Source organism: Numida meleagris, chromosome 9 (genome assembly GCF_002078875.1).
Source record: "Numida meleagris isolate 19003 breed g44 Domestic line chromosome 9, NumMel1.0, whole genome shotgun sequence".
In the NCBI taxonomy this organism is placed as follows: domain Eukaryota; kingdom Metazoa; phylum Chordata; class Aves; order Galliformes; family Numididae; genus Numida; species Numida meleagris.
The window spans coordinates 7,008,858-7,153,036 of record NC_034417.1 but is presented as its reverse complement, the minus strand read 5'-3'; the positions used below and the strand labels follow the sequence as shown (position 1 = coordinate 7,153,036).

The following is a 144,179-nucleotide window of genomic DNA, read 5'->3' as shown; positions in this document are numbered from 1 at the left end:
AAAATCAGTGATGGAGAAAAATTAAATTGTCAAACTGGAGACTTCAGCTTGCAGTACATGTTCAGGAAACTGTGTACAGAGATAGAATAGTTCTGAATGTTGATATTGTAGGATATTTTTCATGGTGTAAGAGAGAAAGAAGGACTCAATGAAGTGTGAATGATTTTTTAAAAGAACAGATTGCCGTGTCTTTTAAAATAGGTCAAGTTTTTGGCCTAGTTTTGTTCAGGGCGTCCCTTAAAGCAACAAGGTTTAATATCCATGATAATGCCATAGCGTTTTTGTTTCTAGCCACGTATATGTATATATGTTTCAAGGCAGAAATGTTCCAGTGTAAGAACAGAATGGCAAAGACCACGTATCTCAAGCAACGTTTCTGAGCAAGTTACACTGAATAGTAAAATGTCACTGGTGGCCCCACTTCTTAATGTGTAATGTTAATCTGAAGCAAGCAGCTAAGGAAAAACAAACTATAAATAAAGGAGATGGCCAATGAAGCCAATACCTGTAGACTCCCCAAAGTCCCTGGAAGTTCAGCACCATTGTTTGCTTTCCATCTTGAAACTGATTAATTAAATTGATTAACTTAATTTAAGTAGAAACAGAAATACAATAATGACATTTAGATTCAAGATACACAGGATAGTACTTGAACAAACTTGTTGAAAGGAGATAAAATACAACCACCATCTGTTAAAACAAAAAGAATCTGTATGTGTGTATTTAGATTTTAAAAATGGACATGCAAGGTATTTTAAACAGCAAGAAATTCCACCTGCAGTATTAATTAACATAGAATAAATATAATTTGTCTTCTATGTAAGTAGCAGTCTGGTACATATGCTTATGGATGCATCTTTGCTCTGAGAACATAGGTATAATGCATGCATACATAATGATGTTACATAGACTTAATTATTCAACATAATACAGCAGTAATTGAAGTTAGCCTTAGTGCATCTATATGGAATGAGGCAAGGCATGACTAGGATTTCCTCCATCCCAGAGCTCTGGAAAAAGGTCAGCTACAAATCAAGAGTGGCTACGCTTGGAGAGTACACAGACAGGACTTGTCACTCTGCCTACTCTCACCCGAGGCAGAGGTGGGAGCTCAGGGCATCTTTATCAAAATAGAGTTTTTTTTCCCTACTACGATGATCTGTAAGGGATAGTGCCCTGCAGGCATGACCCTTCAAGAATCTACCTGCTTGTGGTGAAACTCCGCACTGACCCAATGCACAGCCAGTAATAAACATTAGTTGGGTCACAATTTTGTACAGTAATAAACATACTGAAGGGCTTGTCAGTGCATGCTTCAGGAAAGAAGTACAATCTGGAACAATGGGGTCTACACATGCACTTGGAATACAAATCTTTTGCAAGCTGTGGACGTCGTTATGAAAACTGTTCATGAATCTAATTAACGTGTGACTGAAGGCAATGCAAAAGTATCTCTAGCGTCCATCAGGCTACATTTTGGAAAGATTTTAATCATAGAACCATAGAATCATCTAGGTTGGAAAAGACCTTCAAGATCATGAGGTCAAACCAGACCTATCAAATCTCATCACTAAAGCAGGTCACTTAATGCCATGACCACACGTCTCTTAAATATCTCCAGGGAAAGGGGCTCCACCACTTCCCATGGCAGCTCTTTCCAATGTTTGATCATCCTCTCCACAGAGAAATTCTCCCCAGCATCTAATCTAAACCTGCTCTGGTGCAATTTGAGACCATTTCTTTGTGTCCTATTATGTAACAAGATCATTTTGAGAAAACCTTTGTTTTTAACCGTTAACACTATTTTGCATTAAGATTTATAGTTGTAACCACCATCATGGACTAGATCCTTTATTTTTCACCTGATCCTACTCTGCATCCTCTACTGATGAACCAGAGTGAACTGGTACATGTGTGGCATTGTGTGCACAGTTAGTGACATAAAAAGGCACAAGAAGGAGAAAGAGGATCTTTCTCCTTATAGAATACCACAAAATGCAGGAAAACTCATTCAGAGAGCTCCCTGGGATACTGATTTGTGAACAGCTCTTTTTCACATACTTACTCCCACTACTTCCTGTAGAACAAGAATTCTGTGTGCACAGGTCTGTTTTCAGTTTTCTCACGGGTGGTTCCTCCCAACACTGCTCATATATCAAGATCACTTTCACTTTATAACAGTTGACAAATACTTCCACTAGTAATTCTGTTATGTTTCTTTGTCTGCTACAATCTAATTAACAGAGATGCAAGGCAGCTTTGCACTGCTTTTACATAGCAGCAAAATGTTACTATATCTGCAGTGATCCCTCTTCCAGTAGCTGACAAAGTCTTATTTTGCAAAGAATCCCACTGAAAGGTCTTTCTCATCATGAATATGTGATTGCAGAATTACTCAGTAAGGACTCGGGGACTAAATCTCATTCATTTTATAATCTGAGTCAAGTTGGAAAAAAAGTTATATTGTCTATTTGGATTGAACATGTTTATAATCTTCACAGGGAGTTCTCCACACCTGCACAGAGCTCAGTGGAACACACACATTATTTTTTATTGTCATGGTGAAATGTATGAAATGAAAGACTGTTTAATTCTCTTTGTTTATCATACTATACACAGGTCCAAATTCTTAACACCTCCTCTTACCTTTGTAGGAAATTTGCAGTGTGTGATCTTGAAGACAGTATCATATCCAGATTTCATGTGGAAAACAGAAGCTCTGTGTAGAATACCTGTTATAGGGAACATACAAGATAATTACATTGCATGCTCATGTAAAGTGACTGGCCCATCTGTCTGAAGGACAGGATTTTATTCTGTTGGATCGAAGCAACTTCTGTGGGATTGGAGCCAAGAATATTTGAAAAGAAAATGTTGCTCACAATCCATCTGGCTGAAATCTTATACTTGTCTCATCCAGGCAATGAGTTTAGCAAAGAGCCAACATTTAGCTATAAGGAAAGGTACCATGAGATGGGGATGAAGCTTTTAAGGGAATCCAGTCCCTGGACAGCTAACAACATGGGAATGGGAGTGGAGGGGGAGTGGCGGGTTCCCATGTCAGATGAGCGTGGCAGTGAATGAGTCAGCATTGGTGGCTGTCATCTTCTCTGTATCCACAGTGATCTTTGTGGTCTTAACCAACATGTTTGGGTTAGATTCTCAAACAGCAAAGAAGTCAACAGCAAATCAGTTCAGATAGTAAAAGAATTACATGGTTTATCAAGATGCTTTATCAACATCTTAATGGTTTATTGCCAAATTTTCTAATTAGTTTAACAGTTACAATATCACTGCTCTTACAAATCAACACCACATACAGCCAAGAAACAGCTGTTCTCATAGTCACAGGCTTCTAACATTTCTCTAACAATTCAAAAGAAAAACAGAGTAAACATCAATATGAGAAAGGATTTCATGTCCCCTGTTATTTTTAAAGTGAATTCAAGAGATGTCTGATAGATTTAAATAGCTTTTTAATAAATCTTATGTGTGAAAATATGGAAATTCAGATAAAAGCTGTTAGTTTACAACTGGTATGATTTAGGCATAGGAGCAAATGTGGCTATTAAAATGGATAAAATCCCGGACTTTACTGTTTGGAATAGCTCTCTGAGGTTTTCAGCAGTTTTAGTGTGAATATGCTATACTGGAGCAGCTCAGTTTACAAACCAGTCCACTTCAGACCTGGGTGTTTTATATAAGAATAACATAAATAAACAAATAGGTCACCTTGCTAACTTGATTTTCCTGTGGCAGATTGCTTTCTTCCCTTCAGGAAGCAAGGAATAGATCTCTTTCAATACCACGAAGAGAGGAAGTAGGGGAAGCTTTCCCTCTGCTCATCATTTTCACTCTAACCAGCAGAACAAGTTGATCACATTGTGTTAATTAAAATTTCCCGTGCTAGGAGGTTTGGTTTTTTGTTGTTAGGTTTTGTTTACTTCTCCTTTCAGGTTTTTAAGAAGTCCTCTCTCTGAATTCTGGCAGAATCCAAGCTCAAGAATCCAACTGTCTAAGCCAAGTTTAAGAATACAGCTATTTACATGGTGCTGTAAGGGCCAGTTAGCCAAGTGTGGTATCAATCTGGGAGTAATCCTTTCCACGGATATAGGCTGTGTTCTGCCCACGATCAGGAGGTAGGTTGGACAGAAGTAATGTTGAGTCCTTTTATTAACACAGCAGGCACCCAACTTAGAGCTGTGCCTATTTAGGCTTCTAAAAACAGTTTGCACTGAACGTGCCCTCTGGTTTCCTGGCAGGGCTACTCCCATACCAGTAACTTGATACACTCATGGTCACCATAACACCAGCCAAGCACATGGAAATAAGAACATCTTTAGAAAATACCTCAATGGGTTAAAACAGTCGGGCACAGCTACCAAAGCCATGTTTGAGATTCCTCACTCTGCAAGGCAGAGAGAAGGGCATGGTACTTTCTGGCTGTTGGCAGCTCAAAGAGGAAAGGGATGATTGTGCAAATGGCAACTTCTTGCACAGAAAATCTTTCCAGAGTTACAACAGTTGAGCAGTTTGACTTTGAGTTGCCTTTTCCTTCCGGCTCTGAGGTAGAGCAGGGGGCAGGAAGGTATCAGCCCTGCTAACGGTTTGCAGAGTGATTAACTACACGTTGAAGGCCCAAATTCTGTCCCATTCAAACTGTTGCAGCTTATAGGGGATGATACAGTGTCACAACCATCTCTGAGAACAAATATTGTCATGTCAGAGATACAGAACTTTATTACTAGCAATCTAACTGACAAAAGGGAAACAATTTTTTACCACATAAATGCCTGGTAAATAGTTAGAAAATATGCTGCTTTTAATTTTATTCACAGCACATTTAATCTCAAATTACATATGCAGACATGGAATGTACTGATGTGACATTTAAACATACCAGACTTGTCCCACTGTAAGATATTTTATTTTTTTTGTTCTGATTTTTTTTTTAAATTTTGACTGTTTTCTTGAATGGAAAGATCTATGATCACAGTACATGGTCACTTCATGGCCATATAAAAATATTACTCTACTTTTCAAACTTTCTCCCTTCATTTCTGAAAGTATAGGCAAGTTACAAAATAATCATAGCTCAGTCATAATATCAGCACATCAATATTTACTTGGCGCTCCTTCGTGTCTTGGTCTTTCTTTGCTACCCTGATGCTTCAGCTAAGTCCAGTATGCGTCACCAAGCCCTGGATCTAATAACTTGGGAAGATGATATTTTAAGATGCATTTGCATTAGCAAGTGAAAATCCGAATGGCGTGAGGAAAAGTGTCCAGAGCATGATGCAAACTAATTGCTGAAAGAGGAATTGAGATATAATAAGGTGGAAAAAAGTACTATGTGCAGCAACGAGAAGGCTTGTGGGTGCATTTGCAGGTTCCTCATGCAGATCACAAAATTTAAAATTGTTTTACATTTCTTTACAAGTAAAAATACAGTTATGACATAATCATGTCAAATCTATTTTAAAATCCACTCGTCTGAGTTTCTGACACCAGCTTTTAGCGGTCTAAGGAAATTCTTTTAAGAAAAGAATTGAGGCTTGAAAACTCCAAACACTGTTTCAACCAGGGGCAACAGCTGGTGTCCTGGTGTCCCGGGCACCGTCTGGAAGAAAGAGCAGTTTAAGAGCTATCGGATTGCTTTTCCATCTCACCGGCTTTACAGCTTCATAGTTGTGACTTACTGGGGATCAAACTTGGATATTGATAGATATTTCAGCATAAATATCATTTATCTCCCTAGAAGTGGGGGCTTTCTTTTCAGTGCAATAGGAGAAGGCCCACTGCTTTACCAGCGCAGCAGATGGGTGAAGCGAGTGAACGCTCTGTTAGTTTCTGTTTCATTGCAAGTACGTAAGCACTGCTGCATCTGAAACCCAATTACTATAGTATTTAGTGCAAAGAATAACTCACAGCACATATGAAACCGAAAGTACTGCTGCGTATACACAGTGTGTTTCTTTTGGAGGGTTTCCACCCAAAAGTGTGATTATTAGATGTAAAAGAATCTCTCTCATTCATGCTTTAGATATTTTTTTCATAGTTTTGTCAAATCTGCAGTTTGGAGACTAAGAAATAGGTTTTATATCCCAAATAGCTTTATCACAAGTGATTATATGAGAGTGCTATCTCTCTCTACACATTCAAATTCTCTTTTAAGGTTTGTAGTGTTTGTGGAGCTGGCAATATTGCATGGTGAGAAAAGGTACCTGAAACACAGCACAATTGTTTCAGAGGAGCATCCCTGAATTCTCCCAGTGAGCTGGCATCTGAATCCTTGTCTGGGGAGCAACAATATGACACAAGGCATCCCACAAGTGGTTCCAAATAGTTTGCTTTTTTAAAAATTATCAGACACTTGTGGAAAACAATCTTAGCATCATGTTATTGCCAAATGTGCACATGCCTCTTCCCAAAAGACCTGGCCTGGGAGTTAATAATGTACCTCGTGCATTTGCAACACAATTGCTAGGCAGAGCACACTGCATGCGCTGCCCTGCTCTGCAGCTTGCCTCTGTTCAGGCACTCTCATTCAGACTGCTCTTTTAAAAGCTGCAGCTTTAAGATTTTCTCCACAGTTCATTTCTCTCCTAAAAATCTCCCACATAAGCATTCTTGCTCCTGCAGCTTCACCAATGCTAGCAAGTGTGGGAGGGCTGGCATTTTTGGTACAAGCACATTTGGACTCTCTCTACAATGTCTGCTCTGCTCCCCTGAATACATTTGCAATTAATCAGAGGGACCTACGACAAAGGGCGGTCTACTGTGAAAGGTATCTACTGCATTAGGACTTAATATCCCCTCATTTCATGCAGATAGCGATGCTCTCCCTCCCCCCAGAACTCCCCCTTTTTCTAGAAACTACTGAATGAGAAAGACTAGAAGTTATGTCTGAGGAAACTGAAAACAATAAAAGCTCTCTGATCTGCTCATGAAAAGTGCTGTAAGAAAGCCAGGCTCTATACTGTTACATTATATACTATAGTGCAGCAAATCATTATTGAAATTGAAGCTGTTCACTTTCAAATAGATCATGTGTGGAGATGAACACTCTTCAGATTATCCTCATTACTAGAAGGAAGGTATATTTTACATTGATTTTCACATAAACGCTGCATGATCTTATGTGGTATGTAGTCAAATAGCTGGAATCCATTAGAACCACGCTCCAGCTGTGCAATCACTGTCCGCACAAAGATACACTTTTACATGTGGTTAATGCCAGGAAGAATCCACAACTTCAATTATGAGATCACCAAACTATGTTGTTTATTGCAGAGAAAAAGCATTTGCAGCAATTTAAAATATCCAGTCAACACCACACTACTAGAACTAGATAATAGAAATCCTGGAGGAATTTGAGCTAAATCTGTCTGGATTATAGCTGTGGGATTATCTGAATACTAAATTACTGTATATGTTTTACTCGCAAGCATAAGCGTAGACAGTATGGGAAGATGGATGACTATGCAGATCGCAATAAAATCCATCCCCAGGAGACTTTTTAATACACGAGGTAAACAACCCCTCTCAATTTATCAGGCATTCTGGATTGAATTAATGCTGTCATTTACTTTGCTGTTGCCGTGTAGAGGAATACGGTTTAACTTAAACAGCTCCTTTAGCAGCAGAAAAACAAAGGTTTTCTCTTTGCATCCTTCATAACACACGCAGTGCAGGAATATTAATTGGCTGCTGTGTTTGTATAACTGAATTAAAGAAAATACAACAATAGTTTATTGTGTAATCAGAAAACCAAATTATATGCAATATTTAGAAAAAAGATTAACTCCATCTGCCTTGTTAAACCTTCCCTTCCCCTCCCCCATTGTTTACACACCAGAATTTCTGGCTTTCTAAGGACATACAGTGAGTGAACCTGGATTGACCTGACATCTCTCAAAATTTCCCCTTGAATGATTCACAGATGTGTGAGCTGCGACCAAAAATGCAAAGAGAAAAAATGCAGGGTACTGTACAGTCTGAGTGAATGTGAAAGAGGTGATACTGTCGGAGTGTGCCATGTCTGAGTCCCTCCTTTACTGCAAGTGCACAGCAATGGATTACAAACACACATTCCTTTGGTTGCCAGTTCAGCTCAGTTTGACAATTGCCAGTGAAATTACCTTCGGCTACGGTGGTGCAGGGGCTATTCTAATTCCTATTATTCTACTGACACGTATTACTGCTCGTTGGTGCTTTTTTGATATTTTGAGTAGCTATGCTGCATGTTTTTGTACCGTACAGTTATGTGACACATTAAGCAATCGGGTAGGCTTTCCTGGGGAAGCAGGCTAGACAGTAATTTCTGCTCTCTGCAAATAGGTATCAGATGATATAGAAATGGTCACTTTCATTTCCTTCTTTCACAATCAAATAAGGTATGTAGCTTTGTAAACCAGTTAAATACAACTTTAGATCCTGGGAATCTGTCAATGTAATCCTTTGGTCAAAGTACAGACAAACAAACAAAAGAATCGGCCTTAGCCAGAGAGTTCAGCTGCATCCAGCCTTTAAGATTCATAATTTTCAGCAGAAATCAAACTTAGAAAGAGCACCAGAATGTTTTTTTTTTTTTACTGAGGAAAGGCTGTTATGAATATATGCCCTTGAAATTTAAGCATGATGGCTGGTATTCTCTAACTGTGCTTATGTGGTAACAGATTGGGGTTGTCAGACCCTTTGGTGTTAATAAAGAAATGTGGGTTCTGTTCTTCATCTTTTCTCCCTCAGCCAAAGAAGCAATTTCTCACAATTTCTGCCGCTTTCTGCACTTCCACCTGCTTTTGTGGTGGATGTCTGGGAACCAGTTGGCCTAGAACACTAAAGCTTTGTTTTAACATGAACTGTCTCCAGACTAGTGCTCTCGAGGAGCTGAACCAGAGGCAGTAACAATGTGGTAGCTCCAGGTTGAATGTTAAAGCCACCTAGACCCAAGTATCGTGAGATACAAGAGTGGAAATTTGCGTTAATGAGCTCAGATCTACTCTGTGCCTACACCGAAAAGAATTTAGACTACGCAGGATCAATCCCAAAGGTAGTCCCTGTGCCATAAATACAAAAGAAGATACAGAATTGAAAAACTTGAAAAATGGTTAAGCTAAAGAAATGGAAGATTATAGGTTGTAAAGGGCTTGCCTGAGGTCTTTTTTTTTAAAAAAAACAACCTCATATATGAACTCAAACAGCACAGCATAGTCATAGATCAAACAATGAAATAGGGCACTTCATATTACCTTCAGGAATGCTAGATATGCTTCTCCTGTCTCCTATATATTCATTACAAAATTTATTCTACTGTAACCCACACACAAATTAAACTATTCCCTGAAGTTTGCTTGGAGAAACTAAACTTTAAAGACAAATATGAGCTCAACTAGCACGTCTTCCTAGAAACAAAGATATATTTTGCTTATCATGAGCAGTAGTTCAGATGGATCAATTTCCATTCAAAAGGGGATGAAACAAAGTTAGAAATCTGGTTCAGTAGCGTAGTTAGATAAGAGCTCTCATGCTTAGCTCTGTATGTGAGCTTAACCACTTTCCTGAAACAGAGTTCCAGTTTGACATCGATCTCCACGAAAACTCAAGTATTTTCAGAGGAGATCTACAAAAATACTGTACAGGTAGGGAAAAATATGTTTTAGTTGTTATACATAAGCAGTAGATCCTGTAGCCCTGCCAGATCATCAGCCATCATTGTCACATAGGTAGCTTTGTAAAACTCCGACGCAAACCTCAACACTCCTTTGTAAAGTGCTCAACATTCCATTTCCTATTGGGCAGCTGACCACATAAGGAAAAACGCAATTATACATCGTATGGAACAACATCATTTGCAGTTTTACTGCTAATGTCAACACATTTGCTAAAGCTGCTTGGAAAATAAACCACAACCTTAGTAGAGGTGGTTTCTCCAGCACTTAGTCACGGTGTCAGAGCAACACAGGGAAAGGATGCCTGGCTGCTGTTCATATTGTACTGACTTAAAGGATAAAGAGGAAAAATAACGTATTTGTTACTGTTATTGCCTTCTTTTTTTCTCTTTCACCAGCAATGCTGTATGTGAGCAAACCCCTGATTATATTGTTCCAGAAACACAAAGTTCTCTGCTAACAGTTAGTTTATCAAAAACAATTAAGGTGATTTTACTGTATTTGATATTCACTTAATAAGATTTTAAATTGAAACTATAATTTTCTCTTCTGAGGTTTAAAATAAAACTAAGGAGAAAGATTCAGAAACTTCAGCAACTTTACATCAAATGTATTAAAACCGAATACATTGAAACTCACTCATGTCAGAGGTAACAGCTTCCTCTCCAAACATCGTCTCTACAGCGAATACAGCAGCTTTTCACATTGCACGGTATCATTTATTTTGTTTTAGAGCACTTTGGAACTTTAAGTTTGCACTAAGGCTATCATTTACAACACAGCTGTTAGTTCTGGCTGTTTAAGAAATGACAGGCAGGTGATCTTCACAAAAGTGAAGTCACCGTTGTGGAGGCATGACAAAAGTCTATATCAGCCTCAGTAGAATTTGATTATTTTGAGTTTAATTCTATTTAAATACATTTCAAGATTCAATATACAATGAAACGCAGCACAGCAGAAATGTGGTTATAACTATGTGAAGCACTACAGAATTGTGGTTATAACTATAGCTGCCTAACATAATGGTTTTGTCATTTAAAATGGATTAAATTTAACTTTATTCCTAATATTTACGTGTGAAATGTTTAATTTATTCAAACTAGAAATGATTTTACAATGAGTATTTTCACTATTGAAGCTGTTTACAGCGAGAACTCAGCTCTTTTTTTTGCTAACAATGAGTTGTTTTTTTATCTCTACATTCCATTGGCTGTTCCTTATGCAGTGGCATGACCTTGCAAAATCGGAGTGGCAAACGCTGGTAAAGATGGTCCATATGTAAGTAAACAAAATAGCTATTCCAATGGATCTTTTTCTCTTAATCAGATTTCAGGGAAAAGAACCCACAGCCTGGTCTTTCAACTTGAACGCCTTTGGAATGCATTCAAAATGAACACTAGCTAGTTTTTTCTTCACTCCCACTGTGTTAACCAGAGGTTCAGAGCATTCGAACACTGAAATCAATAATGCAAATAAATTATTTGACAATATATTTTAAAGGAATGTACAGCCTTTTGCCTGCCACTATGTTCCTTGTAAATCTGTCCTATACATCTCAGTGCGTGTACCATATCTACATGAAACTGAGGGTTCAACTTTGTTTGGAAAAGAGGACTGTAAGGAGTGCTGGGACAGAAGCAAGAGCATTTTTCCATTTCATTGCATGTGTAACTAAGAAACTTTGTATTTATGTATTTGTTTTTGTCAGGGATTTGAAATTCTACATGCTATTTATTTATCAGGAGGCCTTCTCAGTTATCTATTTACTGTCACCTGCTGAAGCACAAATCCTGGGAAAATCTTAGCTCCCCTAAGGAAAACAAGTTGTGACCATTCAGCAGAAACCTTCAAATCACTGCCAAACGGGCCTAGCCTGCAAATTCGATGTTCAATTGAATTATTTTTGCCATGGCAAGGTGGTTTATTTGAAAGGCAGGTGTTTAGCTGTGCCTGATTGTCCCACAGTAGCTTTGTCCAGATCATCATCTCTGCATTCCCTCTCACAAATTCCCATTACTGAAGCCCTGATTTAGTTTAAGCTAACTGGCAAATTACTACTAAGTGTGATTATTGCGATGATACGTAAGCAAAGCTTTTGAACAGGTTCAGTAAATGTGACTTTCAAAAGCTTCAGTCCAATTGTAGTTCAAGTGTTGAAAACACTTGTGCTTTTCCTGGAGGCCACCCTTACATCAGAGACATACACTAATGTTGTACTTGGATTTCAAATCCGAGGACTGCCCTAGAGTGCTGTGGGGCACCCTGCAACTAGAGATGGCTTCAGTTGCAATTGTGGGTTCTCAGCATGCTTAAAAATTAGGCCATGTATTTTTAAAAGCTATCAAATACTGTGCTGTTAAAATAACATCTCTTTTTCACATGGCAGAAGAAAAATATCACAAGAATTTCTGCTGGCTCTGCAAATAATAACAACTGCTGTCAGCATTTGTTTATGAAAACCAGCAAAACCCCCCAAAAATAACATTCTCCCTCTACCTGACTCTGAACTACACATATACTATTATAATTAGTGAAAAAAAATGTGCCTCACATAAGCTAAAATAATTTTCCAAAGCAGTTTAATGCACTAACAAGTCACATGCATTCTTACTGGCAGTTTAACACAGGAGCATGTAGGTGGATCTTTACTTCATCTTACTACACTGCTACTGGTTTTCTACCACAGAGCAGGAATAAGTGGAGGAGCCAAGGGCTGAACTGATAATACAGTATGAATTAACATTTCTTTTATTAAACAATATAGAACGAGCAAATGCCAAAACATGTTATTCTAATTTAAGGCTACACTGGGGATATATAATTTGTGAATGCTAACATTGACACTTCTAAAATTTTAGAACTTGTTTGTACTTGTTAGATAGTATTAACTTGCTTGGTGGTGCCACACTATAGTCACTGAATATTTTAGATTACATCTTACTCTGCACTGAATGAAAAATTAATAAAAATATGTAAGATGATAATAAAGGCCAGATCTGCTTTGCTGTTGTGAACACCGCAAGGCGATTTTGAGCGACTTCATCTGCATTCACCCTTCACACACACACTCAAATATACAATGTGGCAAGTCTCACAAAAGCAACATAACCTAAAAGTGTTTTCTAATGGATTTTTATGCTGCTTAATACGTACAGAACATACTCTTCGAAGTGAAGAGGAACAGGATACAAGTGATGGCATACCTATGCAAATAAAATGTTCATTAACAGAACAGAAGCACATTTGGTTCATTTAGGCTATGGGGTTTTTTGTGCTAAGCACATGACTGGATTTCTCGCCAGCAACGCCATGGACAGTAACAGTAACTGCAGACCCGAAATGAAGAACAGGATGAATGGAAATAGCATGGGTAGATTTGCAGGTGCTCCTGCTCTAACTGCAGGGCTCTGCATCTGGGTGACAAGACTGTTTCTTTTCCCAAATGTGCCATGTCAAGAGCATGTCCTTCTTTTGAAAAATCTTTTCTACTTAATAGCAGCTTGGTGCCTCCCTCAATTCTAAGCGAAACAGGATTTTTTTTCTTTAGACAGAAAAGCTAACATGTAAAGTGTCAGTCTTAGTTCCCATGATTAATTAAAAAATATTTAGGAAAACATTTAGCTCAATATTATTTCTGGTTTGCAATAAGTGAAATGAAACCCGGGGAGAAGGAGTCATTGTTGAATTTCAACTTCTGTAGTTTTTGTTTGAAATAGGATGAAGAAATAACATGCTTTAGAAAAAAAGCTGTGTACATCCCAGAAGAGAACGATGAGCATCTGAGAAAACTGTCCGGTAGTAAAGTCTACCGGCCAGATACTGGTCTAAGGTTGAGGTGCAGAATACTTTTCTTCTTTTTTCTTTTTTAATTGTAACTTCACACATGACTGTATTTCAGACAGGAAATGGTATAAGGTTTCTAATTTCAGTAAAATGAATTATTACTTTGGGAACAATGTTTGTATACATCATAGCAGCACTTCAGTGATAGTCTCAGCTAGAAAGTGATGTGTTTTACACGGTAGGAGGTATTTCCATCATCAGTGAAAGATATTTGTCCTTTACTTTGATGTTGCCATGCTCTGGACCATATGCTTTTTTATTCATTTTTAATGAGGCAGACTGTTGTACTGTTAAACTAACTTCTTGAGTTTTGTTTTTGTATGTATGGGCTTTTTCCATTTGGTAGGTAGGTTGGTTTGGCTTGTTGTTTTCTTCCTCCTCCCAGAAAAACATATCATCTCCTACAACAAAAAATTGTACACCTGTCATAACCTGGTAATATTACAGTGGCCACTTTGAAGAGCGGTCTGGAAGAGTATTTGCCAAACCTTTTGATCCGTAGTAATCAGAACAGAAGTGCCCAAAACCCAGAGATTAAAGGATTAGGCCTCAAGAAAGACTTGTGGTATTTCAAGAAAATGTGACTGATGCTCACCACTTATTTTTTACAGCGCTGATGAGATTTAGTGTTTAAGGTCCTTTCCTGTTCAGACATAAAAGCTGCTGTAATCAGAGTATTACTAGGAAAAACTACTCTGGTTGGGGATTCAATATGTTTAAATTGTTGAGCCAAGGTTATTGTTTGGATTAGGTTAGAAAGGATGACATAGAAATAAGTAAGCTCCAATATTGCAGCAAAACAGAGAAGAACAAAGAAAAATGTTTTGTGTTTGTACATAGCATTCTGGAAACCCCAAGTATGCTTGTTATAGCTATATAAAAATAATTTAGAATAGCTTAGCAACTAGATATTGTATACGTATATCTACACAGCCACTAGAAGCAGAATAAACATTTCCACCAAACTAAAACCATTATGAAAGCAGAACTGGAGGCAGTGGAGATGGAAAAGACTTATTAGGTCAGCTTGCCCATCCCCCAGCCCTGTTGTCCCTCGATACCCATGCTCTTGGTTCATACATACTTCCTCTGTGTGTTCTGCTACATAACACTTAACACATAAACAACAAACATCCATTAGTGTCACCTTGCTACAAAACATGCAGTAATAGGCTAAACTGACAGTAAACCAGTCTAGGATATTTGTTGGTAAGGTCCTAAGATTTTTTGCAGTCTTCATATATCCAAACATCTAGCAGTTCTTTCATGGGAAATACACAGCTATTCATAATACTTGGTCTTCTTTACACTTCAGAGAGGCAATGGAAAACCATGAGAAAATATCAGCATAAAATTATGTTCAGATATGCAATCATGCCATTTCAAACATTGCTGGATTATTATTACTGATTAGGGGAAAAAATCCAGCAGCTGCCTGAGGAATTCCCTCAGTGTCTGGATTATTGATTTAATAGCTACACATTGTCTAGATCCTACCACTCCACTAATGTCTGAAAATGCTGTACATGAGCTTGCACTGTTATTTTCTCTGTAATTGCACAAGAATTAAGTATTTTATTAAAATCAGTCTGATCTGGGGGAGAATTCAGGATTGATTGCTACTTCCACTAAAGAACTCCACACAATAGAAATACAAAATAACAACTGAATCTTTGAAAGTAAAAATTAAGGTAACTATTTGGAGCTAAAAAAATGAAATTGACTTTTCAGAAAACAAAGTATTGAATTTCACTTATAATTCACCCAAAAATTATCCCTTTCCTTCTTACTGCTCTAGGCAATTGGAAGTAGAAAAATGAAGCAGAAATGTAAAACAGAAAAACTATTCAAGTGTGAAAGATGTAAGTGTTGCAGCGGCTTAGGTTACACCAATACACTTAAGCCATGGTACATTTAGGAAGGCTAGATAGATAGACAGAATAGATAGACAAAAATTGGCTGTTAGCTTTATGCCTCTTGCCCGTCTGTGTGTGCTGCAGCCAGCCTGTCTCTAGTTTACTTCCTTATTACTTGGTTCAGCCTGCTCAGGCTGTGGTTTTTGTTCTGTGTGAGGCGCCCTGTGCATGCCCTGCTTGCGAAGCACACAGATAAGAGGCATGGTGTGAACGGCAGCTTATGTCACGTGCATGACAAGATATGGCAGCGCTGTGGGGCACACTGCTGCAACAGAGGCAGCCCCAGGAACACAGACGTTCTTTGAGAGCGGATTGGATTGCTTTGGATTCACTTGCCTAAAAACGTGGGTGTTGACTGAGAAAAGTAACAGTATACAGAACTGAGAATGTAAACATAGTACAGTAAACAGTCTATTCATGACTGCTTAACCCAGAGCAGGGTAATCTAAGCAGTACAGACTGTCCTGGTCAAAGAAATTTGCATACGTGTGAGAATGATACAGTTTGTGTTTTATTGCCTCAGTAAAGCATCCCTCTTTCCTAGTATGCAGGGTGCAGCAGACAGCAGTAAGTCCTGTAAAAGCCATTTCCTTCTAGAGTTGGAATCAGCAGAGGTAGAATTTTCCTACAGGCCTCTCATATGAGTTCAGTTGAATTTAGTTTTACCACATTAGCAAGGACAATACATAAAGCCCTTAATATGTTTCTTGGTCTAAAAATGGTAAGACTTGTGCAGATTCATGATGTTATTTATGCTATTTATTTGTTTAGCATTGGCCTAAAAAAAACCAACAAAACCAAACCCACTTGAGCAGCTGTATCTGTTGCTGACTCTCTAACCAGGTACGTTTACAATGATTTTTGTGGAAGAATACGTTGCCCAAAAATACTATTGTGAATATGTTGTCCGAAAATACTATAGTCCCTCTATTTCTGACAAGTAACGAGCACATACATGGAAACCATGCCTCTTCCTACAATGTTAGCTACTGATGGTATTCGGGTCTCTACTAAATGTCTCAGCTTTCATGAGAGGCATGGAAAAGCTTACATAATGAATCTTGAAGACACTAACCCAATGAGAAAATACTATGAACAAAAATGTATCTAAAATAGTAAAGAGGAAAGCTCAATATAAAAATCTCAGGCTTTCATATTTTTATTGGAGGATGGGAAGGAAGATTACGAAATTAGTGCCCACAGATGAGGGCCATAGGTAACAGTTAAATAATGCCTGTTCTTTGTTCTAATAAAAAATAAACACTGTATATTGCTCCTCAGCTGCCTTCTGCAATAAACTATTCTAACACAACAGCTATTCACAGCCTTCTGTCCTGAACCACTCCTACCAGTTATACTTACTCAGCTCTTTTGTTCTATGTTCTACCTGCTCCTTTGCTGAAAGATCAACAAGGCAGTGAGCCACTTATCTTGTAATGCATGCATTTTTGTTAGAGCCATTTAATTCTGAGACCTACTGAAACCTTCTAAAACAAAGAAAAATATGAAACACTTAAAAACCACAGAAGAATGAAGATGTGCTACCTTTAATCACGGAGGGATACTAGCAATAGGTCCCAGCTATAGCTCAAAATGATGACAGGTATCGATCCATTTGAAATCTGCATTTTGTTTCAAAATGACACAAACATTCTGATATCACAGTCACGATGCTTAAGTTAACTTTTTGAAAATAATTAAATGGAAATTGGAAAGCTATGAACAAAAAATGCTAGATAAATCTTAGACCATACCAATGCTAGGCTTTCAAGTGCATTTTTTTGCAGATAAACAAGATAAATTTTTCAAGCTCCATATGTATCTTGCTATTGGTTGTCCTCTTGAATATAAGCCTATTCTCTACCCAGTTACCAACTATGTATTATAGAATTAACCACAACTGTTAAGGTCACATGAATTCAACATAAAAGTGATAAAACATGAATGGACTAAGGGATCAGGAATATAACACAATCTCTTATTTCTGTTTCCTAAGTCTCTGGAGAAATACTTTAAAAGTTCACTAATAAATACTTATCTAAACATACTAATCTTTTCATATTATTTCAAATAAAGGTAGTTGAATTTTAAATCCAGTACTGATTGGATTTAAATATTTCAATAGATCTATTAAATAAATCATGTTGTGGATCATAGAAAAACTGCAAATCTGCAACCCTAGTATACATTTATGTTATCATTCCCATAGGGCTTTACACAAAGAGAACTTTGTGTTGCAGTGTTAGCACATTTAATCATTTATGATATAATAAATTACCCCTCTTTTGTTTATTAACAGTTAGCTAAAAGCTGGCTAGAAAACTACTGGCTCTAATCTCTTTAATTTCAACCAGTAATTCTGTTGCCTGAGTGTCTAGCTAGCAGAGATCCTCTAGCTGATATTTTTGGCATTTTTAGCCTGCTACAATCATACAGCTTTATTGAATAAGAAGTTCAAAACCAGCAGGTATATTTCTAAAATATTCCAGTCTGAAAAAAAAAGAAAAAATACTCTACTTTGGGAAAAAATATATATTAAGTGCTTTTGGAAAGAGCATATCTGTCTTCAGAGCTTTCATCCTGCCAACGTTGTTGCCATTCTCTAGCTCCTCTGTTTCTCTTAAAATCTTCCAAAATCTCACTATGGAGGTTTAATCTTAATTTATAGAGGTTATGATGCTTTAATCTCTTGGAATCAACAACTTACTACTTAACAAAGTCTATACTTCCCTCTGTGGAGGTCTGGTTTCTACAGTTGCCATCTCCCTTCCTTGTTTCTCCAAAATCATGTCATTTTTTAAAAGACCACCACTAACCTATTGCTATTCTTATCAGTCAAAAAAATAACTGTAATGGATTGACTTCTTAGCTGATTATTTTTTCCCAAAGCTCTGTAATCTTTTTTCATAGGCTTGACTTTTTCTCCCATATCAATACCAATGTTACCCTTAAGCACTTTCATTTTCTATATTGATATCTGCATTTGTTTGCCTTCCATTAATCACATTTGTCCTGTCTTTCATATCACTCCCATTTATCCCACTACACTCCATGTCTCAGTACTCCAAGTTAATCTCCACCAAGCACTTCTTCTGTTTTTTAACTAATACTTCTGCAGAAAGCCTTCAGCTATGTACAGAGCCTCTACATTCAGTCAGCTAAACCTTTATGAATTCCCCATTGCAAATCTCTTCACTAAAATCACATACAGTCTATATAATTAAGGGTATAGAGCTGTATAGATAGAAAGTACAGATAGATGTTGCTATATAGACATCCAGATATACATATCATAGAATCATAGAATCACCAGGGTTAGAAAAGACCTACAAGATCATCCAGTCCAACCATCGGCCTATCACCAATAGTTCTCACTAAACCATGTCCCTCAACACAACATCTAAACATTCCTTGAACACCTCCAGGGTCGGTGACTCCGCCACCTCCCTGGGCAGCCCATTCCAGTGCCTGACCACTCTTTCGGAGAAGCAGTACTTCCTAACGTCCAATCTGAATCTCCCCTGGTGCATATGTGGCTGTATGTATGTTTGTGCACAAAGAGAGACAAAAATACTGATGAACTGACCCTGTTAAGGCCATCTGGATCCGAACCTCTGACCCTGGAACAAAGTGATGCTCAGTATGGTGCTTTTCTGATGCTTCCTCAGAGCTGCAGCATATGGAGCAGCACAGGACTCAGGGACTGCCAACGAGGGAATCAACCACCATACCAAGAGGCATCATCTAGAAATGCATGAAAGGAAAAATCACTGAATGAGCAGATGAGGGGGAGAGCCACGTGTGAAAAAGGGATTGAAGCAGTGGGTGACAGGGAGAAATGCAATGAAACCAAAGTGTGGAGGCGAAAAACGGGAGGACAAGGCTAAAAAGAGACAACAGTCCCATAAAACAGAAAACAGACCGATGAGAGAGCAAAAGAACAGACCATGGGGTGGGAGTGAAAAAAATTGCCATCATGAAACGATGACAGAACCACAAGAAAGGCCAAAAGGCTCGAAGGGAAGAGCGATAATAAACATTTAGTTCAATAGCATGTAGAATGGCACCTCAGACTCTGTCGCCCAAATGGCTGGCAGCCCAGTGACACCCTGGGGCCTCCGGGCAGGGGTCCGTCCCCCCCGCGCCCTCGGGCTGCGGGCTCTGTCAGAGCACTTCCACACGGTGCGCGTCAGGGGACGCGTGACGAATCGCTTCACCTTCTCCACTTGGCAGCAAGGTTTGAAATGTGGCTGCCGCTCGGGACCCAACGGCGCCAGGGAGAGACTTGCCTAGGGCTACGGACCGCGGCGGGGAGGAAAGAAAGCCGCGAGAACGGCCGTGCCTCGGCCCACAGCGGCCGAGGGGACGGGGCACGAGCGGGTACGGCCGGTTGCCCGGGAGAAGGCGACGCCGCGCAGCAGCCTCCGCGCGAACAAAATGGCGGCGGGCGGCAGCGGCGGGGGTCTGCCGGGGGTAAGGCGGCGGTTTGGGCGCGAGGCAGCGGTGCACGGCAGAGGCTACGAGCCGCACGCTGAGTCGCCCTCGCTGCAGGCGTGCAGAGCGCCGGGCGGCCTCTCGCTGCCCGCCGGGAGCGGCGCGGTGAGCGGCGAGCTGCTAGCGCGGGAGGAGCGCTACAAGTAAGGGGCGGCCGGGGGGCGGTGGCAGTCCCTGCTCATCTCCCCAGCACCGCTCGCTGCGGGCTGGCGGGGAATAGGTCCCCGCTATCTGAGTCTCTCAACTGCTCGTCCCAGAGCGCGCTGAGAGCAAGGCTGTAACTTCTTTCCTTGCATCACCGTGCTGCGCAAGGCGGCTGTGCACTGTGCTAGGCCTCGCTTCGCTCAGGGGCCGTTAGGTTTTGCTACTTAACAAAATGGCGTTACTCGTCATACTAACCTGCATATAAATACTGTAACACGTTTTAGTTATGTATTCCCATCATTGAACGTGACTGCTTCTCTGGTCCCTGCTTCAAAGTACACTTCAGGATTGTGACTAAAAACAGAAGTGTTGTGGAATTAAAGATGTAAAATGTGGTTTAAGCAGTGACACGACAGAAAACAAGGGCACCCTTTCTCTCTCAGAACAGCTGTTCAACCTGGAAAAGGGAAGACCTGATGGCGGCCGTTCAGTACCTAAAGGGGCTGTAAGAAAGAAGGGGACACACACTTCAGCAGGGTCTGCTGGGACAGGACAAGGGAGAATGGTCTCAGACTAAAGGAGGGGAGATTTATACTGGGTATAAGGAAGAAGTTTGTTACAGTTAAGCGTGGAGGCACTGGCATGGGTTGCCCAGAGAGATGGTGGGTGCACCATCCCTGGAGACATCCAAGGTCAGGCTGGAGGGGCTCTGGGCACCTGATGGAGCTGTAGGTGCTCCTGTGCACTGCAGGAGAGTTGGGCTAGATGGCCTTTAAGCATTCCTTCCAACTCAAAACATTCTATGATTCTATTATAGTCTAAACATGTGTACATGTTGTTTTATTACTGTTGATTTGATAGAAACTCAGGACACTGCATCAACCTGAATAATACCCTGTGGTATTTGCTGCTTCTTTGTAGGAGTTACTAAAATTTCACTTAGTTCAGGCAGATGCTACCAGGTTCACATGCACATCTTTTAAATCTTTCAGAAACTCGGTGACAAGCATTCTTACTGTACTCTTTCAGGAGACTGAATGCAGAATTAGAAGCAAAAAGAGAAAAACTGATGCGTCAGACCGAAGAAGTAATGGTGGGTAGGTTATGCAGGCTGTTATATAATTCAGCCTTGGTTCACATGGACGCAGGGTCAAGTTTCAAAAGAAATTATTTAGACCATGACAACTCAAAGTAGTTTGGTTTCAAATTCAATCTAAGCTTTTCTTGCCTTCCCCTCCCCCCCCCCTTTCCTTCAAAATTGTAAACTTCTACTAAAAACACGTGCAGTAATAGTTTTTAATAAAATTTCATCAGGTAGGTGGATATTCACATAGCTGTGTAGAGCGCTTGTGCAGACATGCATAAGATCAGCTAAAAAACCTTTTTATGATGTTTAAGTAGAGTCTCTGCAGACAGTTTTATGTCTTAAATAAAATGCTATTTTGGTGTTTGAAAACCAGATGCTACAATAACTAGCGAAACACATAGCTCAAGCTGAAAGGAGTACAAAGAATAGGCAATATAAATAGAAAATATGTATTTAGTTAAAAGGAAACTTTCTTAAAGAAAAATCCGGTTTATTGTTAGTATTATCTTTTAACATTGTTGTGACTTTGTGCCGATTTTTATATGAAAATTGGGCAAGTTATACAAAAAAAAGAGAGCAGGGGTGATCTGTTTTATACCCAAGACACCTTTAGGGAAGGTACCCTGTTTATTAGAAATATTCATAATACGGTTTCACTCAAATAAAAAAAGGCTTAAAAACCAGATTATTTTGCCTATTTATTAAACTTTATCCTTTGTGTCCTATGAAAGCATACATTCCTCTAGAGTTCTGGTAAGTTGAGGCTGTTTGGCATTTGAACAGAAGCAGATGAAGCACCCAAAATAGCATCTAGTCTCTTTCCTTTGAAAAACAGCAACAACTAAATTACTTTTTTTCCCCCCCTCTAAATGCAGCTGCAGATCAAATATTCTTGGGACACTTAATAAACCATGTAGCACTGCCCGATTGCACAGATGCACATTTAACAACAAAAGAAAAACAAGTCAAAATTTAAGAGAGAAGGCAGGACAACTACTTTTAGCTCTGGATTATGCTTTCTAACTGTTTCTTAGCAACACAGAAGCTTTCTGAACATTCAGCATTTGACTAAATTGTTCTCTAAAGAGCATAACAACATATCAGTGTCCGAATTATGGCCATATTGTTTGAATAAAGACTTATTTTTAAGGCTTATGCTGCAATACAGCAAATTGAAAATTTGTTCCACCTGCTATGCATTCCTACTTCTGCATTTCAGAGAAAACGAAGGGAGGATAGCAGCATCTCAGATGATAAGTTTGCAGAAGTTTTATGGGAAAAAGATCGTTACATGTTCTCTAAAAGAAATAAATATTTGGAGATAGCAGCAGTTTTTAAATTTCTAGCTATCTTTTCCTATGTTTAAGAAATCTTTTCCTACAGTAGACTTAAGTTTCCATGTCTTTTGTAGTTTCACTGTGATTTATGAATATATAATTTATCTTTAATTGTTTATATTCTCCCCAAATTGACTGTTTTCTTTTACTTAATAAAGAAGAGCCAACGGGAGACACTATCTAGACCAATTTCAGTACAAACTAAGTACTGTGAAGATGACAAACAGAGGTATGTACTTTACAATTGCTGTGTATATTTCATGGGGAATCTCTGGTAATCATCTGTACTCCCTGACTTGCCCTAGTCATGCTTTGCAGTATAGACCACTGGATTGGTGGAGTCTGTTGCTTTAAATAATTGATACTAAACTAGTGTTTCTTGTTTTCATAGAAGTCTTAATTTTGCTGAAATATTTTGTCTAGGAGGCTAAGTAGTTCAGGTATTGGAAAAAATGCAAGTAAAAGTAGCAGATTTGTTTACAGTACAGAACGGTAGATGTCCAGCAGTAGGTGGCTTTTAACCAGTTTAGCTTAGAAAGAAATACTGTTTATCTTCATTCTAATTTTACTTAGCTTAAATGCTGTGGGACAGGAAGTGTGCTATTAAAACAAAAACAAACAAACAAACAAAACCCACCCCACAACGACAAAGAAACCCAAGATAGACAAACATTCAGCTGCCACCGCCTGGAATTTTGATATCATTACACTTTTCATACTTTTGATCTGTAAGAATTTATGCCCAAATGTGGGTTTTGGCCTGTATCTTTGAATCTGTTAGCTCTAGAGTGATACCTGGCAGTATTTACGTAGTTGTTCAAGGGTTTGTATATTGGTGGCTAAACTGGAGATATGCCAATATACAGTTTAATGGAGGATCTGATCCTGATTCCTACATTTGTGACAAGAAGTCTGTGATGGAAGCCTGTACATTGGCAAAAACCTTTGCTGCTATAGTAACAACTATTCCTGAGCTATTCTGAGGCTGTATCCATTAGTTGTGGAGGTCAGAAAAAAAATAATTAAATTCAAAAAACACCATCTCTTATCAGTGTAGCCATGCATTGTAAGCATATTAAGTCCGTAGATCCTGTTTAGTTTTATATTCTGCTGGGTGAGTTTTGAATACTTGACAGAAGATTTTTATGAACTTCAAAACAAAGCTGAGTTATAGAGTAATTTTACAAATGAATGTGATCAGAAGAATCAGCCCTACAAAGGGAGTTAACAGCTATAATTGTATACATTTTAAATAAGTGGAAGTGCTGGAACCATTATGAAAATGTTGGTAATTAGTGCATCAGACTAGCAGCTAAATCTACCAATTACCTACATAAATTAAAAGGTCTTAAAACAAGCACCGACCGTGTTCTGGTAAACATTTATATCAGAGAACTGAAATCCCATGCTGGAACGAAAAAAATACAAGTGTATGTTAGGAATCAGGCACACTGATTATCCATGAATGAATATTGAGGCCATTCAATTAGATTAGTTCCAAGTATTTAATATTTATTTTTCCTGCAAAATTATGCAAGCAAATATGCCATAAATCCAAAGGAAGCACCTAAGATCTTTTTGAAACAAGTTCCATTGTTTCCTGTATGGAAAATGAACACTAAAGAAACTGGAAAGAGGGGGGAAACCACTGAGGTTAAGTAGGAGATAGAATGTGAAGAAAGACGGGTTAAGTGGCAAGAATTAATAAGAAATGTTAAAAGGCAAAAATATTCAAGTCATTCTCTGCGAACGTATTCTAAAATAAGTGATTGAGGAGTTTTTATGGCTTATTTTTTTGCAGAGAAATGTGAATTACCTAAAGACAAAGCAGCTCCACTGACACTGCATTGAAGTCAGCTTTTGTTTACACTTTTGCTCTTCAGAGCATCACCATGCTCACTGCGATGGGAGCTGTGTGCGCATGGGCAGGCATGCTACAGGCTTTGAATAGGATTAGCAAACACAAAGGGTTTGCTCATGCACATGCACCTCGTATTTACATGCTGAGATGGAATTGCTAAACATTAGCTTCTGTTTCAGTGTCACTGCAACTGTCCAGCTACTTATTTGTGTACCTTTTCAAGTTTTACACATTCATTTCACTTACCAAGCAGCTGTAGAACTGTACTACGAGGTTTAAAAAAAGGGCTGTTATGGGAAAGAGGGGAAAAAACCCAATAAGGTGAAATAAATCTAAGAATCTCGGTGAACAATGAGGTTTTTATTTGTTTTGTGGAGAAGGCCGGGAAACAAGGGGCTTAGTGGGACCAGATCAGTCTATTGATCAAAGGAACGCTTTGTTTTCGTGAGCATCAAATGTTGAATTTTCTTATTTTTCAGAAAATGTAACTGTTATTTCTGTGGCAACAGCTCCTCACTTTCTGCGTCCTCTGTAAAACTAGCCAATAGGAAGGAAGCGTGAGGAAAAGAGGGTAAATAGGCAAAAAGTAATCATCCTATTCTTGAGGTCTGTTGCCAGCCACACAGATAATTTCTCCTGTGGTGGTTTTGTTTTTGTTTGGATTTTTTTTTTTTTTTTTTTGGATTAATGCAATCTGGAGCTTTGTTCAGATAATTCTTGTTGATGAATGGGTGTCTAAAATTTTTTAAAGGGAAGATCTAAATACTTGTCTAGGTCAGCTGGGCCAGAATATTGAGGTGACTTGACATGCCTAAAATTTAAAATTTATTACAAATATAAGCTTACATGTTAATTGAGTAGTTAGAAGCTGTAAAAAGTGGTAGAAGAAGGTAGTCTTTCAGGGCATTGATACAGATCTACATAACTCAGATTCTGAAAACAAAGAAATTATGCATCTGACGTGAAACCTGAACAGTACACAACACACTACAACTTTCCGCTCTCTTCCAAAATAATTGTTTAACCTGAAGTGTAGTTGCTAAGAAGTATGGTTTCAGGCAAATAAGCAGATAAGAAAGCTTCTCTTTCATTCCTTTTTTTTTCCCCTTTATCTATAAAATGGATACTGTATTGGTAATATGTATTTCAGAGGAAATTCTGTGATACTTTTAAAATTTACTTTAAATAACTTGCTCCCCATCTTCTATTTGTTTCACAGACCCTGTCATCTGCCAACAGTCAGTTTAAGCATTCCCATTCTGGGAGGTAGAGAACACAGGTCTATATCTTTATTTTTTTGCATTAATTCACGTATTTGAATGTCAGGTGAGCGTATGAATGACTGAACCACTGGTGATCTTTGATAATGTTGCTCATCTCCTGTAGAAGCTGTTAAGGCTCCATCCACACACTGGCTAAGTGCTCCCTGGTCCAGGGAATCACTGACTGTATTTGCTGCAGTTACCTGCACTGCAAGAGATGAGATTCAGATTCCAGCACATAAGTAAACTGTTGTATTGGAGACCATGGTGGAATAATTGTCCTAGACTCCCTCGGTGACTTGTGTAGCAAGTGAGATAGAATGGAAATACGAATGAGACTGAATTTATGATTGGACCTAGCATATGTTCCTACGTACTGCTGATGATAGATATATCTAATTTTACTCCCCTGATTCAGATGATGGTGGCTTTTTATCATAAAAATGTTGATTTTGCTATATGCACTCAGTGAATTTAATTTTATTTTTTTCCTGCAGAGATCAGCGCTGTCTTGAAGTTTCCTCTCTCACACACACTCACACCAAGGTATCAAACTCAAAATTATCCCAGCTAATTTTGCTTCTGCCTATTACTTCTGTTTTTGAGGCCATGCTGTATAAGGGGCTTACATGGGTAGGAAGCCCGAGGGAAAGGATGCTCCGAGCAGACTGTTACGGGGACAGATGGACCAGCATCTCCAATATTTTTTTCTGCAGCTCCACCAATGACTCAGTAGGCTTCCACTACATTTAATTTTTGTATTTTAAATTTCTCTTCTGTAAAATCTTATCTGTCACTTGTCAGAAGTGTTCAGTGTTTTGAACATCAATTTAAGAATTCTAAGTACAAAATATTAGAACATAATTCATTTCTTCCTTTCCCCAGTATGATACAAAATGCAGTACTACAGTCTGCATTAAAAGAATTTTAGTTAAAAAGTTAAAAAGAATTTAATACAGGATGGGAAATATAAAGAAAAAGGAAGATTTAGATTAGGAACAAACTAATGTAACTCGATGGTCTCTGATTACAATTACATTGAGTCTTTCAGAAGGTGGATTCAAGTTTACAGAACGTTCTTCACACTTGTTTATCAGAATACAGTAGACTAATTTTTGAAGATCATTTACTTGGGTGAAAGAAACAAAATATTGTTAGATCTTTCTGCAGAGAACTTAAGATTAAAACAATACTACTTAAAAAAAAGGCATTTTTGAAGGCATGGTAAGCACTGTTCAAAGAAGTGAATAGTTAATAACTTGATAATACCTGGGAGCCTTACTTGTGAATTAATTTATTACGAGTGCATCTGAAAAAGATCCTACAAGGTAGCAATGTTTCAATGTATATAATTTGGGCATAAAATATGCAAGATAACGACTAGTACAAATTAAACTGAAAAAATCTAAAATTCTGAGACTTTGGAAATCATCCTTCGGGTTTTAATATATGAAAAAGGAGGGAAAAAAAGACAAAACACACATTTCTAAGTAGTAAAAATCCCTATCTTCTGGAAAATTTTACAGCTACCAAACAAGAAGAAATGTGCTTCTGCGTCCATGGCTCAGAACAGAACACACTCTGGAAGTAAAGGGAAAAGAATAACTTCAAGGTATATTATGCATATGTTTGTAATTTGTAATTGAGAGTTTTGGTTGCTGTTTTTTTGTCTTACCAGGGTATTTTTATTCATACATGCTTCTACATTTAAATACATCTGTACAACTAAATGCACCAAACTATTCCTGTAGTCAGCTCCTCCCGGTAGCTCTCTGCTTACCTGAGCTCACCTACAATCATGCCTGAATGCCTGCCCTGTTATGACAATGAAACTTGTTTTCCACTCTGGCTTTTCTGGAGGCTGACAAAGTTAAGCTCTGTTAAGTCTATCAGTAAAAGGATGCCTAGTGAGCACACTCAAAGTACATCTGGGGCAAACTGAGAGAGTACACATCAGTGATGCAGGCTAATTTGTGATCAGACCTGTTATAGGAAACATGAGACCTAGCTTCTCTGCTATTCTGGTGAATCTTGGGCTTACAGAACTAGAGAGAGTCAGTAATAGTACCACAGCTTTCTGGGGTTTTCGGTTTTTGCTGAATAGCTACATCTCTGATAGCAAATTCAAGGTCATAAGACTAAGAAATGGGGTTCTGGACAAAAGAAGAGTAGAGAAATAATAGAGAAATGTTTGTGGATAAAATCCTGAGAGCAAATGAAAACTGCCACAAGAGAAAACATGGACACATACCAAAATAGGATAAAAACGGTCTGTAGAGTGACAGAACACGGAATCAGTACAGGCTAAAAGCATCTTTTGGGACGTGGGAGTCACTTGTGGACCCTTCTACCTCTTTGATTCCTGTGAGGTTGCTGTGCTGGCACCACATCATGAGATTTAGGAATGGAGTTACACAGATGCAGAACCTATAAGGTGAACCCAGAGCTGTAGGAGAAAGTGAGCCTACGGAGCATCTGTGTCCTACACATTGTGTTCATTGCTGTTATAAGAACTTCCATTTGCAGCTTCTAAGATTAGTGAACTTTCCTGTCCAGACGGAAGACGCAGAAGCTAACAGACAAGGGAAAAAAAGTGAAACTTAAGACAGAAGATAGTAGTTAAGTCCAAAAGAACATTCCTGTTTCTTTCCCTCACTCTGAAATATGAAATTGTTGGATGAGAAAGAGACAGTACTAAAATCATCTTAGTAGAAAATAGTAATTCATCTGCTTCTACGTTATAATACATAAGCTGTTTTAATCACGTGGAAGATAATGGTGTTTTACAGAAAGAAAATCAGAAATTGCCATTGAGTAGTTTTTGTGAGAGCAAGCTATGAAGTTGCATTAGGTATAGCAAATACTGTATTTCTGTAATTTTTGCTTTATATTATAAATGTAAAACATAGTGCTTGTGGTGTTTTTTTGTTTGCTTGGTTTTAGTTCAGAAATAAATCTGGAAACACAAAATGCTGATGATGTTGCAGTGTTGGAGGATTGCACTGGTTTTTCTTTAGCAAAACCAGTAAGTGAAATTGAAGGAAAACTAGAGAAAGGAGGCTTGCCAGATTGTCTAGATGATGATATTATTCCAAACACTGCAAGTGAAATTGGAGCAGGTAGGTTTCCTCCTATGGCTACATACGTTATTTGTACTCCCTGACTGGTAGTCATGGTTTCTCCTTGGGGGAAAAAAGAAAAATTTATGTAGAAATTATAGGGAAAGTTTTGAAGCTCTTAAGTTATGTATGATATTAAAATGAAAAGGTTTTTCTTCTTAAGTAATCCTAAAGGAAGATGAAGTCATGCATGGATAATCGTGGGGGAAAAAGTGAATTTTTGTCTTGATTTCCTTCTTTCCAAGAAGACATTTGAATGTTTATATATATTGAATATATGGATAACACTGGATTCTTTTCACTTGGGAAGTAGAAATGCACGATGCTAAGCTTATACTTCCAAAAAATGAACTTCAGTTTTTGCAAATTCTACCTTCAGAGAGAAGGTCCTTCTTCAGATCAGTGCTGTGGATTAAGTGGCTTGAATGACGTAACGTTGCAGTTACAGTGCTTGAATGAGGATCCTCCAGATACTCATGCTCTAAGTAGTGCTTCTTTGCCCTAGAAATGGAGTACGAAGGGAGATTGCCATGTTTGCCAGTGAAGCTAAAGGCATGATGCACATCTGTCTTTTTGGCTGTGGTGTGATAAAAGAAGGTTTACATCATTTCTTATAATGCTAAAGTAAGCATGAAGCCACATTCACTGCAGCAATTAAAAAAAATGCAAGAAACTGCTCACATAATCTAACAGCTCTGTGTCAACAAGCATACCTACACAAAAATAGCTTGGTTTCTGAGCTCATGTAATTGTGTGCAAGCCTTGCTTTAAGTCTCCCAAAACAGATCCTCAGATTTTTTGTTTCAAAGTTCTTTTTCTTGCACTTGAACTCAGAAGTCATTGCTTTGTGCTGCACTGCAATGTTAAACCTCAAGACGAGTTGTTCTTGGTGCTCATGAGTAGTGAGGATTGTTTCTGTTACTTTAATGATGAAGTGAAATGAAAGCACTGTGAAATGATTTATCCTTCTAGAATTTGTCATTGCTCATTTAGAATGCCCTGAATGCCTCCCAGGCAGCAGCAGTTCATCCTTAGTGTGGTAAATTGCTGCGGAGCATGTTAGCAGTGTAACACTCACAGAGCAGTTACAATCTTCACAAAGTAGACCTAGATACTAAGTAGCCCCTGTTACAGGGGCACAGTCCCACTCTTACTCTGAGGGAAGATTTTGTAACCAGGTCATTGACAGTAAAGTGAAAGCTGTTTTTTTTTTTTTTTTTTTGTAATGGAAACATTAGCAAATGCCATATTAAACTGGATTTAAAGCAAGCTAAACAAAGTATTTTTTTTCCACAGTCTAACTGAATTAGATAACCTACTGCCACAGGACATTGTGAATACCTATACATAGTATGTTTTAAGAAAAAAATGGTAATACAGAAGTACATAAGAGTTAAATTTGATGTCTTCAGTGTGGTCTGCAGCTTAGGAAGTTCCAACTTCAGCTGCAACCTTCTCTAAAGAGAAGGTGTGCAAAATAAAGAGAATTCTAATTAGAATCCTCTATTAGGAATTCTTAGAGCAAATCAACAAATGTGCCCATCCATCTGTTCACATTCATCCCCTTATACTCCTCCTCTCCTTCATTCTTTTCCCACGGTACCTTCTGTGCATAGTGGCCATTCCTGTGTTGTTCAGCATGATCCTCATTTTGTTTCCATGCTTTGTACACGTGGAAGTTCAGAGGGAGTTCCACGTGAATAATGTGGGGCAGAGTGGGGAATGGGAAGTTGAAGAACACGCTCTCTTCTCCTCCGCTTGATTTGTCACATTGCGAGTGTATTTCTTAGCTGCCCCAGAGCAAGCAAGTACTGCATTTGGGAAAAAAACCCTCTGATTTGTTGGATCTTAAATGGTTGAGTAGTGTTAGAAGTGTTCTTAAAAAAGCACAGACTGCTATGTAAGAGATATTTACCTGTTAGGAGGGTTTTGCAGCCTACATTTAGTACAACTTTGTGCTGCTCACAACAAGGAAACTACACAAATTGCAGCTACAGATTGATTGCACTGTAGAATTGCCCTATGATGTAGCTCCCTTGACTTGAAGCTTAAAGCATGCTGTAATGTATAGTGTAGTATGATAAAAGGTTCCAGAAATTTTCAATTTTGAGAATTGAGTCTTTTACATCTTAGAAGTGCTGTGTTCAGTCATTAAAAAGTCCGTGCAAAGCTTTCCCTAAGAATTAGAAACTTGCAACATACATTCAGAAATGTTAGTTTCAATTTGCCTATTTCTGTTTAGTAAACTGTCAGCATAGTATGCTCTTTTTAAACAAAGAAAATGAAGTGTTCTTACATTGTTCCTGTCTCTCTTCTGCACTGAGTTATGAGTCTTTGTGGATATTAAATGTAACTTTTTATATCTGCAGAAGCACAGATCAGGTTTCTTAAGGCAAAGTTACGTGTTATACAGGAAGAGCTGGATAGTGTCATGTGTGAATGCAGGAAAAAGGTAAGTTTTCTTATCTATGAAAAAAAACTTGAGTCTATCCCCCTTTTACAAATAATCAGAATTTCCTCACCTTTATTTAGGTTTTCTAAGAGAATTTTTTCCCTTCATTTAGTAAAGAACTGAGGCTCTGCTTTTTTTAGTTAGCTTTTTAAATTTCCCAGGAATTTTGCATTGAGAATGGTGATTTCTGGATAAACACGATCTTGAACTAAGAACTAGTAAAGTGCACTTCACAAAAAAAAAAAAAAAAGAGAAAAGAATGACTGGTGCTGAAGATGTGCCCCAGCTCTATGGGCACGCACTGCTGCAGAGTGCCCTGCCTGCCTCACCCGAAAAGGACGAGGAGGGGATGGGAGCAGCCAAGTACAGATTTCTGGTATGCAAAGGGAAGACAAGCGCTGCCCAGGGCTGGCTAATAGGAGGAGAGAGATGGAATGAGACATTAAATAAGTTGCAGAAATTTAGTCAGGTACTGTGGGGGTCCTTGCTGGAAAAAAAAAAAAAAAAAGTGGAAACTGCTCTTCCATGATCCACTTAAAGCAGAATATTTTAATTAAAATGGATTAAAACACCTTTCTCAAGATTACACTGTTGTGAAGGACTGTATGTGGGATGACCTATGTTGGTGAATCAGACTACGAATTTCAGGCAGGTTGAAGCTGTACCATTATGTTTCTGCTAGAGTGTACCACAAGTGAGATTTTTAATCTGCGCTGTCTGAAATGCTCAGACACCTCTAGAAATGTAAAACCTGCAATAGTTTGTGTCTCTGCCAAGGGATTGCGTCTTTCTCATGCATTTGTAATCAAGCAAAGTTTTTGAACTAACATTCTGTTTTTCCCAATTAGATGATGGTTAGTTACAGCCTCTTCATTTCAGAACGTTTTTTTTTTTTCCTCCTGTCCCCCAGGATGAATTTGATTATGACCTGCAGGACACATGACAAACCACCCACGTGTTTTCTCTCAAGGTTTTGATTTAGAGTTAAGGAGCATGATGATATATGTATGTTTTTCTTGGAGATAGATACCTCAAGAAAAGCTTTAGGAGTTATATTTTGTTAGTTTTTATTTGTACTCATTACTGTATTTTATTTGTTTCAGTGCAGTTGCTTCTGCATTTCCATATATCTGTGCTATGATCCAAATATTTTAACATAAGATTTAAAGACATTTTCACTTTCAAATCTAATACTATTTTGTCAGCAGCTATTGAACTTTATCATTCCATGCCCAGAACTCTATGAAGTTCAGTTACTGTAGCAGATGACAGAACAGTGTATCTATTCCTCTGCTAACATACCACTATGCATCATTTTGGGCACTAGATTCTGTGGTGTGGAAATAACTTCATTACATTATCACATAATTTTCACATTGGCAAAGCTGTGAGACAGATTTTGGTGTTTGTCCCAATTCACAGTACAGTTATATTAGAAAGAAGTCTGTTTTAAACATCCAGAAGTGGGAGTTTCTGAGGTGTATGTGGGCACTGAACACTAAGGATAAAGCACACATTTCCCATGTGAGAAACAAGTATTCAAGATTTTTGGATGGCAGGGTAGGGAGAGACGTGTATTTATAGAACCTCTGTTTCTGTACGAGCCTTGATTTCTTTTTATTAAAGAAATGAAGGACGTAATATATCTCTGAGATAACCTACATTAGAATTCATTTAGAGTATTTAAAAGGTTATGAAAAGAAAATGTCTTTAAATTATAAGGCTCAGTGTGGGCTGTAATTGCCATTAGGTCACGAAGCTAATACAGGATTCCCTTGATGTTAAGAGGAACTTGGATTTGATGCATCCGGGAACACTGGCTTGCTTTTAAGTCAAAACCAGATAATCCCTTCAAACATAAAGGACTGATTTACTAGTAATTATATTCTTCTTTTCCTAGAATTTTTCCTAATGTCTGCATTTAGCTGTTCTCGCAAGAAATCACAAAATATCTACGTGCCATTATTCATATTATTCTTTAACATTTTGTTCTCACACCCTTCGAATGATGGGAAATGCAATATTTTATGTATTACTACAGGACAGTCCCAAGTAGAAGACTGCAGAAAATTACACGAGGGGAAAAATATTTGGTTTATTTTTATAGTACTGCCCTGGTGAATTGATGGTTTGCTTTCTTAGTTTGTCTTCACAGCTACTGTGAAATCCAACATGAGGCATCTCAATATTTTAAAGTAACAGCACTTTAGAAATGATAATCTTTATATCTACAATACATATTTCGTAAATCAAAGTACAAATATATTGCTGTCACATTTTTCTCCTGCAATGTTTTCTGTTTGCTTTTGCTACCTGCTGCCAAACAGGATGATGAAAATCAGAATTTAAAGTCTCAGCTTAAAGATACTGAAGAAGAAAGGACGAGGCTGCAACGAAAGATCAGCGTGCTGCAGTCTCAGACTGAGAAGTTCAAGATCTTATCACAAGAAGCAAGGAAAAAAAGCGAGGGATTACAGCAAGAGGTCGTTGCACTAGGAAAGGTATTGCAAATATTATTGTTTATCTCACGGGGGGGAAATAATCAGATCGCTCCCTTCAGACAGATTCATATCCAGCGATTCCGTTCACATTTCAATCCCTGATAACAGTTTTAGAAATTATATTTTGAAGTGTTTAATCACTTTGTAAGAGAAAGAAATGATAAATTTTGCTACTCGCTTTTCCTCTGCTTCTACAACCATATTCTGTATTTTACAATTAATTTATTGTGGAAAAGATGGGCAAGAGACAAAGCAACCTTTTCAGAAACTGCCATCAAATCCATACAGAAATCTTGAAAAATACAAGCAAGTTTTATTGTTCTGATTTTGCTGACAGTTGTTAAAAATTACTTCTGGTAATGATAGTGTTGGTGTAACTTGCTGAAAGTTTCAAAAAAAAAAAAAAACCCAAACAAAAGTGCAGGCAGAGGAAAGGAGGGCTCTTGGTTCTCTGAAACGGACTGCGTGTAAACCAGCCGCTGCAGGTTGGATGTGTCAGCGTTAACCTGGCTCCTGCTGTAGGCCACGTGTGCAGAATGATACACAGGCCGAGTCAGAGCAAGTGGCCTTATACACAGCTTTGCTTGGAACTTAATCTAAGAGCAGCACGTGTTTTTCTTTAATTGCTGAGAGCTAGAGAGGTTGACAAGAAAATTGTGTAATACTTCCAGTATTGGGTAGTCTATGCAATATAACTAGGAGAACATTTCACTCAAAACATGGGGAGAACAGAACACACTGTACAGAATATGGTCTCTTTCCTCAGTTGCATTTGCTTTGGATTTACCTCATTTGCTTCAGTTATTCCTAATCTGGTGCGTTTTCAAGAAGTTGCCATGGTTACTTTCTAGAGTTGATCATGACAAATAATGGTACTACTTTAAAATACTGAGAAGGGAGAGGGTGGAGAAAGGCAATTCAGAAGCAAGAGAGCCTGAGGGTAAAAGGTTAACAACAAGGCCAGCCCCTTCCCCTATTTGCTTAACAGAACATCTTTACGTACCCAAAGTTTGGTAGGTTTTTTTCTTTCTTTTAAAAAGCCTATTTATTTTTCACAAATAACAAGATGTGCTCTTTCTGCCAGAACTGCTTCTTTCTTCTACTTTGTCTTTTATCTGTACTCCCCAATCTTTAATCTCATTCCTGTGTTTCTCAGCTTGGTCTCTTTTCCATATTTCCCCACTTGCAGCATTAATACTCTCATATCAGAGATGAGAGGAAACTGTTTTGATTGTTGCCATAAACACTTGATGAACTATTTTCTGCTAGATGAAATAGTTACTGCCCTGAGGCATCTTGAGCAGGCTGTTTTAACTTCTTGTTAATTACATGTGATAATCTGTGAGAAAAAGAGGTAAAAAAGCAGCTGCATTTCTAGCTGCTGTTCCAAAATCTGCTCCAGACTGGATGCTGCATCACTTCTTTCCTGTTTTTTGGACTGGACGTACAACTTATTTTTTTCCAGTCAGTCCCATAGTCTTACATGATCAGTTTCACAATACATTTAAGAGAATGTTAAGAAATTTTAGAAAGACAGACCCATTTTCAAGATGTATAAGGTGAAAGGGGAAAAAAAAAAAAAAAAGGATGTCAGAGCAGTGAAATTCATGTTGATTCTGTTGGCAGGCCTCAGAAACCCCCCTCATAAATTCTCATGGATGAGCCCTGCTGTAAACATGTTGCTTTTATGGCATACCTCAAAATACTGTGATTCATAATGTTTGTTTTTATCCTTTGTTCCTGTATAGGAATTAGAGAATTTAAAGCGTGTACAAAAGCAAGCTGCAAGCAGTCAGAGTGCAACAGAGGTTCGCTTAAATAGGGCCCTGGAAGAAGCAGAAAGGCATAAAGTGGAGCTGAACAAACTGAAGCAAAGTAACAAGGTACAGTGGCTTAGAAAAACTCAGTCTGTGATTATTCAGTAATGCTAGAAGGAGCCCAGAGGCTTGATCAGCTTTGGAAGTATGCCATGTTTTACAGGCTACCCCAGAAGTAACTTACAGCAGGCCACCAAGGGGCCTGTGCCTTATTTCTGCTGATACTACTGCAGGGAGAGATGCACAGAATAAAATCAGAGCCCGATTTTTGCCCCTCTTTTTTGAAATCAGATGTGCCTAGAAAGAGAGGGAAATAGACTTAAGCACCTAATAAGTACACAGGCAAACTATGATATTAATTTATCTTGTTAGAAGCCAGTAAATGCCCTCTTTTGAGTTTTTATTAAGTTTGGTGAGGGAATATTTTAAGGCATCCAATTTATTCCCTGATGTGTCATGTGGCTAATGTTTGCCATTTTATAATGTTAGGCCAAGTTTCTCTGATTAAAGCTTCACTTCAACAAATACCACATTTCTCGCCTTCCCATGCTAGGATGTAGCTAACCAAGAACTCAAAACAATTGAAGAATTAAAAGCAGAAAACAAGAAACTGCAGAAACAAAAAGGAGAACTAATAACGGGTTTCAAAAAGCAGCTGAAATTAATTGATATTTTAAAGAGACAAAAGGTAAGGACCTAATATTCTTGTCTTTCAAATAACTTTTAACTAAATTGGCCTGTTTTCAAGTAATGCACTCACATAAACTGCAGCCCCAAGAACAGGAATTTTCAATGCAAGGGAGCAGCTGCTTTGCTTTCATTAGTGCACACTGCTAACATTTTGCTTTAAAGTGAAGGCTGATTCTCTTTGGAATTGACTCAATTCCTAACTTAGAACATATCCTGTCACGGTGGAAGATGACCACTGACAAGCTTTAAGACCAAGAGTATGTATTTGTTTAAGAAAAAAACACTGTTCAGGTCGTACCTGCAGGCAGCTCACTGGGGTGCTGTGTCAGTGCAATCCATTTTAGCATGTGAGGGTTTTTTTTTTTCTTTTATCCTCCAGTGTATTCCTTGTTCTATCAACAGCTGTAACATAGTGCCCTCTCACGATTAAGCCATTACATTTCAGCCCCACATTTTTCCTGGTTTCTCAAAGTATGTCCTTCTCTATTAATATTGCTTCTTGGTATTTGTATTCTGAGGTGTTCTGTACACATACAGATTTGGAACAAACTGAAAGACCCTGTAGATTTTGTTGAAAGGAAATCAAAGTGAAAAGAGTATGTACTAAAAGATGTTGCCCAAATCAAAAAAATCTTTCCACTTAGTGATGCATTTAAGTCTTGCACTCCAACACACCTTCTGCTTAAAGGATTGCATTAAGATTGCACGCGATCAGTTTTCTTTCTGAGACTGCACAGGAGATTTGCAGAGCTAAATGCTTCAGAACAGCACAAATATCATCTTAATTTTATAGCATGGAGGAAAATTACTTTGGAAAAAAAACACAGCATTCACACAACAGATACTCCGTACATGAGCTACCTCCTTGTTCTCTGGAGCACAAACTCACTAGAAGGAGCACTAAGGAACAGCATTTGACTGAACCAAGACCATTGTCAGATAAGCTTCACAGAACTTAAATAGAAGTTTTAAAAAGTTATTAATACCATATCAAAACTGCAGATAATAGAATAAACCATTTACCCTCTGTTATTAAAAACATATACTCACAGTAAAAGACTGCTGTTAGTTGTTGTCTTTCCAGAACAGGCAGTGGTTGAAAGAACCTGAGAACGATGCTAAGGCTGCCTTTGTCCCTTCCAGCAGGAGCTGGGAAGGGCAGCTAAGCTCACATGACACCAATATACATAATCACCAGAACTTCAGGTTTATTGCATTTCACACCAGCCTGTTGTTGAATTAAGGAAAACCTAGCCTGGCTCACTTGTCTACTATATTTGTGTAGATTGAGATGCACCTCACCTGAAGGGGAGGATGTGTAACTGCATGGAGAATAGTAGAAGAAAAAAAACACCCCAAAGGTATTAAATATCTGTTAGTAGGACGAGTTGCAGCTGCCAGCAGGTAGTTTTTGGCATTCAAACCGGTCTCTTTAGACTGTTCTCTGCTTGCCTCAAGAGAGAAGATCATAGAAAATCTTAGTTTTAAATGAGATCTGTGGGAATTACATACACTCGCTCGTTGTTCGGAAGTGATAGGGAGAAATCAGACACCGTGTTGAGATGAACTGTTCCCGTTTCCTTCAAAACAGTCACTCTGTTTAAAAAGTGCATTCGAAGTAAGAACTGTTCAGCCAGGACACTTTCCTTGCCACTTGAAATGTTGATAAGTAAAGAGATGAGGATGGGGCGGATGAGGACATGTGGCATATTTGTGACATTTACCGTGACAGCAGCTGCAAAGCAGAGAGCTTCCAGGGGTTTCTGGCTGCTGCTTGTTTTTGAGTGAGAGCTGTGTGCAAACACATTGGCCCTAAAGTCCTTGTTTTCTCCTCAGTCACCTTGACAGCATTCTTAAGAACAATTACATTTTTTAATCAGAAAACAGCCTTGTAGTAAGCTTAAAAGTTCTCTCTGTTCCATTCAGTGTTCCACTCAAAGGAACGTGCTATATCCTGTGTGTATGAGCCATAATGGTCCGTCCATGCACGGCGTGACTTACAGCGACACAGCAAGGGGTGGTCAGCTCCTGCCACCTCTCACCAAGGTGCATTAATTTGATGCTTTGCTTTATGCTGATTACGCTACTTTGGAATGTTACATCTTTTTGCTAAAATACTCATTTGACATTAAACCATACATTTTAGCAGCACTTATACTCTGACTGAATCTTAATGCTACATTTGGTTTGTATAGCTTTAAAGTTACCTGAATATTGATCAGCTTGTAAGAACACAGACAATATTTCTTAGGTGTTTTTTTAGAGGAGGGGTCAGTTCTCCAGTAATTCCTATGCTCCATTAAAAAATATTTTTAAAGCTATACAAAGAACTAAGAAAAGCTACTGGTCCTGTTTTACTAGAGCTGAAGTTGCAATATTAACCATAAAATTTATCACAACCCTTCCATTATAAAATCAAACTGTTGCAGAAAATATAAATAGCAACTTCATCTTGAACAGGTGAGCGTCCATCAGAACCACAGTATGAAAACACAGAATAGATGGGAAGCCCTTTCAGTCATGCTGCTCTTTGTCATTCACGCTGCTTTATCTTCTGCTCCTGATTTATGTATTTTTTATTTCTTTTGAGATGCACATTGAAGCTGCTAGGATGCTTTCTTTTACTGAAGAGGAATTCATGAAAGCTCTTCAGTGGGGAAATGACTGATTCAAACTTGTTTGAAATACAGAACAGACGGCACGTTGTTTTGGCACTAGAAGTGTTTGTTAATAGTTAACAAATATATCACAGTGAATGGATTTTGTTGATTTTGCTCATGTTGAAATCATTTCACTTTTAAAAGCCTGATAGGGTGCTTTGGAATGTCACTTGCAATACAGATTTCCTGTGAAGTCCCGAGCCCAGCTGCCCGTTCTGTAACGAGCCAAGAGGCACAGAATGCAGGTGAACTTTGTTGTCTGTTCGTTCTGTGTTAGTGTTCCAAACTGCTGGATAAGGTCATGTTCAGTCTGAAGAGAAGCCAGAATGACTATAATCTGATACAGCTTATTGTTTAAAGTTCCTGCTTTACTTAGGCAAGGTAAACGGTGGTCACTAGATGCTGGTAATAGATACAATCAGGAGCAGTGGCTCCATATCACAGGTGCTCTCCAGGCTTTAGCTTCTTGAATATTTTATTATCTCATCATTATAACCAAGTACTAGATAAAAATGTGGGTGCAGATGAGCCAAGCCTGTGACATACACTAATGAACTAGAGTAATAAGAGCACATGCCGGTTGATGAAGCTTTGTTAAACCTCAGCTATTTCAGTGGATTGCTCCCTCAGAGTGATTTAGTAGGAACCTGACACACAAAGAGTTTATGTGCTGAAGTGAGGTTATTAGCAATGCCTCCGACCTCTAAGTGACAATTATGTCTCAGATCCTACTAGAGGAGTCATGTGAGCTAGCGGTGGAACAGATAATCCAGACCTACCATCAATGATTTACATTATCTACATTTAGATTAGTAATTTAATAGTATAATGCAAATGTAGATACTTCTTTAGCTTACAAACAGAAATAGTGTATTAAGATAATCATATAGTCCACTGTGTGATACACATCTGAACTTAACTACCTTGGGTTTCTGTAGTGTGGCTGAAGAAAATATTTTTAAACATTGCATCGTCACTCACCCAGTTGCATTATGTAGCTGATAGATTATTGAGAAAACCGTAACAAACAGTTTATTGCTGAAAAATTTAAGTGTATTTAAATAAGATGAGCCATTCATCAGATCAGAACTCCAGTCTTAAAATGGAGACTTTATGAGAATAAAAAAGTTCCTTGCTGTTAACAGCAAATGGAAATTTTCTTCAGCCATCAGATGACACCTAGTGGCAAAGCAGTAGGGCAGACAGAGGAAATTTCAGCTCTCTTCAGAAGATGGATTACCTCTTCTCTTCTGATAAGCCAACCTAAATTCCTCACCGAGCATGTTAATATCATCTTCACCTTTGAGTACTCCCTGGAGAAAGAAGCGCCATAGAAGATAAAAAGAAATTAGAGATAATTACGGGTCTCTGAATTTTTTTAAATGGAAATGAATGTAATAGCTTATACCCTCAGAACGTGTGTTACCTTTAAAAAAAAAATAGCTCTGAAAGCCATCACCAGAATTCAAGGGATGAGTTTCTAATTGCTGTACTTGGTGCTAACCAAGAACTGCGATTTTTGTTCAGGCAAATTAGGATGAGAATCCAGTAAAGACTGTCACATAAGCACTATACAAAAGACAACATTTATCTGCACTGTGTTTCTAATAGAAGCGATTAGAGGCAGCTGAACACATCTGCAGGTTTAGCAAAGTCAAGAACCTGCACTGACAAGAGGCACTAGCTCAGGTGGGGCTTCATCTGCACCTTCAGGTGTGCTGAAATTGCAGTCGTATTGGAGACCTCAGAACTAGGTAGAACTTTCCTATCAGTCCATGTTGAGTGAAGTCCTGTGGAACGTGCCACTCTGTTCAGGCAGCAGTAAAGCAGAGAAAGAACAGTAGGACATCAATACCACGGGACAGATACGAGCCTTGGACACCTGTAACAGCCAAGGCTTCTTAGAGCAGCCAGTTCAAACCAGAAAATGACATCCAAAGTAGTGCCCATCTGTGTTACGCTTTAATTGCATCTTCACTGGAAATGAGCTCTCTGAATCTCTACTTCCAAATGTTACCAATTCATGCACACAACGAGTGTACTAATTATTTGATTAAAAATAAAATTTGCTATGTTTACAATATTTCAGTACTGCAGAAAATAATTTCTTTAGACATCTGAGTAACTCCCTCCCTCCTCAAATTGCATCTTTACGTCCTAAAAGCAGCTCTCTGTTCATTTGTATACTATCAGGTGATCTTCATGATGATGAAATGTAATATAAAATAAATTGTACTTTATTCATGTTACAAGAGTTGCTTCCATCTTTTTAACCTTTAAAAAGATAAGGATGCACAGAGTGAGCACTGACATTCTTCTCTGAGTCCTGCCACTTGTTGCACTGTAACAGAAGAGGCCTCGTTTCCAGAAGAGATACAAGGCAGCCAACACTACAGTTAACTGCTCCTAAAACCCAAATGGAGGAAGTTGGTGAAAGCTGGCTTGCAGTAGAGCCCTTTCTAGCTGGAAAAGCCCTGCTTTAAAAATTACATTCCATATCCCAAAAGCTTTGGATCTGCAAAGGGCTGTGGAAGCAATCACCAAGCTCTGCACACAGCCTCCATAGGGCAGCACAGCCCAAAGCCTCTCAGTGTTCTTCCACTGCTTTCCAATTCAAAAAAGGTGAGCACAGAAGAGCTGATACAATAAGGACACTCACCCACTTCATGTAATTCACGTGGCTAACCATCTTACCTTATATGAGCCAAGAGAAGACAGATCTATAGAACAAACATTTAAAGCGTTTACAATACAATCACTTACTCTAGGAAGATAACCCAGCAATTTAGATGCATGTTCTTTCAGGAGTTTCTGTCTCTCTTCTTCAACAACTGCACGAATGTTTGCTTGTCTTCTCTCCTCTACCTGCCTTTCTTCAACTTCACGCTCCTACAATAAGCAAGTTTTGCAGAGTTTCAGCTCCATGAACATTTATTTCCACCAATATAAAGTAAGGATTATGGAGGTGCTTTGTTTTTTTTCTTTTGTGGAGTAAATTTTGAACTTTCACTTAATTTTGACTCCTGGTCACAAGAAAATAGGTTGGAAAAGAATAAAAAGTGTATGAAAAAGAAACAAAGTACATGTTAAATAGAAGAAAAACCTATGACAAAAGAGAAGACTGAATAGCAAGACATGGGGCTGTAGTTACGTTATTTAAAAAAACCCTTTTTAAAAGGTTGGTAAGTAAAAGCTCGGGTTCCTTGCTGGCTCTTGGACAACACAGTCTGTTCCTGCATCACTGCTCTGCTCCAGGAAAAGGAAAAATAGGCATGTGTTCTTGTGCTGATGACCAGAAACTGCAATGTATGTTACACATGTGCAGTCTGAAAACTACAGCGTAGTTGTTTTTAGTTTGTGCAAAGCTTTTTCTTCCTCAGATGTTAAGTGCAAACACAGTCTGAAATTAAGGCTGGGTTCCCCTTTTTATGCATCCTCAGTTGTGCTGGCTGATCAGGGAAGCTGAACTGGACAACATTCATGCCGCTGATCTCATGGGTATCGAAGAGCTATTTGCAGAGCACGTTGGGTATGCAAGGATCTACAGCTGATAAAGGCTCTAACCTTTTAAGCTAACTTCTAAAAAGATCCCTTTCTTGTCAGCAAAACAAGGGCCTGCTTCCCACCCCCTCCCCTGGCCATCTCTCTGCAATTCTCCTGTCACCTTTCCCTGCTAACTAAAGCCTTGATGTAGGATAGAGTATTCTCATATTAAAATGCTTTGGTTCAGACCAAGGGTGAAACTGAAAACTTCTCTTACTTTATCTGCAATAAATTGTTTGCGACGGTCTTCAATAAGTTTTTCCACAGCCTTCCTGTGTTCAAGCTGTTTCATTCTCCGTTTCTGAGCATTCATCTGTTCCACACGATCATCCTCTGCAAACTTGGCCAGCATCTGCTGTCTGAAGGCTTCTTCCTCCTCCTGCACAGCTTGCTGCGCTATCTTCTTTAAAGCAAACTGCTCTTCGTACGTTTGCCTCAAGTCTAGGCGTTGCCTTATTCTCTTCTCGATTTCTGCCTATAAGGAAAATACAATAAAATGCTGTATATGGAAAATACTTTGAAAAATTTCATCTTCAGCCAATCTGATTTGTCTCGGAGAAAAAAGTGACTGTGGCTGTTACTGTCTACATAATAAAAAACCTGGTACCTGACAAGTGCCAAAATGTCCATCTATGTATCTGCAGAAGTCCACAAAAAGTGAGCTTCCCCCCGCCCAGTACAGATAGTACTGCAGCTGCCTCCCAGCACTCACCAGCTCCTTCTTTCTGTCTGCCTCTAGCTGTTCTTCCAGATACAGCTCCTGTCGTATTTGTTCCAGTTCATCACGTTTCTGTTGTTCTCTTTCTAGATTCTGGGCAATCTATTACAAGAAGGAAGGATTTCTACATGAAAGAGAAAATTATACAATATATTCTTCTACAATTTTAATTTTTAATACCATGGCCTGAAGTCTTTGTTTTTTCTCCTCCATGTCTCTAACTTTGGCCATCCGATCTTCTTCTCTTTGTCGCTGATTGTTGGCAAACTCCATAATTTTCCTATTTTCTTCTTCCATCTCTTCCCGTTTCCTCTGCCTCCAGATAGCTTGTTCTTTTTTAAATTCGTCGATATACGCCTGAGTTGCTCTCATCTTCTCTAACTTAAGTTGTTTTTCCCTGTGTAAAGTAGAAAAAACCAAAAGGGTATTGTTATTTAACATACTGGGGAGTGACATGAAGCTGACCATATGCTCACCATTAGTAGTACGCTCAAGACTAACATTTAAATGACTGTCCTTACCCGTTCAGCTGGAAACTAGATGCCTAAATTTCAGATAGTTATTAATGAACTACCTCTGAAAAGGAATCTCATGTCTAATGCCTTTCCTCAGGAGGACAGGCTGTACACATTGGTGTTCACTGCTACTCTGTTTTATACACGCTCCATTCAAACAGAACAGAGAAGGAAGCCCAGCAGCCTAAGTGCCTCGCAAGCTCGGAACCTTTTTAAAAACTTGTATTGAATTCTTTCCACTACCATTCTGCCCCAGAAACCTCCATCCCTAGCCGTGTCCGTAGGACCAGCACACAACGTGTATCACGAGGCAGGGATGTGAGGTGAGGTGGAAATGAGTGATAGGCAGTCATTTCCAGTGCAGGGGGAACACTCCTTGAAATAAGCTGGATTTCGTATCTGGGGTACAAGGACACAAGACCGACTGAAATAACAGGAATAGTCTGACTCTTAAAACAGCAAAATCCGTGCAAGTCAATTTCTAAATTTCTAAATTAATTTCTAAAGTCAATTACCAAAATGGGACCAAGTCATACTTCTTGAATAGGAATGATTTGCTAAAGTGGCCCTTAGCCAAGGAAATAAAGCCTATAATTCTGTGTGGAACTATACACGACTATGAAATAATAACAATTCAAATTAACAAACATTTGATCTTCCTCATAGATCTTCCTTATGATTTCATCAATCATGAGTTTCTCTTTCAGAACCTCTTCATAAACTCCCTGTTTCCTCCGCTCCTGTTCCTCAAGCTGTTTCTCCAGCTCTTGCTGATACATTATTTTCTCCTCATTCCGCCTCAGTTCTGCCGAACTTTCTTCTTTTGCTGCCCTTTCAGTCTCTTCCTTCATCTTTTGGGCTATTTCAGCTTCACGTTTCTTTAGGAAAGGAAAAAAAGGAAAAGCTGTAAAAGATTCCTTTTTCCTTTATTACTTCCCACTTGAAAAATTACACAGCGCAGGAAAGGAACACCGTGTTATGAGACCAATCTCTCTCTCCCTCTACACACACTCAGTGCCTCGCCACGCGGAATGCCTCACCTCAGGAAGCAGAGCCCTTGAAGAGAATCCCTGCTACATAAATAACCTGAGAGCAACTATCAGCACTGGAAGGCAGCTGTATATATTGCTAAGGCCAAGCAGAGCATTCAGCATATGAGCAAAAGTAGCTTGCGGTGTGATAACTGGAATGCAGCACAAATTCGCAGAACATGCTCAGTACAAGTGTTGTCTTTACAGCAATTTGCTTAGTACTTTGTGCCAAACTTCAATGCAGTCAGAATCCTCTGCCTGATCGCTGACATTATCCGCACACAGAAGTTCACAATTCTTTTTGGAGTTACTCGGACACGTGTATATGTATAACAGCGGTGCCATTTCCAACCACTGTGCCCGAGGGGAGGGTTCACCACAACAGCCACTCACTGTACAGCGGTGACACAGCGCTGCCTCCGTTTTAACCTCAATAAATGTCACAGAAACAGTGAAATTACAGCTGGGTCCCATCACACGGCTTAGCGCGCTGCTGCTTTGACCGCCACGGCCAAGTGAGCCTTTTGCTGATGGCTGCGTGTCAGAGCACTCCGGTGGCTGCTGAACGCAGAGGGCTGCTCGAAGTGCCACAGGGCAGGACAGGTGGAATTACCATTTTTTCATACTGTATGGCTTCTTTCTCAGCAATCTGTGCCGCTCGCTCTTTGTTCAGATATGCAGATTTTAGTTTTTTCTCTAATTCTCGAAGTTCATGACTGAGAGAGAGAAAAAAAAAAAAAAAGGAAATCAAGTGTATTCAAGTTGTAAGCAGACCGGTACCTACGGGGAAAAAATGGTGTTCCGTCGCGGAAAGCAGCCGGAGCTAACGGGGCGGCCCCGCACGCGGGCGCTACCTGTTCTCCCGCACCTGCTGCCTCATCTTCTCGTCGTGCAGCTCCTCGTGCTTCAGCCGCGCCAGCTCGGCCGCCAGCCGCTCCTCCTGCAGCCGCTGCCGCTCCCTCTGCCGCCGCCGCTCTTCCCCCTGCGCGGAACGAGCGATCCCCGGCGCAATTCGCCCCTCGCCCACCCGGCGCCGCACGCCTCCCGCGGGGCTCCCCCCGCCCGCAGCGCCCGCGGCTCTCACCTTCCGCACGGCCTCCTCCAGCCGCCGCTCGTGCTCTACCGCCGCTCGCAGCCTGGCGGCCCGCAGCCGCCCGCCCCGCTCTTCCGCCGCCGGCGGCAGCCCCACGGCGTGCCACGCGGACGTCTGCGGGCGACAAGAGAGGAGCTGTGCCGCCGGGCCGCCCCGCCGGGCCCCAGCGCCGCCATCCCGCCCGCTCCGCTCACCATGCCTCCGGCAGCCCGCGCGTCGCGTCGCTGTGGCAACGGCGGGCAGCGGAAGGCGGCGGCAACTTCCGGGAGGCAACTTCCGGTCAGCGGAGAGTGACAGCGCCCCGCGCAGGGCGGTGCGGGATCGACTCACAGAAGTTGTGCCCCCGGCTCTGCTCCGGGCCCGGAGGGACGATGCATTCCAACACATTGCAGATGTGCTGCAGTCTGCTTATAACGCTTAGAAGAAAACAAATGCAACCAGAGAATTCTTTTATCCTCACACCTCAGGACAGTGCGTGAGACCCTCAGTTCTCCCCCGCATACAACAGACACGTGGTATGCACAGATCTCCAAAAAAAGAGAGCGACCTTCTGGCCCATACAACCACAACACTACAGAAACCCCGCAGAAACCACCCTGCCCTACCCCTTTCCTTAAATAAATTAATACACCGCTGTTCTCACCCCCTCTTCCTTGAGCGCTTCCCCAAGGGCTGCTCCTGTCGTTATTTGTTTCCCCTCTATCCACCCAGAACTTGCAGTCCGTGGCCACCAGTGTCTCATTGTCCCTCTGTGCCCTCCCCGCAGCGGTTCAGCCCCCAGAGAACACGGTGCTCCCCCGGGCCATCCGCACACCTGCTGGCAGCACAGGCACCTGGGTGCCACCGGCTCAACCCTTCTCCCCGCCAAGGTCACCTGTGCTGGATAACCCACCTCCACCCGCAGGAACCATCTGCTCTGCTCTCCCAGCAGGGCCTCTGCGGCAGGGCCTTCTCTGCAAAGCAATCCAGCACCGTGTGGGAAGCGGACCTACCTTTCCCTTATGCCAAAAAGCAGACCTCCTTAATGGCACCGACTTGTTTCTTGTTTAAAGATGCACAGATTTTAACACTCGTAGAACAGAGTTCAGTCTTGGGGCAAAGTTGCTCAACACATCTGAAAGAACAGAGTAAAAATGTACTTGTTTTGCAACCAGCTGCACGAGGCTCCTTACAGCCAAATGTGTTCTAAGGATAACAGACACAGATGCGTCTGCTTTGCTGCGGTTTGGAAAGGAGAGTCCCAGCTGCATGACTACCATAAACTCCTGTTCCATACGGCATCTCTCCTTGCAGCAGTCTGGTTGCCACCTGCCGGTCAATGACTGCTGCTCATCCCTTTTTCCTATGGCATCAAACAACCCCAGGGCCCGAAATGCTTCGGGCAGCCTGCAGCACGCACACTGCTTCCTCAGGTTAACAGAGCACGTTAACAAATGATTTAGTTTTCAGTCCCAGGACCACTACCTCGTGATCAGCTCATCGCTGCAGAAATGAATGCTGTTGAGAAATGAACATCTGGCCAATGATAAACAAGACAAAACGGAGTGTTACAGGGATAAAGGTGGTTCTCTTTATTTTAGCAGCTTAAATTGAAGGTGATGCAGGAGCACACAGCAGGTAAGGTCACTGAATGAGAAAGGCGATGCCATTTTGCAGGTTTACTTTTCCAGGGCATTGTAGCAGATTCTGCCATGTGACAGTGACAAATGCGTTCCAGCTGAGATAAGATATGTGGGTCATGCTGACTTTGCAACAGTACAAACCACTGCAGGGGATAACAGTGTCACTGTGAGGTAATTTACCTTCTTCAGATGAAAAGATAAATGTGAATTAACAGGAAAGGGTCTGAAACATCTGAGTAGTGGTATTGATCTGCTAAAGACCCAGATAAGTCACAGAGAAGCTCGTGCTTGCTTTCCCTGATGTGGGTGATGGATGGGACAGCAGATTTAGCAGCCAAGGGGCTGTCACTGTCAAGAAAATCTGAGCACTAAGAATAATAATTATTTTTTTTAAATTATTCTGCAATAGACGGGAAAATATGTCCCAATGCAGCAGCAGGCAGAAGTTATCTTTTACTTCTGAGATTATGGGCTGTAAACACAAGTACTACAAGGAACAAAGATTCTCAGTGCTTCAGATGTGTTCAGCAAAAGTACAGCTGTTCCTGATGATGTTTTAATATTTAGCTATAGCACTGAGCTTGCAAAGCGTAAAGAGAATAAATGGAGCAGCTCAGGCCAGAAAGGATCCTTCTGGAAAAAGACACGACCAGAAACTCATCTTTAGGGGCAGCATTTCTCTGGCTCATCTTTAGATTTCCATCTCTGTTCAGTTGTACTGATAGAGTTAAAGCTGTCAGCATCCAAAAACCAATGTAATGGAAAAAATTAGAATTTGTATCTAGAGAATCACGTACGGCGTGCATTTCCAGGTAAACTCAGAGTTCTTTATTTCTTATGAACATCAATTTCTGACTTACAAAGCTCTTAAAGCACCTGAGGGGTGTGCTGATTCTTCTGAGGAAACAGTTTTTAAAACAGCAGAATTATGGACATTCCAAAGACCACAGGTGAATTCTGCTCCACACTGACAGCGTCACACTCTGATGTTCCTTCTACAGAGGACTCTTACTGGCTTCATGCACAATTATTATTTTAGTTAAAAGGGCGAGATAACACCAACACAACTCCCTGGCTGTTCTGTAGGGAGCATCTTTAGAAAAAAAAATTGCAGAGTAGAGCAAATTCATTTGATTCTGCTTTCATGCCGGCAGATGAGTTAGACAATCCTGCCTAGCTTATGTGCTGACAAAATCATTTTTTCCACCCCACAGTGCCTTACCTCCATACAATACTTGCATTTCTTCATTTCCATATTGGCATCAAACATTACTACTTCTTGAATCCTGCAGACCAAACCCATTCGGACACTGTGAAACAAAAGCAGAGGATCAGGACACTGTTTCTTCACTCGGTTTCAGATCTCCTTCCAGCCAGCACTCAGGATTTGTTCAGGCTCAATGTGGGGACTCCCTCGGGCTCATTGCCCATTTCTTTCACGTCCTCCCTGGGTGTCTCTGTTTCCCTGTGGTTTCTGTCCTATTATTACTACTCCAACCAACACCACATTACTGGCTTTCTGCATCCCTTCAATCAGTCAGCATTATTTACCCTGCTTAGTCATTTTGTAAGCGTCCAATATATTATGTAGTTTCTTATTATTTTAATCTTTACTGCAGTTCAATTTCTTCTTACAGATATCCTGAAAAAAGACAATGATGACACCACCACTGTCAGCCATGTTTTGTACACCATCCAGCAGGAATGTGTTCCATTCAGTGAGCTGGGAAATGAGCTCCTACAGCACACAGCGCGCTCCGAGCTCCCTGCCAGCTGGCTGCTGGGCTGCTGGATCTGCACAGGTTATGGAGCAGGGCATTTTCTTCTGCATTTGGCACAACTTTGCTAGCATTCGATGATTAAAAAATAATTAGAGTGCCATGTCCACCATGCTCTTTTTAATCCAACTAGCAAACACAGGGGAAAATACAATCTACAATTACCAGGCTTTCTGCTTCGCCTGTAATCACTTTTTTTTTTTTTTAAGCAAATGTCTGAGGCAGAACACATATAAAGAATTTCGTTAGACTGCTTCTGTAATGGCACTTCTGGTCTGCACAGCAAGAGCTTTACGCACTCACATTCAAGCTCTTGTCGCCCCAGTTAAACTGAAAATGAGTTGAGATCATAAGTTCAATTCTGTGATTCTGTGATTCAAGCAAAAGGAGTGAGCTCCTTCTGATGCAAATTAACACTGACGTTTAGCCAGAAACTAAACGTTGATGGGTGTGGATGTTGAGCCCATAAAACCTCACCCAGAAGCCTGCATGCAGGTTATTCAGATTTGTAAATGTGAGCTCTAATTTATTTATTCTTCCTCCCTGTAGCGGCCCCCATAGTAAAGGGTGCACCAAGTGAAAAGGTGGGATAGCACCAGCACGCTGCACTGCCCACTTTGTTGGAAGCACCAAACCCAGGTGTCTGTATGTGTCTTAACTGAATGCAAAGACAACACCAAGAAAAGTGCTCAGAAGAAAGCAGCGCCTCTCTCCTTCCTGCACGATACCACCAAACACAGCAACTCCAGAGAGTTCATTTTAACATTTGTGGATAATGAAATAGCTGAGCCACTTGAAAGAGGAGTTCAGCAGAGAGGGAAAAAACTAAGAAAGATGACATGTTCAAAATTCAGCGTCTAACAAAGAATTTAACAAACTAATCTGTGACTATAACCCTAAGCCACAACATCGCTGAACTAATGGGGAGGACAACTGAAGGGTAATAAACAGAAAAGAAACATCAATCCCAGCAAGGGCTGCGAGCAATGTGAAAGTAATTCTGCTGCCTGTGTCCATCTCCCACACTGGCGCCTCGCCCTGCACTCAGCCCTGGCAGTGCCACAAGCTCCAGGCTGCTGGAGGCTTTGCTTCCTGGCCCCGCGTGGGGACATCTGTGGGTCCTGGGGCACCTCAGTCCGCTCCCTGATGTTTTATTCAAAACCCTTCAGAGAAAAGAAGAGTACGCAGTGCTTAATGACACATTTCACTGCTGGTAAGACAGCAAGTTGGTGGTAAAATAATATAATCCACCAGTCGACTGGGCAGCGGCAGCTCAGCGTGACGCTCCCCACCTCACACCGTGGATGTGTCACCACAAGTGGGGCTCCTCCAGCCCCAAAAGCTGTGCTCATTTTCCCACCCCACAGCTGGGCTCTCACCTGTCCCTTCCCTAGGTCAGCAGATCTCACCTGATAGACCAAGTAGGCCAAGTTGCTCATTTGAAATCAGAAGATGATGCGCACACGCTTACTGCAATGAGCAACTCCATACAGAGCTGGCTGTGTGCTGACGCGTCGTACAATACACAAGCATGGTACTTTTTGAAATGAACAGTTCATCTGGAATTACATTTCTACGATTTAGAAATCAAACTTAATCTAATTTGCTGCAGCTGGACACCACCTGCAGAGTGCTGTTTAAGTACTCTGAACATTACATACTTATCTTTTAAATATTGATAATGCCATTCTTCATTTACGTGACATGAAGTCCCACAGGGAATAATTATGCTAATTAAACCTTAATGATTCCTGCAAATAAATGATCAAACAAAATTGCTACTGTTGATTTATATTAATGGATGCCTTTAGGAGGAGATTTGTCAGGATGCGCTGCTTCTTGAATCCCAATTCATCTTGTTTAGCAGAATAATGTACATAGTTTGTAAAACAGATTAAGCATTTAAAATATAATGTGTTCATAGAGTTTCTGCAGTTCGTAACATTCAAGCATTGTTATCTTGCCTTATGTCAATCTGCATTAAATGCTTTCTTGGTATATAACTTTTTCTAGAGTGTTTTTTTTTCTTCTTTCTTAGGCTTGTGTGGCTAAAAGAGTCCTCCTCTTGAAGACCTTCTCCTTAACCTTTCTGTCACTCCTGTAGGAACTGCTCATCGCTGTGCCCTCCCGGCTGATAAACACCACTGCTGAACAATTTGGTTTTCACTGCAATGGGTTTAGAGGCACTTTTGGTGCTTTTAATAAGGGCACAGTATCTGAAGTTGGTGACACAAACAATTTTATAGGACATATAGTTTCTACTTTTCTGTTATTTCTGGGCATACTAGAAATTCCCACCTCACATCCATCCATACTTTTGAAATTTTGACCAAGTTCATTTGGAAAACATTTTACATAGGCTTGCCTTCTAGATAATACATACATTTGAAAGCAGTGTCAGCATGCTTCTTTCATGGCTGACTATAGGACAGGAGAAGTCTTAATTGTGTCACAGGAAAGGAAGGTAAAGAAACAGCAAGGAACATCAATATTCTGAATTTAAACTCCAGCAACAGAATGAAGACACAGGATGTGTACCCAGCTCCCACAAAGCTTAACACTGCATGCACAATGGGCTGTATTTCAATCAGTTGGCAGAAATGCATTTTAATACTATGCATAGTACAGTCATGAAATCCAGCTGAACCTGAAAGCAATAGATTCCAAACACTGGAGGGCTGGAACACCTACAGCAATTCTCTCACATTCTGTGGACTAATCATCCTCTAATTTGTCAGTTTCACTTTAAACAGTGGTACTAAGGTCTTTCTTCTGTTAATCAGAGCATTAATTCTGCACATGGCACTTGCTCATCCTGCATGTCCTCTACCAATGAGAAACTCAGTCTCGCTCCTCCCTTACGTGTGGGTTCTTTAACAGCTCCACAAGCAGCTACAAGGGAACACTTTCAAACAGGTAATTAATGACCTCTTGTATGTGACAACAGCACGGAGACTTGGAGTAGTTAGCAGAATTGGACACAGACTGAGGATTAGGTGTGCCTAAATTCTGGTTCTGTCTGTAACGTGCTGAATAGCATTCAGGAAGCTATTTTATCTTACTGCCCTGCTGGATGCCTGCAACAATGTTTGTCATAGTAACACAGCAGGAACATCCCCCAGATGAGAATGTCTATACCTGTACTGCACTGAATGGGTACAGCACCACCTCTCAAAGGACATCACTGATCTATCAAACGCACCCCCCCAGGTACAGTTCTCATCAGCCTCTCCGCTCATTGACATGTTGTGGGTAAAAACCTTCATCTTGCGTGGCTCTGGGCAGCCTGGTCTAGTGGTTGGCAACCCTGCACTCAGCAGGGGGGGTTGAAACTCGATGATCTTTGAGGTCCTTTTCAACCCAAGCCATTCTGTGATTCTATGATCTTGACTTGAAGTCAAAAAGTTTTTGCCACTGGCTTAAAGAGAGGCATGACCTCACTCCCAGGTTTATGCATGTCACTTTTTGCCTTAAAAAAACAGCCCTGCTCTTCCTTTTTAATTTATTAAAAGCTTCCTATCCTTGTATCTATTCAGACGCGTACAACAGACAGGCAGCTGTAGTTAGAAGATCGTTTCAGTATTTTCAGAGAGATCAGCAGTTATGTACTTAGCATTTTCTTACCATCCCACGGGCACTTGCTCTCCAAGCACTCTTTCTGGTGTTCCTAGTTCCTGACCTCAATTTTTCCCTAGTTGCAAAATGTTTCATAGGCCTTGCCTCTCTCTATTTACATATGAGGACTATTCCTCTTCTTCCACACTCTGTGGGGTGACCTCTCTGACAGTGGATTTGGGATGACAGCTCTCATCAGGCTTCTCCAGGATCCCAGAGCACTGCTGGGACTTGGCTTCTGCAGACAGAATAAGCAGAAAGTATGAATACCACAGCACTTGTGGAAAGCACATGCACACCCCCTTTTGAAGAATTTTAGGCAACCCCATTCAATTAAATGAGACTTCCTCTTTTCCCGTCCAACGTAGAGACTCTGCTTGGTTCTGTTTGGCCAAGACTGTTTTTCAAACTGTCACTTGTAGCCTCAAAAAGCATTTGGTGTCTAGCAGAGAGAACTGCCTGAATCAGTCTGTCTCCTTTGCCACCATTTCTACTACAGATTTTCTCTCTACCTTGGAGTAGCGTTAAAACCTTCCGCGAGCTGCACATGGAGAGCTGCTGCTATTAAATTGCCTCATCTCCACCTTCCAGGCTGTAGTCAGGCAAACCACTGCTCCCTAACTGACCCCACACAACTTCTAGATGGTTGTCATTTATTTGAAATACAGTCACCACTTCTTCTCACATCATCTGGACAGATACATCTACTTTTATACACTGTGGAAGTTTTAAGGTACCTGATCCTTAACAGTTAGTTCATACAGTTTAATTAAAATTTATATGTAACTTATTTACATTCAGATATTGAAATATTCACTCACACTCTGTATGCGCACAAATTGAGATTTCAAAGACATCACTGTAAATTTGCTGGGGATTCATATGTGTTCTTTAGTGCTTACACAGTGAATGGATTCTATTTTAATACTCGTCCATTTTTATGCTGTCTCCTAAATAATGCATGTTTATTGATCACTGCTTATAAGTACCACTGCATTTTGACATCAGACTCCTCACTAGCAGCTGCATAAAACAAAATTCCTATTATCTAGACTGCAAGATTCACTCTCTAAGTATTTTCCCCTTTTTTTTGAATAAACAACTTGAAAAGAACAGTTTCTTCTGACCTACTTGTTAAGCAATGCACTTGTTTCCTGAAGGACTACAAATTTATTTTTTCTACCTAGTTCAGAGAAGGAGAAAGAAAGAAGAAAGATTTCTTACATGATGTTAAATAAATCCAAATAAACATCAGCCCTTGGTGTGTGAAAACGTACCTTCTGTGTCCTCACCTACAGCAGAGAATTCATTTCTCCTAAAGCAGTAGTGAAAAAATTACTATGTTTTTCATACCAAAATGGCACGACTCGCCCTGAACGTGTATTTTCTGGCCAGTCCCAGTCAATGTTAAGTAACTGTTAAGGCAGTACATAGAGTCTACAGCATTGTATTTGATCTCATATTTGAACAGTAATTTAAACTCATCTGAATAAAAACAGAAAAAACAATCCCAGGCATCTGTTGATATTTTTCTAAATAATATTGCCAAAAATTTATAATTCAGCAATAAAATAGGCAGAGGTTGCAAGCAAAGGAAATAACACCAATAATGCTAATCACACTGATGTTATACTGCTCATGTAATGAACTCTATCTCAAGAGTAGAAACATGGAAAAAACACAAAAACACAACAAATGCTAAATCACAGATTGTTGTAATCTCTACCTAGGTCACACAGATGTTTTCTGTGAGTTCTGTTTATACTGTGTTGATTTAATGCAAACAAAGTTTAGAATCCTGCCTAGCTGGTAATCTCCCAAGTGTAAGTAGATGCAGTAATTAGGCTGCTTAAAAATAAAGCCATGGAATAGCATGACATTCACGACACTTTCAGTAAAAATGCATCCAAGCTTTCCTGTAGGTCTCTTTTAGGAAATATTTTTGTTGCTGATACTCTGGAAACAGGGGGATGTTTTAAACAGGTCAAGTACATTTCAAACTTAAAGCATGAAGTCATTAACACATTTACAGCATGCAGTGACGTTCTTCAGCAGAAGGAGCCGAGTCTCACACTTTGCTCAGGTTAGAAGTACTAACAAGAGCTGACTTACTAACGGACAGAAAGAGAAGATGAGCTTCTCTACCTATTCACATCAGACTGTGCTCAGTCCTGGGAGATGATCTCAGCCCAGGCAGGGCTACTCTCACTGAATTTGAAATAACGCATTCACAACAGAATGACATTTCTAGATACCATGCTCATGACTACAATTGTGCATGACGCCCTGGTCCCAGGCTTCACAACAATGCTTTCCTAACACTGAGACGCCACGCCTTCACAGGCACTTGTCATGCACTGATCTCAAAGCAGAAGGCTGCACTAATTATAGCGGTCTGAATTCAGTACTGCTTTGGTCTGACAGAAGATAACCAAAGGGATTTTTTTCCTACATGGTTTATTTTTAAAAGATGACTTCTGAAGCACACAGTAACAAGATGTGAAAACACACTACGGGCCTTGACTTATTTTAAGAGTTTGCTACACTCTGTTCTTCCTTCAACCTAAAAAAAAATAAATCAAAGTGCTCTGTTTTCCTGGCCAACTTCTCTATGACTCACAGTTTCCATAACTTCAGTTTCACATTCATGAATCCACCAAGGTTAATGAATATTCATCAGATTTTGGACATTTCTTTCCTTTTTTTTTTCTTTTTTGGCTGAAAGATTTGCATTTAAATAAATAACAATAAAAGAGAGTTGAAAAGAGTCTTCCAGAACTCCCTTTCCCTTGTGTTTCGTCTTTCAACCTTTGTACTATCATTGCCGTTATTGTCTACCAAATATTCCCAGGCAGACAGAGCATATATTAATGCTACAAAAAACAAGATGCAGTTTAGAAACAACAATATCATGAGATTACAAATGTTTTTAACATGTGTATTTTGAAACTTGCTTTTTAAAAAAAATCTTATTAGAAATTCTATTTAAAGTGAGGTTGAATTTGCTCTTTATTACTTTTATTCCTTTTTCTCTTTAATGAAGACGTTTTACAGAAAACATGAAATTCACTTTGCTTTAGCATCCCCCAGCATAATCATATCTCCAACCTGTGCAATAGCCACTCCTCATACAAGAGAGCTTGGCAGCATTCTCTCACCTCATTTCATAGAATCATTAAGGTTAGAAAAGACCCTTCGGATCATCAAGTCCAACTGTTAACCACCATGCTCCCTAAATCACGTCCCTCAGCGCCACAGCTACCCTTTTCATAGACTCAACCCTTTCTATAGAATCTACCCTTTTCAAAGAATCACAGAGTCACCAAGGTTGGAAAGACCTCCAAGATCATCCAGTCCAACCATCCACATACTGCCGATATTTCCCCACTAAACCATGTCCCTTAGTACAACACCCAAACATTTAGTGAACACTTCTAGGGACGGTGACTCTATCACCTTCCTGGGCAGCCCGTTACAGCACCGGACCACTCTTTTGGAGTTGTTCCTAATATCCAACCAGAACCACCTCTGGCACAACTTGAGGCCATTCCCTCTTGCCCTATCACTGTTACCTGGGAACAGAGGCTGATGTCCACCCCACCACAACCACCTTTCAGGGAGTTGTAGAGAGCGATAAGGCCTCCCCTGAGCCTCCTCTTCTCCAGACTGAAGCACCCCAGTTACCTCAGCCATTGCCCGTAAGATCTGTGCTCCAGACCCTTCCTGCTTCGCTGCCCTTCTCTGAACACGCTCCAGGGCATCACTGCCTTTCTTGCAGTGAAGAGCCCGAAACTGAACACGGTACTCAAGATGTGGCCTCACCAGTGCCAGTACAAAAGGATGATTACCTCTCTGCTCCTGCTGGCTGCACTATCTCTGATACAAACCAGGATCCCACTGGCCTTCTTTGCCACCTGGGCACACTGCTGGCTCATGTTCCAGCACTGTCAGCTAACAACCCCAGATCTTTTCCTGCCATACAGTCTTCCAGCCACCCTGCCCCCAGCCTGCAGCAATGCACAGAGTTGTTGTGACCAAAGTGAGGACCTGGCACTTTTTCTTGTTAAATCTCACATAATGGGCCTCAGCCCATCAATCCAGCCTATCCAGATCCCCCCGTAGGGCCTTCCTACTCTTAAGCAGACCAACCCTTTCTCCCAACTTGCTGTCATCAGTAAACATACTGATGGTGCAAACTTACTGAGGGTTTTTCTACAAATGACACCAATGAGGCTCTTTGGTGCTGACAGAAACAGGAACATTTCTGTTGGACTTCTGTTGGGTCCAAAGGGATGAAAAATAAGAGTTTCTGCATGTTAATTCCTTCAAGCAATGGAAGTGAAGCATCAGGATCTCTTCTTTCTCTCTTCTTTCTCCTCTTTGCTCAGGCTTTCCCTTCCTCAGTCACTCTTGCAACATGCCAAACACCTGCAAAATGGTGAGTAATCACAAGAGCAGAGAAATGGACACTTCTGCTAAGAGAAAAGGCTACTCAGGACACAAACAGAGGTAGGGAAAAGCTCTGAAAGCCCCTCCTCTTCATACCCACTCAGTAACACAGAAAAAGGGATGTGATGGTAAAACTATTAATACTAAGATTCGAGAGGTCTGGCTAAGCTTATCCTAACAAAAGGGATATTCCTTACAACCAAAAGCATCAGTTCTGTACTAGATGAAAAATTAGAGCCAGTGTGGTAAAATAACTGAGGACATTGTGACTTCCAGTGAAGCAAAAACTGCATGAAAAAGCCAACAAGAACAATTTCAGCAACTTCTGGGCCAACACGGTGTCTGTTCCAGTCGTGATAGCTTCATGCTGCGAGTTTTCCCTTTAAAAATTTACTAAAACCAATCTGTATCTTCCTAAACTCAGAGCAATCTCCCGTCCTCAGGAAGAAGTGTCTTACTCTAAATCCGCTTTAACGATCGCGCCTACTCCATTCCGCTGAGATTGTTCAGAAGGAAGAGACTAATCTATTTAGCTTCACGGAGGGTTTCTCTCTGACATGTGCTCTCCTCATAGACCATTTATCAGGATGAAGGGTGCTCCCCAGAGGCTGCAAGCAGCAGGACAGGCCCAGCCTGAGTGACAGTTTGTCCTGCAGAGATTGACTTTAATGAAGCGCAGAATAAACAGGAAGATTAAGAGAGTGCAAAAATCAGTGACAAGTTTTGAGTTCACCTGGGCAGCTTAAAGCGCAGCAGAGACCTTCCATTGAGTTATAACACATATTTCGTAGATTATTTATTTTGGTAGGATTTTGTAAATATTCATCATGGAGTTTCTTTTGTGACAACATGGCTTTATTATACATGAACCACTTTTAGCAAAGCTCAAATCACTACTGTAGCATTTCCTGCTGAGTCTGTCTGAGCTCATACTACTGCCAATGAAGAGAAGCAGATGCACCTGCCAGATACATCAGCCTGAAGGTGAGGCACTGACTTTTACCAGAATAAGATCAACTCAGACACAGCCTTTCACTCGAACTTCGGGAACTTAGGTCTGAAGTGTAACCAAGTATTGTTCTTCATCAAATATGAAGGAAGTTGATAAACTGAGGCTGAGAATGAAGTGATGAATGGAGACAAGTTCATCATTCAATGACAATGAGCTACATACGTAGAAAGGAACCTTCCTATCACATCACTTCACAGAGAATTTTGATATGCTGTAGGCATCTACCGCCAGCAATTAAGGCTCACATTGAACCTTCTTGTCTCTGGATGATCTTCTGAACTTAAATGTAAAGAAACCACTCATATCTCCTTCTGTAAATGCCATTATTGAGGAAAACACAGAATACTGGTGGGATCATTTAATCCCAGAAAAGTGGATGGGAGCCTTAGCTCCAGTTACTAGAGCTGCAGAATTAAGTCGGTGTAATTACGCTCAAGTAGTTTTGTTCATGCAGGCCTGAAACTCTCTACCAAAACAAAACAGAAAGCAGTTTCCATACTACAGCACACAATCTTACTGCAAAATTTCAGGAAAGTCTGTCATTTTTGACAAAGAGGCTACAAAAAGTCAACTTTACAGATGCTGTTAGGAAGTTCACATTGTCCCATTCATCACCTCGTAAAACTTCTGCTTTGTCTTTACCAGTTTTCACGTGATATCCAAACCAAGAGACAACAGCTGCTACAGAGCATGAGTATGTACATGCATATATGCACTCTGTAGCAGCAGAGTATGTATAAATATAAATACACATATATTTTTAAAACAGTATATAAAGGGCCTTTCTGTAAGTACAAGAATTGAAGTTAAATGCGAAACAAGCAACAAGCAATGTAACTGTAATCTTAGATGTTTCAGGATCCAAACCTGCCCACAGTGCCATTATACATTCTCAACAGATGATGGCACCAAAATTCAATCTGTAAGTAAAAACTACCAAGTAGCTGACAGATTGCTTGGGTAAGTACATTAAAACAAATGCACCACCATTCAGCTAATTTAAACTATATAAAATAGACATAAACTAAGTAAAGATTTGAATATGCCTTTTAAAATAATCTGCCACCTTTCTCCTGCTCCCTCCTTCTCCATGTCTCAAACTTTTATCCTTAGCCATTAAACAGAGACTTTGTCTTGCGCAGTGTGCATAGCAGAATGAGATAGACTCTTACTTCTGAGGAATGCTATGGATACTCGTTCCTGCTACCTTCACACCCCCCGACTTTGCTGACGTTTGCTACATACAGCAGTGAGCATTCTCCTAAAAGCACAGGATGAGATGCACGATCAAGAATTCGCAGCTCAACAAGCAATCAGCAAACTTTACTTCCAAATCCATAACTAATTAAGCTGTTAGAAGTCAGAAAACTACTATTCCTTTACAGACATTTTCATGAGCTTCTTACTTTGTTTTTGTCAAATATCCTGGTTTAAACACCATCAGTTTTGGCAAGCACTATAAAAAAACATCTGCCACATTAATATTCACCCATTAATTTATCAGAAATTGAGTCTGCCTTTACTGCTTCTCAGGTAAACATCACATACAGATCTAAAATAAATGGAGCTGAACATACGATTTAAAATTTGGAAACCTGATTAGTAGTGTATTTCTAAGGCAGATTATGTGTTAAGGTAGAAAAGAAGGTGTTGAATAATTCAACAGAAAATACAACAAATCAATAATTGGGTTATTTGCAATTTACTGCCCTTTAGTCTCTGCAGAGATTTAACAGAAGCTATGTTGCTTAAACTATGAAAAGACAATTTATATTTGCCATATGTTAGCAGAATCACCAATAAAATAGTAATTGATAATTGGAACGAGACTCAAAAATATTATGCTGAAACCCCAGAACCATGTCCTGGAACCAATGGTCAGATCAGCACTTTGTTCATGGTACTGCTCTGATATGGCTCAAGGAAGACAAAGAGGTCCATGAATTCCGAAAGAAAAAAACCCCAACAGCTGTACTCGTTAAAAGTGCAATTATTAGGTTGAATTCTACACACCAGGCTAAACAATTTTTTTAATGGGTAGAACTAATATTTAATGAAGAAATTTAAATAATAAAAAAAAAAACCTGCAAATCCCAAACTACAGAATATAAAGAGGAAAACAATTTTTTTGACACCTGAGATATTTGTACGTTGCTATTCCCAAAGAAACTGCACTGAAATTTGGAGGCTTAAACTGCGTCTTCTGTGTTTAGAGATCACTCTGAAGGCAATTTCTATAAGCTGTCTATTTATTCCTGCAGGCTCATTCATTTACTGATTGGACTGTCATTTTCTGACAGGCAGCAATGAAGGTATTAGGAGCTGTTTTACCCTGCTCCATGCGTTCTATATATTTCCTCATTAAACAGTATTTTGATGCATTATAACAAGACAACATCATTCTTTATGCTTGATGCATAGGTAACATTTTTTACTAGTCTGTGTCTACTAAAAACAGCAGCATTTTTTATTATTAGATACCATACACCCTTCTCGTTGCTTTTCAGGTACATCAGATAATGGCTTTCTGTAAGATGTCACTATTTCTGTATTTAAATATGCAATTAGGATGGAATTTTACACTACCCAAAATAAAGAATTAGTAATGCTGAAGTTGTTGGTACTATTTCAAAATAATATTCTGTTCTATCCGGTGGTTGTTTCTTCCTGTGTATTGTGAACGTTAGACCATGGTTACAAGCTTGGAAAAGGCCTCGTAAATGAAAACACTGGAATGGAAATTCTTTTTTTTCTAGCTCTGCTAGAAGTACCATAGAAGCTCTGTTTCAGTCCATTTTCATGGAGAGTGAATTTTAGAAATGTGCTTATTCTCCACATTTCCGATTTTGATATATTAAATTCCTTTCTCCAATCTCCCATCGCAAACTTCTAATAGGATTTTTCTGTTAACTAGGTACAAAAAGTACCAACATAAATCTGGGTTGGGCCGCTGCATGCAGCTGTAGTACAAATGCTACACAATAAGTGTTGGAGTTAAAAAGCCAAGTTACATAGTTCTAATAGCAGGACGTCATTTCTGGTTCTCTAACTAGCTAAAATCAAGGCAAGGCAAAGTAGAATTGGTTTTGTTCAAGGGGAATATTTTACATCTTCGCATTATCATTTTTTCTGCATGAGACCACTACATTATTAACTAAGTCTCACATTACCTCCATTCTCGTCAGCAACTACAAGGACCACATCCTCATCCAATGGCAGAGTATCACTTTATCCCTAAATCTATGCTTGACTGATGAACTGAAGCCAGCCAGCTTCACATGCAGGCTGTAAAAGCACACCCAATGCCCATGGCCATCATGCCAGCAGACTTTTCTTTCAGCTAAGTGGGCAACATCGCTGGTTTTGGAGGCGTGTTTGCAGAGAGGTAGATAATACTCACCTACATTAAGTTATTCTTTTGCTCCCTGTTCAGTGAGTAAGGGAATTAAATGAGATACGTAACAAGCCTGATTTCCTACTAAAGTTGAATTTGACCAATACTGCAGCATGCATCTTCTGTAGATTAGATTCTTAATGACTACATCTCAGCTAATCTCATACTGTGGAGTCCAGCTGTACAGTACCAACATGACTTCACAAATGTGAAGAGTGAGGTGTTGTAAGAAACACAGTTGTGACAGTAAAAAAGTTTACATGGTTTAACACCAGTTTCAGACTGCTCAAGCTGTTTTTGAGTTAACTCTGATGCAAGAACAAGGCTGGCAACTCCCTACATTGAAAATGAATCAAGGCAGGTTTAATAGGAATCTCAATCAGATATCAGATTAAAACACTCATTAGTGCATCTCATCAACACATCATTTGCAGAATAAAGGTCCTGGCAATGAATAAAACCTTAAGGAAATACAACACCCTCCAAAAATGGTCAATCCATCCCATGAAAACTTAGCAAAGCCATGATTCCATCTAATATAGATCATAAGATTGGACTGAATAAATAGTAAGATGGACTGAAAGGGGAGGAGGAAAGACACTGTGATTAGCAGTAAAACGCCAACAGTGTAAACTGAATAAGTTTCTTCAGTTCTGGAGCAGTATTCATTTACAGACAGGGAAGAAAGAAACCTCAGGAGGAGCTTCAGAAGGCCACACCTTACTGGCCACAGAATAGAAGTTTTATTTTAAAGTTTTAAAGAAAGGCACAAGGATTTTTGCACTGTACTTTTCCTCAGCCAGCTTTACATTCCAGACCAAAATTCTATCCTCTACTCTTCTGGGGTATGTGTGTGTGCACACGCATGCATATGTGCATTTCAGCAATTAATATAAAAGTTAATCCACTTGGAGTGATGAGAAATGTACATTACATTTAAATGAGCAGAGGGAATAACAAAGAAAACAGATGAAAACCATTACAGGTGTCTGTAAGGAAGAGAATATGGATGTGAAGTTTGAGAATTTTAACAGCTGCCATTAAAATACCCCAGTGCAAATTAGGATAGTAAAGCCTTTAACAAATCTTGCGGGTTACTGATGTTTGGCCTATGCGTCCACAGAGGGTTGAAATTAATGTAGCGTGCTTTAAACCCAGAATGTGAGTTTAGAGTAGTTTTGTATTCTGGTAATTGTGATCTTCATGCAGACTGAGTTTCTGCCTTTTACTAAGCAAAACATCTCTTTTGTAGAAGCTCAGTACTTTAGCCTTCTGAGTATTCGGATCAATATATGCAGTCAAAGGACAAGAAGTAGCCTGAAATGTAGCACAAGCATGATTTAAATTGTAAGCTACCTGAAGTAGCTATACAAACTGGCAACTCACTCTTTCCTTGTTTTTGGTTATAGCACGAGAAGGGTCAGCGAGGTTCAGTAATAAACCATGCAAAATCTAAGTTCAATTAGCCTTTTTCATTAATTACAATAAAAGGAGACTCTCTTAAATAATCAGATATTTGCCTTGTTTACAGAAATTATGCCCACTACTATAAATCAAAGGATTTTTTTTTTTAAACATTTTGTTCTTCTCCCACACATCGCTCTATCCAGGTAATTTTATTAAGTAAAGCAAATAATTTCAGGTTCCTAGAAGACAATGCTCATTTACGGTTTTGCAAATCATTAGAACACTAACTTCAAAACAAACCAAGCTTCTTTTACACAAAGGCTGCTCTGAAAGTAATGCCTCCTATTTTATCATGGTGGCCTACAATGTCAAAGGTGGATGCTGGTGATATGGCAGTAGAGGGTGAACCTTCCCATAAATATTCTGTTATATTTTGTTGCTGTGCAACAGATGGCAGCAGAGGAGCAGTCTGACACTGAAATGCAGATGAAGTAAAGGGGTGGAACTGAATTCCTCTATGTGGAAAAAATTGCACCCAGTGACATTCATCGAGATTTGCTGAACAGTAATGGAGACCAAACAGTGGATGTGAGCACAGTGAGGCGGTGGGTGGTGTGTTTCAGCAGTGGTGACAGAGATGTGAAACACAAGCCATGTTCCAGATGGTCATGCACAGTTATCACACCACAAAATGAAGAGCATTAAAATCAGTTCATCTGCATTATGACTAGGGAACTGTGTACAGAGCTGAGTATCAGCTTCAATGTGTTGGAAAGGATGGTAGTAATGTTGGAATATCGTAATGTTGGCACCATGTGGGTCCCACAAATGCTCTCTCAGGAACAGAAAGAACACTGTATGCAAGTTTGTCAGTATCTGTTGAACCAATATGAGGCTAAAGAGGACAGTTTCCTGGATCGTGTCGTTAAGTGATGAGATGTGGTGTCACTGCTACGAGCTGGAGGCTCGAACTTCCAGAGTCAGGCAAGAGAAGAAGACAACCTTTCTACTGCAATACAATAACACCAGGCCCCATACCAAACTGAAGACCGTGGAGCACACTGCCAATCTTGGCTGGACTGTCCTATCACACCCACTGCACAGTCCAGATTTGGTGCCTAACTTCCATCTGTTCAGGCCAATGAAAGATGGACCGCGTAGGTAACATCTTCCTAGCAACAATACTGTCAAAGCAGCTGGAAAAGAGTGGGTCATCTCTGCTAGTGCAGATTTTTACAGGCTCTTGTTCATTGCTGGCGAAAATGCACAGCTAACGGTGTTGACTGTTCAGAAATGGTGCTACAAGCTGAGAACTTGCTCTAGCAAATAGTGTTATTGTAACTCTTCATATTACTTTTCACAGAACTAACTAGGAGGCATTACTTTCGGAGCAACATACTCACTTTTACTTAAGAAGTAAGTGACAGAAATAAAATTCAGAATTTACAAAAATCTTTTTAAAGTAGAAAAAGATGTTACCATGTATGTGTGAAGGAAAAGACCTAGTTTTAGCTTTTCATTCTAAGGATGGGAAACTATTCTCCCTGTAAAGCCAAGTCTGTTAATTGCTGTTTTGAAGGTTATTAATACCAACTGCAAATGCAAAGACATTTTTAATCCTTTGCAATAAATGGAACATCCAAAATACACATTCAGAAATAACTTAGTTGAATAATTGCTGTACTAAGGGACATGGTTTACTGGGGAAATATCAGTCGTAGGTGGACAGCTGGACTGGATAATCTTGGAGGTCTTTTCCAACCTTGGTGACTCTATGGTTCTATGAAATGAAGGGTAGTTTGCACACCCAATCTGGAGAGTTGTGAAAAAAAGATTTCATATTCAAAAATATCAGTATCAGCATTCGGAAATATCAGTATCATAAAACTGTATTTAAAATCCAATTTATTGAAAATGTAATAGAACTTTGGTAATTGACATTTTACACCCAATTGTCAATCAATGTGAGCAAGAAAGACGTGGTCCAAGAGACTCTCTTTTTGTAAATACTGCCTTTTTGCTATAAAATATAAACTATTATTAGAAAGCATTTTAGCTATTACAATCCAACACAGCAGAATTTAGCTCAGCCTGCAGACAATCATAAACCATACCCCCAAGGATTATTAACCCTCTTCTAGTAAACTTAAGCTAATTAATGGAAGACTGAGGAAAGCAGAAAAGAAACCTACTGCAGGGAACCTGCTTTACCAAGGGATTGGACTAGATGGTCTCCAGAGGTCCCTTCCAACCTCTACAATTCTCTGATTCTGTGCAAACAGCTTGATTGAAGATCTAAGGTGAATAGAGCACAGCTCTGGTTTTGTAAATGAGTCAAAGCTGTGTAGCAGCTGGAGCACAGGGAGCATGCTACTCATCTCAAACCTGCCTGAAGGTTATGTGAAAACTGGCTGCATCTTGCAGCATGAACTGTTCATCTGCCATGGGGAAATCTGCCTGAGTACAGACTGTGGGTTACGGTTTGCAGTCTGTACTTTTCAGAATGCTGTTGAAGTAACAAGGTAGTTATAAGCATATTTGAAAGGACATGACTGTAATTAGGGAAAAGTGTGTGCTAGAGGCTGTTAAAATTTAATTTGGATACCAAATTACATCTCAGTTCTCTTTCCTTCACAAACAGCAATGAAAAGCTTCTGACCTAAAATAAGCTTCTTTAAAATTGAGTACAGAAGCTGTTACTCAGCCTTTATATTGTACTATCACCCTTAAAATACCACTCAATTAGGTCTTACACTTGTCCTATAACAAAATCCCTGCCCCAAAGTGTTTGCAGTTTGGGTTATAAGGTCTAATCATAGCATGAGTGTAAACCGGAAACTCTCTTACAATGAGCAAAATTCTAAAAAAATCAAGATAATTACAACCCTAGCTCATCCTGATTTGTGAGGTTATTTTTAGAGCAGCACAGGCTGCTGTGCTTTAAGCTTTTTTACATTTGCATTAAGTCCTCTGTGATTCCCCCTCTGAAATGTGTGCATATGCTGAGTCCATGTGAGACGCTACCACTGGCGCTTGTCATAAGAATTAAATCCCTCTCAAGCTTGTTTACAGCTCAGCACTTGTCATACTGCTCCCCTGAGCTTCATGGCTTACTGGTTTTTTTTTTCCCCCCCTTCTCTCTGGCTCTGTGAAAGATTTAATTTCTTTTTTGTTTATGTGTGTACTTACACTTGCAGGTGCAGAAAAAAAATTGCTGTACCCAGATGTTCTGCTGCTGCAGTAGCATACATACAGCCAAAATTAAGGAGAAAAACTGTACTGGATAAGCAACCTTCTCATACAGTATTTTACAGCATATTTAATAAACCTATCATGTTTCACTGACAACAAGACTCTTGAATACAAGTTTGGGAAAATCAATTTTTTTTTATAGTTGCTGTCTCTACTCTTTCACAAAGAACTTTTCAAAGCCTGAAGGTGGTCCAATTACTCCTATTTTCAGTTTTGCTCATATATTGTTGCAGCAGTTACAGACATAATCATCAGTACAACTACTGCATACCAAGCTGTCTTAGCTCATTACTGAATTAGTTGAACCTTAGAGAGTTTGATCCAGATTTTCAGTCATACTTTGAAAAATATATCGGGTTGTTAAAAAAAAAAAACAACCCTCTTGTTCTTGCAGTAATAAGAGAAATCATTGCCTGGATTGCCTGTGGAGACTCTAGTTCTCACACGTGAAATCACATCTAGTTAAACATATCTCCATTTCACAAATGCAGCTGGTTAACACTGCAAACTCATTTACCCCAACTCATATTCTAACAGCCTATGAAAGGGTGCAAAGACTAGTAAGCTATTGCTCCATAGGCAGCTACTGTAGCTATCCATCTACACCACAGTAATAGCTTGTCTGCTTCACCCTAACAGCACATGCAGAAACAGAGGCTTTCTGCAATCAGTAGAAAGGCTCCTGAACTCCTTCGTTCAAGCTCAGTACATGCATTGGGAATCTTTCCTTAGACATATATGTTCCTAGTGAAATAAGTTTATTAGCACAATTATGTGCAGAATACAGTTCTTTTGTAATTTTTCTTTGAACAGCTTTTACATCCTGGTTTTTCTAGTCATGCACAACATGTAACATAGATCTTTCTGATGATGTGAACGGTAAAAATACAAGCATCTGACACAGTACCCACTGGAATTTTGAAGGATGCTGCTGTGAAATTCAGATGTCCGAACCTGCTTTTCTTTTACTTGTTTGCAGCTTCAGTAACTTCCTCTACAGCTTCCAGTAGGCTCTGTATAAGGAGGCTTGATTACCTGTCGTACAGTCAGCGTTCTGACTACTGTCGTAGTGGGTGAGATAAGACCTCTTTTTCCTTCTATTTTTCTTTTTTAATATGTATACCTTTGCATGTTGGTTCCCTGGATTATCAGCCATCAACAAAATAAAAATTGGTTCCTCAGTGAGGCTCAGTACTTTCCTGATCTTGGGACTGATCTGGCACAAGAGTTCCCATGAAACTGGTGAACAGTCTATAAGCTAGAACTATTTCTTCTTTCTAAACCTCCTCGGTTTTATATCTCAGCTTCCTTAACTTCATTACACACAACTATATACCCTCTTAAACTAATGGCACAGCAGTAAAGATATGGTTGTGTAAAAAGTGCAGGAGAGAAAGTCCATTTCCTATGTTAGGAGAATGCCATACCAGTGAAACTGTTTTTTACAACATCACTAAAATTCTAGGTGCTGTACAAATAAAAAAGACAGTACTGACTTAATATGGTCTCCAACCGACACAAGTTCTCTACTCTGTATTTTTTTTTTCAGCAGATCAAATAAAAGACAGATAGTCTAATGCAGCCATGGATGAGATGAAGAAAGCACTTTTCACCTACTCAGAAGATTTGGCAGTGAAATATATTTAGCTTGACAAACAGGAATTATAATTATCAGATTTTAGTGAGTGACCTTATCAATCATTGATCTTTACCTAAGTGGTGTACATTATTCTAAATATCAGACTACATTCGGGTCACCTTTCTTTGTGCCGTGAAGCCACTGATAACAGTTTGGTCAGAAGCTTCACAGAATCTAATGTTTCTTCAGAGAGACCTCCACTCTCAATAACTAAAACACTAAAAGCAGAAGCAATTTCACCTACATATTCTGTATTCCACTCACAGTAAAGTTTCCATTTGCTGCTGCTTCTTATTGATCTTTTATTGCAATGAGGCATCTTGACACACCAATGACACTCTTCATTTGCTGCTTTGAATTTTCTCTGGAGATTCTGTTCAGTACAATTCCTAACAGCCTTAGCACCACCTACAAGGAAGAGAATACAGCTGTTACTGCACTGAGGCTGAAGTTCAGGGTGGATTTATTTCACCCACTATCTTGGGATAAGCAGGAGAACAAGTATTTTTTCATTGCTCCTCCTCCAACTGCTGATTTCAGAGAGTTGAACGCTCATATACAAAATGATGTAAAAGAGATAGATACAATCAAGAAGTACTCACAGAAGTGCAAAGTAGATTGTAAGCCCTCTCAAACAATGTATTTTATTAATGTGGAAAGAACCAATGCATTTCTAAGGTGTGTGCAAACGCTGAATAACAAATACATTAACATAAACCACATGTGATGTGAGAAGACAGAAGATACATTTTTATTACTGCCAGAATACAAATGGCAGTAAGAGGTCAGTCTGTTAACAGCTTTTAAGATACCAATGCCAAACACCAATTCCCTGGTGGAGTTAAATCAATCGGTCCTATCTCATAGTTGAGGAAAAGAAAAGACATCCGCTTTCAAGCAGAATTCTGTTTTGGTTTAATTTCAACAACAAATACATTTTCCCTTATCAGTAATAGTGTCTATTGGCAATTACGCTAGGAAGGGTCAACTTTATCCTGGCGGAAATGCACCTTTTAGAGACACAGCTCTCAATACAATGTTTCCCAGAGCCCTTATGAAGCCTCACTAGCACACCCACTGATCAAACTTACCTATATGGAGAGTAGAGACAGAATCCAATTTCCTTTCAGGGTTGGCTCACCTAACCAAGAGCACGCTTAGATTAGCGGAACATTCTAAATCAACTACAGTGGCAATTTTACAATGTTTTAGATAAGTTTTTGCTCTACAGAGTTTAAGGACTGTTGCTGAAACCTACCTTCTTCTTAACATCATTAAAATAAAAAAAAAGAGCTTTCTTTTCATCTATGTCAGGGAAACTAAAACCCAATTACATTCTCATAGTTGCCTACAAATACAAGCGTGTGTGTGCAAACCATAATTTGTGCGCATGCAGCAGCAGTTCAGCGTGGTTAAGGCTTCATTTGACCTCCTATCCCACCACCACTTACCCTCCACCAGGTTCGGTTTTTCTGAAAGTTTCCTTTCGGGCTGAATTCGTCCTAGTTAAGGTACTGGGATTCATTTTGCATCCCTCCATTCTGTCTCAGACTTATGTACTAAGAAGATTTCATATATGAAGTAAATGAAGATTAAAGTGTGAGTGACTAATATTTTCCAGGGTTGCAGACTAGTTTTTATCTTTCAAAATCCTATGCAAATAACATTTGAATTCAGAATTCATATTTAAAATCAAACTAGTCTTCTGTAACTTCTGCAATAAGATGCTGCAATATGCAATAAACCAAACACTGTGAATTTCCTTATTACTATAAACATGTTTTACATATGCAAACAGTAGAAGTTGTATTACAACCTTTAAAGCCTTTATGCTGAAAGATGCAAATGTCATAATTAAAAATTCTACCTTTAGTGACAGCAGTTGATTGAAATATACAGAACCAGTAACATCTCTGGAGATCCAGCCATAAAAAAGCAAACAGCCTCGCATCCAATAGCTTCATGACTTGCAGCTGTTGGGTATACTGTGCCTATTCCTCTTCTGGCAATGCTTTCCCCCTGAAACAACAGGAATTTGTCTACAATCCCCTACAAATTACTCCAAAAGCAGTATCTTTTTTTGCCCAAACTACACAAGACAAACCGAGGCATTCGCTGCATTTGAGGAAATGCCAACTGACCATAAGCTACTGATTTTCAATAGTTTTTAACTGAACAGAAATAAAGCTAATGTGTGCATGGCATGTATCATCTTTAAAAATAGTAAGTTATCTAACCAAGACAAAATTATTACTCAAGTAAATATTGTAAATCTCTTCAGAAGTGAAACACATATTCTAGTATGGATACCAAGAATTAAACTGAAGTCACTTTTTTTAGCAAGGCAACGAAAACCTGAGGTAAAATGTTTTCATAAGTTCAAAGAGAAAGGTGGCACAGAGAAAGAACTACTGATGGCTGAAGAAAACAAACTTTCATATGACTCAGAAACAACCAAAAAATGAGTTATGTGCACAGTTACATACAAATAACTCAAATGTAGTCATTGTAAATTGATCTTTTGGAATGACTTACGCCAAAAACATCTATTTAGCTTTGGTCTAGGAACCATACAGAATACATGAAAGGGATTAACTTTCGTAATTATGCAATTTCCTGCAGTGTTGAGGTAACAAATTTCTTCAGATAGGAAAAACAAATACATTTTTCATTCTTCACAAAAATAGCATACCACTGCTTTCATTATACAATTTAATAATCTATTTTAAGTGTCTGATGGTCTTGCTACCACTATCTAGTATTTACTTGCCCCATTTGGAAGGGTTGCTATTTCTTATGTTAGACACCTGGTGAGTTTTAGACCTAACATTACTGTTGTAATGTATATGCATGCTCTTCACAGTCTGAAATGGACAACCTTTTACATATTAAGTATCTGAGAATTCACATATGCATTTTGGTCAAATACTCAGGCTTTTTTTCAGTCTCAGTTTGGTTTTCTACATATTCTCAAAAGTATGGGGCATTTAAACTACATGTTTTCATCCAAATTCATATTATTAAAATGGCAAATATTTTAAAAATTTAATTGCAAAAAAGAAAAATGTGAGGAAATTACAAGCAAGTATCATACAACTGGTTCCACTTGAAGTTAATCTTTTCCAACACCACATATGAATTTTCCAAAATATTTAATTGGCATGTAAAATCAACCTTCAGATTAAAAATATGACAGGTTTCTCTTGGTTTATATGCACTCATGAGCTGCTTCAGTAACATACATAGGAAGTTCTATAGCTGGTTTACTCCTTTGAACTACCCTTCTTAGGATGCTGTATTTCATATTCCCTCATGCCTACATGCATGAAGACAACAGACTTGTTAATAATACCTCGAATTAACAATTTCACTACAACCTTTAAAGAACAGAAGAATATTGCAACTTATTGATCTCAGCTTTTTTGTCTCTTTTTATTTTATTTTATTTGGACTTCTTTAAGCAGAAGATCTCGGAGAGCTGTGACTACCTAAGTCATTCCACTTCTCTTTTAAAAAGGCTTCTAAACCTGCATGGATGAAAATTAAGGAGCAATTTAAAATTTAATTCATGTGACCCTTCAGAGTTCTAAGCAATTTCTGAGATGTTGAGATGCGGTTTATTTAGAGGCTTCGACAACAAGCAGGATGGTCTCTATATTTTAATGCTGTTGCTGATTAGACTCATTTAGCAGCCAAGTCTAGTCAACCTAAAAGGACAGAGAAAACTTCAGCTGCATGCTGATGGTCCAGAAAAATATCTCTACGTAATCTGGAGAAGTTCACACATCTAACCACAATACACAGCTAGAAAAATATTCTTATGCATAGGCACTTGCTCATTTAATTCTTAAAAACAAAAAAGAAAAAATCACTTAAGCAAACTCACAATTTTGAAATGAAACTGTTCCTGCAAACTGCTACCAAATCTTTTTTTAAAAAGGTGGGAATATTATGCCAAAAGTTTCAAGCTGAGCAGTGAAATTATTCACAAAGACAAAATTTTGTTGCAAATATTTACTCAAAAAAGTAATAATTTACAGCAGTGCTTTAACAGCTGTTCAAAACATTTAACACTCATTAAAAACAAAACTAGGTCAAAAGCACATTCTGAATGTTTCAAATGGAGCAAGGAAGTTTTAAGAGCAAGCTACTGTCATATTCATTCCTACACCTAGCTGCTAACTATAGAGAAAAAATCAACAAAAAGCCAGCAGCTATCGTTCTGCATATAACTTAGACTACAAAAAGTCGTGAAATTGAACTGTACATTCCCACATTATATGCTCTCATGTCCTTTTTCTAAGAGTTAGCAAGTAGCAGCTGCAAAATGGCAGAATGTATGCCAGCTGGTACTTCCAGTTTGGGGTTTTCCTTCTTTCTGCTTAAACAATTTTTACATTAAACCATACTTTGGTTTGCCTTACAGACCATTCCTATGGGTCTACCACTAAGAATATTTAAAACAATGGTAAAAGCCTAAAAGCTACAGTACTTTCAGCAGTATGTCCTACTTTATACAATTATTTCTGGTATTTCTGCACAGTCTGCATACTGAAAACCCCACAAATATATATTTTATTGTAATATTTCCACTTTCACTGAAAGTTTAAGGTAAGTCTACAGTCTGGCAGGATTACACCTGTACAGAGGTGCATAGATTCATATAATTCTGTTTACATGATTTTACAGACAGGAATGTGATACCAAATCCAAAGCTCGTGTTTACCCAGCTATCAGTAGGCCAACAACCATTGCTACAAGTGTGCTTCATTTCAGCATTAGAACTGAATTGGTACTAAGTTCCACTGTTTCATTAAAAGAGTTTTTAAAATCTTCTCTTGGCTAGTAAAATCACCTTACTCCAGATACAAAAAATATGATTTTTTCCTCCTTTCAAATGTCAGTTTATTCAGACATATGACAGAAGAAACAGGCAGATAAACTTAAAAACATATTACCTTTTCTAAATTTACTTGATTCCGTTGTGCACACATAATATATTATCTCCATATGCCAAATTTCCCTTTCAAAAAACCCCCAAACTATTAGCATCAATGAGCACACTCATCAGGAATGGTCCATGGTGTTCCTACCAATATTTATAATACACAAGGAAATGAACATAATTTCAGCTTGCTTCACTTTCATCTGTTTTGTTTACAGTTGTTTCCATTCTGTTGGGGCTGCCTTCTTGAGAAGTCTTGTCTGTTTGTTCAGAGAGTTGTTCAGCTTTCTTTGATGAAGGTGCAACATTACCCTTCTGAAGAATTTCAGTTGCTTCATGCTCTAGTACCTCTGATGGAGTCAAAGGCTCCAAATGAATACTGCCTTGCTCACTCATGTCTGAACTAACTGATTCAGGTTCATTTCTTTTTCTCAAGAACTGCTCAAAACTAACATCTTCACCCAATGTTAGTTTTAAGTCCTTTGCGTTCATTGCTGAAAGTGTAGTTTTATCCAAGTTTTGCACTTTAGGCTGATCAGTCAAGACAATATCATCTGAACTTTGGCAAGTTTTCAACTCACTTTCATCATGAATACATTTTTGTTTCTCGCCTAATTGTTTGTTATGATCTGAATCACAACAGGTTCCTTTCTCATGCAAAGATTTCTTTGTGCTGTTATCATGGAGTTCCAAATTGGGAACATTTTCTGTATCCAACAATGATGAGTTTTCTTCATTCTTTTCAACTGATGCAACTTCATTTTGGTTTCTATTGCATTCTTTCGTTTCCTCTGAAGAATCAAGCTCCTGTTTGCTGAAAAAACAAAATGTTATTTTTCTAAAAGTTATAATAAAGCAACATGTGGCTGTACTCTGCAAAGTAACCCCCAAAGCGGCATTGCCGATTTCCTACCTGTTACCTCTTAAAAATATTCATAGCAAGATGGCCTGAATTTAACAAACATATTTTTCTTACCCATTTATAAATTCAGCTATAGTACTCTTTAATTCTTGCATTTCATCAGTAGAAATGAAGGTTGCTTCCTTCTTCTGATGTGTAATTTTAAAAAATACAGCATTAAGCTCTTCTTCCACACAAATGGAAATACAACTGCTTGAAACTTCCGTCGATGTGTAAGAAAAATAAGCCAGTCCATACCTTTATATTGACAAATTGAATCTGCAATGCTAACGGGTGTCAAGAAAGAAAAAAAGCTAGCAGTTGGAAATCGCAATTAATTCCAATCTAAAATTTAGTTGAGCAACTAGAAATTTGCATTATTTCAATAAGTAAATTGCTGAAGGAGCATTTTTAGTCACTTTTCAGAGCACAACCACATGCTGATCAAATCAAAGGAAGAATATTGTTGACTCATGCAAGTAAAAATGAGAATCTTACTTCATAGTAACATAGAAAACACAACATAAAAAATGTTATACAAAGTAGTTATTGATAATTTTGTATTCTTTCAATAAAGCCACATGCAGTTCTGTAAGGTGATCAGGAAAGGGAAGTCGGAGGGGGATGAGAATTTTCCAAAGAGATTCAACTATGTATTTCAGATGGCACCTCTACCATCAAAAACACTTGGTCACTTGCTGTATGCAAATTGCTCATGTTCATATTCCAGCAGACGAAACCCTACTTTCTGATATTTCTCCTCATTTGTTACAGGAACGCCAGGCTTCTCTCATCATTTCAACGAGGAAGCTCATTTTTTTGCTGTAAAGATTTATGCTTGCTAAAAAACATCATTCAAAACCCACTCAAAATTTTTCAGAATGACAAGTAGCTCTAATTGCCCTAAATGGCGATGTTTGATAGACAAAAACAAAAAACAAAAAAACAGTGAAAAGGTGGCAGAGGGGATGGAAGAACAAGTTGGATTTCAGATGTAAATTCTATAAAAGAAGTGAAATTTGGAGCAAGCACATCTCCCAGTTTAACGTTTGAGTCTATAAGTTGCAAATAGTATCTGAACAGTGATACACAGATAAGAAATGCAAGAGAGATGGCATCACCAAGCATTAAATTTATAAAAAAAAGCATTTGTGCTTTCTTCAAATAGTTTTAAATATGCTTGAAACCACTTCAGCCTAAACCCACTTGGCTAAGCAATGGATAGTTCAAAGACTCTTTCAAGAAATAACCTGCTTCTTGCTATTAAATTTTTACAATGTATTTTCAAACTAAAAGTTAATATAATTCATCTATATGCTAAGTGATATCAAACTGCACAGAAAATTGTCAGTCTAGTCCAGGTGCTACAAGCTACGAACATTCAGAAGTTTGTTTTCAAGCTTTACTTTCTCTTAAAGATCCTAATTCAAGAATATCCAACTTTCTACTTAGGATTAAGATATAGAAGTATTTTGAACAGGGTAAGAGACTACAAAGATATTCTTAAATGGTGAGCTCTTACTGCCTACTGAGGTAGTCATAATAATCATTTCACTGTAACACTGTTTCTTCATTCATAATAAGGAATTAACTCAGGAGGTGAACCTATCTACCGAATTATAACCTGCATTTGCTACTACTGACAGACACAAATGTGTGTGCTTTTCTCCCTTATTAAAATAATACAATAAACAATACTCTCCAATATACATTTTTTTCTATCCAAATTATTCTCCTCCCTCTCAAACTACTAGAAAAAAAAGGAAAATGTAATGTTTCAGAGAAAACTTGAGACAAAGTTCCAGCACAGGAGCTGCTACTCAGAACTACCCAGCAGCTATGAATGATAATTAGCCTTACCACACCTGTTCCTAATTACCTCACCTATTCTAGAAAAATAATTAAGCTACACAGAGCCTTAGAAATTCTAGTAAATATTTAGAACTGTATTCACATGAAAATCTAATCAACTCTACGAAACTGTATATACATGACCTTTAGCTGCTACTTTTCAATGAGCAGCTTGGAAGTGAGCTGAAGTTGCAGAGTTAACAAGCAAAACATTATGCTTTACTTGGCAAGTTTTGAACACAGGTGTGCAAAAATGCATTTAAATAAAGCAATGACTAATTCCTGATTAGCACTGACAGCAACGTTTCCACACAGGGCACTCCAGATGGATTACATTCACGCACCATTCACACCAAGAAACTCTTACAGGACAGATCTACTTTAAGGTAAAACGAGAATCCATCACGATCACCCTTATCTTCCAGCAATCAAACCCCAACTTTGAACAAATCCAGCCTTCTTCACTATCAACTCATTCCTGGTGAAGAGCAGGAGGCGAGGAATGGGAAGGAAGAAAAACTTTCTACATTCATTTCTCATGCAGAAGAAAAACCTCCTCAGTACTTTATACCAATAAAACACAGTTTAAAAATAAAATTGCTGTTTTGAAAGGCAACAAACATCACAAAACCAAATATATAGAAAAGTGTGATCCAGTATCGCTAGATACATCAGTAAGCTCCTTTATATTGAACAACTTTCCAATAAAATAGTTTACCTCTGCTGACAACTGCTGATGAATAAGCAAAAACTCAGTAGTTGTGACATACTCAACCCCTCAATGAAAAAGAAATCCCAAACATACGGAATTTCAAAAAGTTATTCTGTTCAGCAGCTGAAAAAAAAGACTTCTAAGTAACATTAGGAATGACTTTCTAGTCTATACGCAGACAATACTGTGTAAGAATCATAAAAAAAATCAGAGACCAAGTAGATGCAGAAAATAAAAATAAGGATTTTGGTGAAGAATTAGAATATAAAATCTGAGTATTGTTTAATAAAACAACAAACTCATTTTCTAAAGCATGCTACCAGCCATGGCTACAGATTGTGAAAACCGGGTCTATACTGAAGAACCAGCTGCTGTACCGTCTGTACAAAACCAGGCTCGTGAATAAGGCTACTTGCAGAAGACATAATTTTGAGTCCAAGAGATGAATCTACCACGTGAAAGCATACACATACCAAAAGCTAGAGAAACCTGGAAATTAAAAGGATTTTTTCCTTATTGTATAGAAAATGTAAGATCTAGGAGCTATACAAGGCTGAAGGAAGATCAGCTCTGCATACTTGCTGTGTTCTGCTTGTTTGTTTTTCAGTCTTGGTAGTTATGACTGTTGTTTTTTTAATCCTACTAGCTCAAGTTTTCCTTGTTGCCTTTTGCAATGCACATTCACTTAATGTTCTTTAGAGTATTAGTATTTTGTACTAAGCTTCTGAAAACCATTCAGGGAAAAATTTTATAGCAAGAAAAGAAACCATACAGTTTCAGGTGACATTCACATATTTGCATACACAATAGCTGCAAGGTATGCGCATGAAGACCCTTAGTTTGCGGACTGTACTTACAGGTAACAAAATCAGTACTATGGCTGCATTTACTTTGGTACATCACTTTGGTATGAATAAACAGCACGGTTTTGAGGCAAATTCCTAACTGCTCCTACACATTGGTTTGGTTTACAAAACTGTTCTGGTGTATGCAATCTAGATTTCTTTTTGGAGAAACTGAACTACAAGCTCTGATCCATGAGCATGCCAAACACGCTCAAACTCCCAAGAGTTCTCAAGAATCCAACCAACAGGAAACACAAGTTTACATATTAAATTTATCCTTTTAATCATAAAGATAGGCTAATGTAATACATAGCATTCAATGATAATGACTTAGCTGTAGTTTAAGGATGGAGTTAGATTCTAATACCTGAACCACTTACTCTCAATTCTTCAGCATTGTAAGTGAAAATAAAATTCTAATTATTTGGTACTCTGGGTATGACTGAAGAAAGGTAAAGGAGAACCCTTTCTAAGAAGAATAATGACCTACAGAGAGAAACTGAAAGCACACGATTGCTTTTTTATTTACTTTTTTAAAAAGGGTACTACAAACGTACTTAAAACAACTGCAGTTGTGTTTTGACCAAGCTTTTAAAGGTTAAATTTGCATCAAAATTGTTGAAGACTGCTAACTGGAGTAAGATACTTCAGGCCATGGAATCTAGAGTAGTAATGTACATATACAAATATATGTAAAGTCTGCCCACACTGTGTGCCCAAAGCCATGTAAGATTTCAGTTATTTTCCCAGAGAGACATTAAAAACCCGCAATTATTATTTTCCATAGATCTGTAGTTGTTACATCTACTCAACAAAATGAATTTCCATGAATTAACGTTTACTGCAATACGTTACAATTGTTTCCCATTTTCCCTTTCAACACTGTTAATTCATGCACAATAATACAAAAAAAAATTTAACACTGCGTACAATTTATTATGAACTTTGACAAATTCGTAGGTTAAGCACTGCTAGGAATGTTTTGACATTTAGAATCTAAATTCTGTGTCTTGTTGAGTACATTATGACTGCCATTCAAAAGTTTTTGTCATAGAAAATACACATTATGAAAATATTTTAATATTTTCATCCAATTACCTGAGAAATAACACAGCGTGTATTATTTTATGTAATTGAATTTCAAGATGCAGCTAATTATTCTATTACCTTTCATGTGTTGGTGTTTCTGTTTTTCCTTCAGATAAACTAGGTCTTGAAATTTTCTGCAATAATTAATGATATTTTATTTCTATCCATGACCAATTGATTACAATAAAGTTGCAGCGACAAATTCACACTGACATTCCCATACATCTACTAAGAACCAGAGATTGAATATTAATACAGATGTTTGCAAAATCTTGCAGATTAAGGGGAAAACAAAAAAACAAAACTTTAAAGCAATTCTTGTAGCCTTTTTCATACATGCAATTGTAATTACACCTCACTGAATAGGATCTGGTGAACCAAGTCCTGACAGCATTTTATTTGGAAGGTAAAAACAAACAAAAAAAAACCCAGAACAACTAATTTGACCAAATTTGTTTTGGTAAAAAGCCAACGGAAAAACGAGAAAGAGAAAATTGAGGTTAGCGTATTTAAGCATTACAGCATTCTTGCCCTACAGCTGTCTTTAAGTTAATTATAAAAAAGATTCTTACCAGAATGCTCAACACAGGAGAAACCTGAGTCGATTGTAATGCATCCATCCAATGAAATAATTTTTGAACTCTGAACAACACAATCAGATTTCTCTCTTTTTTTTTTTTTTTTTTTTTAAGAGTAGAAAACATAAATGTTTGAAAAATTGCCGGTGAGAAATGGTCAAAGCAATCTTCTAGAAACTTCTCCTGTATTATAGGGCATTCTGTCCATTTATTATCTTACTCTCATTAAGGAAATTATATATGCTTAAGCGGCAAAATTAAGAAACTTGGTTTTTGTCTGAGTGTAACTAAGTGAATTCTGGTTTTATAATAAAGGAGGTTTTTGTACAGAAATACAAGCACCTCAATCAGTTGTACCACAAATTCTTAAGATATTTTGAAGATGCATAAGTAGTATTATATACTGTTCATATATTTCTCTCCACAGAGGTGGTACATTTTGCTTCAGTTGAGACCAAATCATGCAGCAAATACCTTGAAGGTGGATGGTCAAGCTAAGCTTATGCTATCTTCTAGAAGAGCCTCTGCTATGTTTCTATCACACTTCGTGGTCTTCCTGTCATACCACCCCCACAGCCATAAAATCCATACTAAGTGTCAACGGTTTACGGGCGTTAGGCCCGATTCCGTGACAAAGGGGACGGGGGACCCATGGGCCCACGTCCCGGGAAAAGGGGGAAGGGGAAAAGGGTAGGGAGATGGCCCTGAGAGCAAAGGACAGCGGCAACAATCTGAGGAGAAACAAACTAATTTACTAAATAAGATATCGGAATGCAAAACAACACACTATAATACAATATAATTACAATTTAAGCTGATAAATCCAATACAGAGAGAGAGAATGTCCCAAAATCAAGGTAGGCCTTACTCTACTACCGACGATAAGACGGCTGGAGAGCAAGGTGCTGCCAAGACGAGAGACGGTGGAAAAAGGGACAAGGTCTCGTGATCTGCAAGTTTTTATACTGCGAGCTTTTATCTTTTCCCTCCGGCTGGAAAATGGTAACAGAGGAGCAAAGTGCCGTGGGGAATGTAGTAGTTCTTCTCTTCTGAGAACCAGGTACATTCACTACATGATGTTATGATGTGGAGTACCAATAACCGAAAATCATAAAACCATGACACTAAGAAACACTTTCCAGCTTCAAATTATTGCACTCTACATGTCTTTCACCACTGCCATGTTTTGCAAAGTATGGATCTACACTGCTTTAACTGGTCTACTAGAGAACCTTCTTCTCCAGCCACCATCTTCCTCTGCTCTCTCTGAGCCCTTCCACTCAACAGTGGAATTACACAGAAAGGAAGATTTCTTGACTTACCTCTCTAAATCTCATACGCTACATTTAAATAATTGAATTCAACCATTCACATTTTTGGTTCTTCAGCACCCAGTAACCAGAGGTTCCACGTGGCCGAAATCACAGTGAAAGGCAATTCACATTTCTGACAAGTCTTAGTTTAGACTCTGAGTAAAGACTTAGAACTAAAACCAACACAGCTATTTTGTCTGTATTCTCCATACAGTCAGAAGGGCTATGTTTTTTTTCCTTTTTTTTCTTTTTGTATTTTTAAATGAAAACTAAAATTATGAAACACCATTTAGTGAAGCAGAATATACAAATTCCAGATCTTCTCTAATTCTTAAACATGTAATAGTCCCCACTGAAACTGTAGGGAATGCATTCTAAACATTGTATGTAAAGAAAAAGTGTGAAAAAGATGGAAAAGTAAAAAAAAACAAAGAAAACATGCCTACAGTGATAATGGAATTTATGTATAGAAAAGATGCTACTACTCATGCTTTAGAATCCTTTCGCTTATAACACCACTGAATGAAGATGGACAGGCTTATCAGATTGCTATGTAATAGTACAGATGCTTAGAAAGAAAGCCATTCAGGCCTCAAGAGGCATTTTCAAAGATTTTCCTCCTTAAAGGAATACAAATAAGTAAAGAAGTTAAAATTTGGAATCAGTATCTAGCCAGATCTCAGGTTATATTTCAGGTCAATTTTGAGGCTCCCCGAAGATGAAGAGATATATGTAAGACAATTAAACCATTCCTTCTTTGGCTTCTGACATACAAATCAACCAATCAGACTGACTACAAATTGGGAATGCTTCTGTGGCTGACCTAATAAAAGTGTCCCATCACTGTAGTTGTAAAACACAGAAAGCAGTTTTTTTAGCACTATACATATCTTCTGAACTCCGTGAAGCAGGAGGATATATAAATTTGAAATAGAATTGTACTATGTCTTCAGATTATTTATGAAGTTCAGAGATACTGTTTACACCGTGTGGAGAAAAGAAAGGACGTTACCTCCAACTTAGCTTCTTTCTCTCTAATGGAGATTTCAGTCTTTAACCTAGTGGATAATGAATTGAGATTCAATATTTTCAATACTGTATGGTTAAAACAGAGACAAGAAGGATGAAGATACTTACAGCAACTAAGAAAGTAACTTGGTAATTTGAAATCAATTTTAAAAGTTTATACTTAATTTTGAGCTTAAATGTACTTCAGAGTTCTAGAAGAACATTTAAGGATTTTAAAATATATTACTGGCTATAGAGAAACCATGAGATAGACTTCTGTGTAACCCGTTCCAGTTATTTCATCTCATGAAAAACAGTGATCAGCAGCCTTCAGATTGCTACTGGTACTTCTATTCTAGCACTACAACAAGAATAATCCCCTTACCATAAAGGCCTTTTAAACAATAATTCAAGTATTTAAGACCTGAAATGACAAATTTGCTCAAATGTATTTTTTAAAAGTACACAAAAAATACATTCTGGTCAACAACACATTTATTTAAAATATCTACCATAACTCAACTACTCGGGACAAAGTTGTGCTTTACTTGAGGGCAATTGTGAAACATTGCAACTGACCTCCAACTACAACTTGGAGGAAACACTTCCGTCAAAACATAGGCTCAGTCTGTGCATTAGACGAGTTATAAATAATTTAAATCTATTGACTTTTGAAACCACATTAATTAAACAGCTTATCACAGTATCACTAACATTGATTCTCTGCGTTTATAAAAGAAAATGCTACCGTAGAGATAGCAAGAGGTAAATCTCCTACAAAACCTTGTTAAGTCATCAGTTCTAATATAAAAGCTAAGCTTTCAAAAGTTTCCTATAAAAAAAACCAGTACAAACACCTTAAAATTGCTTATATCTGTATCTTCTTTGTTGATGTTGCATTAAAGGCAAATTTATTCTGCTGGAGTATGGTGCTGTCTGTTATATTTAAATAATGTTATTAATCATAAATTAAATGATTCATGATCTTACTGAGCCTTAATGGCTGTCTGCAGGGTACAACACATTTGACAGAAGAAACAGCTTCATCCACTTAAATTTTTTGAAAATGTATACTAATACTAGGTTGATATGCAACCACATCTGTTTTCGTAAATTAAAAAAATAGTGCTAAAAGCAGGTCCTTTCAAGAATTTTAGTTTTAAGAATTTTAGCACACTCTTCCAGCACACCATGACAGTTTCTAGTAACATTAACGTTCTAGCAGGTAAACAGTTTGGACTGTGGTATAAACAGCTATTTTTTTTATTATTATTACATCTTAATTTGCAACAAACCATGGCAGAAGTAACTAGGAAAAAATACTCTTTTATAATAACTGGTATTTTAGCATGGTAACAATGCTCATCTAATAAACAGGAAGAAAAACTGTCAGGGTATATCAACACATTTTTTGGGCTAGGGATTTGAAATACTCCGAAGTGTTTAATCATGAGTAGCAATATCAGTAGAAAATAATGCACCACGAGATATTTAGCTTAACTTCAGTTTTAATATTTCTATGCAAGGGTTTAAACAAAGGTTTGAAATTGCAATTTGTCTAAAACCAATCACTAATCACTCTTGAAAGGTCAGAACAACCTAGACAAACCAGACATTAAAGGATAAAACATACTGTTCTTGTTGAATGAGTAAAGCTAAGTTTTGACATAAAAATTAAACAGCTATGAACTGAATCCAATACCTATCGTTTTAAATATCTTATAAACGTGCAGGATAGATTATACTGTTTTGAAAGTAAACAAGATGAATAAGATTTTGTGATAACCATCTCCTGGTTAATACAGTTCAACTTGGATTACTGATACATATTCTCAACCTTGCTTCTATTTCAGAGTAGGTTTTGGAATGCAACTCTTTGTAATTCATAGTTAGCAATAGTTTCGTAAGTGGATACTGAACCAGAGAAGACAGTCACACTATGATGTTATGTTCCTAACACTTTTATGATAAGAAACCTTAAATCTTTGGGTCCAATAGTTCAGTTTCCGAAGAGTTCTAACTCATGTAGTTTTCGAAAAGCAACATAGGCAAATTACTTTCTTAATTAACTGGAGCTACAGTACTTCTGCGCATAACCTTATGACAATAAAACAAAAATTGTGACCTTCCCTGGTAAATACAGCCTGTTGGCCCACAATTTTGAAATCTCTCTACAACTCCCAAAAGATTCTTTACTGTACATAAACTTCCAGTTAAGAACAGCAAAAAGCAACCCCTAATTGTCAAACTCCTCAATAAAAATTCAGACAAAATGTAAAATCTGAAGGAAAATTTTCAGGTTGACTGAGATACTTATTAGGAAGTACTGACTACAAAACCAAAGAGACTCAGGCTTCAACTACAGAATAAAAGCTGGCTTATTAAAAGCATTCCTTTAGATGCTTTAAATCTGAATCCAGGTTGATCTGAAACTTCGTTTTATACACAAGGAGACTTGTTGGGCTAATGGAACAGATTTGGAGTCAATGAAACAAGCAAATGTTTAGATGCATGGTCCAAACACAAAACTATTATTTCTGAAATTCACGCAGTCTCAGCTTTGCTTGCCTTCACATTATTAAATGTATGTATATTTGTGCACACACAGAGCTTAAATCATGAATAACTCTTCCCAGGGATCTGCCATGTTTCCCCTACAGTCGTATAGTTGCTTCCGTAACATATTTAGGTTAAGCAGTACTGAAAAACAGCTGGAATCTTTCAAACATCCCTTTCCTGTCCCTTCCTAAGCAGAAGTAACCTTTTCTAGGACAAACAGCTCCAGCTAACATCTTTGTATTAACTAAATGGCTTAAGGTACTTTCCAGCTACTCAGCTCAATCATATCCAAGAACTATGAACAAATTCTCTGCAACCGAAGAATGGAAGAGTCTTCGCCTTGTTTTTTTTTTGTTTGTTTGTTTGTTTTGTTTGGGGGTATATTTAAACAGCAAGCAACAAAACCCATACGCTTTTTATTAGAAAATACTTTAAATAACTTTAAATAGGGCAAGGGATTCAATAAAGCTCAATTTTCCCTTACTACTCCACACAAAAAATTTACTTTGAAGAAATGGGACTATGTAATGGTATGCATGAATGCACAGTTAGAAGAAAAAGGTGCTTCCATGTTAAGGCATTTAACACTGGTAATGAATGAATGGAAAAGGAAAGATGGTAATGTTCATATTACTTGATACTGTCCCCAGTTTCTCACTTGTAAAATGGGTTAGCAATGGATACAGCTACAAATTAACTTACTATAATTATGAATAAGTGTAATTAAATACAAAGTTGAAAAGTTACAAATATTTTCATCTCCCCTAAAGCCTGAAACAAACTTTCACTTTCTTGTAAGAAAGACTTTCAAAACAAAGGTAGCACAGAATCTGCTAATTAAGCAGGGCTGTTCAGCAGCTACGTTCTTTTAAGAACCTACAGTTCAGAAACACGCAGGCCCCTAAAAATAACAAAAAGGAGACAAAGTACATGTAAACAGAATCTTAACTCTTTGATCATAAGCTAAAACTGTTTGTACTGTGCATATTCATGCTTTGTCTTTGCAGACATGGTCCAATATGCTGCATTATTCATATAAGTTGGTAACAATTAGGACTATCAGGGATAGTAAAGCACAAGTCAAGCAGCTTTATCTACATGATTTAGTACTGTTTTTATAATACAAGTTTTCCACATAAGTAACTTTTCCAAACTTAATGCAAATGGAAACATGATGGCACGATACAACCTGTTTCTACATAAACTGTTTTGCTACCCTTACTTACTTACACAAGGCTAGTAAATCTGTAGGAAACTTACAAATGTTTTAACTAGACATTTTTAAACTAATTTCCGTAGCAAAGCTGTAAAAGAACCAAATGATAACTTTCCAAATCATCTAACTACAAACTGAAGTATCAATCCAGTATAATTTGCAGTAAATTCTTAGAGAAAAATTTTCAAAGCCATAATCATACTCTGATTTTGGTTGCTGACAGAAACCTGAATGCAAGTGAAATATCACAGATTCAGCTTCATCAGGATGTTCATAATGAAAACATGATCCCACTTATTGAATGTTATTGTGTCGAAACAGAAACAAGTCCTGTAAGAAAAACTTATAGTACACAGCTGATGATTGAAATTGAACAACAGCATGTGGGACAGAACACACTTTCTGTCAGAATAAAAGAAGCAAAAAGAACAAGACTTAAGAGTACTGACTGTGTAGATGCTCATTCACAAAATAAGCGTAAAAGACAATGGATGACATGATCTTTGCTGTTACCAGCAACAACACAGTGGCTGCAAAAGCTCAATCAAAATTGTTGCTGTTTCCATATGAAAAGGGAAGAGGAGAAAAATATCAGTCAAAACAGATTAATTTTGTAGAGTTTGATTATGCAGAAAAAGCAAGCGTTGCAAATCAAGAACAGTTTGTGTTTATCAGATCGTTCATCAGATCTCTCATAACCAGGAAGAGATAACAGTGACTGACCACAGAGTAAGATTATCTATTAAGTTGCTCGGAAGCTGGTAACTTTGAGGTTCAGCCAAGAAATATATCCACTGTAAGCAGGAGGCTGAGTTTGGAGGAATGCTAGATGTTCATCATGACAAAACGAAAGCTCATCATATATTCAGACATCTTGTTGATGGATAAACTTGCCACAGATTATCCAGAACTACTGATGAAATCAGAAGCAGTGAAATCAAAATTGGCAGATGTCTTAGCAGCTTGAGTAGAGCATCTTTGAAGATGAGAGATGATACCAAAAGAACAAGGTATGAATGAACCGTGGCTGCTGCATTCTCAGAATCAAGGCTCAGTACATCTGCTTCCATCATATGCTTTCCTCCTATAGTATTCAGGAGCAAAAAGAAGCTTAGCCACTAAAGTAAAGCTAATAAATTCCTTTGGCCAAGATTCAGTTTACGCAGTTACATGTGATACAAGTCTTCCAAAGCATATTTACCACTGCATACTGTAAAGACACTGGCAGATAAAATGCAACTTTATTATTAAACAGATCAAGACTTGTACGTTTTAGTGAATACCTAAAGAGAATGACAAATCCCTCGACTTTCAAAAGCAAAGATCAAGTTCAGAACAAAATGGGCTTTGGTGCTATTAAGTATACGCCCTCATTTATACACTATTCTAGCTTTGGATGATACTGACAGACTCAAGGGGACAATGACCAGCAAAGAAACACTATATCACAAAAATGAAATTACTGGTAAGCCTTTCTTCCATGGATTATAGCCCCCAAAAGCTGTAAATTAATGCTGCAAAGCAGAGAACAATAACACAGAAGAGCCTTCGCCAGACTGCAGTAATGAGAGAAAAGACCAGACCTGCTGCCTAAAAGATGTAAAAAGAGAATACCCCACAGCTTCAATGCATGAAGAAAAAAGAAAAGGTCTGGTCAGATGCTTGTTCGCTTACATACCAAAATAATCCCAAGCTCGACTGGGTTCAATTTGCTGCTCCACAATGATGTATCAGTGAGCCAAAGCAGCATAGGATACCTGCTCACTTTCAACTCTCCTGCAACAAAAATGTCTACTGTCAGTTCATTTAAAAATATGTTAATGTTGCGCAAAGCAGAGAGCAGAACATTAGAAGAGTACTGGAATAGTTATCAAGCCTTATTCCCTCAGCACAAGGTGGATCACCAAACAACAAAACAAGGCAACTTTTGTAAAGGAGCAATTTTAAAAGAAAATCCTGCTGGAACATCTCCAGCTAGGTTATCTGTACTACTAATGACAGAATCTTGGTCCTAAGACAAGTCTCATCAATACTAAACAGAGCTTGTAGAACATGTCTGGTCATTAGCAATAAAGATGAGTTTTGTAACACATACAGCCAGTCTTATAGACCACAGAAGATAACAAGGTCTGAATGGTGCAAGAGAAGATCCAAAACCATCCAAGAGTCTGTGAGTCACTGTGGCCAATGTTGCAGAAATCCATAAACAAGCCACACCTCACAAAATTACAGGTCCAAGAATGAGAAGGTACATTCACAGATCACAGAGAAACTACGTGGTGAAAGTTATAAGTATTGTCTACAGGCACCTCTTCTTGCAAAACTAAACACAGAGCACAATGAAGATAAATATTTGGGCGTACTCTGTACTGCAAATAATGAATACAAGGTCTGCTACAGAGATGCACTTATGCTATGAGATTCAGCAATTAAATTCTTGTCCAAAGTATCAGCGAATTCTTACATGGAAAAGGACAAGATTCATGATATTAACAAGGTCTATGAACATGGTAGTTTTGTTTTTTTTTTAAATAAGAGGTTATATCACCTCATGTAGAACCAGTAAATAACCTAACAGCAAAATCAGGGCTCTCAAAAATAACATCTATATCCATCTATCCTAATGCAAGACACTAACAGCTTGCGGAAACAAACCTGTACATATTCTTGACTGTTCTTCAAATCTACTCCTTCAGTGCTCACCCACTTGTTTCTGCATAATAGATATTCTGCATAGCCAACATTCTTAAGGTATTTTTGTATGACAGCTCTGCAATATTTTCAAGATAACAAGATACTCGTGCAGTACTGACAATAGCCTGCCACAGATACACATCTCTACCCATCATACACCTGTAACCTTTCCTCACCTACAGTCCAACAGATATAAATTCCAAACACATACATACAGCTACTAAAGTTGCATCACAGCTCAACACTTACTTTTCCATTGTTTGAGTTTCACTGAAATTCAAACTGTTAAAGAACACAAGCCACCCTGGATTAATGAAGGGAATATACAGCTCTCTCTCTTAAGTGACTTTTCCTAGTATTTGGTCAGATTTTAATGTTCAGGACTCCAGAAACAGCAATTTCATTCCTTCTTAAAAGTTTTTTTGGAATGATTTCCCAAACCTCCTTCCCGTCTTCTCCTTACAAAACAACTTCAATTCTTTTTAATAATGTCTGTTATCCGTCTTATCAAACCACAAGTTCTGTTCAACTTTATCACATGCTAAGCAGTTACTACTAGAGGTTTGAAGTTCATAGCATACTTCTTGTGCTATTATTACTCATAACCAAATAAATGTATTTCCATGTTTGGATCAGATGAGAGATTATTCCAGCATGTCCTCTTACTGGCCACTTCATTAGAAAATAAAAGTTCCAAGAAAATTATATAGACATGTATATAAGAAAACTATAAACAGAAAGTAATGAAATCGTAGAACACTTGGGGTTGGAAAAGACCTTTTAAGGTCATCTAACTCCAACCTAGCTGGCACGAATATGACATCTTTCACTACATCAGAAATCACCTATTGGGAATACTTTCAACTCAGCGAAGACTGCTCTCTCTCTGTTGGAGAAGTCCTCATCATGCATGAGAATCTCTAAACTCTTTTAGAATCCTACTATAGGTTATACGGACTCAATGACACCTTGCTGTTAAATCTGGGTTAAACTATTTTCTTCCACCTTCAGAAAACTTCCTTCTTTGCAGTACAATCGACATCTTTATTCCTGCATTCAAATGAGGTTTAGAGAGAACTCAAATGTTTGTTTCAACTGGCACACCTCTGAACCTTCAGGTAAGGCATAAACAGGTTTACAAACTACATCATAAAGCCTCAGGTACTGTTCTGGTATAAACAAGGAGGGGCTTGGCATATTTGAGTCTTCAAATATTAAAAAAAAAAACCACAAATCCTATAAACATGGCCTCCACAATATCGCAGGGTTTTTTTTTCAAATACTTAAACTGAAAGCCAAAATTTCCATATTAATTTTTCTTTTCAAATTTTTCTTTGCATTTAAAAAATTAATTAGACATTAATTAGTATACCTTTGTCAAATAAATGAAATTACCTGGAAAATAATTTCTAAACAATGTATCCTACATCCAATAAAGGTTGGGTTTTTTTTGTATTTATATCAACATTGCGTAAAGAACATGAAACACTAATTTAATATTGCTAATATTAAAACTGACTTGAATTAACAGTCTCTCTAGGCCTAGACTTAGAAGTTAGGACCAAGAAATTCTAATACTGCAAGAACTGCTTGTTTTATGACTTAGGCAATTACTTTATCTCCCCCCTTCTTGCAATTCTGGACACAGTCAAGAGCAAAAACACGTTAAGTATACATTCCATACATTTTCAGTTCTAATGAATTTGGAAGAAATCAAAGTTCAAAGTACAATTTTTGGCCATCTGTCACTGAATTGATAGGAAAAAAAGAAATAGCGAGTGGTAAAACAAAACTTACTCAGATACTTGTTCAGCAGTTGGTAAATCTACAGAAACTGAAAATAAGAATAAAGGATTAAGTCAAAAATACTTCAAAAACATGGAAATACACAACTACTCATTTTCAAATCTATGCACATTGACATCATAATGTAATAAAAAAAAAGACTACCATAACAGACAGACATCCTCATGGGAGTACTTGTACATGTACTATATAAAAAAAAAACCACATATACTCACCATTCTCTATAATAACTTGACAAGCATGAGTGTGGCTTTCACTCAGATGTGTGGCCATCCTATCTAAGCCAGAACCATCAGTCAGAAAATCACAGTTAAGACATACTACAGTCACACCTCTAGAGGAGAGAAAGTAAAAAGTATGTGTAAATGCAACATGGCTGTGAAAACAGCTTTAACTTACAGCTACTGCACAGACTGGGAAAAAAAAAGAAAAAAACACCTTCTTCTGCAGTTTTAGATGAGGTGACTCACAAAAGCTGTAACTAGCATGTGGAAATTCCAGTCACTGACCAGACAACTCCATGCTGAATATAGTACAAAGAATAAAACTTCAGACACAATTTGAGTTCCTTGTTTTTTCTATCTCCCTCTCCTTTCAGACTTTGCACGTTATCACAGAAACACAGAATCATAGAATGGCATGGGTTGGAAGGGACCTCAAGGATCATCAAGCTCCAACCTCTCTGCCGCAGGCAGGGCCACCAACCTCCCCAATATTAGACAATTGGAAAATTAAGCTATGGAAATCTTTATTAAAAAAGCCCTGAGAAAGAAGTCAACAAAAGTGGACCAAAAAAAAGTCTGTCACAAAAGAGAACGCTGCTAGTAGAAGACATAACATTTTCATTTCTCTGCTTTGTGGAAGCCTAGAAATTCAAGAGACTCTAATTTCTTTTAGGCAATCAAGTCGCTATCATAAAGTAAAAACAATGATCTAAAACTGAATAAAAGCTGAATTACCGTAGCTCTTCTGAATGCTTCTTGTATATCCAAAATCTTTTACTTGGACGAGCACTGTGAAAACTAAAAAAAAAAAAATAATCATAATTTAATCCGGCTTTCTTGAGTATATTACTCCACATATTCCCTACATACTACACACGGTACTGAAATTTGCTTTTGACAAGGCAAGAAAACACAGTGTTCAACTACTGACCTGCATTATTCTAAAAAACTGATTTGATGAAATTGTACATGCTTGTGAGTCTCATCTCCAGTTCAAAACACTGCTAAAAGAAAACTCCACATCGCTGCGCTGAAGAGCAGAAGAAAGAAACAACCTCAGGAACACCAAGCATTTCTACTTCCGAGCTCTCTATTAAGGAGCTTGGGAGGGTCAAGACTTAGGTTTTTTGGCACAGTACTGCATGAGTATAGTTTGCTTCCATCAGCAGTTTAGGTCTCGAAGCACCATGCTGAAGTTACCCCGTAAAAGCTATACTGTGAAGAAGTTTTACTCAACACAATCTTCCTCAAGAGTCAGATTAACAACTGAAACTTTAGACAACTAAGTTATCTCACATGCAGTTCAGCACGTGCCAACATAATATATTCCCAGTACTGAAGAAAGAACAAGCAACCAAGTACAGATACTGCTACTGCAGAAACACACAGCCTTCTTCCACACCACTTCTTGCTCCTCGGGTGATGATAGCTGCAAGAGGTCTAAGTAAGGGGACAGCTGAGACAGGGCATCGAGGAGTTAAAGGACAAAAGACTAGCTGTTTTGCAGCACGGTTGAACTGGACAACAGCAGGAACAGTTTAAATTAGATTCCCTTCTCCTATTCTGGAATAAGCCTTTTTTTCTTGTATGATCACAATGAGGTAGATTAATTTTTATTATTTGTTAAGCATGCAACCCATGGGTTATCCGTAGGGAAGTTTGTAAACTATTTCATACAAGAACACTGACATTAATGTGACTAGGACAACACACAAAAGATATACAAAAAACGTACGAATCATACATTTAAGTATTCACAGAATCAAAGAATTGTAGGGGCTGGAAGGGACCTCTAGAGTCCGAACCCCCTGACAAAGCAGGCTCCCTAGATCAGTTGCACAGGTAGGCATCCAGGCGGGTCCTGAACATCTCCAGAGGAGAATCCCACAGCCTCTCTCTAGGCAGCCTGTTCCAGTGCTCCGTCACCCTCACTGTGAAGTTCTTACACACATTTGCGTGGAACTTCCTATGCTTCAGTTTGTGGCCATTTCCCCTTGTCCTATCGCCATGCACCGCTGAAAAGAGTTTGGCCTCGTCCCTTTGCCTCCCGCACCTTAGATATTTATAAACATTAATGAGATCCTCTCTGAATCTTCTTTTCTCAAGGTTGAACAGACCCAGGTTCCTCAGCCTTTCCTAATAAGAGAGATGCTCCAGGCCATTTATCATCTTTGTGGCCCGCGGCAGGACTCTTTCCAGGAGATCCCTGTCCTTTTTTGTACCGGGGAGCCCAGAACTGGACACAATACTCAAGGTGAGGCCTCACCAGGGCAGAGTAGAGTATTCTACATTTCAAATACATCAAGGCATTTTAAACATAAATATTTTAAAAGACAACTGCATTCTGGTTGGTTTTTTTGCCATAATACATTTGACCTGTTAAAGGCACAGGATTAACAAGTAGGTTTTCGAAAAATTTTTTTATACTCAGTGCCAAGTGATTTATGTCTATTTATTGCATATGATGCTCCCATTGCTCAGAAAACTTGGATGCTGTTTTCTTAACAGGCTTTTTTCTTTTTTTGTTACATCTGTCATCACTAATACCCTAAACTGTCTTACCGCAGCAAACCTCATACAAGATCAGATGTTGCTGTTTTCACAGATGATCAAAGTAGTATCCATTTGGTTAGGCTATTTGAGACACCCTTTATACGGTACTCTGAGCATGGATTTCATTAATGATAGCAGTGGCTTTATATGTTCAGCACTTGTGCAAAACAGATGAGGTCTTAAATATGAAACTCAGGGAATATGCAACAATTAACCATTATTTGTTAAGTCTGGCTGAAATGATAGTGAAAGATCCCACAGAAATTGTGAAGCAAAGACAGAATGCTGCCTGAACACTTAGGTTTTTAAGGTACAAGAACACTGGGTTTAGGTCCTCATTAGAAGTGAAAATCCAACATATACATGTCCCTGTTAGTCCTATGTCACAATCCAAAATTCAGTTAATTTTAACACACGCTCCATACAATTTATATGAACTTTAAAAATATATGATAATTCAATAAAAATTTTATAGAATTCTTACCTCATCATGTGATTCACATAGGCTTTGCTACAGCTAGTATTGTATCTGCATAAGCTACAATGGACATACGCAGGAAAGTGGCTTGCAAAATCTTTTATTTCTGAGTAACACTCAATGCATTTGTGAGCTCCCAAACGACACCTAACAGTAATACGGAAAAGTTCGCAGTTAACATCACCGCCTTAGGACAACATAACCATTCCAAACTTTTTGCTTTACATCTGTAAAAAGCTTGCCTACATTAGAGGAAAAAAAAGACGAACTTAAAAATTTATCAGATAAATATTTATTATAGGTTATAACAGTAGACATGTCTGTTTTTTCTTGAATTATTGTCATTACAGCTTTTACTTTTTTATTAAGGTCAGTGTAAGCATCTGTTATTGAGCATTTCTGGAAACAAGTTACTGCAGGTGAGAACCTCCAACTTCAGCTGCTGCTGTTGTCCTTCTGTACGTGAAAAGAATTTCAAAGAAATGCTTCATTCACACAATGAGCACAAACGCATATGGATTTCCCATTGTCCAATATTCTCTGAAAGCTTTGAAATAACTACAGATGAAGATCGTAATCCTGCTCTTATCTAATTTTGCTGGTCATTTTTACACATTTCAAACAGCTAAATTCTGAGTGTTAGCATCTTACTGACAGGGAGACACCCATAATCTCTTTGACAGAGAATCACTAATTCATGTTAACCAATTAAATTATATTCTAGTCCATAAAAGACCCATTGAATTATTAAAGAACCGTCAAAACCATTAAATTGTAAATATAAGGAGAGCATTCTCCCCACAGCTTGCTTTTATCTTATTGACTCTCTTGATAGTTTCCCAAATTAAGGTACCAGACCTTTAACCTTTCAAATAACAGGTTCAAGTAACACTTTAGAAACTAAAGGAGGAAAACATTTTTCTCTCCATTAAGGTTACAAAAAACAGACAGAGTCCATTCACAGGTCATTTTTCAACATAAATCTGCCTGGTGCAACAGAATTTCAGTAACTGTGAACTCTGTGCAGAGAAAAAAAATCTAAATTTAGAATTGAAAATTTGCCAGAACATCTGTTTTTCCATCATGAAGTCCATCACCAACAAAATTATGAAGAAAGTACATGTAGAATTATAATCACAGTATCAACACGTGGAAAGTCCGAGTCTTCTTCTGCAAAACTGAGTTGTCAAATATTCTATATTGCAGGATTGTAAGTTATTGAAAAATAATTAAATGATCGGATACTTATATTCAAAGCACACTTCAGTGTATTTTTAATGTTCATATTTTACCTTAGATTATGCAATGCTGTATTTGTAACCTTTTTTTTTTTGCTGCTGCTGTTGGTCCATGCATTTTGCTTCTTCAGTGTAGCTGTTGGTTTTGATCTTGCTTTTGATTTGTTTGAATTAGATCTGCTATGATTTCTAGCGGTCGTGTTCTTAGCTTTAGGTGATAACTGAAACGTGGATGTGCTTGTGCTAACTGAAGATCCTGACTGAAGAGATCCAAAAGATGCTCGAATAGTAACCTACAAGTACGAAATTAAAAGTTTTTCTGTTTAGATTTAAGCTGTTTAAGTTCCCATTTCCATTTTTCTCAAAGTTTTAGTCACTTTAGGACAGAAGTGACTATCTTGCATAGCGTACGAAATCCTCCTCAGTAAATATGGTTTTGAAAAATATGTTATACTGTTGTCTAGAGTAAACCTAAACTCAGTGGTCTCTAGCTGCGTAAAAAGCTCTTGTTTTGGTGGAAATGATTAGCCATGACAAAAAACACCACACACTCTTCAGACCTGCAACTGTCTATATCCTTCTCTTAAAACCAGTAAAGTAGCTATGGAAAAGAAACAGATGGGTCAGATCAATTAGCCATGTTCAGAAGAACATCAAACAAATCTATCAATTCCTGTATTAAACTAAACCTCTGTGTATTGTTGCCTCATGATTAGTCAAGCTACTTCAGGTAATTTTTGCTCTTCATCCTAGACCCCTCAGGGACACGTTCTGGCTTCTGAATTACACTTCTTGCCCCTACTTACAGATGCTTACAGCTTAGAAGCAGCTCAGCTTTCAAGTCTTGTTCCAAGCTCTTCAGTTTTACCATGTACACTCTGTCAAGGCCTCTTTAACACCAAAATTTTAACACAAAGTAAGCTAAGCTTTTACTAATTCCAAAGACTCCAAAACTTCTAAAATATTGAAGTGACATCACAGAATCCAGAATCAGAATCAGTGCTTTAAGTTCTACCAAGCAACACAACCTCAACTTCGGACATTTTCCTCACGAAATATAATACAGTGATTCTAGAAAAAATTAACTGTGAGTAGTTAATTAAAATGTTCATTTTATTATTCAATTCAAGTGAAAGGAAATAAATCTTCACAATTCATTAAAAGACTGTAGGAAAAAAGTTCTGAAACCTACAGGGAAGTTGTTCCTTCCCAAGAAATGGACTTAACACTAAATATTCTAAGTGGAACCACGTTTACATCACAACACACTTACTGTAGGGTTCCTCTCCTCATCCATTGAAATGCAGAAGCTAAAAAGACATTGTATACACAGTTGTAAGTGCATAACGCCTATGGAAAATCATCTTGCACTCCACCTGAATTTTGCTACTATTTTCCACATGAGAAATCTTTCATAAGAAATTATGCTAACACTGCAGATCAACACCCACACTATCTGCTTTCCTCCTAACACAGGAGATGATATATGCGAAGGGACAAATTAACCAACAGCTCAAGAAGGTAGCACTGACTGTACTACCAGCACATACATACATGGAAGAATGTGACAGGGCAACAATACAGATCAACTGGTGGAAGCCGTGAACTGTTGCTAACACTTGTTTTTAAGAGGAAATGAGATTTTTGTTTTAGAGGTAACAAAAATTTCTTTGCTATGGAAAAGAAAGGAGAGAAGTACTCTTTCTATTCCAATACCTTCTCTGCCAATACATTTTTTTTTCCCCACTTGCTCCCTCTATTTTTCTTCACTTACCTTTGTTCCAGGAGGCAATCCTTCTAACTGTTTAGGTTTTCTAAATGTTCGGTGATGCTGAGTCTTGTGATCCATTTTTTCTTTGCAAGTCAGAAACTGCAGTCTACACTTAGTGCAACGGTATATTCCTTTTTTCTTGAAAAAAAGGAAGCCAGTCTAGAGTAAGCAGGAACGTCACGAAAAACAAAAAACAAAACTCTAGCCCTATTTTGTCTCAATATTTTGTCCCAATTTTGTCCCCTTTTTAAAAATCAACCTGACAAACTCTTAGTATTGTACAAGGTCAAGACACTCTTTACAGGTGTAAAGCAGTGTTGTTACTGAGAAAGAATCAGGTTACCAGTTACAGTAAGACAACACAGTAATTCACATTCTTTTCTCTACTTGAATCTGTAAAGGCCTCGCTAGTAAACTCCAAAAAAAAAAAAAGCAGAACATTTGACTATGATCTAATGAAGCAAAGAAGTAGCAGAAAGATTCTTTAAAGAATATCCAGAGATTTTTGAGCAGGAAACTCCTGTCATATAAAAACATGACAAAGTCTTAACACCTCACTTAAAAACTTCTCACAATAAGCAGTTCTAGGTCTTCATATTTTATTGACTGTTTTTATCCATTAACAACCATAAAATCAGTTACACTATTTTATTTTTTTAGTAAGAGATTCATGATATTTTGTGTTTTTCTCGCATTAAGAAAGTATCTGCTTACCTGATGCCTCATGTAATGATGCATATATGGCGCTCCAATTTTAATTACTTTGAGGCAAAATGGACATAGCAAATGTTTTGTATTTTCATGAACTGTTCTGAAATGTGTTTCTACATCTGAAAAAGCTGAGGATCTGTAGTTGCATACCTAAAACAAGAAATTTTACTTGTTAAAGTTTTATAAAAAGTAAAGACAGACGGGGCGTGTATGTTGGGAGGTGGGTGGAGAGGGTGTAGGTAATGTAAGTACAAAACAGTCACTCCGAAATACCTGGCAAACATACGGCATTTCACCTGGCTTATGATTGTCCTTCATATGTTGCAAAAGAACTTGCTCTGTTTCAAAGGATAATTCACAGATCTTACAAATAGCTAGGAAAAGTGAAAAGCAAGAAAAAAAAACATTAGTTTGGGGTCACAATTCAATCAATTGTAATACATAAGTATATGTGAACTGTATAAATCTATAAAGGGGAAACAATCTAATGATCTTCCAACTCTTCAGATGAAACTCTTTACAACTTCAGGAAGCCAGGAAGGGGAGGTCTTTAAACAGCATGAACTCTTGAAATCAAGTTTGCTATAAAAAAAAACAAACCAAGAAAAATACCCTCCAACTTAAAAAATACTTTTTCCAGATACATTGCTCTGACAGAAGCTGAATGACTGCCCAGCTTTTGCTTACAACTCTCCAGATTATTGCTCTTGAAGTACAATGGCTTTATTCTGAATTTACGAACCAGCAAAAGAGAAGTCAAAAAATATTTAAAATTTTAGGTTACAGAAAGGATCAGTGCGATATAATCCAACTTACTAGAAGACTCGTAAGGTGTGTGTGTACTTTCAATGTGGCACTGCAGCTGGAATGGGGTGGGAAACTGACGGTAACAGTGCTGGCAGGTGGTGTGGCTTTCCCAGCTTTCACTGCTCTGCTTCTCAAGCTCTAAATGATGTTTCATGTGGTTCATAAACCTTAAAATGATAGTGAACAGGTGAAAAAAATATATATTTAGACAGTACGCATCACATATCACATGCAAAATGCAAAGGAACCCTTAAAAACATTATTCTGAAAGCACTTTCTCGATTTGAAGAAATTAGAGGAGTAAATATTCAGAAGCATGCCAGCCACTCAGACCTCACCACCACCGGTGTTCTCACATCCGCACCGTGAATCACAACTGCAGCTCTGCTGAAAGCTAGTAAGTACTAAGACCATATCTTCAAGTAAGACATTCATAGCTTTATCCGGAAACACCTCTCTACAAAACTGAGAGCATTTCAAGAGCTTTCTTTTTTATAAGTGTTTAGCTCTGACGATGACTTACGAAAGACATTTACCAAGGAATTACACAGTGCAGATAACAACCAAAAGACTATCAGAAACTTGGTGGTAGATCACTACAGAAAGTCACCATATTTTCCTTGTTAGTATATCCATCTGTCTGCAAAAGTCTAAGCTGAACTTATCACAGTGTTGGCAGGTCAGTTATTTGCGGAGCTGTAAGTTGTCACAAGGGCAGGTTAGCTGCATAACCCACTACTGTTAACTTAATAAACCACTCTATTTTGAATGGGTTTCAGTTTGAGAAGAAAGGTCCAAATAACTTCCACTAGAAGTAGAGAGAATATATGTATTTATTTTGTCCACCATAAATGGTTTAAAGTATAGAAAATACCCTGGAATAGAAATTCTTAAGTAACAGAAGAATGTATTTAATACTGAAAAAAAATAAACTCTGCTTAAATATGAAATACTGGCACTTTCGCCTATACAGATACTTAATCATTAACAGCAAGTTTAACATTCAGAATTAAAAGAAACTTTTGTTCAAAAACATGGGTTTGACGTTAGCATGAGGCTGTTCATTTTGACTTGCAGACTATGCCCTTGAAAGAACAGCCCATTTTTCAGTTTTACGTTCTGCTACTTCAGCTTCCCCTAAAGAATGCATGTGAAAAAGGAGAATGACCTTAACTTCCGAATGAACAATGACACGAATTGGTCTACCTATTAAAACAGCTTACTGAAGCTTTTTGTAGCACTTGGAAGTAAAATTACTCCATCAAAATAACAGTTGTTACATAAGTAAACGACCAACTATTAGTCACTGTGAATCCCTAAAGAGAAACAACACATCTACTGACATCACTATCAATCAGGATGGTAAATTGTACAATGCTTTGTTATTGCCCTTTCCAACCCCTAAGTCCTGTGACTGCTCTCATTAGAGCTACACCATTTTCATTAGACACCTCTAAAATTTGTTCACTAATCTATAAATAAGTTAAAGCTACTGATAAGCACCCATCGTAAAAAGTAATTCAATTTCTGTTCAATTATCCAGTTTTAGTAGTTTGCAAGAAACAAAAAAAACCCTTTCCATTCCAAATACACAAATTTCAAATGCATGAAATTAACTCATGTGGGCTGTAAACTATTAAAAAATTAAGGAAGTGAGTTCAAATACCTTATATTATTTTTAAGAACTTTCAGACAGCTGAAGCACTTAAATGTTGTATGAGTCTTCTGCTCCTGTTGTACCTGTTGGGTATCACCTTCATGTTTCCCATAATAGAAATCGTTAACTAACATAATCAATTTTCCTTTCTCATATTCAGTAGTCTTGCTTGTTGTGCTTGAACATTCTGTTTGTACCACTCCCAGAAAAAAGTCATTAACCAGATCTGGACAACAATACTAGATGGAAAGGGGGAGAAAAAGAGACAGAGACAAAAGGTATCAGACTCTCTTAAACTCCATCAATGAAAACAGCATCTTAAAACTGCCTGCTAATTAGAGCTACATGCAAAGCTCCTTTTCAATTCTGTGACACACTGACTCAAACTTTAATAACAAGAAAGAAAAGAAGTTTTTATGCATGTATTTTGCTGACAAGCATAAGTTTATTGAGGAATTCATATAAGAATTTTTTTTTTACTTCCTTAGAGAGGACATTTATTGCAAACTGCAAGTTTTTTTCCAGCTTTACTGAAAAATTTAGAAATTCTATATCACACAGTAGACATGTCATTTGTATTCACCTAAAAGAGTAGATAATGAATGCTTACCCCAATAGCTGTACTACAAAGCTTAATGCTTTAAAAACATGGAGTATCTCATATAGGATATGCTATCAAGTTTCCAGCAGTGAACAACACCAGAATGCTCATCTCCTGCTAGGAAACAGGTCTTATTGTGCATTACCTACTTTCTGTAACGGTAAGCAGTTCATTTTCTGGTGTAGAAATCTAAGTCAGTATGCTTTTTGTAAATGGCAATTTAACTAAAGAAAAATAAGTAAAGCTGGTTTTTTTTGTCATCCATGGCTTTTTCATTCATCTAAGGCACCGAGTGCAAAAGCAATTCTTTACAAAAAATTATTAGAGATAGAGAAGATAACATTTCTTAATTGTGTTTTGAAGCTAAACAGGACACTAGTTATCATTTATCTTAAATCCTTCAAACTACAATGGTTTGTGTTAACAGCAATTGAGAGCATCAAAATTTTCTATTCCAACATAATTCATACTGCTTTTTGCATGAGTTATTCATTGCATGCAAAGACATTTGTGCTCTCTCTGAAATGGAACACATATGCCAGAGAACTGTGCTAATCTCTGCCATGTTTTTTTTTTTTTTCCTCCAAAAACAGCATTTTCCAGGAAACAATGTTTCTGGAAATAGTGACAAGTAGGTTTCATAAAGAATAACTGATGCACAGTTTACAAAAGTTTTGTTTATCACTTTAAGTATGAATTACAAATTAACTTTTTCCCCTCAGAAAACTTTTTTTTTTTTTTTAAGTTACCAGATGATATAGAAAGGAAAAGTTAAGTTTACAAGGTTATCTTTGCCTTAGTAGTCACCTGCCACAGATGAGGGTCAACAGGCTGCTACAAGCAGTACTAGTGGGCCAACTAGCATTGCTACTACAGGCAATTACCTTCATCAAATTCACCTGTTATCTGGCCAAAGGTTCAAAAAGCCACAGCTGTGGGAGAGAACTCACAGAGGCCGCACGTGTGCCTCATCTCATGGGAAAAATAATGCCCGAAGCAGCAAGACTTAGGGCTCTACATCTTCATTCTTTATCTCTGACTTTACCATACTTTAGCCACACCCAATCAGAGACAGAAGCCAGACTATCTCCAAATTGAAACGTGGCACTTTTTCCATAACCAGAAGCCCACATAAGTTTATAATGTTCATCATCCTCAAATTATTATACCTTCATATGATTTTTTAGAGGATCCATAAGATTGAAATGAATATTGCACTTTGGACAAGCCCGTGGAAAAGGCCCTCCATTCTTCATGTTGCTTGATGCAATATTTGTATCTGTAAAACACATTCCAAAATCAGAACTGGCAATCAGAGTAACTGATTTATTAGTTTATTCTAGCAAAACATACTATTTGAAATGAAACTGCAACTGATGTGTCTGTAGTGACCAAACACAAGATTTGATAACCATCTTTTAACTAAAATTATTTTTCCCAATATCACTTTGAGTTTGTTCTGTTTGACATACACTTCTACAAAATCTTAGTAAGCACAGAAAAATGGGAGGTGATGAGAACGCAACAGAGACAAAGCATTAATTCTGTCCCTCCCGCTTACCCCCAAAACAAGACAGATTTTGTGATGTTTTCAAGAGCTTTAAATTCTTCAAGAAGCGCACAGAACAACTTTTATGCCAGGACCTAGTCATCATCATACAGAGATAAGAGAACTGTTTTTGAAAGTAATTTCACCACCTGGTTCTCAATAATGAGACTATTTCTCTCTGGCAGTCGCTACAACCTAGGCCTGTTCAGATGCATCACTCCTATTGAACAAATGTGCCTTTGGAGAACAAATCCTCTAAATAACTACTCCCAGGAATGGATGCAAGTAAAGAATAGTGCTCTTACCAGTGTAAATTAATAACTTTCACACAAAGTAAAAGAGAAATAAAACCAAAAACTGTCTCATTATCTTTAACGTTAATGAGTAAACCCAATCTTCTAGTTTTCTCCAAAGTGCAAAAAAGCACTGGTGAGAGCTACTTTTTCAGATGAAGGTCTCTTGCATACACAAGTCATTCACAGATCCGGAGAACACCACGCAGACTAAGCAGGTTAAAAAAGATTAAACTAAGAAAAAGTACAGGTAATATCTCAACTTCAGGGTCAAATGTACTCTGCCAGGGCTATGAAAAAATGTAATAAAAAGCCAAACACAGATACATTCACCTTATAGCAAAATAAGTATGGGTTAAGAGATGAGTACACAACAGCCTTACACACCTTGGCAGAAAAATAATACTGCACAGTCCACAAGGTAGACATGGATCAAGCAGTACTTTTCCAAGAGAATAATGTTACTGCTAAGAATCATAATTAAGGAGGTAATCCTTCATGTGAGTGGATGACCGTGCACGAGATGTACTGCAAAGCAGCGTTGCAAGCCCTTAGTATTAAAGTTTGTAAAACACTTTGACAAGTTTGCTGAGGGCAAACTAAGTTGGAAAGTTCTGCAGCAAAACCTAGTGTTCTGTAGTGCCTCAGTTCTGAGACACATTAAATTTGTAAGCAATTATGAAACTTCTTAGAGATGAACTCATAAAAATCAAGTTCTCAGTACATATGATCTAGTTCTTCATTCCTGAATACAGACAAGAGCCTCTGGTTATCTTTTGTACATTTTAGGCTGCAATGCACTGTTTTACCTAATGCATGGAGGAGGAAACATTTCCATCAATATTTCATCTTATAGTCACTCTGCTGTTTGCTGGGAAGGAGCCTAACAGTAGAACAGCTGCAAACAAGACATGTAAAAACAAATATGAAATGATTCCATACAATAGAATCACTCTGTATGTAGCTTCTCGTTTTAGTGTTACAGGAGAAAATATGTGGCTGGAAATACCTCAAAGTCGAGAATAAATCCTGATCTTTTATGATCAGCTGGAAAGCACTTTTTGGCTGAGAAGGAAACATGCTTGATTATTAATATGCTGAGACAGCCTAACTACCTCTTTTCTTGAATGGAAGGTTATTCAAAGAGCAGCCTCAAACTTCAATCCTCCTCCTCCTTTTCTACTAGTATTTTAAACTGTATCAAAATCATCACTGCAAAGTAAGGATGGAAACTGCAAAAAAAACCTTTGCAATAGATAGTCCAAGTAGCAGGATCACAAAATTTAGGAGGAACGTGTACAGGTGTTTTTGTCTTGGCTCCCACTCAAAGCAATACAGCAGTTAAGATTTCCCTAACACAGTAAACCATACAGAAGTTAACAAAACTATATCCAACTCAATTTTCTGAGACCAGTTGAGAAAAGAATAAAAGCCAAGACATACGGCCCCCTCCCTGAAAACTAGCAAACCATACTATGCCCAGTTGAATTTCTTTGGCCTCCTGTTTACATCTCCACTAGCGCTAATCTGATAGGTTCACAACAATAAAGTTAAAACTAACCAGCTGGTTTCTGCAGTGCCCGCTATTTGGAACGACTTAGGCCATTCTGATGAAAAGGTCTCTCATGAACTGCTTCTGTTCAAGCTAATTTAATTTAACTCTGAAAAACATTTTTCATTTTGCATGTAAAATAATACCTAAGATGAAAATAGCATTATCATTTCCAACAAGTGATCACAGTACGCCCATTTGCCCTTTTCTGAAAATAAGTCAATTCAGTGTTTGTTTGCAATATTTTTAAGAAAAAAGTCCCTAAAAATAGTTCTAAAATGCAGAGGTTTAGTGCCTAATAAACTGGCCCTTAAATATTTGACTTCATCTTGTCTTGAAACCAACAGCTAGACTGGGGAATCATCCACTCAATGTAATCTCGATGCAGTGATCAACCTTCAAATAGACCTGAAGCACCATGTCAGCACATCTGAGGTAGCAGCACAGGTCTTGTTTGTCACCATACCATAATCACAGACCGCTAACAGCTTTAACACTATGTATGATAAGGTATGCACTTGCAGAAAAGTAGTCCAAGACACAGATCTCCCCCTCCCAACTGTGTTCCAATAACTTCTTTGGTTCTAATTAGGAACTGAACTATTATCTTTAGGAACTTTCTCAATGATCACAGATAACTTGTGTTACATAAAAGCATTTAAACAACTTTTAAGAAAACAACCTTCTGCTCCGCCTCTAAGTTGTTTTTATTCAGTGATAACTATCTACACCTAGCAAACTGTCTCTCTGTTCAATCCTCAGATTGGGCAGGTAGAGGCAGATTCCCAGCAGGAAACGCTGATGTTTGAGCATCTGGAGACTTACCACATTATGCCTCATATGTAGGAAAACATAACTCTCTTGTTATATTTTTCAATTTCTTTACTTGACCACAAAAAGCTTTCATACAGCTGTTATAACTTCTGCATTCTTCTGCTTCACTGAGTCCAACTCAGCACAAGGCCACCAACCCATAACAGGCATGAATGCTACACATTTAATTATGTATAGCTGGGTAGTAAGGGACAGGGATAAAACAGTCTTTTTCAAGAATCTTCAGTAAAATATTTCGGTTTACTACAGAAACCCTGATTTCAAGAGAAAAAAAACCCTTACATGCTAACAAAATTGGTAATAATTTCTATTACAAAAAAAACACAAAACCTTCATCTCTCTGTGATGCTTAAAAATTTCTGAAGATTATTTTTTATAGTAAGCTATAAAGTAAGCATTCTTACTTTGGTTTATACACCTCTGATCTAATATATTTCCTCTTTCAGAAAAGTTGTAACAATATGAGGAGATCACAGATCCAACTGAATTTGAATTTTGCTGTTTGCTCAGAAAAAATATCTATTTCAAGGTGTTTTTGGAAAATAAAATTATTTTAAGTATTACTTAGTATTTAACTGGTATAAAACAGGTCCTGTTTTGATTGATTTGTCGTATCAAGTGACTCTGGTCTTATACACTGACACAAAAATTCCTCAGATCATGGATGTTTCAGACTAGTTGTTGAATGCAACAGACCACACAGCTGAATCTGTCAGACCTTCACCTCATGCTACTACTGAAAGCTTTTGTAAGTATTTTGTAGCTATTATGAAACACTTTACTATTGCCATACACATTATATCATTGAATATGATACCTAGAATTACTGCAAGAAAGAGCCAAAGAACAGCAAAAGACAGTAAAAAAAGTAACTCAGAGTACAGGCAGCATACATACTCCAGTAACAATCACTTAAAATTAACAGTGTAGGGATATGATAGCCAGATTTTCTCAGGCCTCTAGTAACTCATCCCTTAACAACACTTTTCACTAATCTAGAGCTACAAACATATATATATATATATATACACACACACTTAACTCAACTTTTGAATACTGCATCTGTTGGTTACGGCATTTTCGGCCTCCTACAACTAAGTCAAGTTCCACAGAGATCTCCAGCAACTATCCCTAACAGAGTTAGCACTGTTGTTTAAGTTACTAAATGACAGTGAGAAGCTAACTGAAACTAGGCAGACCAGTGTTTGCTAGCAGCTTGTCATTTTCCTGGTTCACAGACCTCACAAACAAACATTTACTCTATGTTGATTTAAAGATGTGTTTTCTTCAGTGAGTCCACATTCAGAAGTTTAATTGCCCTGCGGACTATCACACACTTGTTCCTCAATACTGTAGTCCATAATGGCTTGTGCCCACAGTACTGCCCATGAAGTAGAAAAAGCATACCCACAGTCAAGTAGGCATCAGCACATACAACCAAACCTAATGTAAGGGCCTTATGTGATGTAATCATGCAAGCCAAACCCCAAAATAAATAACTTAATTTCAGAAAAAGTACCTACGTATTACATCAGCCTTCAGTGTCATAAAGGAATATAAGACATTCCCATTTCAACCTTGAATAATAAACCTTCCAGTTTCTAAATTGTGTACGTATCTTACTGAAACAGACATAGACTAAGTATGGTATATTTAAGACACAATGAATTACAATCCTTAGTGCCTTTAAGTACTTCATTTTTCTGCTTATAGCCTAATTTATGTAATTATTAAATATGCAAGTTTCCTACATTAGAAAACTGTAACTATACTAATACCTGTGCTTTGAAGGACTGGAGTTGAATACCAAACCATTTGCAATAAATAAAACCCTTGCTTACTTCAGAAAAAGCTGTTTGTTCCACTAAGACGAGAATCAGATCACAGATTAGTTGGACACATGCAAAGAAATATACTGCCTTCACTGATCAGTAGCTGCAGTGAATACCTAAACTAGAGACACAAAAAATCATCATATCAAGCAGAAGAGACTAGCAATCTAAAACTTGGTTTATGTTACTTTTATTATGACTGTTAGGCCATTCATTCATTTCACACAGCCCACTACCTTAAAGACGAGTCAGAATTTTTTCATCTATAAGTTACAGGCTAAATGATAGGATTATGGTCAGTTATTAGAAAAGTGCAATCCTTCACAAAAAAAAAGGGGAAATTTCAAGTTTCAGCGTGTTTAAGATTGAAGACACTACGTGCTTCCGTCTGCTATGACAAAAAAAGTGGTTTGGTTTGTTTTTAAGTAGATAAAATAGCTCCTGGTGAAATACAGCTTAGCTAGCTGAAAAAAAAAAAAATTGTTGCCAAATGATATTTTTTCCTTTCTCCTTTCAACTCAGGATCCTTTTGATCCCATTTACTGAAAGTGCTATACATAGCAGTCAGGAAACCAAGATAATCATCAGTGGGAATCCACACAGCAGACTCAGGAAGTTGTGGCAGTGTTCCACAGCCCCCCTCTTGCTAACAGCCATTCCTATTCATATTAGCCAAAGAGTGCTTGATAGAAAGAAAATGAGCCTTTATCTGTCAAAAAGATTACTGTGGATCTGGCAGTATTTTTTTTTTTAATCTAAATGAACACTACAAGAATATATCAGTTGGTAATTCAGTCTAATGCAAGAAAAAGCAACGTCTGACAACATAAGGCTCTGAAGTTTATTTCATTAAGCATTATATAGTCACAGGTTTATATATAGGGGGAAAAAAAAAGTTCTAGAGTTCTACGTTCTAAAAACCCAAAGATCTGCACTACAGTTAAATGCCATTACGCCGTTTCTTTCTCTTATCAACTACTACAGTTATACCCACCTGTTACATTCACTGTTGGCTCAGTCTGGTACTGTGGAACTCCCGAGTTCTGTCTCACACCAAACAGTATACCAGACGTATTATCTGGTGCATCTGGTGGAGAATCCATAATATAATCCTAATAAGATATTTTCAAGAAGGAAAAGAAATTCGATGTTTAACATTTTTTAATTTGAGGCTTCAAAGGGTTTATTTTTAAAAACATATGACTGCTTACAAGTACTCAGAAGTACTCATCTGTAAATCAAGTTAATTACCATATCCCCCAAATAGTTTCTTTTGACATTTTAAGAAGTATGCAATTCTTATCAGTGGTTGTTAATTTATTCAGTTATACCTCCAAAAAACAGCCATAAGACCCAGGAAAGAACAGTTTTATGAAGAATGACTCCAAATTTGTGAACTGCTAATGGTAACTGCTTTTGTACAAGTCTGATGATGGTTCAAATTGTACTTGTTTTTCTAAGAACAGCAGCAGTGCTTTCTTCCTTCGACACAAACTCAGACATTTATCTTTTACTCCTGTGTAATAGCTACCTGTATTTTAAAAGATCTGAAATCAGAACTCAGGAGAACAAACTTGCTAGGAACAGAAGCTTCTCAAAGATGATATTGGTCAAATTCTACACAATATGATCAAGGTTTAATGAAAGTCAAGAATATCTATAGCATAATGACTGTGAATGGCACTCAAATTCATGATATCACTGAAGGCTTGACTTCAACAGAATAATTTCAAAAGAGCTTTTTGAGATAATACAGTCCAGTACGCTTTTCAAAGCACAGCTAATGCAAAACTAGGTTCATGTTTCTCGGCATCTTGATGCTTTTGAGCATCTGCAAGTACAGGTATCCTTTTACCCTTCAGCTTAACAGGCTTGCCCTTTAGCAAGACCCGTAATTTAAAAAATGAAATAGTCTGCATTTCTTTGCTACAACACTGGAAACTATTAAAACTGAACAACTTCCCGGACCACTCATTAAGTACTACTTGAAGAAACATGAAAGAAACATGGAAGTTAGTTCTCCTTATAAATGTACAAAGTTAGAGGGTAAAGCAGGTAAAAAACACTTCCCAAAATTCATCAGTAACACATCTCAATAGGCCATTCATACTAACAAAATTTGGAACATGAAATATTTTCAGTAGCGGCACTAACACGTTAAGAAAAACTGTATGATAGAGTTGCATTCAATTTCAACATTAATGTATGAATGGCAGTATGTCAGCACTTGACCTTTCTACTTTGAAATAACACAATTAGTTGCACTTCATCGAACTGCACTTGAAACAAAACTAGACAGGATTAGCTGCACTTCCTTTGAAAAAAAATGATCACCCAATGCACGTACATAAAAAATGACCATCCAATGCCCATGGCAGGGGGCTAGAGCTACACCGTCTTCCAGGGCCCTTCCAAATCAAACCATTCCATGATTCTATGATACATGCATTTGGTCATCAATGCATCCAGAGAATGAAGACCACAACACTTTATGCAGTAAAGATCAGCCCCTTAGAATGCTTCCCATTCAAGTAAGCAAGCGCGCACAGGGATATTTTCCCATTTAAGTTGCTACATTTTTAACTACCACCATATTGATTAAGCTTGATGGAAACAAGTCTCTAGTAGTACACAAGTACGCATATAGCATTCAGGTATGATAACCTATTTTAGGACTCCTAACTACCAGACAAGTTTTTAATAAAACAAAAGGTACTTCCCTTCATCCCCCTCTTTTTATTGCACAACTCTTAAATGAAGACACTACAGGACCTTAATGATAATGAAGAGCCATTCTTTTCTCTGGCAAGTGATCTAATCCAATCTAACCAAGTTAAACATAAATGTTCAAGTGCAGCTGTGGAAATCAGAACAATGCTAAAAACATTAACAGTTACTAAACATCTTTGCTCTACTTTTTATGAGCAAAAACTACACAAGCTGCAGGTCATAACAGATCAGGTTGTACTGTATCCATGATGGCTTCGTACTAGTCAGCAAAATCACAATCAAAGCAGCTTACCCTGTAAACCCCTCTTTCAGCTAGTAAGCCTGTGATAGCTCTTAGACTGGCTGGAAGACTTTGCAGAACCATCTTCACTTTAAACATGACCAGTACAACACATTAAAGTATAATGTGCCTTTCTTACTACCTTGTGTGGGTTTCTTTTTTTGTTTTAAAGTGCAGCCAGCATTTCTTCAAAAGACCTGGTATTTTGACAGCATGCGTACATCTCCCTGGTATGCACTACTTGTATCTGGGGAGGAACAAAGAAAAGCTGACATCCTGGAAACTCAGTCTCAATATTCTCCAAACGTGTCTTTCTGTTTAAAGTGGTTGTTTTCACACAATTTGGCTGTTATTTTGTTCATAAAAACAAAACATCTCACGCTTTAGAAAACAAAAATGTTCTGAATAATAGAACAGCTTTACCACATCAATGAAAAAAATCCAACCTGTACAGGTGTTCTCATGCAGAAAGTCTAAAACCAGTATTCTTCAAAATGATGTTCCCAGGGCCCAAATAAGTAAAAAACTAAATGCCACCACTCTGTTTTCCAGAAGACTAGCAAAAATACTGAACTCAAGGCGCATGGCTAGATTTCCTAACTGTCAAAACCATGCTAATTAGTAACACGCTAATTAATAACCAATCCACACAGAAGAATTAGAATGATGCGTGGTATCAGACATTTGCTCTCCCAGAATTTCACTAGGGAGAACTGAAAACTGAATCATGCTCAGATGAGAAAAGTGCCTTGTCAGAAGGGGAAGATATGGACAGAAGTGGCTGAGGCTTACTGTAAGGTGTTCTGAGTGCTGAGTTATAGAAAACCTTCATCACTCTGAATGAATGCATCTTAAAGAAGAGGACAACCTTATGCTACCATACACGACAGCGGTAGCTCTGAATTCATTAGGACTGGTGCAGACAGTACTACTGGAGTCAAACTCAAGTCAAAAAATTTTGAAATTGAATTAACAATAGTGCTGTAACAAAAATATAAAAATGAAGAATCGAGTTGGGAAGAAACAGAAAATGCATGAATGAAAATGTCATAGGAAAGCCCAAGGCAGAAAACTATCAATATAAAGCAGTGGTCCCAAGAGAAATAAAGGGAGAAAGGAAAAAAATGCAAGAAGCCTATGAAGCTGTTGAATGAAGACAATTCAAACCAAGGATGTGAACCAAAATAGCACACATATGGCACTAAGAGTAAATGACAATGTGTCAGGAGTGATATTAAAAATCACAGAACTTTGCCCAGGAAGCTCACTAGTATCTCACTACAAAAAGCGGCACATCATAAATGCCTTTCTCCCTCCTCAAAAGAAAAAAAAGTACACTATAGTCAAGTGACAAGAACAATGAAAGGATGAGAAAAATTACTCTACATAAAGCTGAAGCTGAAAATTATTTCAAAATCTGGAAGAGTTCAGTTGAAGACCCAAAAGACTCACTTTCAGTATGTTTTAAGAAAGGAAAAAAGTAACCAACAAAACCATCAGAACAATCTTCCTAACAGTACTTCCTAACGGTAACATGCAAAGAACATAATTCAGGTAAACTTTAAAAATTAAAGAGCTCATGAAAGCCATGACCAAAACGTAAAGACTGTAAAGAAACCATACAGGATGAGGTCATCTCAGCAGTGTCAGTTTTTTAAGAGACCAAAGAATACATATGGACACTCCAGGAAAAGATGAATGGAAAAATGGAAGGAAGCAATCTTCTGCAGCAGAGATTCTGCAAGACATCCTAACACTCTTTCAAAGGATTTAACATAGCATACTATGACATGAGTAAATATTTATTAAAAGAAAACTCACAGACTTGAAATATTTGTGTACATTATGTGAAATAGCAGACCTTTCCATATTAACTTGGTCTGCTTAACAACACGGATTTAAGAGAACTACAAAGGCAATCTGGGTGTAACAGTGATATCTGGACGTCTGATTACATGATTTTAGGCCTTCAAAGACACCAAGATACTGATTCAGCTACCATGTTTTACTAGACATGACCCAAAATGTCTCTTCGGAAATTCCCAATCAACTGCTTAAGATTGAAAATTGGAAAGTACGAGTTCTTCCCTAACAAACCAGCCAGAGATTCCAGGCAACAATTCTATTGTATTGCTTTTCATAACAATCCATCTTCCCCTCCTCCACAATGATTTAGCACAAGCCTTAAGAATTCAGCACTTCAACTACTGATGCTGCAACTTCTAGTCGCTCGCTTCCTTGTTTCCATACTATCGTTTCACGACAGCTGCCAAGTAAATCAAAAAGAAAAAAATACTTAAGCTACCACAACAGTGCTCTCTCAAGCACTAAAATCCCAAAAGAAGCATTGTAAAAATTTGGTGGGAAATATGCAAAGCTACTTTAAGCACCAAAAGAAGCCACTGAAATATTACATTAATTCATCGACGTGGAAGATTCATTTCTAAGTAGAGAATGCACCTCTGAAAATTTAGAGAATGAGAATTTCCATTATTTCTCCACATAACATAAACAATACTGATGCATGACTAACAATCATAGAATGACTTGGGTTGGAAGGGACCTCAAGGATCAAGTTCCGACTTCCCTGCCACAGGCAGGGCTGCCAGCTGCTAGATCAAGTACAAGATCAGATTCCCCAGGGCCCCATTCAATCTGGCCTTAAACGCCTGTAGGCATGGGGCATCCACAAACTCCCTGAGCAACCTGTTCCAGCATCTCACCACTCTCTCAGTAAAAAATGTTCCCCTGACATCTAATCTAAATCTCCCTTCCTTTAGTTTAAAACTGTTCCTGTTTAAAACTGTTGTTCACTATCTACACGTGTGAAAAGTTGATTTTCCTCATGTTTATAAACTCCCTTTAAATACTGGAAGGCCTCAATGAGGTCTCCCCGCAGCCTTCTCTTTTTCAGGCTGAACAAGCCCAGTTCCTTCAGCCTGTCTTCACAGAACAGGTGCTCCAGCCCTGGGATCATCTCCACGGCCCTCCTCTGGACCCTCTCCAAAAGCTCCACATCCTTCCTGTGCTGGGGGCTCCACACCTGGACGCAGTACTCCAGCTGGGGCCTCATGAGAGCAGAGCAGAGGGGGACCATCACCTCCCTTTCCCTGCTGGCCACCCCTCTTCTGATGGAACCCAGGATACCATTGGCCTTCCGAGTTGCAAGAGCACACTGCACATTTTAAGTTTTTCCAGCAACCAGGACCTCAAGTCCTTCTCAGCAGGGCTACACCCAAGGAGTTCTTCTCCCGGTTTGCATACATATCTGGGATTACCACGACGCAAGTGCAAGACCTTGTACTTTGCTTTGTTGAATATGATTAGGTTCACAAAGGCCTTTCAGAATTTATCAGGTTCCCTCTGGATGGCATCCCTTCCCTCTGCTCTATCAACTGCACCGCTCAGCTTGGTGTCATCAGCAAATCTGGTGAGGGTGCAACTCAATTCCATCATCTAAGTCATTGATAAAGATGTTAAAGAGTACAGGACCCAAGATGGACCTCCACCACCCTCCACCTGGACAGAGAGCTGTTGACCACAAGCCTCTGGTTGCGACCTCGCAAGCAATTCCTTATGCACTGACTAGTCTACCCTTCAAATTTGTAACTCTTCTATTTAGAGGTAAGGATGTGGTGGGGGACGATGTCAAAGGCCTTTCAGAAGTCCAGGCAGATGACATCAGTTGCCTTCCCTTTGTCCACTGATTTCATTTAATATAATGCTACTGTTACTAGCTAAAGCTATCATTCTCAAGCCACGCAGCACATTTTACGCTTAGTAAGAGTCTGTAAAATCAGTATTTTTGATATGTATTTTCATTAACTAGTGCAAGATTACGGTTCTACAATCTTTACAGTTTATGTAATGTTAGTCTTTAAGTCCAGTCAAGGTCTTCAAATTATTTAACTGAGTCAGTATGTTCCTCAATTTATTCACTATCACATCTGAGTATTTTAAAGTTTAAGGGAATAAAAACTTACCTGATTGAGTATGATAGGCTGTGTCGTTACAGTAGTCACTGGCCTGGATACAGGTTGAGCCATTACAGGAACCGTGATATTTCTTGATACTGGCTGTGTCGTGACTGGAATGGTTACAGGTCTGCTAACAGGCTGTGATACTCCTGAACTTGACCGGGTCATCTGCTGTGTTGATAAACATCCGGCAACTGGTCTCTGCAGTGTCTGTGAAGTTCCTGAAACATTCACTGGTCTAGACAATGGCTGAACTGCTACAGAGCTAGCTGTAGATCTGGACACAGACTGAAACACTGAAGAAACAGGCATGGCACTGGGACTGGAGGCAGATGTTGCGTAATGGTGACTCTCAGACTTGAATGAAGTAACTGCACCTGTTGCAAAGGATTCCAAAATTATCATTATATAATTTTTGTGGTCAGATGTTACATTAAGTGTTGTGGTTTTGTGTGTTTGTTTTTTCATTTACCATATTAGGACAATATAGTACCTCTACTGGGTGCACCATTCTGTATCTGCCTTCGTGATGAGCTGAAGTTGACTCTGTTCAATATATCTGTCAAAAGTTACATTTATCTTAATTGCAGTTAAATTAATAGCTTTATCTCTTCACAAATTAAAAGCAGCATTCATATCCACTAATTAAGCCAATCAGAATTTGACTTACAAGTTATAACATTATTTCTAAAACAAACACAGGGCAAAACAAAACATCATTTGTACAAATTAAGATATGTTCTACTCTACTTCTCTTAGGCTGGCTAGTTTACCTAAAAATCTCAGTCTTATTTTCTTGAAGATAGATAAACATACAAATAAGAGTGCAAACAAAGTAAGAATATTTGATTAACATTTAGCTCTTCTGATTGTAAGAAATGCATTTATTCACTTCTCTTTGTAATATGCATAGTAAGAACTTCCCCAAATGCTACAACTGCTTCACAGAAAAGAAACCATTTTCTCTAAATAATTTCCAAACTCCAGTTTCCAGTGCCAAAGGAAATCAAAGAGAGAAGGCAAAGGAGTCATACTGGAGTAGTATTACAAGTGGACTGATTTTCTAACATATCCTAGATAGCAGTCTATTACTACAATTCTAATTTGTTGGCAACGAGTTAAATTTCTTAGATTTGATGCTTACTCCCTAACCGATATTCCTCAGCTACCTACATCTTCACGTGGGGTTTTAGGATAATTCTAGAATGTTAAAATAATATTCACCAAATCAAAATATTCCTCTGCCACCAGATTCTCAATTCCTTTCATGTTGCTACCAAGTTTCTTGCTCTGACATGCGAAAACATGCATATATTACAGCTCCAAATCAACAAGATCAAAAGTACCCTCTCAAACCAGGGTCAAATTACATCAGAATCTCAAGCAAGAGATCTTACAACATCTATAAATTGTGCTTAACCCCCTTAAGGCTGTTTTCACAGACAACAGTTCATACAGTACTCAGACGGATAAATAAATCTAATAGCAGCAAAGCTCAGATCACAGCTCTCAACCTGTTACCCTTACGTAGATAACACTAATGCAAAAGCAGCTGCAACCGACAGATCCAAGCAGGTTTGCATTTTTAAGATACGATCAATTCACTTCTGCAAAAATCATACTATTTTTACTACGAACATCATCATCATCAACAAGCAAGGATTTGCTTAATTTGGGATTTATCTGAAAACGTATATTTTCATGTCTGTTAGCAAATCCACACCACACAGTTAAATTCCAGAGTAAAATAAAACAAAATCTTTGTTTATCTCCACAAAAAAAACCCACAAAACAACAACCACCACCAAATCAGAATAAATAAAATAAAAGACAGCTATTGTAAAATCCTGCAAGTTACGGTTCACAAAACATTTTCAGTTTCAGGCAGCCTGATGCACTGAAAATTCATATCCTAAAAATATAGAGGCAGAATTTACTGTTTATAAAAAGAACATTTCAGAAAATCAGTGCTTTGAATTTATAAACTAAATTCATATTACAATTGATTTATCAGAGACTTGCCCCTTCTCTCCCCATCGAAGTATTATTCGTCCTGTTTAGATAAAACAGTATCAAACAGTAACAAAAGAACAACATTTTAAAGTAGCAGCAAATGACAAGTTTATTTGATTATGAAAAAGTAAGCAAGAAAAACACAAAGTAGCTGCAGAAAAAAACGAACAGTTGTAAGAAACTTAATGTAAGAAATAAAGTGTGAATTACTTTTCATCCCACTCAACTAATCCTCCAATGCGGCACAAGAGACACAACTGACCATACATAACATTGTGCCAGCATGTCAACGCTGCAGTCCTTAACTATCTCCTTTCTATTTTCCACATCAGTCTGTGTAACAGTTGACAACTGCACTGAAAAAGATGGCCATACATTGCAGAAAACATACCTTTCAGAAAAATTAGGAATAATATGCAAGTCTCCATTTGCCATCTGATCAGACAGGAGTTTTCTTGTGTAAAAACTAAACAGCAGTGGTAAGGAAAGCTGAGTTCACTGCGGCTTGCCTATTACCAACAGAGATTCCGCAAACCAAAGCCTGACTACTGCCAGGTAGTACTACTTACAAGCCAGAGAAGAACTGAGGTCATTCTTCCATAGCTGTTTTTGATAGTGAAGTAGGAGATTACAAAGAGAAAAATTGGGAAAGGGAAGGAAAAGAGAAAGTAAGAAGCTATACCGTAAGTGATTTTACTTATGTCAGGACTGAGTATGGACAGCTCTAGAATAAGATGCAAACATTGCAAGCCTATCTTTTACCGAAGTTCTTGAAGTTACTGAGTTGTATGAAAATTATAGTTCTCACCTGGAATACATATTTCTATCCTTCTTGACTTAAAATATTTAGACTAGAATGATGCAATGAAACTTGGCGTATTTGTTGCCCTAACGGATGTCCAGCACTTTAATAGTTGTCCAATTCCATGATCTAATCTTAACAACCAACACTAATCCAGAGGTCTTAGACCTCCAAAAATAACAGTAAAGTGTATTTTTTTTTGTCCTTCTGGAACCTCATAACTGCAGAAAGCTTCTTAGACTAAATTGCAAATATTCTTCAAAATTTTCAAGAGAATCTAGACTATTTTTTCGAGTACGCAAGAACATTAACCCTTAGTAACTATTTTAGGTGAGCTTTAACAACAATTTCTTTAATACTTAAGATATTATTTTCAAAATTTTTAAGCTAGTGCAAAAAGTATTAAAAATGATTCCCAGTGAGCAAGAAACAAAGTAAAATAGAGCTCAGATGCAAGATGAAGGTAGTATGATCTAAAATGACAGAACAGCTAGGAATAGCTCCAGAGTCCACACAGCAGAGCGCGGCGAATAACCTAGTTTAACATTTTGCCCTGAGATTCTTTACTGTAAACTATATACCTTCAGAAAATGGCTATCAGAATCTCAAATAAAAGCACAGAAGAGATGAGACAAAACCAGATGGCACTAAATCAGGCGGTTTTGTGTGTTTGATAACCACAGAATGCTTAGGCAAAACTTCTTAACAACTGACTACAAGATAGCCACACATAGGATCAAAAATTTTCATTCCTAAAATCAATTTAAATTGCAAAAATAAATATTCTTCACTTACCTGCCAAAGTCAAGCACAGGGCAAACACTGAATCCTTACACATCTGCCATCATCACAACCACCTAAACTCATTCCCTGTACTACCTGCAATCGGAGAAAACTACAGAACTCGATGAAAAAATCTCTTATTTTATAAGGAGTGAATGAATTTACTAGTACAAATCTCTAACTTAGCACAGAGGCTTGTACTATTTTCACATTATACAGTTTTCCTGATTATGCCTTTATTAATACACACTTGGACAGTTACCAGAACGATGTCCACACATTCAGACTGACTTCAAACACACAAAATGAGCAGCAGAGAAAAATAAGAGGAACTGCCGCATGAAGACTAGAATCCATGCATTTACTTTAGGGGGGAGAAGTGAGGTATCCACCTAAATATCAACTGTATGAAAAGCAATTGCATGCTTTCAGCACTGCCTATACTTGACTTTTAATCATACTATCAATGCTAAAATCTTCAAATGTCTTTGCTTCTACTTGAGAGATTTAAGCTTACTGGTACAGACAGCTGCACATAACCCATATTTGAGGGCAGAATTCACTAAAATTTCCAGTTTTCAGTACAGGACAACAAACTAAAGAACAGCTTTAAGACGCAGAATTTCTTAAATCTTAATGCTACAAATTCTGTATTTTCAAAGCAAGTTAGAAATTTTACATCATAAAGTATCTGTTAAATTATGGAAAATGTTATCTTACATGTACTAGCTGGCTTTGAGCTTGAGATTTCCCCAATGAAGATTGGCTCATCATCATCATCATCCTCCTCCACTTCTTTCACTCTCTTTTGCCACGGTTCTAGCTCCTCCTCCTCGCATTCCATGAACAATTCTGCCATCTTGAGACTAGACAGAAAATAAATTAATTTTAAAACAACATTCAACAAAACATTCAGTACTTAATGAGACAGATGTTCAGTAACAAAAATTACTGTACTTGCCAACGATTACCCCAGAATGGCCTCCTCTCCATGTTCCACACAGGTTCAACCTGACCTAAGTAATCTTCACATATCAACAGTTCATCTAATTTCTGATAATTCTGAATCATCATATTTGATCTTAAACTTTAGAAAAGTCCCAAGATATTTCCCATATCGTTTAAACTGTTTTTGTATAATATATGTAAGTAACCGTAAGAGTAAGCTTCTTAAACCAGAGAGAAAGGTATCTTTTAAAACACCTCTATTACAGGCATATTATTCGTAAGGCATATGAACCCCTTATCGTGATGAAACATGTAACATACATGGCAAAACTGAATAACTTAAAACCCAGATAGAGTTGTATTCTATTTACATCTTTAAAACAAATTAAGCCAAAAAACACATTGCGCGTAAACACAAAAACTCAAAACCCACCACATTTGCAAAAACTAAGATTTTACCAGGGCTTCCCACCCCTTGTTACATAATCTTGAAAGCATTTCTGAATGCTACAGGAAATAAGATGTTACTCCAGTATTCATTTCATAAAACCAAAGGACTGCCTCTGCAATAAGTGGGATCAGGATCCCCAGTAAAAGTGTTTGCTCTTCTTAAGACCTGGAGCTTCACAGAATTTGATGTTTCAATTTTTTTTTGGTTTATCAGGGGAAAACAGTACAATTTTGCTTGATCTTCCCAACAGTAGCTCCAGATAAGAGAGAAATTGTTTGAAAGTAATGCACAGTTCCGTTAATACATGAATTTCAACTCATAATTGAACTGATTTAACAAAAAAAAAGAAGAGAAAGAAAGAAAAGAACTCAAAAAACTCATTTTATGAAGACCACAATCCATACTAGAGTATTTCTAGTCTCATTATCAGACCCTGGCCACATATCCACTACTAATACGTATCTTATTAACGTGCTGATGGAATATTTATCTTACAAAGCAAACCAGTTAAGGAAGGTGGACTTTGCAAATCATTCTATTTCACAGAGATATTACCCTTACAGTTTAGTTCCCTACACCTGTTCTAACACCACGTTCCTAACAGCAATGCAATGCAACAAAGGGGAAAGGAGCAGATTTTCTCTCTCACAGTAGCAACACAGAGATAAACTGATCTGTCTACACTGTAAGAAACTAACCTGTTCTACCCCAAAAGCTATGTATATTTTTTTATCAGAATAACTCTTTCCTATCACTTTTCAGAGTTTAATCAGGATTACACTCAGAGTTAATTAAACCCTTTTTATTAGTAGTAACAGAGTAGCATTAACATAACTGAAGACACTGCAACAATGTGAACAAGAATTTAAGGAGGGGTGCTAGAAGTTAGTTCTTTTTCTTTTAATGACTTCTATACAGGCCTCAGCAAGGCTTCTGACACTGTCTCCCACAACATCCTTGTAAGCATGGTTCAGAAGTGCGGAATATATGAGTGGACTGTCCAGTGAAGAGGATTGAGAACTGGCTGACTGGCAGAGCTCAGAGGGTTGTGATCAGCACCAGAGGGTCCATTTGGAGGCCTGTAGCAAGGCCTGCACAGTGTTCCTCAGAGACTGGTAGTGAGCCTTGTTCAACATCTTCATCCAGTGATCTGCATGAAGGGATAAAATGCACCCTCAGCAAGTCTTCTGATTATACAAAGGTGGGAGGAGAGGTTGACACACCAGAGGCTGTGCTGCCATTCAGTGAGTTCTACACCCAGGGAAGAATAACTGCATGCAGCAGTACCGCTTAGGGGCTCATCTGCTGGAAATGAGCTCTGTGGAAATGGAGCTGGGTGTCCTGATGGACAACAGATTGACCATGAGCCAGCAGTGTGTCCTTATGACCAAGAAGACCAATGATAGCCTGGGAAGCATTAAAAAGAGCATGGCCAGAAGATCAAGGAAGGCAATTCTTCCCCCTGCTGTGCTCCAGTGAGGCCACACCTGGAGCGTTGCGCCACAAAGACAACGAGGGGCCTGGAGCACCTCCTCTAAAAGGAAAGGCTGAGAGATCTGGAACTGTTCAGCCTGGAGGAGACTGAGAGGAAATCTCATCAATGCTTATAAATACCTAATGGGTGGGAGTCAAGGGATGGCACCAAGCTCTTTTCAGTGGTGCCCAGCAACAGGACAAGAAGCAATGGGCACAAACACTGGCAGTTCCATACAAACATGGGAAAACTTCTTTGAGGGTGACACAGCACTGGAACAAACTGTCTGGAGAGGCTGTGGAGTCTCCTTCCCTGGAGATAGTCAGAACCCACCTGAATGCTTTCCTGTGCAGTCTACTGCAGAGAACCTCCTTTGGTAGGGGGATTGGACTAGATACCCCCAGAAGTCCCTTCTAATCCCTACAGTTCTGTGATTCTATAGCACTTATTTGAAAGCCTTGCAATTTTCTACAGCTGAAGCTGACTTCTGCCCAGAAGCAGCTGGGATTACATGAAGGTAAGAACTACTCATATAGTCAATGACTTTGGAAATGCATCACAAACTCTGATCTTCTTTTTCCTTGACTATTTAGAGCCCTAACACCAAAACTCTTAGTAAGTGTCAAGATTCAACCTAACCTCTAAAGTCTTAATTCCATTTCTCTATTTTTCAACTGCCCACTCTCAATCAAGCTCAGATGTTTTAGAAATGAAGCTAATCTATGATTACATCATTAAAGACTATCAAGCCTTGATACAGGTGACCAAAATCAAGATAATGTTTATGAACTGATACTTAAACTGAATAATTAATCTTGGAACATGTAAATGGTGTTTTTATTCAAGAGTTTTCCTTGCAGTTTCCCAGGATCTTCTCTTTTCCCTCAGTATTTCAAGAGCAATATTAAACATTGATACAAGTTTCATTTTTGAAAATACAATTACTCAAATTTAAGACGACCTTCTCATTATCTCTCAACAGCATTTGAAACTGAAGTATTCAGCACACATAGAGTAAGAAAATGTCTAATATCTAGTAAGATGAGACAACCTCAGGACAGGAATAATGCGCTCCAAGATTTGGTGATGGACTGACAGTAAGTCTGTGAGAGCTTATCATAGAGGAGCAGTCAAAATCCTGCCCCTACTTGCACTGAAATGTGAAGAATGGGCCTGCTAACGTCACATGCTGTGTTTTGGGGACAGAAATCTAACACTGGAGAGCTATACTCCTCCTTCCTTCAGCAGATTAAGTTAAATAAGGTACTAGAAAAGAAAACAGGACACGAGTCAAGGTTCTTGTCACAGGAAAAGACGAAGAGTGCGAAGCCAGTTTCCACATTATAGAAACAAGAGAGGCCATGTGCCAGATTTTAAGAGAGGGTCAGAGCCAACTCTTCCTCCATAGAATGCCTTTGCTTTACTTACTGAGAGATGACATATGTTGTACTTCAAGGCAAAAAAAAGACCATTTTTAAGAGCCTTTGCTCATGTAACTGAACACATATATACATAAGGGAGGGGTATTTTTATTTTAAGAAAACAAGTTTTATTTGACCTTAGGAAAAAAGGTATCAGTTATAAAACATACTCGGAGAATGTGAGAGCACAAATAATTTATATGAAGACAGAAGAGGTACCAAAAAAAAAAAATCTATGTTAGCATGTGATAATCTCTGCTGCACTATAATGTGACTGATTTTTTTTTTAATGTAAATTTGATAACATAGGCCTGGACTTTTAGAAGGTTGTATCGACCGGTGTCACCTCTTATGAGCCATTCCATTTTATGAATCAATACATCTCAAAGTATTCTCAAAAGGTGACTCAAAAAGAAGTAAGGCTTTTTAAAAGCAAGTATCAAATTATTTTGGATCTTTTCATAACATTCATTCCAATGCTATGAAGGGAAGCCATGCTTTCACTGACATTTGCCCTGGCAACACAGTCAGCCTAACAAGCTCCTACCCTGTTTCTGCACTGCTCCTTCAGCTGTGCTAAGTACAGCTTTTCATGGCACTAGGACACAAACCTGTGCACATTAAAAATAGCCTGACCCATGGGCAATTGTACTGGTGTGACTGGAAGGTCAAAAAAAAAAAATCAGTGGCCTAAGGAATCAAAATGTAGTAAGTGGGAACAGGTTTGACTACAGGAGGTGTACAGGAACTGCTCAAATAGTCTTCGCTGCCAACATTTACTTCAATTTTTAGAGTACAGTCCACTTCAAAGTTTTCAGCTTTCTCTTTATAAATGCAGAACATGCCTGTCAAGAATTCTGCTAGTTGTTGCTCTCAAAGCCAACAACAACGACTCCTTCCGCCCTCTCCACCAATATTTTCCAGCGGATGTACAGTCTCCACTGCACTGCTTTTTCTGTTTTTACTATGCATGAACGCAAGCATACTTTCATACGCACATCTCATCAAAAGTAGCCTATGGATCTGAGAGGTCCAAAAGTTCATTGAGATGCTACATGTATAATGGAAGTATTTAAACCTCCATTCTAATCTAGAAAGCGTCAAAAGTTGTGAACAAGTTATTCAAAACATTTTAAAATAACAAAGATATTGCTTAAATAGGCAACAATAGTCAAAACAAAGAAGGCTTCCTGTTTTCCCCACTGCACAGCCGATGCTTGTTGGCCAGCAAAAACTAAGGCTAGTCACTGAAGTTTGTTAGGCTTACGCACATAATTAACATCCTGAAAAAAATATAAGACCATGGGCAACACCGGAAGGCAATCTGTTGGAAGCGCACGTTAAAGATGTACAGAAATCAGTACTATAGAAATTCCTGGCAAACGTAGCTCCAACAAGATTTAAAGTTACTGAAAGCCCATATTTCTTCAGATGCTTGTTCCACTCATGGTCAACAATCACACTTCCAACACTCAATATTTCTTTGGATTGTTTTAAGAGTACCTGAAACTGAATGACCAGCATGGAATTGGTGGCGTGCTTGAGGAGTGAGAGTATCTGGATTAGTCAGAAAGCTTCCAGGCCAGCCTTGTTTGTCATCTCTCCATATTGCTTATCACGGAATTATTCAACCTTTATTCTTATTACCCTCTGGTTTAATAGCTGCACTTGAAATTAACGGGATCGTAATTTTATTTACAACAGAGGCTGATATTATGAGCACTTACACTGAATTTTTCAGGTAACTTCTCACACAAGTTCACACAAGCTTGGCGCCATATTAGGTGCAAAAGAGCATGCAATCTGCAGCTTCTCAAAGAATGAAAGCAACTGTATTTTTGTTGGGTGCCGCATCTGCTTCTGCACCAAAGAAACAACAACGAAGCAGAAACTGAATCTAAGAGTTTTAAGAAGTTCAGAGCATAAACTAACTTCCTACAGAAAAAAAAAAAAAAAAAAAGGCCAAACAAACCCAACCAGCGCTCCGCTCCCTGCCCTGCGATGCTGTAAGCTCCGCCTAGGGAAGGGCAATGCCTCCGCAAACAAGTCAGGAGTTCACACCCCGCGCCACGATGGGTGCGAGGCGGCGGGAGACAGCCGGGTCCCGAGGGCGGCCCGGAGCCGCTCTGCCCGCACGGCGACGCTCCCGGCGCGGGCTGAGCGCCCCGCTTCCGCCCGCAGCGCTGCAGCCCGCAGGGGCCTCGGCCGACGGCTGCAGGTCGGGCTCCGGGCGAGGCCTGCGCGCCACAGCGGGCAGGAGGAGGCCCGGCCCGGCCCGCTGCACAACGTCAACGGCCGCGGCCCCGCGCGACGGAAGAGCCCAGCCCAGGATACTCCCGTGGAGACGGCCCCTGCGGAAAGAGCCCCAGTTTCCAGCGGGGCCTCCCGACGAAGCCCTCGCATCCCGGGGCCCCGCTCCGGAGGCCGCAAGGCCGCGCTCCGACCTAAGATGGCGTCGGGCTCGCAGGCGACAATCCCCCCGCGGCCTGCCCGCCCGCCGCGCAGCGAGGCTCCCCGCGGCCCGAGGACGGCGGGCCGGGAGGGCCGAGGGCGGCGAGCGGACGGGCTTACCGTGCTCCGCGTCCGGAGGAGCCGCGGCGTGCCGTCCCGCTCCTGGCTGCCGGGCCGGCGGGGGGGGATGGGAACAGCCGAGCTGGCGAAGCCGCCTCACATCGCCGAACAGCGGCGCCCCACCTCAGCCGCCGCCGGGGAAAGGAAGGCGGGCGCGCGGGGAGGGGGTGGGTGGCCGCGCGGCGCCTGACGGGTAGCGCGGGGCAGCCCCACAGCGGCGCCTGTTCTCCCGCCGCCGCGGGGCGGGGCCGGGCCGGGGCCGTGCGGGGCGGGGCCGGGCGCCATGTGCCGTGTGCCATGTGCTGGGCCTCACACCCGGCCGCGCGCCTCGCGGCACGGCGGCATCGCGCCCCGTCAGCCGCGTTGGGCGGGCCCGGCCGGCACCGCCGCCTCGGGCTCGTAGAGGGAGGCGGGCGCAAGTCGTAAGCGGCATCGCCTCAGCGCTGCGCTGCGAGCGGGCCCCGCTCAAAGTAAGTGTGGCTATCAGCTCTGGGTGAAGTGATGGTGCTCGGTAGGCCGCGGCAGGTGGCTGGGCTTGCCCTGGCATTGCGGGCCATCAGTAAGGCCTGAGAGGTGGGAATCAGACATCTGAGGTAAAGCTGTACCCAAGGTCAGTGTGAAACACAAGCACCTGACGACAAAATGTAGAAACAAAAGCCGCCGAGAACACAGTGTAGAACATGGGGCTGGTGGGGCTCTAGGCTGAATGCTGTTCGGAGTGCAGGTTTGTGGTGGGCCTGTGTTTCCACTGGTTTTTCACAGCAGATCACCGAGGGGTTGCATAACAACCGAGTGCAAAAGCAGCGAATTCCAGAGCCTCCCAGAACATAGCACTGCCTGTGCTTCCAATGGAACATCACCAAAGGGCAGGACGAGCCCTTAACAGGGCAGTGAGTGGGCAGAGCCCTGTCCTGGAGCACGGCACCTGGAGAAGCTGCTCATTTTCACTCATTTTTCACTGATACGAAGATCACTGAATCACACCGTGCCCAAGAAGTTTAGATTCTTTTTTTTTTTCTCACAACTTTGCTGTCCCTTCTACCGTAATTTAAAAAACAAAAGTGCAATACTTCTAGCAAAATATGAAATTATTTCTGGTGAATTTTAAAGGTAAATTCTGGTGAATTTTAAAGGTAAATAATGGGAAAGTGCTTACCTAAATGTATTCTTTATCTCTCAACTTTGTCTGCTCATACTTTTCTCACTGACATCTGTCACAGCTGCCTTTGGACATGCCCAATTTATTTAGCATAAATTCTCTCTATTTATTTTTCAAAAGAATGAATGAAGCAACCTTATTTTTGTAAACTGGAGCTCTAAAGATCAAATTGCTGTGTTTAGCCTGGAAAATGTTCTGCTCATTTGAACCATTATCTTTAGCCTTGAGTTGCTTCCAAGGTTCTTCAGAGAAGTGAAGAAAAAATACGCAACGACTAGTAATTAAATAACTCCTACTTAGTATTTATGCCTCTAAATCATTTAGTTTAGTAATTAAAAAAATATACCATCCTGCCAAAGTGGGATAAAAAAAATAAAGAAATACTCTTGATATTTGGCAGAAAATTGAGAAAAAGAATGGGTACTAGAGATGGGTACTTAATTTAGACAGAAGTGATTCGGGAAGAAAGAAGTATAACGCAGTTATGTGAAACACATTTTGAACAACACATATACCTACTGAGAAACCATTGTGAGTGTTTATGTTCCATCTAAAACAAAATAAATACAAAGAGAATATTAAGATTGCAAGGTGAAACAACAGACTTAAGATCAGCTCTGCACATTTAATTTATTAACCTTGTGCATTCTGCAGATACACAACCGCATACAGTCAGTTTTGCAAAACCATTACCTGAGTCCTTCAACAAATGTATTTGAATATCACGTTTTTGCACCATCCTACGAAGCTATAGGAACAAAACAAGTTTACCAAGTGGGATTAATAATCATTCACAACTTTGCAACTCACAAATTAATGAGAGCTAGTAAATAAACCCCATAATTACAAAGGATTTATTTCAAAGAGCCCCTTAGTTGATAGATGAGCGTCTTGGACAAGCTTAATAGGTAGATAATTAGAAATGATGATTGCAATTTCCAACTTTATTCTGCATATCAAGCAGCACTTGTTCATATTGCTCTTATTTTGCTTGTCATGTTCAGGCATTTCAGAGCAAGAGGTGTCAGCTAACTGTGAGGATTTTGCAAGTGGGATATGGGAAGGAGGGTAGAGCAGGCAGTAAACTGGAGCCCAAAGCATGCCTTACCAAGGAGTAGTTAATAAATAGATTGTTAGCTGATAACTTGCAGAATGGAACTGGGAGAAAGTTTTGGCAGGAAGAACATGAGTGAAGACATTTTATTGTACATCATGATTTTAAGGGGTGCAATATAGACAGTAGAGGATTGTCACTGAGAAGTGTAGAGTTTTTCTCTGGTATGCATTTCTCAATTAGGCAGTAGTTGCATTCAACTGCTTCAGCTCAAGTGTAACAAAAAAAAATTAATGGAGACTGGAGAAGAACTAGCACAGTAAATGGCTGTCATTTATTTTTGTAGCCAGAAGGCCCAGTATAACAGTTCTCAAGATGGTAATCCATTTTTCTTTTATGGAAAAAAAGCTTGGGGTTAGGAAAAAAAACTCACACTGGTTTCAGTTGTCATGTCTTTAGACAGTGCATCAATGTATGCAAAAGCTTGATGATTACTTTTCACCCTGGCACCATACTATTTAGCTTGTTGATCCTTTTGCATTTCTAACCACAGCCATCTCATCCATATGTAGCTAAAAGGCAAACAGGCTCCACCAGGGTTTTAGGCAACACAGATAGTTTGGTTGAACTGCTTTGTATTCCCATACCAAAGCTGAAGGGCTAGATACGAGGAAATCAGCTGATACTCTAGAAACCTTGCTATGCCAGAGTAGCAGAATGTGTGCTTAAGGCATAAACGACCTTACTTCTTATCATGAAATTGGAAGCCAAGCTAGTGTTTCATTCTAGATTTAGTTTTGCTGAACAACTGTTAAAAATGTACCTAATGATGTTTTTTTAAACCCTTCTGAGTAGCACTCCGTTTATGTCTGATCGCTGTTTGAATGCAACCTGGGAATCAGGGTGCAATTGCGAATTCTAATTTTGTATGTCAGCAAAGAATGTACAGCTAAGTGAGGAAATCTTACTCATTAGCATTGTAGTTACAGGTTTGTTTAGTATTATTTGTTATTCTTAGAGGCACTACACACATACAGCAAGTACCAGTCTGTGTGACATTGCCATTGGAGCTGCTGCCAAAATTTTATTAGAATGGATAAGTTCAGATGGGAAGCCTGTAACTATGAATGCGCAAACAGGAACATCTGCAAAACAAACACTATTCAACACATGTATGGTTTACTCAAGTATTCCATAAGGTATGCTTGTAAAATTGATTGCATTTAGTCTGATGTGGTTTGTTGTTACAGTATCATACCTTAGGAATTTGGCACAAGTATAAACACTAAGGGATGATCTGTTTCTAACGTTATTTTATGTTAGGCATATACAACTTGTTTGCATTTTCCATGTTGAGATGATATGAAAAGTCTAACATGCAACCCTAAAGAAAAGCACAAGCTTCCAGTCTTTTAAACATTAAGGTATGCCTCTGTAAATTAAGAAGAAAAAGGAACCAACTCCAGACATAAATTATTTTTTTAAACACATTCGGCATACCATCATGCAGGATAAAAAATATATATTTATAATCAAGGAGAATCAGTGTACCTTCAGTGCACATGTACTTCTGCTGTCAACATTACTCAGATTCATCAGTCCAGAACACATTCAAAACTGTTTAAAATTACAAGAAATACCTGAATCAGCTGGGTTCTATAAGAGTGTAAATGGCTGCAAACAGCCATTGCTATTACAAGTCTAGGTTGTTATTTTAGCAGATAAGAGAAATATTTCTCAAAGAAAATGTTCAGTTTCCAGATGTTTTTTGTGGCAACCTTACATTAAAACAAAATTAGTAGATGAACATTATAACATAGGCCTTTTATTCTTTTCTTTTTTCGTTTAAGAAATTGATTTTAGAAGTTAATACTAGGTACACTCGATTATCTATTGCAACTAGTTGTCCTGTTCTCACATCAGTGACAGAGGGCATACGCCTTCTCTTTTGGACTCATTTTTATCATTTGCCTGACAACAAATTGAATCCTAGATGTTTGTTACTGTCTGTATTCCACACAGTAAAGAAAATCCAGGTAGAGAACTGTTTGGTTTTGCTTTCTGTTCATTTCTATTCGATTCAGTAATTCAGTAGTAAAAAACATTGTTCCATTGAGTTGATGACAGACGCTGTTGCAATACTTGGCAGAAGTCTCCAGTAGTGTGAGAAGTGACTTAATACCGATTCAACATATGCTCTAGAGACTTTTATTGAAAAATGACACTATTGAGTAAAGTTTGTAGTCATATTTTCTACTCAAGAAAAAAAATTGTGGGGCAGAAATTCATGTGAATTTATTGAAGTCTCATGACAGCAGTTGCCAGGTTGTTCTGACATGAAATGTGAGAATCCTATTGCTTGATCCGTTTTTTTCTCTCCCTATCACTTGGTCTCACAGTCCTGGTCAGAGAAAAAAAGGTGTATTGTGCATGACTTCAACAAGGTAGTTTTGAAACTACTGCTAATGATAATGCTGAAGGGGTTAAATGATGCATCTTCTTTGATATCATAAAATAACTGTGTTGCATCACAGTGAATTACGATTGGGAAAATTTTAATAATAACTGAAGAATATACAAATGAACATACCAGCTCATAAGTTAAAAGTATTTTCTCATCACCCAAAAGAAAGGAACTAATAACACAGAACTAAAGGAAGGAAAGCTGTTAAATCTAATTTTCCTTTGGTAGAATATTATTCAGAATTTCTGCTGAGATATCAGCAACTGCAGCCAAATCACAATAAGGAGAGAGTGGCACCATTTTAGACTGTTAGATTTCTTTATATCCTTTACAAGGAATTGTATTTGCTTGTGAGTTTCTGTTCATAAAACTAGGACTGGAACTGCTTTCTTGGTATTGTTACCATATCTGTAATACATGTTCATGAATTATGAGAAAATCTGAGCCTACGACTGATTTTTTTAACAAGGTTGGCTGCTAAACTAAAAGGAAAAAAATATTAGAGTAGCAAAATATAAAAGGATGGGGATTGTCTTCTCATCTACTAAATAATTAGTTACAGTCTATAAGGAGAGATCCCTCACTAGTCCTAGCAGCAACACTTCCACAGGTGTGATCTAATCAGAATTTTGCAGGATATTTGGGTTGCTCATTTCACTTTAAGAATTTTAAATATTTATCTGAACAGAAATTCAAAGCCCAAGATACCTCACCACCCCAGTTCCCGATTTACACATCAGGCTTGAGTCATTCTTACTCAGTGAACAGTTATGTGAAACAGCAAGAACAAAAAGATGGCTTATGCCAAAATCCTTACTAGTATGGGTGAGTGGATCTTCTCGAGCAGTAGAAGGAAATAGGAAGAGGTCTTCTGTATCCTAGATGAAAGCAACTTCACCTGGACTTTTGGGTGAAGGGGGGCATTACTTCCTTTCCTTAAAAAACTGGCTGGACATACAATATCCAGAGTTGGAAGGGACCCACAAGGATCATCAAGTCCAACCTCTGGCTTCTTGAATTTGTCACGATCTTGGTGCAGGGCCTCTCTGCCATCAAGGGAGACAACACTCCTCTCAGCTTAGCATCACCTGCAAATTTACTTAATGTAACTTCTAGGTCTTTATTAGAATCAACAGTGAAAACATCGAAGAGAGATGGCTCTAAAATGGAGCCCTGCAGAATCCTACTGGTGACAAGTAGGGCAACTCTCAGGCTATAGCCTACCCTCACCCAAGAAAGCCATGTTTTGGTCATCATGGGACATTCGTAGGGCCACATTGTCATGGCCTTATGATGTCATGAGCCATTTCCCTGCCAATTGCTATAAATTTAGGGACCCTGACAACAGAACACCAGCTGCTAACCGACTTCTGTGCAGAAAGCATATACCTGAGACAAGGAACTCCTTGAACAGACCCTTTCCTCCAACTGGGGGAGCGTTTTGGAGGAGGATGGACCCTCCTCCCCCAAAGAAGCTTTGGCTTCTAGAGAGCAGCAGTGAGCCCGAGCCAATGGATGTAGACCCACCAGAGAGCGACATCGAGCCCATGAAGGTGGACCCACCTCCAGAGGACAAACCGTTGAAGATGGATTAACCTCCATCAGGCCTGGACAAGCGCTACGACATCATGCTTGCGCAGAGATGTCGCTACATCCGTTGGTGGCGCACCAGCGGCTCTTGATTTCCATCTCAGCGTTGATCAGTCACCATCCGCCAGAGAGCCCCTAGACCAGCTGCTGCTCTCTAGAAGCCCTTCTTCCCCGTCCCCCATCCTCATCCTTCCCCAAGACCTCTCACCCCTTCTTTCCCAAGCTCTGAGGAAAAGGGAAGGACTGGGACTGGTGTCCTCTATGCTTCTGTACCAGGACAACGGGAGGAGTGCAGCACAGTGCTGAGCTCCCTGTGGCCTCCAAGTAAGCCCCCAAGGACTGGGACTGATGTCTTCTAAGCTTCTGCACTGGGACTACTGAAGTCCAGTGGATGGCCCCAAGCTCCCTGCAGTCTCGAGGCAAGTCCTGAAGAAGAGGACAGGACTGGGACTGGTGGCCTCTGAGCTGCTGTGCCGGGACAATGGGAATAGTCCAGCAGACAGCCCCAAGCTCCCTGCAGCCTCCAGGCAGCATCAGAGAAGGTGCAGAGGCAGCTTTCCACTGGAGAAGCAGAACACTTCGGTTTGGACAGGAAGAAGTACTAAAGCTCAGCATGAAGGTCCATTTCAGTTGGTCCATTAGGACTTTGTTTCAAAACTGGACAATAAACAATTTAAAAGAACAATGCAAAATAATAATGATAATAAAAACCTAAAGTTTTTTTCTAAAGCAAAACCAGTAAGTGCCTCTCCATTTTTGGTACTTTAGAGTCTGTCCTGAGCCTCCTGGGTCCCCTCTGCTCTCCCCAGAAGGTGAGGGTCCAGCCCAGGGCTCAGCGCTGGGGAGGAGCTCGAGCACATGGCAGCCCAGGGCAGGCTGTGGGCACAGCAGCTGAGGAGGGATGGAGGGCTGCAGAGGTGCCCCCTCCTCTTGCTGCAGGGTGGTACCAAGGGATGGGAAATGCCATGGCAGCCCCCAGCACCCAGCGGTTGGCGCACAGGGTGTCTCGCTCCAATTATCACGTCCTAGAATTTTGCGTTTACGTTCCTCTATGAAGTTTAGAAAATACCAAAAGAAAGAGTTGGCCTCTCTAAAACATGCTGTTTCACACAAGCACCACATTGTAAACTTCCTTTAAGCTGCATTTTTGCCACGTTTTGTCAAGAATCTCTAGAAGGTAAATATTCTCTCCTGAGTTGTAGAAAGTTTCTCTGTAGCATCTGATCACTTTAAATTAGGGCAATTATATCATTATTTTTAAAAAAATGTAAAAAAACAAAGCATTACTTAAAATGTTTAAAAATAAAGAGTTTTTTTCTGATCTGCTAAGTGCTATTTATAAACAGTGAAACTGACCAACAGCCCTTGTATCCATACAGCTATTTCTTCTTTGCCTGAATATTCAGCAAATGACTTGTTCAATTCAAGCTCCTGCATGTTGGACTTACTGTGTTATTAACAGGAATTACCACAGTGCTTTAAAAAACAAACTCAAAGTTGAGAGCTGTAACTCTGAAATGGTGTTAATATTGTTTAGGCCCTCCATCACCTCCAGATTCGGTCACTGACTAAGATCTGGGCAGTCTGTGGTTCTCCTGACGCATTTCAAAACAGAAAGCATGCTGTCTACCTGGACTACACGTGTCTGGCAGCCCTGATATGTTTGTACTTTAATCAAAATGCAAAGTCCATCTGAATACCATGGTAATGCATACTTCATCAGTGTTAATATTGACTTAGCTCTGAAGCAGACAAAGTAACTGCTTGCTATGTAACATCGCAGGTGTAAGTGTTCTAAACAGCTTGAGTAAAAATCATGTTTTTTTCATGGAAATGTGGAGGAGGGCTCAAAAAATCTTCTGAATAATATAATTTATTTATTCCTGTACCTTTGAATAGTAGTAATAAAATGACATTAAATTTGGAAGGGCCATCTGTAAGAAACAGATTTTTTGTAAATGTCATTACTTAAAGATTAAACCTTCGTTTGGCTTCTTAGAGGTATTTAGCTCAGTTTACTAAGGAAAGGAGATTTATGTTATCATAGCACATGTGCTCCTTTAATAGGTTTTGAGCGCATAGGCTGATTTGAAAAAAAAATTGATAAAATGGTAGATAGCTTTACAGTAATTAAGGAATTCAAATTTATAAAAATAACAGGTAGAGACTATTCAGACTGAGATTTAGAATGAATAGATGTTCATTCCATCCAGGAGAGAAATTAGAAAAATGCCACAACTGTGGCTTCCACATGAGTTTGCAAACGAGCCAGATTTAATTTATTGTGATTTTCACAGACCTGAGTTAACAATGGGAAAGCAGCCTTATTGAGCTACGAAAGCAAGGATGGCATATGAGCTCTGAGTGTCTGAGATGGCTCCCAGAGCACAACCAGAGCCTGAGCAACAGCCTGTGTCGTTCTGTCACCTCTAACATTTATTAGCTGTTTATCACAAACAATTATTATGCTGACTTGTGGTATTACATTTGTGCATACTACAGGCATTCTTATCAAAATAATAATCATCTCAAGTTTCAAACTGGAACTTACACCTTTCTTGGATTACACAATGTTTGGCAGGGGCAGGGATGACACTATTTCTATGCTAACTTCACCTCACCTTGATTATCTTTCTTCTTTTCCCTATTTCCCCAAGCCACGTAGCACTCTGTTCCCTCTCAGTGTGCCCTGCTGTTACATTATTCCAGCTGCCCACGTTGCATAAGTGCAGAAAAGTAGTGAAAATATCCTCTAGTTTATTTCTTCACATTCTGTCTGGCCAACATCATCCTTCATGTCAGCTGCAGTAAAGATGATAATTCTGTGATGTGGAGCCACGTTAAGGACTGCTAGCAGTGGAGTGCAGTGTAGAGTTGTAGAGCTAAATTAAACGACAGTGTTATAGTAGAGAAGTTTGATGCACACTTTTTTGTTGCTTGACTGACGTGTAGAGAGAAAGTGGAATTTTTGTACGACATTATGATTAATAGTATTGCACTACTGTGGCCTCGAACAACAGGAATACTATCCTGGTGCCACAATAAAAAAACCTATTAATTGTATGAGCAAGCAGTATTAAATCACAAACGACAATGCTATGAGAATAAAATCCATCCTAGGAAACAATACAGATAAGCAAAGTCTGCACAGAATTCTGCAAAGATTCTTGATCACGATGTTCTGTAGCCCACAGATTTCTCTATCAAGTGGTTTGTTTGCTTATCTGTTGTTGTTTTAAGGAGCCTGCAGCAGATATTTGCAGGGAGATTTTCTTGTGCTAATATATTAATACAAATCTATGTGCAGTAAAAAATTACTTTTCCAGACATTAAATATCTAGCAAAACACCGAAGCTCTAAACAATTTGTGGTTTGTAGTTAATTTAATTGTTACAAACATAAAATGTGTATGTTGGACTGTTAGTTTTCTCTAGCGTACCACTTGTAATATGTGGTTTCACTGGGAAACATTAACAATGGATCAGTCAACTGCTATTGCTTTTATTTAGACAGGTGGAGTACAGATATTAAACTTAGCTGATAAGCAGATGCCTATCTGCATGTGACAGTCTTTAAAAAAAGATTTTTCCGTGTTTTCTAAGCTAATGTGAACACTGCGCGTATCCTTTACTATGAGCTGGGATTACTCAACAGATCTGCCAATCCCCAAAATTAGTTTTTTAAAAGGCCGTGTACAAGTCAGTGGAAAACAGCTCATCCCTTTGAAGGTCTGAGACAGGCTAATATTTTACTTTTCAGGAAAGATAAGGATGAAACATCAGGAAGCAGTGGCATATATGGAGAAGTGATGCTTAAAGGCAGCCTTCTGTTCAGAATTACTCTGCCAGAGAAGGCTTTCACATCATGCTGTAATTTAGGCTACTGGCATTGGCAAAAAGTTAATTCTTGAATAAAATATCTTCTGGAAGTTAACCTAGTGGGGTTGACATATCAATTTAAAATAAGAATCGGATTTTGCTCAAAAGTAGAACAGTTATATTGCAGTTATATAGTTCCAGGTGGTATTTGAGGCTGAAAAAAACATGTATTGAAAGAAAAACACGTATTAAGACTGATAATTTCTATTTTAGTAACTACTATCAGAGCAATTACAACATTCCAAAATTAAATACCGTATAGTGTTAATAAAAATCTACACTTAATGAAGAGCCTGAATATTATATTTTCTTTGCTGATCTCAATCCGATTGAAGAAAGTCAGTGCTAAGCCCAGTCCTCCATGCTTATTCACTCTCCTACCACATTGCTCCCGGCTGGACTGTTTTTCACACCGAGGGACAGGCTGTCTGCCTGTATCTGCTTCCCCAGTACTAAGTTGAAAACAAGTCACACGTATTCTCGTACTGAAATTGATATTCCTGATACATGCAAATTTAATGACCACGTGGTAAAATAAAATCTTTATGTGCTCTTACTAGAGATTTACTATAGAAATCTTTGTTTTCCAAATCAGCGACCTCATTTTTCCTTCAAATTTGAATTGTAAAATTTACCAAGAAATGGTAATTTATCATATGCCATGAATTGAAATCCTGTCTGAAGAGGAGTGTAATAAATGAATTAAGCAACTAGAAACAAGGAGCTGTGGTATTTCTGATGATATCAGTACTGAGTAATGGTTTTCTATTCCATATTGATACAGAAATTTATTCATCTTGAAAAAAAGCAATTTAATTCTTTTCTGGGTAACTATTTTATTTTTAATATTTCCCAAAAATTCTCGGGTATTTTTGTAGCATTTGTGCTCAAATTATTTTTGTATCAGTCCTGAAGGATTCCATCATTGTTATGTAGCACATTGCAGCTTAGTTCCAGCTCCTAATTCCCAGTTGTTAGAATCAATGCTGAGAACACTCTGCAAGTTCTCCGCGTTTTAGTGAAAAACAAAGATTTCACATTAGAATTCATGCCCACCTTATGAGAAGTACTTGATTTTTTTCACAAATTTCAAACATGATGCTCAGTTTCTGATCACATTTGTTGGGCTCTTCTTACAAGGTTTATTCGGAAAGCGTACACAATGGGAATGCTAAACAATGCTCTTTGATGTACAGTTTCCTTCAGACTGGCAGAAAGCTTATATGCCATATGGCTGTCAGCTAGACGCAACCTCAAAATGACGCTGAGAACACAGTCAGGAAGAAGTATCTCTGTTAATGAGGAAAAAGCTTTAAAAATGCCCTTGATGTGCTTTGTGTCTGCAGTGGCCAAGATACAGAGGAGTCAGAGACGGCTGAATGGGAGCTAGAGCACAGCAGATAGCAAATCTCAGATGCAGTTTAACTGAGGTGAGAAAAGATGCAGGTGAGATGAAAATCAGCTTCTGCAGCAGCAGTCCCAGATGGACTGTTGTGAATAACTGAGCAATCAAAATGGGAGCAACTAGTCACTGACGTACTGCCACTGCCTTGATCTTTGTGGTCAGAATAAACTGGCAGCGTAAACTGAATGCGGAGCTTATTGTTGATTTGGCAGTGACTCACAAATAACACAATTTCATGTTCTTTTGTGACCACTGTATTAAAGAAAAGTACTTAGCACAGCCTACCTCTGTGGTTGCTGCTTAATTATTTTGGATATAAGGGTAACTTTGTTTGGTCTCTTTAGCTGTTCTGCAACTAAAATCTGACTGTCAATCATTTTTGCCTTCCGGTTGCTGGTCTAGCGTTGGTGCAGTTTGATGCAGAACAGCCCTAAGTGCATTGCAGGCTTTTTGGATCTTGGTGAAAGTTTGGGGCTGCTATTTTATTTTTGTATCTTGCCTATATCAAAATCCCATGTTCATTTGCATCATTTTTGAAGCGATCTTAAAAGTTATTTCAGCCTTTGCAAATATGCAGCCAACCTGAAATTAGCTCTTTCAGCAGGAAGAATGCACGTTAGGTGTCATAAAATGCTTGTCCTTTTCTTATTATCAACTTGTTCTGCCGCTGTTAAGATCATGGATGGATTTCTCTTTTCAGAACCAACAATGAGACACTTAGGAGGCTTTCCACCTGTGTTCTTGCCTATAATAGTCTTCACTCAGTGACTTAATACACGAAGAAAAGATCTTGCTACACGATTCTCAAACTTTTACACCATAATGTTTTCTACTGTTCTGTTTTGAATTAGAATATTTCTCTATACGCTCATTTTAAGTTATAATTTCTTGGCAGGATCATAGCTTTTTCAAAGAATATTTGAAGTTTGTTTTATCTTTAAATAATATTTTTGAATAGTATGTGGACTTACTGCATTTAAAGGAGGATGGAGAAATTTTTTTCACTGGTGTTCATGTATATACTAATCTAAGAAGACTACACTGAGATCTTGAGAATAACACTGGTGAACCTCTGACTGCTTTAGGAATTCGGTTCCATTTGTGTTCTCTGCTAGGGTCTCTTTGCTACAGGTGTATTATATATTTTATGATCCTAAGGAAGGAAATACTGCAGCATACAACAAAGGCACATGGCTAATAAACCAATTCCCATTAAATATTTAGAATTCCGTCATATTTCATAATCAGAAGACAGAAGTAACAAATTATAACAACTCCATACCGATTAAAATGACTAATTAAGTATTAAAAGCGATAAGAGGAAGCCATTGCTTGAAAGAGCAGGGAAAGGAAGAGATGCAGTTGCAATGACTTCTAAATGTTTTTCCCTTTTTTTTTTTTTTTCCCCTGTTGCAGTATTAGGACAAGAGCAGTAATTCCTGAATCATAGAATGGTTTGAATTGGAAGGGACCTTTAAAGGCCATCTATCCCAGCTCACCCGCAATGAAGAGGGACACCTGCAGCTCCATCAGGTGCTCAGAGCCCCTCCAGCCTGACCTTGGGTGTCTCCAGGGACGGGGTATCCACATCTCTGGGGAACCTGTGCCTGTTCCTCACTACCCTTATAATAAAAAACTTTTTCCTTGTATCCAATCTAAATCTCCCCGCTTGTAGTGTGAAACCATTTCCCCTTGTTCTATCACAACAGACCCTGCTAAAGAGTCTGTCCCCTTTCTTAAAGCCCCCCTTCAGATACTGAAAGGAATTAATGAAAAAAATACTACTGCCCAAAATGCTGGAATAAATCATTTGACCCTGTTATGTTCTTCCATCTATGAAGCTGAAATATGACCACTTTTCTAAGCTCGGCACAGTCCTTATCAGAAGTTGTGCATGTCAGCACTAGCCCATAGTTTTTAGTGATGCACTGTCAGTTTTACACTGAGACAAACCCTGCCACAAATCACAGGCAGCTCTAATGCTGTTCCAGCTGAAGCAATGGATACAGCTCTGGCTGTGCAGCTGTTATTATATCACGAGATTGGAAATATTCATGACATTACGTAATATTGATGGTGAGAGCTACAGCACCAGGAGTCTCCAACAAAGTACGTATCTGAACTTTGCTCAGATCTTAAACTTCTTTTAAAGATTTAGCCAGAGATCCAGACAAGCAATACAAAGGCACCTACATGGAATAAAGGGAGTAGGACCTGAAAGACATGCAGAGAAATCTCCACTATTTAAACCATCCGTATTTCTGTTTGCTCTGTGCAGTCAGGTCATAGCAAAGCAGACAGGCTAAGTCAGGGCCTCACAAGCGTTAAAAAAATATTGATTGTAACACCGGACGTCAGAACATTTTACTTTTTTTCTTTTCCTCAAGGAAATAGATAAAAAACACTAAGAATTATAAATTGTAACTACTTTTTAGGTAATCTTTCTACTAACAGATCTAGTTATCAGTAATCAAATTTAAGCAGCATTCTTACAAAGTACATAGGCTGCTCTGAAAGTAATGCCTCCTATATATTTCCTTGCAAACTACAATAGATACAATAAGCACAATAATTGTATTTCATAGAGCAAATTCTCAGCTACAAAATACTATTTTTCAACATAGCACAATCAGCTATGCTTTTTTGCCAGCAATGAACAATAGCCTGCATGCCGCATTCATAAAGCTCTGCATGGCCATCCAAATTGTGGTTTGGCTTTCACATCACTGTAACCACTGCCAAAATGCACCACCTACTTCCTCAGCATGCTCACATCCTCTGTTTGGTCACCTTGAATCTGGAATAGCAGTATTTTCATCAGATAAAGTTTGTATCTGAGCCTTAGCAATAGAAATAAAACAGTTAAGTTCCTTTAACACTGGGTATTATTTGTGAGTTAATATTACCTGATACGGTGCAGCAGATATGCCTACAAACAGTGCCTGATCCAATACTATCCATAACATTTTCTCAGCCACGCTTCTTTAGGCTGCACTTGTAGATGATGTGGATTTCCTGGAAATTTGATGTTATGCAGATTTGTTTTTATAGTATTTGATCAATGTTTGCTTGTTTTGCTTAACATGAGCGGAGCTATTTTTAAAGTTAAGATTTGCCGAATTAGACTCTAAATCTCTTATTCTCTCAACCAAAAAAGCTGTTAATCTCAGACACTCATGGCATGCTAAATAGCTATTAGGTGAAGGTCCTCAGGGACAATCTAAGACATCCTCTCCTTAGCAATATGTTAATATCCCACAAGCTTTTGGAGAGTGTCTAAGAATTTCAAATGCTGACTTTAAGCCTTTAATCTATTGGTTGATCTGGTTATGCATGTGGATGGCATCAGAAAAATCAAATATGGTGATGGATGATTTATAAATGTTTATGTAAAGGAGAAAAAAAAAGGGGGTGTATTTCTATGCCAGTGTAGGCTAAGCTCCAATAATATTGCCAAGAAACTGCCAAATAGCTGTAGTTACAAATCAATTGCATACTTTTAGTTGGGGGTGCTAAACAGAACTCCTGCTGGAAAAATCTAGATGAGAAACAACCATGCAGCATCAAACCTAATGTAAAAGTAGGTGTTTCAAAATATCTGCAAGATATGCTGCGTCTTCCTTCATCACCTGCTCAGTGTAAGCAAAAAATGGAGTGTTTCATGCTGGGATTTATAATCTCTGCGGACTGCACCGTGGTATCAAAGATGAAGTCAGCCACCATCTGCTCCATTTTATGCAAAATAAATGTGGCCCTTGAACTTCTGGCAACCTTCCAATTCAATCCTCCACGCAGATTTCTAACACTCCTGTTTTACAGGATATCCTATTATGCAGCTCAGACAGTAAATTTTACTATTCATGGTCAACTATTTGTTCACGGTCAGCTATTTGTTGACCACGTGGTCAGTATTCCACAGCGGTGGGGCACAAACATACCTCAGATGTGAGTTTGTTGTTGTTGATTTTTAAACTCAGGAGAATATTCAGAAACAGTATATGATTAAACATTAATTCTTTAGCACCAGATCTATCCAAAGGTTATAGGAGCTCTTAATTACTAGATTTTACTCTTTTTTTTAAATACACAAATTCCATTGCACTGTTAACTTAAAATTGAAGGCTAAAGGCTTAAAAAAGTGATTCCCATACTACTCAAGCAAGAAACCTCATGCAAACATAATAGCAAACTTAACAAAATCATTACTGCAACCTAGTTTTGATTTTTTTTTAAATAGAGAATTTGCAAATTGAGTTTTTTCAATTTGTCATTTGACCTTGCTAATACAAAAGGCTAATTTATCTGAATCATCAGTACCTCTTACGATCTGTGTAAGGCAGTTATATTTTTCACTTTATTTTTTGTGATGGTGAGTCTTGTCTGAGGCTGCAGTAATACTTTGTACTTGGTGTTAGAAAGAAGCTCGTAATGTGTTTCTCTCTTTGGTGTTCCCAGATGTGATGGAACGCTAAGATGCTGTTCAGAACATACTGCAAATTAAAATTGTTTCTTCTGTCTCAAGCACATGAAGCATAGTATTGATGTTTGATTAAATACTAAAAAAAAAATCACTTGTGCTCAGTTTTAGATTTATTAAAAACGAGCAATAATTTTTCAGAAGTCTGCCTCTACATCATGGCCTGCCTGTAAAATATTTTTATTTTAAAATGTTGAAAGTACAATTCTATAAAATCATATATTAGAAATGACATTCTTAAATATTACTACTTATTATCAGGCAAGACAGCAAGCAAGAATAGCAAGCAAAAGGGAAACTAATTCACCTTTTGAACTCTCTATGTACACATTTTTAGGATTTGATCCTGGTAGTCCTGAACAGTTTATCAAACCTGGGGAGCCATTTGTATTCAGATAAAGGCTGTGATAGCAGAGTTTTCTTATCTTCAAAGGAGAGAATTCAGATCCTCAATACAAAGGAAAACCCTAAACTCCTGATAAGAACTGTAAGTCTTTCTTTCCTTTGAAGACTGACACTATGAAAGATTCCTGCTCAGAGAAACCAGAGCAATATTTTTAGGTAACAGTGTCTGGACTCATGTGTCACATCCTGCAGAATGACAATCATTTGATGGCAGTATGCTAGAAGGTGGGACTTATCGGGAGCTAAGGCGGTTACTATAGCAGACTGAACTGGAGCAGTAGCAATGCTGAAAGTGGCAGTCTAAACAGAACTCCCATGGTTACGGGCATTTTCAATTTGTTATTTCACTCTCATCATAGAGACCTTTATGTCAAAATGACTACTGATACCGGAGCTCACAGAGCTCCTGCAATAGCAACTCCAGGTCTGAAGGACTGATGGCTTCTAACAGACGATCATAGTTTAACTCCTTACAGCGCAGTCTCAGCATGATGCCAAGATTGTCATTTTGAAGGACATTCAATTAGAAACCAACCAAATAAAGAGACCAAAGTATTAGTTATACTACAGATACACCTCCTCTTCCTTCCACAACATTTTTGCAGAATGTTTACTTTTCAGACTTTTATCCTGATTGACAAAGAAGTTCTAAGGCTCACGTAGATCCAGGTGCATATTTACTGTCACATCTCTCAAATGCAAAGTCTGTTTTCCCTTTGTTAAATGTTAATTCAAGAAGTCTCTAAATGCTGTGGACATAGAATACTGTAATTTATCTGCAAGACAAGTAGGAGACTATGTACCTCTTTTCTATATCCTTTCTACACCAATGGCCCTGGAGCTAAAAAGGATGCAACAGATAGTGTTCATGAAGATTCCAAGGAGATTATATACTTCTCCCCTAATGTTATTCTCCTGCTACATCATTCACTTCCAAACTGTGCAGTTTTGTCCTTTAAATTTTCCCCCAACTTCCTTCCAAGCACCATTTGAGCCACAAGTCCGTTTTGAAAATGTTTGTCTTCAGGAGTTACTGACTGAACTTATTTTGAAGGGCAAACATGGATGGCAAACACAGCAGAGAAGTTATTTTTCCCCTGTAATGATTTTGCCTTTGATGCATAGACAGATGGTCATGATCTCCTCCTCCTCTGCCCATGGATTTTTCTAAAATGACACCCAAGTTTTTCTTGGCAGCAGTTAGGAAGTCTGGCAAACAGCACACTTCAGCTCCAATTATATTGACCACATTAATGCAAAAGATCAGCAAATGAAATGTTCCATATTCATTTGGAAGGGATGCATTAAAATTTGCAGTGAAATAAACACAATTAAGAAACAAATGCCAGCTACTCACCTCCACATTTGTACCTAAGGATTTTCTGTGGCCCTTTTTTTTCCACTGAGAACAAATGCTTCTTGCAGGCATACGGCATTAACTTTCTTATAGTACTACTTAAGGCCCTGGCACATAGTAGAATTAGATTTCTGAGAATATCATTGTAGGCAGATTAATACCTATTTACTTGGAGTGTTTTAAGGAATGCCAGTGAATAAGACTTTCCCTCCTTGCTGCAGGGACATTGAGTCTTCAGATGAGTGCTATCTCTGGATTTATTATCAAAGCTTTTCACACTTGTCTGTACTTGTCACAAATGTCTCCTGGGCACAGGAAAAGCAACCAGGAATGTGACTAATTCCTTATTCAGGGGCTTCTAAGCAGAATGATTTTTCAAGGCAGTACCAACCACCTGAGGTACATTTCTCTTATAGGGCAACGAGGAAATCTTTCTGGCAATCCTTTTTTTACCCAATTGCAGGCTACCTTCTTGCTGGTATTACGTGGTGTGGCAGTGGTGTGTCAGCTCCTGTGTGCTAATAACTGCTGAGCACGTTAATACTTCTCTGTAGGTACATGAGCCATCACATATAGCTTCTTATTATTTAACTATCATGAGTAAAAAGTATATCATTAAACAGTTTTGTTCAAATTAGTTATTCACCATCTCTATAGAAGGTAGAAAGTTTATAACATCCACTACATATTGATATAAATGTAAAGAAATGCCATTAAAAATCACTTTTTCCACAAAGGTGTACACATAAAGAAGTTATAATTTCTACCAAATGCTCTGATGTTGATGACAATTTGTTGCTCTGCCTAGACCATCTCCAATTCTATCTGATTCATTGCCATGAATCGTGCTCAAGGTGTTAACAGTTCCATGCTGCCTAAAAGAAATTCTTAACTCTTAGATGCTAAGCTATAAAACGAAAGACTTCTGATCATTCTGCTTAGCAGAAAAAAGTCCGTCCTTATGTAACTCTATTTAGACAGATTGAGCTTGTTTCTTAGTATATTATTCCTAACGTTTGTATCTAAGCATAGTACTGCAAAATTATGAATCAAATCTCTTTCTTAACTTACTCAGATCTGAACTGAACGTCCAGCATTTAATCACAGACAGCGGGATTTAAAACAAAATCTTAAACCTAAAGCTGCCCTTGTCTAGTCCTAGTTTTTCATCAGTCTTCATCTTTGCCATAAATATCACACCCTCCTACACTGTATATATTCATTACACAGCTGCAGCTCCTCCTCTAGGCTCGCTAACACAGCTGTAGCTATAGAGTGCAGACCAGATGGCCAGTCGGAACCGTGTTTCCTATTGTCTGTTAAGCACAATAACTATTGCCAATAATCTCTACTTCTGGACACATACCACTTGTCCTTTAGTGTGGCTGTTCTTTCCTCAGTCAAAAACAGACCGCTATCACAGGAAGGGATCCTGGTGTACTAATGCCTTGGAACTTTACATCAGGCTAAATACACATTCAGTTTTTATTAAGACTATCATTTAAAATGGGTAATACATACAATTTATTCAAATGTCATTGAATAATATCAATTACTGACCAACCATTTGCTTAAAAGTTATTTTTCAGACCCATTGTTATTTTTAGAACCTTCTACTGGAAGGAATCAGATAAGTATATTTAAAAGTCATAAAACATTCATATTCTGCTCACATTTGGAAATATAACATCGAAGATTAGCTGGTTAGTGGTAACCAACAACTTCACCAAGGGCAAGTCGTACCTGACAAACCTGGTGGTCTTTTACAATGGAGTTACAGCGTCAGCGGATAAAGGAAGAACAACTGATGTCATCTACTTGGACTTGTACAAAGCATTTGACACTGTCCCACATGACATCCTGGTTGCCAAATTGGAGTAAAACGGATCTGATGGATGGACCACTTGCTGGATAAGGAAGCGGCTGCGTGGTCACACTCAAAGAGTTGCAGTCAGCGGCTCAATGTCCAAGTGGAGACAGATGAGTGGGGTTCCTCAGGGATTGCTCCTGGGTCTGGTGTTACTTACATCATTGTATGTGACATGGACAGTGGGATCGAGTGCACCCACAGCACGTTTGCAGATGACACCAAGCTGAGTGGTGCAGTTGACATGCTAAGAGGGAAGGGATGCTATCCAAAGGGACCTGGACAGGCTTGTGAGGTGGGCCCACGCCAACCTCATGAAGTTCAACAAGGCCAAGTGCAAGGCCCTGAATCTGGGTCAGAGTAATCTCAAGCACAGATACAAGCTGGGTGGAGAATGGCTTGAGAGCAGCCCTGAAGAGAAGGATTTGGGGGTGACAGCTGATGAAAGACTCAACATGAGCCAGCAGTGAGAGCTTGCAGCCCAGAGGGCCAACCATATCCAGGGTTGTATCAAGAACAGTGTAACCAGCAGGTCAAGGGAGGTGATTCTGCCCCTCTACTCTGCTCTTGTGAGACCTCACCTGAAGTACTACATCCAGTTCTGTGGCCTCCAACACAAGAAAGTCATGGAGTTGTTCGAGCAGGTCCAGAGCAGGGCCATGAAGATGATCAGAGGGCTGGGGGACCTCCCCTACGAGCACAGGCTGAGAGAGCTGGGGCTCTTCAGCCTGGAGAAGAGGAGGCTCTGAGGAGACCTCATAGCTGCCTTCCAGTGCCTGAAGGGGGCCTACAGGAAAGCTGGGGTGGGACTTTTTATAAGGGCAGGTAGCAACAGGATGAGGGGAAATGGTTTCAAACTGGAAGAGGGTAGATTTAGACTAGATATCAGGAAGAAATTCTTTACTGTGAGGGTGGTGAGACACTGGAACAGGCTGCCCAGTGAGGTTGTGGATGCTCTCTCCCTGGAAGCATTCAAGGCCAGGCTGGATGGGGCTGTGAGCAGCCTGGTCTAGTGGGAGGTGCCTATACCAGGGGGGCTGGAACTAGGTGACCTTAACGGTCCCTTCCAACCCAAACCATTCCGTGATTCAATGATTCTATGAAATTCTCAAGATTTCTGCATCTACATTTTTTAGGGAGCAATTTTGTTTGCACACTGTTTGTTCAGCAAGTACACCCCTCCCAGCCAGTGCAGCTAGGGCATCTCTGTAAAAATGTTGCACTCCTTTATCTGCACTCATTTTGTTGCTAGTATTCTACTCACATTTCATGAGTCCAACCAGTTGTAGTATAAACTGGATTTTTATGGTCTGTTGTAGTGTTGTTCCATTTTCACAAATATAAACTCTGTCCCCTGATTATTTAGAAGCTTGAACCATTTTAAAGGCCAACCATTGCTAACCCGTTTGCTCAGCAGTCATCTTCCTTTTATTCTACTCTGTTTGAAGGGAAGCCCAACACTTCTGTGTTGGTAGCTTTTAATTTCCAGCACTTCTGAAACAACACTTAAGCCTCGATATCTTCGTGGGAGAAA

At 38.7% G+C, this 144,179-nt stretch overlaps 4 protein-coding genes and 1 long non-coding RNA gene across 16 annotated transcripts in view; 2 read left to right on the top strand and 3 right to left on the bottom strand.

The window, feature by feature from the left end:
* RFX7 (regulatory factor X7) overlaps positions 1 to 19,631 on the bottom strand; it is an 80,868-nt gene extending 61,237 nt beyond the window's left edge. The window contains exons 1-3 of the mRNA XM_021407211.1: positions 19,498 to 19,631; positions 19,017 to 19,174; positions 2,647 to 2,732 (exon numbers count right to left, since the gene is read on the bottom strand). Coding sequence (XP_021262886.1) covers positions 2,647 to 2,690 — 44 coding nt within the window. The 5' untranslated portion in view covers positions 2,691 to 2,732; positions 19,017 to 19,174; positions 19,498 to 19,631. The remainder of the gene's footprint in view (positions 1 to 2,646; positions 2,733 to 19,016; positions 19,175 to 19,497) is intronic.
* On the top strand, positions 19,498 to 41,103 carry TEX9 (testis expressed 9). The gene is given in 12 exon segments (XM_021407221.1): positions 19,498 to 19,714; positions 19,716 to 19,903; positions 21,098 to 21,161; positions 22,651 to 22,721; positions 26,113 to 26,161; positions 27,142 to 27,227; positions 28,559 to 28,734; positions 31,104 to 31,186; positions 33,514 to 33,687; positions 35,436 to 35,570; positions 36,058 to 36,192; positions 38,785 to 41,103. Coding segments are annotated over 12 exon segments (1,437 nt in total). The 5' UTR covers positions 19,498 to 19,516; the 3' UTR covers positions 38,863 to 41,103.
* On the bottom strand, positions 39,886 to 46,090 carry MNS1 (meiosis specific nuclear structural 1). Its single transcript, XM_021407222.1, has 10 exons — positions 45,949 to 46,090; positions 45,746 to 45,868; positions 45,516 to 45,643; positions 45,275 to 45,377; positions 44,279 to 44,508; positions 43,296 to 43,512; positions 43,110 to 43,217; positions 42,615 to 42,872; positions 41,618 to 41,743; positions 39,886 to 40,167 (listed from the first exon to the last, which is right to left on the bottom strand). Exons 1-10 carry the CDS (start codon positions 45,949 to 45,951, stop codon positions 40,069 to 40,071), a joined length of 1,395 nt encoding a protein of 464 aa, XP_021262897.1. The 5' UTR covers positions 45,952 to 46,090; the 3' UTR covers positions 39,886 to 40,068.
* Positions 68,242 to 123,128, bottom strand: ZNF280D (zinc finger protein 280D). Of its 12 annotated transcripts, XR_002441780.1 has the most exons (20): positions 122,990 to 123,122; positions 116,845 to 116,990; positions 113,020 to 113,085; positions 112,533 to 112,903; positions 106,534 to 106,651; positions 100,649 to 100,758; positions 98,888 to 99,117; positions 97,231 to 97,388; positions 96,688 to 96,788; positions 96,418 to 96,564; positions 95,707 to 95,841; positions 93,987 to 94,225; positions 92,701 to 92,841; positions 90,399 to 90,461; positions 89,655 to 89,773; positions 89,431 to 89,467; positions 81,169 to 81,214; positions 69,790 to 69,941; positions 69,014 to 69,063; positions 68,242 to 68,330 (listed from the first exon to the last, which is right to left on the bottom strand). XR_002441780.1 is itself a non-coding variant. In XM_021407218.1 (18 exons), the coding sequence occupies exons 2-18, from the start codon at positions 116,981 to 116,983 to the stop codon at positions 69,792 to 69,794; spliced, it is 2,370 nt and encodes a 789-aa protein (XP_021262893.1). In that variant the 5' UTR covers positions 116,984 to 116,990; positions 122,990 to 123,122; the 3' UTR covers positions 69,775 to 69,791. The 12 variants fall into 12 exon arrangements, 8 of the variants coding, with proteins under 8 accessions (XP_021262893.1, XP_021262887.1, XP_021262892.1 ...); XM_021407218.1 differs by lacking the exons at positions 68,242 to 68,330; positions 69,014 to 69,063 and having other exon boundaries at positions 69,775 to 69,941; XM_021407212.1 differs by lacking the exons at positions 68,242 to 68,330; positions 69,014 to 69,063; positions 69,790 to 69,941; positions 81,169 to 81,214 and adding exons at positions 71,058 to 73,681; positions 122,146 to 122,278 and having other exon boundaries at positions 122,990 to 123,128.
* Positions 123,240 to 136,167, top strand: LOC110403668. Its single transcript, XR_002441783.1, has 3 exons — positions 123,240 to 123,459; positions 134,481 to 134,564; positions 135,956 to 136,167. It is a non-coding gene; the product is annotated as an uncharacterized LOC110403668 (long non-coding RNA).

Bases quoted from the DNA above. Each gene is read 5' to 3' on its own strand.
- ZNF280D (XM_021407212.1), bottom strand. From the start codon at position 116,983: ATGGCAGAATTGTTCATGGAATGCGAGGAGGAGGAGCTAGAACCGTGG. The intron at 100,759-106,533 runs GTGGGTATAACT...TGTGTTTTACAG, and splicing joins GCCAACAGTGAATGTAACAG to ATACAAATATTGCATCAAGC. The intron at 94,226-95,706 runs GTAAGTGAAGAA...TCGTACTTGTAG, and splicing joins GATTGCCTCCTGGAACAAAG to GTTACTATTCGAGCATCTTT.
- MNS1 (XM_021407222.1), bottom strand. The intron at 44,509-45,274 runs GTAATTCCACCT...CCTTTCCTAAAG, and splicing joins CCATACAGTATGAAAAAATG to AAACGTGAAGCTGAAATAGC. The intron at 40,168-41,617 runs GTAAGTGATTGT...TTCTTTCTCCAG, and splicing joins TGCTGGGTTATCTTCCTAGA to GGAGTACTCAAAGGTGAAGA.